This window comes from Calidris pugnax, unplaced genomic scaffold, assembly GCF_001431845.1.
Source record: "Calidris pugnax isolate Ruff unplaced genomic scaffold, ASM143184v1 scaffold262, whole genome shotgun sequence".
Taxonomy (NCBI): domain Eukaryota; kingdom Metazoa; phylum Chordata; class Aves; order Charadriiformes; family Scolopacidae; genus Calidris; species Calidris pugnax.
The window spans coordinates 2,540,395-2,684,573 of NW_015091043.1; the positions used below are offsets into that span (position 1 = coordinate 2,540,395).

Here is a 144,179-nt window from a genome sequence, read left to right on the forward strand (position 1 = left end):
TTTCAATAAAAATTGACACAGACACCTCAAGTAACAAATTTAGGAGAGACTAAAATGTCTCTGAAGTTACACTTAAAAGACTAACCTTTATTTTCAGCACCCTGTGTTAAATTGAACATGAATGTTGCTGAAGACTAAAATGATGGAAAACAACACAGATTTCACATTTTGTTAGCTTGGACAATTCATTATAACCTACACATGTCGTGAATTCAGGTAGACTACGTGTAATGTTTGACTCAAACACTTCTCTGGAATGGTCTTTTTTTTAAGTCTTTGGTCCTGTTGCAAGAGGGGTGTCTATTGATAAGCCTCCAAACAGCAACTGATGTTGAATAAATTAGTTAAGGGCAAAGGTAATTAGGAAATGTGTGCCTAATCCATGACTAATAGAAGTCTTCAGATTTGAAACTGTGCCTTGATGTTTCATTTACCTCTTTAGAAACAACTGTTACTGGCAATTTTCAATTATTTGTAAGTACTCAGTTACAATTCATTACTCTTATTTCCCCTCATGACTGTGTACAAAGTATTCCCAGAAATGAAATAAGCATATTGATTCCTTCTCTCTTATGTTTAGGGAACGAGGTTAGAATAAACTGTTTAGTGTGTATACTACATTAATAATTTTATTTATAACGGAGTTACAGCTAATAAAAGATGTGAAGCCCAGCAAACACGACACAACTTAAGCAATACCAATGAGCTTTAAGACCAATGGTTCCATCACTTTTTTAGATATTTACTTTTTTTTTTTCAAGAGGCTTTGGTTTCTTCTCTTTTCTGAATATTTCTGGGGAAAAAAATAATTTTCTTTTCTAAAACCAAGATTCAGTACAAAGCCAGACATACGATAATAGTTTTACTTTCTTCATTCCTAGAATTTATTGTTATTTTTGTATATTTGTATCTCATGCATTTCTAGTATTAGTTTTTTACATATTGACAAATCCTTTCTTACATGGAATTTTACATTTTTTGTACATTAAAAATTTAGATTTTTTTGTGTCATTATAAAGTTCTGTTGTGGTTTAATTCCAGTTGGCAGACAAGGCCATGCAGCTGCTTGCTCACTTCCCCCGTTTGGGTTTGGAAAGAGAGTCAGAGAAGTAAAAGTGAGAAAACTTGTGGGCTGAGATAAAGACAGTTTAATCAAAGCCGCACTTTCAAGCAAAGCAAAACAGGGAATTCATTTACCACTTCCCATTGATAGGCAGGTGCTCAGCCATCTCCAGGAAAGCAGGGCTCCATCATGCATTACGGTTATTTAGGAAGACAAATGCCATCACTCTGAATGTCCTGCTCTTCCTTTTTCTTCCCCTAAATTTATATAATGAACATGAAGTCATATGGTATGGAATACGTCTTTGGTCAGTTGGGACTCAGCAGTCCTGGCTGTGTCTCCTCCCAACTTCTTGTGCACCCCCAGCCTCCTCACTGGTGGGGTGGTGGGAGGAGCAGAAAAGGCCTTGAGAGCTTAGCAACAAAAATCTAAAACAGCATCCCAAATCCCCAGTGTAAAATTACACTAGCTGCTAGCACAAAATTTTAACTCCATCCCAAATGAAACCATGACATGTTTTAATTTGCAATAACTTTGAAAACAGTAATTAAGTTGTAAGAAACAGAGATAAAAGCAAGATCACAAAAAAAAGTGTCCTAGGAAAGAGAAAATATTCAGCAAATTGTTATCAAGCTATTTTAGCTTCATATATTTGGTAATAAGCAACGTGTTGAATATTGAAACAATTACCTTCTGTTTAAAATACTGAAATATCCTCCACATTTTTTACATGAAGGTCAAAAGGACAATATTTTGAAAATTCTGGCTCTTTTAAGTTTACTAGTTTAAAATAATGCAGCTATAAACCTACAATTATAGCTTATATAGCTTTGAAAAACCTAAACCCTGCTTTTTATTGCCATTAATTTGGCATATGATGTTGTCTGAACTCAATAAACAATGTCTGTATGTAATAAATCAGAAAGTAAATAAAAGTAATGACCAGCACTAGGATGAAATGACAAATCATAGAAACTTAGTATGGCTTGGATTGGAAGAGAACTTTAAAGATCTTGTCCAACCCTTCCGCCATGAGCAGGGACGTCTTCCACTAGATTAGGTTGCTAAAGCCCTGACCTCCAACACTTCCAGGGATGGGGCATCCACAACTACTCTAGGCAACCTGTCACAGTGTCAACATGCTCCTAGTAAATAACTTCTTCCTTATGTCTAATCTATATCTACCCTGTTTTAGTTTAAAACCATTACTCCTATCACAGCAAGCTCCAGGAAAGTTTCCTTCCGTCTTTCTTACAGGCCTCCTTTAAGTATTAAGGCTGCTATAAGGTCTCCCCACAACGTCCTCTTCTCTGGGCTGAGAAACCCCGACTCTCTCAGCCTTTCATCATAGGAGTGGTGTTCCATCCCTCTGGTTATTTTTGTGACATTCCTCTGGACCCACTCTAACAGCAGATCTAACATTTCTTTCTTGTGCTAGGGTCCTCATAACTGGATGCAGTACTCCAGGTGGGGTCTCATGGGAATGGAGCAGAAGAGGAGAATCATCTCCCTTGAACTGCTGGCCATGCTTCTTTTTATGAAATCCAAGACAAGACTGGTTTTCTGAACTACACGCACATTTTGCCAGCTCATACGCAAAATTTCATCCACCAGCATCTCCAACACTTTCTCTGCAGAGCTGCTGCCAATATATGCATTGCCTAGTTTGTATTAATACTGGGGTTTGCCCCAACCCAGGTAAAGGACCTTGAACTTGGCCTTGTTGAACTTCATGAGGTTCACATGGGCCCACTACTGAAGCCTATCAAGGTCCCTCTGGGTGGCATCCCTTTCCTCAAATATGGCAACTGCACCACTCAGCTTGGGGTGCTCAATCCCACTTTCTATGGGACCATGGAGTTTTACTATGCATAATATCTGATACACTGCAGAAGTTTTTAGTATATTCTAATTTACTAATTTATTTTAACTTGTTTTGTGGATTTTCCTTGATTTTGTTTGGTTTTGTTTGGTTTGTTTGTTTTTTCCCCACATATATTACAGCATTTGGGCTTTCATTTATATTGAAAACCCTACAAACTCTAAATTACAATGCTTGGACTAATTTCTTCAGTTTTGTTACATTTTCAAATATTTCTTTATTCTTTCTTCCTTTTTTTAATGTAAGTTTTCTTTCTTTTCAGAAGAAAAAAAACTTCCTTCAGAAATCTCAGAAAGTCTACCTCTTTTATCCGATTCCCTATGTAATACAGATCTACTAAGAAGAAATTATATCCTGACTCTAATGAAGGGAGTTTTTTGTTATTGATCTCAGTAGGATCAAGACTGCACCAAGGTATCTAAATCTCTACCTAGCTAATCACAGTATTTTATCTATGTTTTTAATTAAGTGGAAGGTTCTTTATAATTCTTTCTTTTTTCGATTTACGATCAAACTTCAGCTGGAAGGAAATGATGTTTACTCTTTCTGGTTAAAGACTTTTCTAAATCATCTTTGTTGGAAGGAATGTAACCCTGCATACTAATAACAATCAGCAATCAAATACTTTGGAACTGAAATTGAACTGAAGAAGTTCAAGGCACAGAGACAAGAATTTCAGAACAGTGGTGCTTCCTGCTACTGGCAGGTTTTCTGCTATGCCTTTCCTCTTTTGGTTTCTAAATCTTTTCTTAGCATGTTTATGTTGTACAGTTTTTAGGCTATAGCCAAACTATAGGAATGAATATTGTAAAAAAGTTCTAAGATAGATCAATAAACCCTTCTAATCTCATATCTTCTTCAGATAGCTACATGGAAAGAGATTTCTGGACTTCTTCAGCTCTGGTTTGTTTCAGGAAGATTGAAACATGCATGATCCTGAATCCTATTTTCCTTCTATTCTAAAACAGGGAGAAATACGTCATTAAGGCAGGAAGAGGGTTAAAATACTACTTTTGAAAGGTTTCTAAAATATATTACTTCAGTTTTTTTCCTTTCCTTTTCAAACCTGTAGCATTCATTCTGGGTACATTAAACATTTAAGAAGGTCTGAAGAATATGTCTTATTAAGGCACTGTCCCAGAATAGCGTGATAGGGCTAGAAAAGACTCGTGAGATTATATTTTCTGTTTTTCTGCCCCAGAGCAGAAACAGCTACAGTTTTATTACTCCTGACTGAGGTGGTCAAGGCTGCTGTTAAAGATGTCCAGTGCTGGAGGCCCCAGCGAGTCTATCCAGTGCTTCACTCACTGAATCTACAGCTTTCAATGGCTGAATCACTTCTTGAAATTGCAGGAGAAAACAAAAAAATGCAGTGTTGCATAGAAGTTACAATATAGTTCTAAATTAATTTCATTGGTTTTGTATCACAGTAAAGGCTATTAAATAAGTTCTTTATAAATAGTACCTTACCACTGTCAAATGAAAGAAATGAAACTTTTTCAGAACACTGATTTTTATACGCTTTGACCTAGAGATGTAGACTGTAACTGGACATCTTGACATTCTCTCAGATCTTTTTGACAAATGGTATCGTGGTGTTGGAGATAACTTAAAAATGAATCATCCATTGGACATTTGTAGGTTCACAAGAATAATTTAAGGTCTGTGCTTTTACAGTGTTTCTATCAAAAATCAGTGAATCTTTTTTTTACAATGTCTATGAAATCCTAAGTTTCTTGATGTCTGCCTAAATAGGATAGCTCATTCTCCCTCTTTTACTATTCAGTTATTTATTTATAGGATAGCTTACTAATATAATTCAGTTTTTCTGTTCCCTTTAGTTAATGAACATTTGAATACACTTGTTAGGTTGTTCAGAGAAAGGCTGCAACAGCATTTCTGACTTTGCAAAATCCAAAGCTGCAGTTAAACAGACATCTCCATATTCCCTTAACAATTGAACAAAAAGACTATTCTTCATGGAAATTAGAACCACGCATCATGCTTTAAAAAAAGCCAACAAAACACTAACTTTGACAAAACAGACTCTGAGAGTCTCTGATTATGTGGAAAGATAAAGAAGACACAGTAATGCATTTCCTAGAATGGCAGCTAGTGATATCTTCAAATGGCCCTCACTAGATGAAAAAAAGCACACTGCTCTAATCAATACACTGATTGTCTGCAATGTAAAGATTAAGATCGGAATATTTAAAAATTTAATACTTTGCCTCTCCATATAGCACTTTGGAAGTCAATATCTTTAGAAACCTGGTCCATTTCCCTGCTTTGAAAGCATTATATATTTAAGGTTTCTAAATAATTCATCCAGTCCATGTGATTAAAAATGTAAAAAGTAAGTCCATCTATTATCTTCTGCAGCTGCTGCCTGGGTATTAGGGGTTTTTTTATTTTTTCTTTTCTTTTTTTTTCTTTTTTTTTTTTTTTTTTTTTTTTTTTTAAATCATCAGTATTCTTCTTACTGAATTGAGACTTCAGTGACTGCATTAAAGGAAAGGAGTATTAGCCCCACCCGGCTGCTAGAACAGAGTCTACTTTTCCTCGGATAGCAAATGTGCTAATACACAGGTGTTCATCTGCAAGTGTATACTTCTCTGATATTTACTTTTAAAATGTTCTATGAAAAAATGTTATTACAAAAAGTTAAGTTGATTTGATCAGAAAAGGGGAAGGATACTGAAAGCACATGGCATTATTATAACATGTTGCATAATTCATCGTTATCACCTCTGGAATAACAGAAGAAGTACTCCACACGTTCTGCTTAGCTTAATCAGAGAAAGGGAAAAAAGGGGGAAAGGCAAAGGCAAAAGCAAAAGCAAAGGAAAAGGAAAGAAGGGGAAGGGGGAGAAAAGGAGGAGATGAGAGAAGTGAAGTTCATTCTCATGGTGAGTAAATAAATGTGGTTTAAGACATTTAAATACTTTATGGATTTATGGATTACAAGTATATACTTACAAACTTATACTTACGAAGTGTACAAAGTGTATGCTTATATGAACTTAACCATTTTTACATTAAGAGACAAATTTGCCCCTTCTTAATTTTCCCACCAAATCCACAACTCCACTGTTGATTTTTCGCAAGTGAAGTAATTCCTCTTGTTATTAAATAAATATAATGAAGAAAAAATGGGAAAATTTCCTAGCTCTATACATGGTAGCTGTTATTGATCTAGCTTAGAGAAGGCACGTGGACATTTCAGTTTAGGTTACGAGTGTTAAAGTACAAAGCTTAGAACTGGATGAAAAAAAAAATATTTTAAAATCTTTTTTTTAACTCAAAGCCAGGGGAAGCTTCTTGGCGGAAGCACGCAAAATATTTCTCCTTTTCAACAAGTATGATTGTAAATATGTAGTAATTTTAATCTATGTTATGGATGTATTACTTCTATACTTCATAGCCCTCATACATCAGTATAGTACTCCTTACAGCAAAAATCTCAGAGTATCACTGAAGTCCATTAGCTAAGCACGTCTTCTATTTTGAAAACACTTGCTTCAAGGGACATGCTGGTCCATACATTCTTTGGAACACTTTTGATCAATTCCAGAAGTTGTTTAAAATTTTATGTAAGGTTTTGTAACTGTCTAGTGAAAAAAAGGAAGGTCCACAAACTCAAAATTGTGTATGATTCCAAGGTTTTTTTCCCATTGACTCCTAGAGTTTGACTGTTTTATAACTGGCTACCTAAGAAAACTGTCTTTTTTCTGTACAGCCCTCCAGCATTTTAACTCACTTGAAGGAAACTGACAAAGTTTGTTTGAATGGCAGAGGGCTGACAGGAAGTGTTCTTGGTAAAGGCTTCTTGGCTTTGTAATTCTTTTGTTTCCATCCTCAAGTCCGTGCAGGCCATTGATTTCAGAAGAGGTAAAATGGAGCATTTAGGCATTATATCATAAGTGTAAGTGTTAAAAAAGGTGTAGCACGTACTTTATCACCAAACATACAGAAACAGGTAAGCATTCTATGGGCTGTAATCCTTAGTGAGGAAAATGGAAATACACACCCCATTTTTTTACTGTCTCAGTTAAATTAAAAATGATTATTTGATTGATTTATCCTGTAACTTTTAAGAATTACTTCAGTTTTACCTGGGAAGTTTTTTTGTTGTGTTTTTCTCATGTACTGTGTTGGATGCTGGAGATGTGAATGAACTACCTTTAAACAAACTAGCTATGGAAACAGTGAACTGCTTTGGATCAGATGCCCCAAAAAAATAAAAATCACATACTTTAAATCAACAAATGTTGTCAAGGAGATGCTTGGTACAGAATTCCAGAGGTATAAAATCAATTGAGAAGAGAGTATTTGCTGTGAATTACTTGCTCCATTCTAATAAATAACATAGTAACCACCCTTTGCTCTAGCCATAATTAATTTGCTGGTTTTGATGTCTTCTCTACAGAATCTTAATCATACGATCTAAGAAGTCTGATTTGCTGCTCTTTGAAAGTTGAGTTAAGGCTACAAAGCTACAAATGCCTTGCTAAACAGCTCAAAAATTTCACTCTTCCCATCATTGCAATTGTCACAAATACCTCTTTGTACCGGCTAAATATTTTTTACTTTAAAATTAACTTGTACAGTAATGAGATTAAAATGCTAGTTCTAATGGTAGAGCATATTATAAAGAGACATCTGATTTGTGTTTCAAAATCATGATGAAATAGTGCTCACTCTGCACTGGTGAGGCCACAACTGGAATACTGTGTCCAGTTCTGGGCTCCCCAGTTCATGAGGGACAGGGAACTACTGGAAAGAGTCCAGCGTAGGGCTACAAAGATGATTCAAGGACTGGAGCATCTCCCTTATGAGGAGAGGCTGAAAGAGCTGGGACTCTTTAGTCTGGAGAAGAGAAGGCTGAGGGGAGACCTTACTAATGCCTACAAGTATCTCAAGGGCGGGCTGAGGGAGGAGGGAACCAGACTCTTTTCAGTAGTTGCCAGTGAGAGGACAAGGGGCAATGGGCACAAGTTGGAACATAAAGGGTTCCACTTGAATATGAGGATGAACTTTTTCACGGTGAAGGTGACAGAGCCCTGGAACAGGCTGCCCAGGGAGGTTGTGGAGTCCCCTTCTTTGGAGATTTTCAAAACCCGCCTGGATGCTCCTGAGTAACATGCTCTGACAAGCTCTGGGTGGTCCTGCTTTAGCAGGGGAGTTGGACTAGATGATATCTATGGTCACTTCCAACTCCAAAAAAATTCAGTGAAAAATTCAGTGAAATTCAGAATCTGACTCCCTCTGCAGCTATGGACTGTATTTTGAATCAATTAGTCTCTGTAAAACAAGACCAAAATTCTGAACTACCTCAAGGATCTTTTACCCTTAACTTGCCTGGCCTTGATGTATGCAGTCACTGAGTTAAGTCAAAGAGTTTATATTCTTTTAACATTTTCAGCTTTGTCTACTGGAGAAATGTGCTCATTTCTGGTATTGCCCAGTTCAAATTTGACGATCTATCCAAGTCCCTGATGTTGAACTATCAACAGCAGAGAACTGCCTTAAAAAAATCTGCCTTAGCACTTCACGTTTTTCCATTAAAACCTTAATGTCATCCTTCTGCTCCACTAAGGCAGGTTTTCTTTTCTGTGCATGCCTGAATGCATAAATAGTTTTGAATATTTTGACTTATACCAATCCATGCCTCAGTTTCCCTGTTTATACACTCATACATCTCAGGGCCAAAAAGAACTATTGAATTGTGCAGTCTGTACCCCTGCTTAGCTCAGGCCAGATACTTTTATCCGGTTATTTCATCCTACATGGAGCCAAATAACTAGTCTGTCTGCATAAAGGTGATAATAATGCATGGCTTTTTCACTGAGTTTTTGAACATTAATTATATGACATTAATCCTTTTAGGGCATTTTGAAATTTACTGTAGAAATTTCATCCAAGAAGTGTATACTATACCAAAACCCAGTATTTGGTCACTCTGGGTATTACCTAAAGTTAGAATTATATTGAATAGTTGTTACTTGTTTTTTTTCAAAATTTGTAATATAAAATGTTAATTGCCTTTAATTAGAGGTAGAAAAAATATTGTCATACAAATTAAAAATATAATAATAATTTTTCCATCTTCTTTCTGAACTGAATTTAATTCACACTCATAGTAGGTTTTTTACATCTGCAGATCTCAATAAGCCCACATACCTATTATTTCTGGGTGAATTGTCTTTTGATTAAGCAAGGTTTCTCAAGCTCCAAAGTACATGAATTCTGTCTGTTAGTAGGCACTGCTGTCATGGGCCAGCCACTTTTTTCTGTAATGGCATAGGGGTAAGACTAGAATCAGAAAATTAGATGACTTATTGAAAGAAAGATAAAAATCTTCAACTAACACCAGAATATTTCAACAGAATTAAAGTGTTTTCTTCCCCCAGACTGTCTGCTACTGATCATTGCTGTTTCTTTTCTACTTTATCTGATGTGGCAGTAGATAATGTCATCTCCCCTGCAACTGACTTAATCCAGTCTGAAGTACTATAAGGTGTCGGTCTAATATTCTGTAGCAGAATTCTGTAGATATTACAGTGGTTGGGAAAAATGTATGTTCTTCACATAAATTTTAAATATTTGTCCTTTCAGAGGATATTCACTTTCTTTTAACAACTAACTATTCAAAGAACCCAGTTTACTTTCACTGCGTGTAGGTATGGTATGCTGCCTTCTGTGAGAATGTTTTTATGGGACCCACAAAACATCCAGCTGTACTCTTTCTATTAACTCTTCCATATTTTTAGATGGCAACCAAGTTTTGTGATTACTAATGAAAATTTCATATTTTTCTAAAATAATAGACAATAATTTGTTCCTTGAAAATGGAAGGCGTTCAAAATACGTGCCTTCTTTTAAAAAAATCCTCATCAAAGATGAATTACATAGGTTAAGCTAGCCTTTTGACATTGTTCAACTTGTTCAACATGTTTTTTTCACTCTTTCTCACTCACAGAGTTTCAGTGGTCCCTAAAGTAGTGATAGTTACTTCCCAATTGAATGACTATGCTTCTTTTCAGGGTAAAAATATTAACATTTCTGGGACGATTTCCAAAAAAGTAATTTTTTTTTTTTTTTTTCTGAGATTTGGTGCACTTTCACAGAAATTTGTGATACCTTGGAAGTCTGTGAACAGAGCTCACCAGTTAGAGCACACTTTCCACTTCACATTTAACAAATAGAAATCAAGGTTGAGCCTCTGAAAGGAACTGCTCTGTCCTGAGAACTGTAGCACAGGACACAGTAACAAGTGGGACATGCGTTTCAAAAGCACACGCAGGAAATGAACTAAAGCAGTAGCACAGATAAACTCATAGGCTCATCTCTTTCCGGGACTGTGTATTCTACACAGAGTCAGCGAATATAAACAGTAAACTGCCTCTGCCATGTGGAAGGAAAAAGAGAGATATTTAGAGAGAGGTTTAAAAATAGATATGAGGAAGGTGAGTGATCAAGGAAGCACAAGAATAAGGTAAAGGAGGAGCCCTGTTCTGCAGAGAGAGATCTAGGGTTCCTGATGAACAAGTTGACTGTGAGCCAGCACTGTGCCCTTGTGGCCAAGAAGGCCAATGCTGCCCTGGGGTGCATTAAAAAAAGCAGGGCCAGCGGGTCAAAGGAGGTCACCATCCCACTTTACTCTGCCCTGGTAAGGCCACATCTGGAATGCTGTGTCTGGCCCTGGGCTCCCCAGTTCAAGAATGACAAGGAACTACTGGAAAGAGTCCAGCAGAGGGCTACAAAGATGATCAAGGGAATGGAACACCTGTCTTATGAGGAAAAGCTAAGAGACCTGGGTCTGTTTAGCCTGGAGAAGAAAAGACCGAGAGGGAATCTCATCAATGCTTATAAATATCTAAAGGGCAGTTGTCAAGAGGATGGGGCCAGACTCTCTTCAGTGGTGCCCAGTGACAGGACAAAGGGCAACGGGCATAAACTGGAAAGCATGAAGTTACATCTCAACATGAGGAAAAACTAATTTACTTTGAGAGTGACAGAGCTCTGGAACAGGCTGCCCAGACAGGTTGTGGAGTGTCCTCTGGAGATATTAAAAACCCCCCTTGGATGTGTTCCTGTACAGCCTGCTCTGGGTGAACCTGCCTTGGCAGGGGGTTGGACTAGATGGCCTCTGAAGGTCCCTTCCAACCCCTACAATTCTGTGATTCCATGATTCTTATAATAGCGGGGCTTCTTTCAAACAATAAAAACAAACAAAAATTAGTAATAAATTAGTAGTGATTAAAATGAAAGTCTTTTGGGAAAAAAAAAATAAAAATCAAGACCTCACTGCTACAGTTGGTGTGCTGGAAGAAATTTCTCTGACCGTATTGGAACATGCTTTTCTTATAATCTTACTAAGACTTTCATATAAGAATTCTAGGCTGTCAAATAAGTGAAAAGAAATTGTTAAACATTGTTGGATTCATTTTACAGGAGTGTAAGAGGGCACAGTAATACTTGATTCATGTGTGAAGAGAAAATGAGGGTAATAAAACCTTCTTTCTGAACTGAGTTCCATGTCTGTTCAATACCTATCTAGGGAACAAAAGGCAAAGGCAAAACTGCTTTCTCCAGGATCATTATAATCAGCAACACAGTTTACCTTACCATTCTCCTAACTTAAAATTCTTCCCTTTAGTATCATTAAACAAAGTCTTGTCTCTCACTTTCTGCCATTCATTCCAGAAGCACAGACCAGAGAAAATAAAGATTTTTGCATCTGTTTCAGGTTTCTTTCAAATCTAGTTCAGGGTCAAAATTCAGCATAATGAAAAGTAAAAGCTTGTAAATGTTAATCTGTTAAATGCCTCATGTGCTCCTTGTTCTTCACTGAACCCTCCCCTGCTCAGTTCTGTTAAGGTCAAGGCCTTTAAAACAAGTCTGTTTTCAGCAGCTTGATTATCAGGACATGTAGTACTTATTCACAAAGGCTTAAGGATATTTTGCTATCACTTAGTGTTGTTTATATTGAGAGAACCTTTGGGGTTTTTTTTAACATAATATAGTCGTAGTTCTTCCTCTTCTGAGGGAATAACAGGCAACATAATTTCTACTGATATCTGAAAGTTTATATCAGTTTTCACTGATGCCTACAATATTATTGAATAGTTGTTGTAAAAAATTGTGTTTTTCTGAAATGTTTGATACAGGTTTTTCATGCATCTATGATTTTCACAAATGATTGCAAAGAAAGAAATGAACTAGCTCTTCAAAATATTGAAAAAAGCCCCAAACCCTGTACTGAAAATCTAACATACATAGAACCTAGAGTTCAAGTGTATGGAAGATGTAGAATAGGAGACAATTATATTTCCAGGGTGAAAGCCAAAGTAATTTTGAGAGTACCATGCATTCTCCTTCCTCTCCAGGACCTTCTCAATAACAAAATGTGACAGAAGATGTAATATCTAGTGCTAACTTGATAATATGTTGCAGCAGTACAGTCTGGGTTTTTTCCCTCCATGTTTATATCTTATACAAACTTGGCAGGTATCTGTTGTCAGCTTGAAAGTGGATTGACAGAAAGAGTTTGCTCACTTTTTTGTCATTCTCCAGGCATATATATTTTCCTGCTCATATCTTTTAATTTTAATCTAAAATTCTTCATCTCTGAGCTTGCTCATATTCTCCTTACGCTGTTACTGGATAGGGTGTGAATTCTTGGGAGCCTGCTGTTAGTGTAGTGAGTGGAAAGTAAATTGTAGAATGACCAGGTGCAAAAGAAGGTGAATCTCAGAATTACTCTTTTTAACATTTCTCTCTCGGCCTTTCTGCCCCAGGCAGGGGAAAAGGAAGGAGAGAAAAAAAAAATTTAAATTTATGAATACTAATTTTTACAAGAACATATTATAATAACTGTACCTTATAGTTGCAGAATCCTGTGGGCAAGGTCCATGCTCTTAAGCTGCAGAGAAAAGTTGAAAAGCAACAGAAGAGCAGTGAAGCTGTGAGGAGATGCAATCTGCTATTTATATGAGTCATTGCAGTTCATTCATGCCCTTTGAAGCAAAGGAATTTGTCGGCTAGCTATATGCAGCTCTTCCTACGTAATGAAGAACAATCCTAGCAACTTCCAACTTTACCTGTCTTCATTATCTGTAGTACAGTAAGCAAGAAAAAGACAAGCAGGATCAAAAATCGGGCTCCCAAAATGCAAAGAAAATAGGTTTATTTCAAAAGGGAATGAAGAAACAGTGAATAAACAGAAATAAGTGCTGTTAATATTAGACATAAGAAGTAACTCACATGTTTTGGAAGCAAATCATGTGAAAAACTTAATCTTCAGTATTTTTTCCAGCAAGATACAATTCCATTTATTTATTTTATTTTATTTAAGAATACAAAAAACCCCCAGGGTTTTCCTAAGTCTGAAAGAGCAGGTGCAAACTTCTTGGCATGTTTCAGCCCCTTAAGAACTCCACTACCCTATGATAGAAATTTTAATTAAAGGACATAGTTATTTATATCTTAGTAGCACTAAACCTAGCCACCTAGACCTCACTTTGCAAGAGTTTTACTAAGATAGAAGAAAAGTGTGAGTCTGTGATAAGATATGGAGAGAGTCTAAGTGGCACAAAGAAAACTTCTTTTCATTTTGATTGAACAGCTAATCCTGGAAATGATTTTCAGGTACATTAAGGACAAGAAAATCATCAGGAGCAGTCATTATGGCCTCACTGAGGGCAAATAGAGCCTGACCAACTTAAAATTCAGTGATGAAATGACTGGTCTGGTAGATGAGGGGACAACAGTGGATACTCATAGTGAAACAGTTGAAGTAATGAGCAGACAGGGAGGTGAATTGAAAACTGGCTGGATGGCTGAGCCCAGAGGGTAGTGATCAGTGTCATAAAGTCCAGCTGAAGCCTATTAACTAGCAGTGTAACCCAGGGGCCTTAACTGCGTCCAGTTATTTTCAATGTAGAATCATCAAAACATATTGGTTGGAAGAGACCCTTAAGGTCATCAAGTCCAACTGTTAACCTAACACTGCCAAGTTATCGCTAAACTGTGTCCCTCAGCACTAAATCTTCATTAATGATCTGGGTGGAGTGTACCGTCAGCAAGTTTGTCAATGACACAAAACTGGGAGGAGTGGCTGATATGCCAGAGGATCATGCTGCTATCCAGAGGGACCTCCACAGGCTGCAGAAATGGGCTAACGGGAATCACATGAGGTTCAACAAGCGGAGGCACAAAGTCCTGCACATGTGGAGGAAAAAATCCAGGCACCAATGTATGTTGGGGATCACCCAGCTGGAAAGCAGTTCAGTAAAAAAGAATGTGGTGGGGCCATGGTGGACACAAAGTTAAACAGGAGCTGGCAAAGTGCGGCTAATAATATCCTGGGCTGCATTAGACAGAGAGCCTGACAAAAGACCAGGAAGATGATGAAGGCACTGGAAAATCTCCCACATGAGGAAGGACTGTAAGAGACAGAACTGTTCAGTTGGAAGAAGAGAATGTTTTGTGTGTGTATATATATATTTATTAGAAAAATATACAAAACTTATACATATATATATCTAAATATATAAATACCTGCAGGGAGGGTATAAAACAGATGGATCCAGGCTCCTTTCAGTGATGCTTAGTGGCAGGACCAGAGACACAGGGCTCGGTACTGGCACCCGTTCTCTTTAACACCTTTATCAATGATCTGGACGAGCGGACCAAGTGCACCCTCAGTAAGTTCGCAGATGACACCAAGCTGGGTGTCAGTGTCAACCTGCTGGAGGGTAGAAAGGCTTTGCAGAGGGATCTGGACAGGCTGGATCGATGGGTTGAGACCAATGGGATGAGGTTCAATAAGGCCAAGTGCCGGGTCCTGCACTTGGGTCACACCAACCACAGGCAGCGCTGCAGGCTTATGGAGGAGTGGCTGGAGAGATAAAAGGCAGAAGAGCACCTGGGGGTTTTGGTCGACTGTCGGCTGAACATGAGCCAGCAGTGTGCCCAGGTGGCCAAGAAAGCCAATGGCATCCTGGCCTGTATCAGGAACAGTGTGGTGAGTAGGACCCGAGAGGTGATCATCCCCCTGTACTCGGCACTGGTGAGGCCTCACCTCAAGTACTGTGTCCAGTTTTGGGTCCCTTCCCACAAAAAAGACATTGAGGTGCTGGAGCGGGTCCAGAGAAGGACAACAAAGCTGGTGAGGGGTCTGGAGAGTAAGTCTTATGAGGAGAGGTTGAGGGAGCTGGGGTTGTTCAGTCTGAAGAAGAGGATGCTGAGGGGAGACCTTCTCGTGCTCTATAACTACCTGAAGAGGGGGGTGTAGAGAGTCGGGGGTTGGTCTTGTCTCCCAAGTCACAGGAGATAGGACAAGGGGAAATGGCCTCAAGTTGTGCCAGTGGAGGTTTAGATTGGATGTTAGGAAACGTTTCTTCATGGAAAGAGTTATCCAGCATTGGACTAGGCTGCCCAAGGAAGTGGTTGAGGCACCATCCCTGGAAGTGTTCAAAAGTCGGGTTGACATGGACCTCAGGAATATGGTTTAGTGATTTTTGTTTCTTATTTCTTATTTATTTTTTTGTCACAGTTAGGTTGATGGTTGGACTAGATGATCTTTAAGGTCCCTTCCAACCTAGACGATTCTATTCCATGATTCTGTACGTAAAATTACTATCCCTCCCAATGACAAAAATAACACTTCAGTCTTTTATAGCCTTTTTAATTCTACAATGTCAATTTTATTGTTGGGAGAATGTGAAATGAGATATATAAAAGTTCAATAGCAGACCTTAAATAAAAAGTCAGCATTCTTAGTCCTAGCTTAATGGTTCTGCTATTAATAGCTATCTGCCTTGCAGCAAGATATGAAATATCCACAAGACATTTCTAAGATAACAGGTGAAGTAGCTTGTTGCCCCATTGTAGTCCTACTGTTACTTTATGTTTCCACAATAATATAAAATCTTTAGCATGAATTACCAATTCAGTAGGGGTTTGGCAGTTATTCGGTTGGAATTGTAGCTATATTGGTGGACTTAACAAAAACTGACTTCTGTGCAGCCTACTTAGTCACCAGCAAGAATTCCCATGGTGAAAAGGACTTTCTGAAAAAACACCCATTTTCCAAATGACCTTCTGTTTCCTAAGTACTCCAGTACAAAATACTTGGAAAATCCTTGGATGGCCAAATATTTACAGCTATTCTGGAGCTGAATCAAGTGTTTGTGGGTTACAGCTCAGAATCTGACCCAAATCTTAGAGAGCACAAATGATTTGTGAGAGTGTATAGGTGCTCTGTTGTACACTAGGTAACTTACCTGTGCTGATCAACCCTATCAAGAAAAGGAAAGCTTAAACTTGTAAATAGAAAAATAGTTTTCAATAGACCACAAGCATCCCCCAAGAAGTCATGTTGTCTAGATATGTCTCCTGTCTTGTAGACCATATTTCCCATACTGAAAGGTCATTAGTTCTAAGAGTAGAATGAAAGGTTTTGTGCTATCAATATATGTCAAAATTTATTATTTGTATCTGCAGTTCTGTCCTGTTTCTAAGATAGTCTTCAACTTTTCTCAGTCTGTTTTTATTTCCCAAAAAGTGTTGTCTTATACTCTATATTGCCTTTTGCTGTCTTCATATTTGTAACACCTCTGGTTATTTTTGCTCCATATTAATTGTATCTGTCTATTATGTAGGTTTGGGAAGAAACATTTATTATACACAGCATTTTAAATCTTTGGGTTGGGCTGCAGGGAAGATTCATATCAGCAAAGTACAAACATGCCAGAAACAACTTTTCTTCTGTAGAATACAGTTTTCTCTGAGGCAAATGAAGGTATGGTGTCTGAGATATGCTGCTGTATCTGAATGTAAGAAAAGGGAAGGGATGAATGAAAGAATCCTTTGATAAATCAGGAAAATATTTACTGAACTTGCTACAGTGCTGCATACTGTGAATATAAGTAATTTTGTACCACAAAGCTATAATACTAACTTCTACACCTTGAGGAGACAAATTCCTCTCTAACTAGGTCCTGGGTGTGGAGTTTCACAAATTCTGCCTCAGGTTCATTACATTTTGCTTTCCCAATGGTTAAGATAAAAGCTCAATTTATTATATCCTCGGTTCATTTTGGACAAATAAAAAATTATAAAGGCACAGTTCATTGACATTTTTTCCCCTGTCACTGTGAAACTGAGCCAAATAAAAGCTCTTGGGGAAAGCTGGAGAAGAAAGCTGTCCATTAGAACCTAATCTTCCTGGTAGGAGCAGCTGTGATAGCAATAATGATAAAGGCATATCATTTTTATTTTAAATCGAAGCAGTATTTTTCATATATTGAAGAAATTCTGGAAGAAATAAATGTCTCCTTCCAAGTAGTGAAAATTAAAGATTAATGGAAACATATCTCTGGTTTAATAAGTGTGCATTTCCAAGTTAAATATTACCCAGACCTGGATAAACCTCTCTTCATGAATTTACTCAACAGATGCAGGCCTCAGGAAAAAGTAAAATATTTACTATGAATTTGATCTTTTGAAACTCCTGTCTGAGTATCAGAGAAAATAACAACCGATTGAATTCCTCATTTCAAGTCAAGATACTTTCATTTTCTTGTAAAGAGAAAAAAAAAAAAAAACAACTAATTTGAGAAGCCAATTATCCAGGAAACAAATTATTCAGTAATGTGACATTACTGCACATACTTTATGGTATGATGACACACAGTCATAGAAACAATGACCATAAATTGCTGAGAACCAAATTGTAAATGTCATTCATGATAAATAGTTTAACAAATGACCCTTTATTTTAAATGGGACCTTTATTTACTGAAAGTTTTATATCAGCATGAGGATATCATTCTTGATTTTAACTTAAAAATGTGTAAGTAGAAGATGACACCAGCACTGATCAAATATAGTGAATACCTTTGTTGGTACAAAAATAATTTAGTGAGTGTAAATTTTAGTATTATCAACAAGAAATTTGTGGGGTTTTATGTTAATCTTACAATAGCTGGGTTTCTCCCCTCCAAAGCAGGGGAAAGAAACTGTAGAGTGAGACTTAGGTGACACACTTCAAAGGACTGTGATGATATCAGTCCCTGGCGATCCTTTGCTGACCTGGAAAGCAAGTTCTGTGAGGACTGTATTTATCCCAAAGGATGCAAACATTTTTTTTCTTCCTTCTACGTAGTGCGTTTTTATTCCATTAGTACTTACCTGATCTCTTTACATATAAAAGTGTGGAGATTTTTACTGTTGTTTTGATTAGAATCATAGAATCATAGAATCATTGAGGTTGGAAGAGACCCTTGGGATCATAGAGTCCAACCATCTACCCTACTCTACAAAGTCCTCCCCTACACCATATCCCTCAGTACCCCATCTAAACGTCCCTTAAACACATCCAGGGACGGTGACTCAACCACCTCCCTGGGCAGCCTGTTCCAATGCCCGACCACTCTTTCAGTGAAAAATTCCTTCCTAATGTTCAATCTAAACCTACCCTGTTGGATTGTTGTGTTTTATTGTTGTTATGATTTAAACCCCTTCTGGAATAACTGGAAATAGTGAGCACACAAGGGAATTAGATTTTTTTCTTCTAGGAGAGGAGAAATCTTAATCACAATCACTTTCAGTTGTCTAATAAACACTAAGATCACCCTTTCTCAGAAATCACTGAAGGCGGACAAAAACATGTGTGGATAGAATCACAGAATGGTTAGAGAGGGAAAAATCATCTAGTTCCAACCCCCCTGCCATGGGTTTATTTATCTGTAGGGTATATTCTTTCTGAATATAATAATAGCTGTAATTTCAACCTGAAATCTTTCACTTTACAGAGTGATGGACAATGTCTTGCAAAAAAAATATGACAAATGGTATAGTCTGATAATGTAAAATGGAATTAATTTGGGCAAGCTGAAATATTCAATATTATGATGAAGAAAACATTTAATGCTGATCCAAAAACAGAGTTGTTCTGACAACTTTTGTAAGACTTGAATGAATAAAATAGTCTTGCTTAAAAGTTAAAACACTTTGGTATATTTTTGAGGAAAGCACCAATCATTATGCTACTATGTAACATTTCTGGCTGAGATTTATAGCTTGTGGGTTGTATGAATGGATTCATAGATTTTAATGGCAGAATTAATTGCTGTTATTAGGAAATTTAATTAGCTTAATATAAGACACAAATTTTTGACACTTGTTCCACCATCAAAACCATATATTTTCATGACATAGAGCTTATCTTTCTGAAGAATATTCAGAATTTTTCAGATATTTCAAATTATGTATATTATATGTCTTAATGCACCTCAGTAGGTTGCTTCTGCAGACAAGTATTCTGATGATAAAAACTTAGAATCTTGTATCAATTTATCAAGCAACAAGTTTTTAAAATTACAGAGCTCAAATAAGAATACAAAACAAATAATTGATTCTCCCTTCTTTTACTGAGCAAATTAGCCATAAGTATCTCTCAAAATTCTCAAGCATGTTAATTATTCTACATTATTACTGATTTTCAACAGTTCTTCAAATCATTCAATCTATAAGTATACATTCTACAATTAGAATTTTGGCTTATACAGCTAACCAGTTTAATTAGTAATGCTTGCAAATTCCTCGTGTTACTGACTGACAACAAATTTACACTTGCATATTTATCTGTAATAAAAGATACTAATGCCACTAACTATATTAAGACTCTTGGTCAAATCAAGAAGAAAAAGCAGTAGAATTGCACACATTAGTTTCATATCCAAAGAACAATAATTATCACATTTTCAGGGAAAAAATACATAATAAAAACCAGCTATTTCCCTGAATTTGCATGATTTTTCATGTTTTCATGTTAAGTTAAAAGCTGAAATAAAGTAAACTGACATGAAAGGATTCCAAAATATGGGAGATTTTCTTTGCAAATTCAAATAATTTTCACATTTTTTCCTAACATTTGCTCAGGTCTAAATGATAACCGGTTTTAAAGATGTAACTTTTTCTGCCAAAATCTTTCTGTCTAGCAAAGAAGTACATGATATACATGCAGCTGTAGTGGGTTGGAAGCTTGCCAGACTTATGTGAATATAAGGTGGAAAAGTTAGGTAAAAAAATCTTTATTTTATTGTAGAAAAATACTTACTTTTTGCACAAGAAGTCTAAAATGTTTGAACCATGCTTTCTATTTTTGGTGTCTAAAGTAAATGAGCTGTATAAATGCTATTATTTTTGTCTATTCTTGTGATGAGACTATGTTGTATTAATGTATTTAAAACTTAGAAAAAAAGAAGAAAATATTGAAAATTGAAATCCAATCTAATTTTTTAATTTAAAAGATGTATAATAAAAGAAGAAAAGGTGGTCCCCCAAAGCCCATTACCGGGGCCAGTTCTGTTTAAAATCTTTATCAATGCACCCTCACTAAGTTTGCAGGTGACATCATGTTAGGCAGAGTATTGAGCTGCCTGAGGTTTGATTGACTGAGGCCAATGGAATGAGGTTCAACAAGGCCAAGTGCTGGGTCATGCACCTGGGTCACAACAACCACAGGCTTTGGGAAGAGAGGCTGGAAAGTTGCCTGGCAGAAAAGAGCCTGGGGATGTTGCTGACAGCTGTCTGAATATGAGCCATAGTCCTTAGGTGCTCCTCAAAGGATGTGTTGTCCATACTCCTTAGCAGTTTTATGGCCCTTCTGTGGACACATTCAAGTACCTTTACAACATGAGTGGATCTCATGAGTCCTGGGGACAAGCAACCTCCTCTTAAAGGTAGAAAGTTTAAATGTAAAGCAGGAAATGACATGATTACTTTCAGTCTCATGATTTCAGCAGTATGATGCATGATGTCTAAATGTTTGGGATTTACAATACTTGTATACAGTTTAAACATGTAACTTTGTGTTTTAGTCCTTTTGGCTTCAGTGAAATGTAAACAAATAGTTATTATTAGGTCTGTTTCTAGTATCGGCTGTCCAGAATTGAAAAATTCTTCTGAAAGTTCCTGTAAGTTTTCAAGAAGTTATTTTTGTGCCTACTCATAAATTGCTTTCATAAAACCAGCAGAAATTTAAATTTATTTTGTGGATTTCCCTGCAAAATTATTAGAATTTCTAACTGTTTGAAATGCCTACACTAGTTTTAGAAGAAAAATTTATCTTCAATTAAATTGCTCACTGTTTCAAAGTACCTAATTAAAAATTAAAATACTTGTGTGGGTTTTTTTCTTCCTGAACCTATTTCAACATATTTTAAGTGAACTATAGTTGTCTCTTAAATAACATTACTGAGCACTGTAGAAATTCATTGTTCTTTCATTTCCAATTTTCATTCATGACTGAAACAAATTTTTTCCCCAATTATATTTTTAATAATCTTTCCTTTTTTAAAATATATGTATAAATAAAAGAGAATATTAAGTCTTGAAAAATTCCTGCAGAGTGATAAAACCTCTTGGCCTAGATTAATATGCACTGGCTAATCAGCTCTTATTACTTCAGGTTCAAACACTTCTATTTCAAGCTGTTCCTTACTGCCACTGATATTGATTTAGAGTGAATAAAATGACCAAACTCCACCTTAAAGATGTAAAATCTAGAGCTTCTTCTATCTGTAATACTGTTTTCTGAGGTGTTTTTCTTTTATTTTGTACATGTGAACAAAAGATACTTGGTGTCCACCAGGGGGAGACTCATAGTTAAATGGTTTATATCTGGAGAAGCAGAGAAAAGTTTCCTTTAAGCCACCTTTAAGCCATTTACATTTTGGTGAATAGCAAACAGTTGAAATATACTCCAGACTGTTCTCCTGCAACATTCACATTTTCATCAATGGTCAGAAGTAAGTGATGTCCATGAGGACTGATGTCCCTGATGAAGAGTGCCTTCATCAGGGTCTCTTCCTTCTCCACGCATTTGAGTTGCTTAGCCAAGCCTGATGAACTCTTCTAAGTATGGAAGGAAATTAAAATGAAAAAGAAAATAAGAGCTTTTTTGATATTGTTGCTGGGATGCATCTCATGAATTAACTGCTCTCCATTATTAAATGAGTCCACAGCTGAACATTTCCTATCTTAGAAACAGAAATATAAGAGTAATGAAAGACAAGTGTTTTCTTATATTTGGAGCATGACAATATCTTGTATGATAGAGGTCAGAAGTATGAGTATATACTGAGAGCATTGTTTTCACTTTGTATCTTAAATTCTTCATTCTTTTATTGAATCATTATTAATAACATGTTTTTACCTACATTTACTTAGCTAATCTAAAATAAAACTTCAAAAGATAAAACCACTTTTGCCTGCAATAGAAAGCCTTCCAGAACTTCTGAGAATTCAAAATACACATATATTCAGACTGAAAACAAACAAACAAACAAAAACCACAACAAAAAAAAGAAGAAATTAAAGAAACAAGAAAAGACATTTCATTGCTCATATTTTAAAGAACTAAGGTTACGAGTCTCAAAACTTCACAGAAATCAAGAAGCATGGAGTGCTTGTTTCCTTTACAGCTATAAATTTAATTTGAATGCATCTAAGCTAGTCACTTGGATGGTTTATTCTGGTTGTGATGCAAATGCCTTACTTTTCAGACCACCTACAAAAGCTAGAGACCCTAAGATTTCCAGATAGATATGCAGTAAAAGGGAATTGATACAGTGTCTAAAACAGCCTGAACTGATTTAAAGCAAGCCAGATCCTCAACCAGTGTCAGTGGTCATCATTTCACTGCTATTTCTTCATTTCAAAGTGTCTGATATTCTTGACTAATACTTATCTGGCAAGAGAAGACAATGAGCAAATTGTGAGGCAGGAAGACCAAAAGTGTGGTGATGCAATCTAGTGAGCAGCAAAGGTGAGATAAGAAATACATATGAACAAAGACTACCAGACAACCTTTAATAAAGCTTTTTAATATCAAAAGAGAAGATATCGAACTGGCAGTAGGCCTGTGAGTCCAAAAGGGGTAAGAGGGATGAGATCTACGGAAAGCTAGGGGTCATCAGCACAAGTGTGGCCATAGGTGACCTTGTAGAGAGGGTATAATTTCTTATTTCATAATTGTAAATATTTTTCAGAACAGTATCTCCAAAAGCTGAAAGATATTTATGACAATTAATTTTTATTGCCCTTGCTGCTTCATATATGATTCATCATTTCATATATAATTTGTTCCACTAAGTTCTTGAGAAATTGTGATTTTGCTACATAAAACTTAGTGAAGTGTTCTTAAGGAACATTAACTACACAAGGCAGTTACCAGGTAATTCCAGCCTCATGTTGCTGTTATGCATCAAGGATCAACAGCAACATTGTTGACTCGTTTTTGGTCACGTCTCTTACTGAAAATGGTGCAAGTTAAGAAACCCAGCCAAACTCTATGGCCTCAGACTGCTTTCTACCTGACAGGTTTTTTTTCCCTATATTCCAGTTAAGGAAGCTGGATATAAAAATCAATGACAGGGGATATATCTGGTGTCATTAAATGTCAGCTAAGTGATGCCAGGTGTGCTATACAGATCTGAAGTTCATTTTGTTAGTCTTGTCACAGCTTTGGTGAATCTCTGCAGTGGCCTTAAAACTCTCCCAAAGCTGTCATGTTCAGACCTTATCACCAGATCCATGTGCTTTAGTTTTCCTTGGGGCTGCATAAGACCCCTTTGTTTCCTCCTCTTTGAGACCCTTGTCTGCCATAAGACCCACTGGTCACCCTTTTACACTATGACATTCTCAATAACCAACGCCTTGCACAGCCTGCTTGATTTCAATCTGCTGGGAACTTTGATTTAAAATGTAGCACTTAGGAAAAAATAGACTTCGAAAACAAATTTACACACAAATTCACAAAGAGTTCCTGTATTTCTTAGTGTCTTCTTGTATTCAGCTTGCTTTCTTCAGATTGCCCCTCTAATGCTCATATATTCTATTCTGATATTCACTTAAAAGCAAATTGACAATTCCCAAACCTCACAACATGAACTAGAGCCTTTAGAAGATTTCTTCATAATCATTTGATGTGGTAGTTTAAGACAGTCAAGTAAATGTCCTGAATTTGTTTAATATAATTTGCCAGGAAAGGGGAGAAGCAAAAGTTCTGATGGCCCAATACATTACTGGGAAGTGGTTGGAGGCTACAGAAAATCTGGATGCCTGAGACAAAAGGAAAGTGATAATTGTGCATTATTCCTTTTTCCCCATCCCCACTCCCACCCCTCCATCCCCCACCCCCTGACATGTTTTGAATAATTATCATATCTGGACACAGAATGATCAGTTTGCAGTACTGTGGCAGACAAAAAAAGAAAATCCATAGTAAACATAATTTTGAAGAGAAGCAAGGAAAACTGAATGACATCTTTTTGTGCCAGAAAATGCTCATCTGTGCTGAAAACCAGCTTGCAGTTCTCCTCTTAAGATTCAGGCCTGTCAGAAGGTCTCCTAAGCATTTGCCTGATAAATGAATGTATGAAATGGTGAGCCCATTCCTCTGGGGGTTGTTGACATTGTGACTTTTGGCTAAAAAAAATCAAAGTTGCTGTCAATCAATCAACCAATTGAATTGTCATTGTTTTGAGGACTCTGAATTGACCTTGAATGCATAGATTTTATATAGATTGCTAATGGAATCATATCATGGGTTTCATTACTACAATAACCATAACAACAACTAGAGATCATTACAAAGCTATACTGTAAAATACACCAGTTCAAATGATAATGCAGAAAAGAGGCTGATCAAGCCCATTCCATTAACAAAGAAATGTAAAGAATGATGAGCCTGGGGATCTGTGTGATGCAGTCATAAAATGTGACATAAATATACTGCAACTTTTAATGTTCTATTGATTTCACCTTTCCACTATCCTACTCAAACTCAGCTAAAGGATTTGGTATAGCTACTAATTTAAACTCTGAGCAAAAAAGTAACATTTTTATAGACTATTTATCCTGTATTATGTTATAAGCTGTAGTGTTAAAGAGAGCTAAATGGAGATAGAAAGTGTTAGGATTTCTTGCTGAAAACTCAAAATACTTAGAGTTAAGTAAAAAAGTTTAATTTAGAATTTCATTCTCATCTAAAAAATTTATCAGTTTTACAAACAGGTAGTATGGTATTACAGGCAATGGCAAAAGCAAAAGTACTGAAGGTCTCTTGGCAATTTCACAAAAAATTTGAAGTGATTTACTGTTTGTGAAAAAGAACAGAAATTTATTTGAATTTATCTATACCTACCTGAAGTGAAGTAGACTACTTATTTTAACAGTTTGGGTTTTTAATTGCAGAGGTAAATTCTTGTTTTACTCTTTGTATGTATTTTAGTTATGCGTATTTTGACAGTTTTCCCTACTTTTGAGGTTTGTTTTTATTTGTTTAGTTTTGTTTTCACACATTAGCTGAAATCTTTTCAGGTGAGGACAATAAAAACTGGAAGGGGGAAGGAGGGGAAGCAAAAAGCTGACTCAAAAATATTTTCCAAATAAACATTGAGAGGAATATTAAAATGGTATTCATTACAGGTGGAGTAAAAATTTTTCATGATTCTGGAAACCACTCTGGGGAGTGAAAGTGTGCATGTGAATTATATCTTCAATTACTCTTCAAACATCTTACATGACTGAAATCATACAAATAATTTGAGATCACAGTGGGGTATACCTGCTTTGGTTTTACATTAATTTCCTTTCAATGTTTCTAGCCCATCCCATCAGCTCAACTTCAAATGAAATTCTCATATCATTTCCAACTACATTCCGTAACTCATTTCTTTTCTGCTTTCACTACAGACCAGTTTTCTCTCTGCCCTCTACTCCTTCTCCCTTTTGCTCTGTAAAAGAGCCCTTTTGCTCTCCAGTTCATATGTGCCGCCTTCTGAATATTTTCCTCATTTTTGCCTTGCATTTGCTACACCAGTGTGTCCAGGCAACCTCCTCAGAGAACAGGTTTCATGTTCTCACAGAGGCTTTTTATTGAGTTGGAATAGCAGTTGAGATGAAGGGAACTTTTTTCCAACAATTTTTTTTATCACAGGTTTCCATTACATTATGTCTTTTTAAACAGAGGTGATTCTGCTGTCTTTTTTATTACATCCAGGTGGTAGTGAGATGACAATCAAATCTGTTGTGTTCCAAAGTGACTCAGTTTTGTAATTCAAAATCTATCTTTTCCTTTTTTAATGGAGCCACCAAGTCTTCCCCAGTAATCTACAGTGTGGAAATTGTTTTCATGCATAAGAATATGACTCTTGTTTAGCAATAGGACTGCTATTCACTTACTATTTGAAACAGTAGCTCTTACAAACTAGGACTTTATAACTTCTGCTCAAAACTAAAGGCCTTTATTACTATTACTAAAAAAAAAAAAAAAATAAAAAAAAAAAATTAGTCTTAATAACATTATTACAAGACCCTGTGGTAACTTTACTTTGAATTTGATCTCTTCCCCTCTTATGCTTCTTCTGCTAAAGACCAAGACTAGAATATTGACCTTCTGGAGCAAGGAACAGTGGCTGAAAACAAATAACATAGTACAGACTGAATTATTGCAGTTTAGCTACTCACTACACTTCATGAAAGTGAGCTTTCTCCTTATTTGTTCCTTCTATCACCTAAATGTGTTCGGCAAAAATCTGAGTAGATAAAAACCTTAGTTTTCTGCTCTAGATGGGAAGCCATAAATCTGCAGGTGCCAGAACAAGGTTTTCAAAGGCTTTTGCAGGCATCTCTGAATCTCTGATATCTCTGAGTGCTGCATAGATGTAGAAAAACGCTGGAAGTTATATATAGGGACTGAAATTTAACATAATCTTTTTCTTTGGCTAAGTCTGTGATCAGAAGTTTTCAAACTCTCAGAATTCTCTTACCCTGTTGTGGGTTATCCCCAGTAGGCAGGTAAGAACCAAACAGCCACTCACTCACTCCACCTTCACTTCCCAAGTAATAGGGGAAGAGCAAAGGAAGAGTAAAAGCAAGAAAATTTGAGCGTCAACATAAAAATTGTTTAATAAGTGAAGAAGTGGAATAATAGAGAAAGAAAGCAAAACAAAAGAAGTGATTCAAAGGCAATCATGCACCACCTTCCATGGGTAGACTGATGCCCAGCTTGTGGGTATCAGTCCTGTGCATGCAGCTTTCTTTTCTGTGTGGTCTATAGTTGGCGAAGTCAACATGGGATGTAACATTCACCTGGTTGTTGCCCATCTGCTGGGCTACAGCGTGGCGCCTTCCAATCAATACCTTCTAGTAGGAGCTTGTAGCAGAAAACACAGGAATCTGAAAAATGAGAGACTCGAGCTCTTTTGTTTCCACTTACCTAAAAAAAGGAACAGTTCTCTCAATCTCCCAAAGGAAGATGTCTCAGGATCCTTTTGGAGTTTCATAATGAAACAGATAGACAGAGACCTAAGAGTCATGGGCAGAACTCCTGTGTGACACAGAAGGTGGATAGATACTTTGGGTAGTAAATTCAATTTTCCAGTAGATTTGGAACCAATCTTGTTCTATAATTAAGTGTATGCTTATTTAAAAGCTGACATGCAAAACAATTTGATTTTCACTTGCAAGAGATTTTAGGGAGGGATGTAATATAGATGTAAACTGGACAAATATTAAAAGCTGCTGTGTAAACTGCAGATACAAAAAGGTCACACCATTCAGAAAACTTGATTTATGGGTTGGGTTTGATTCTTCATTAACCTGTATTTAAGTGAAACAGAAATGACTGCATAAATGACAATGGGTTTACATTCTTATTAAGATTAGAAGCAAATAAGAGACAAAACTGAATTTGCAGATGAGCACATTTATTTCATTTGAAAAAATCATTACATGACAAAACTGCATTCCAGTTTTTCCTCACCAGGAACTGGCTGTTTGATATATATATTAATTATGCACATGTCCTTTTAAATAAAATATAATTGCCTTAAGATTTTTGCAAGTGTAAGTAAATTTGCACTCAGTTATCTATTTTGAAAAACTCAAGCATATTCAAGCTAGCTGACTTTAACTGTATCTGTCCAACAATGAGGTTATAGCTGTCTAATTAGTTTTGCTACATCACTACAATAATTTTGCGTGACATGGCATTGAATTGGGGCTCAGAAGGCAATCAGCAACCAATAACCATAATGGCCATTCATTACACTTGCTGACTGAGCAATTAGTAACTGACTGTGCCACTTTGCTTGTGTATGTGCTAATCTTTCATGTACTCTTTTGTTGCATTATGTATTATAATACTTCTAGACACTTGATGCATGCACATTTGAAGTTACATATGCAAAGTTCATCTCAAATTCTTGCTTTATTTAGAATGGAAAATGGAAAAAAATATGAAATAGAAGAAATATGAAGTAAACAGTAATGACAGAGTGACATATTAGTCTAACAATTCAGATCCAGGCTTTCCCTCTCTGCAGACAATATTTGTCTCACTGGATTTCGATATAAGCCACCCTGCAGACAGATGTAAAAAAAATATGGTAATAACTCTGGTGAAATGTAGATGTGAATTGAAGTGCAAACATATATTTGGATATTCTGTTATTGATCCCTAAGTGATTGAATTGCTGATACTGGGATGCTGAACTGATAAGATGGATGAAGTGTATGTGTGCATCTTTTCACAGAGGAACAATTATCAGAAAATTACATATACCAGTAAAATACTAGACAGCTGTCTGTCTCTATATAAAAAAGAAATTATATAAAACAGGTTTACTGACAAATTCCTATATGCACAGCATCAAAGAAGCTGTTGCATGGAGAAACCATGCATTTGGATTGAGGTACAGGATTTGTTGGGAAAAAAAATATGTATGGTCATAGTGTAAAGGAGTAGTAGTAGTTGGTAAATCTAGCACAGCTATCCATAGCAAAGTACACAGAAAGACAGCTGGCCAATTCTTCCTTAATCTTTTCTTATATACCATGTTTCCAAATCCATTTCTGCTTTCCAAGTACTTTAAGTGTTTTCAGTTTTGTGGGGGTTTTTTTGGTGGTTGGTTGTTTTTGTTTCTTTTTTTTTGGTTGGTTTTGTTTGGTTTTTTCCAAAATTCCTGACTGCTTCCATTGTGACTTGGAAAGCATTAAGCAAAAACATGTCTAGAATGGCTGCCTTTTTAGCTCTTTTTGAAATGCGAGATGAATCAATATGGTTGCAGTATTACCCCAAGACTCACCTTCCTCAAAGAATGGCCATGAAATAATCATTTGATTGATTTTGGCTGGATATGATTTACCCTCAGTATGCACACAGAGTATCTACCACATCTTAGTTGACACCAATCCACTTTCTCCTAATAAATATGCTTACTTCTACTAGCAGCAATGCAAAAAATGGTGATACACTTTTCACAGAGACACTTTGTTTAGATAGGACAGGGAAGTGTACACCAGCCATTATCACTTTGCACAGATTGTTTCTGGCAGAACATGGCAGTACGTTCAAGAGTAATCACTTGATGTGCAATTTCATTTAACTGTGTTCAGCTTACCTTAGCTCTGACAGGGCTAAAACAACAGCTGGCATGAAAAAGAATTTCTTTATTAGGAGTATTTAGGAATCTTTATTAGAAATAATAATTCCTCTCTGACTTTAAATTTCTATGGAAAGTGATGAGATTTTTTAATAGACTCTTAATACAGAAAGGTGGAAAAAAATTAGATCTTTTTTGCTGTTGCAGTATCATAACCTAGAAAATGCCTAGTAGACCGAAGTTATAGATCTCATTTCATGGTGGAGATTTTTTCTATGAAGTCTAAAAAAACCTGTTTATGTGTAAATGTAAAGAATAGCTAGCTATTGTTGGATAGACTGAAGCTTCAAAAAAAAAGCTGTGCTGTGAGAAAGGCATAGATTGGAGGTATGACATTCTTGAAAATGAATGGATCATAAAGGAAGGATGAGAATTTACAATAACAGATTAATGATAATTTAAAGATCTGAGAGTATTTTCTTTCACTTTAAAGAGTGAAATTAAATGTTTGCACAAAACTGAAATTAACAGAGTTGCAAAGGTTCTTGCAGGGAAAAAAATAAAGGAAATGAAAAAGTAGAAACCAAAGTGGCATGTAGTAAAAGGGGATCTCAGTAACTTAGGAACTTATGGAAGTTAAGTTCTTTAATGCTTTTAGCTAGCGTGTTGCTGTGCTAGATGTATTTGTAGTACAATATCTCAGCTTCCAAGAAACTTTTATTTAAATTTCAGATTAAATTCACCTGTTAACACAAGGACCTATTTCTACTTGAGTTTATTTAATTTTATTCTTAAAGTTGGAGATCCTTCTTTCATAATTGATTTTTTTTTACCATTTCAGAAGGAAAGGTTTCTTGCAGGAGAAAGAATAAACCTATGAGATAACAGTTGATCTTAAAAGCTCATAGTATTTCATTTAGTTTAAGTTAATTTAAAGCTACATTGGATAACTGTAAGACCACCTACCTTTTGGATTTCACTTAATAATCACTAACACTCTTCCCCTCATTCCTATTCTCCATCATGAATGACGTTATCAGGCATTTTTAATGACTTATTCTAAAACTTTGCTTTTCATCAACTTTTTCTGCTGAATATTCCTGACACCTGTTCTTATTTTTATCCATGGATCAGACCGGTAATATAGGCAGGACTGAAAAACCAAATTGTGGAAGATTTATAATGTGGAATGATGTGTCATAAGCGACATTTATTCCCTGGAGACAAAGACTGATCTGCTTTATGATTTGCCTCTATTCCAAATGTGGGATTGGGTTTAAGAAATATAGTATATGGAAAAGGATATTGCAGTTGTTTCTGTGCTACACTTAGTGTGAACTGGGGTGCTTAAGAGCTTAACCTCCAGTTAAGCTCTTTTTTTTTTTCAGGTCATTTTTACTAAGAAGTTCAGTTTATTCCGAATTCATAGAAACATAACATCATAGAATGCATTGGGTTGGAAGGGACCTTTAAAGGTCATCTAGTCTAATGCCTTCCCTCAACCCCCCAGTTTTTAACTAGATCAGATTGCTTGGGGCCTCATCAAACCTGACCTTAAATGTCTTCAGGGATGGGGTCTCCACCACCTCTCTGGGCAATCTGTTCCAGTGTCCCACCACACTTACTGTAAAGAACTTCCTAATCTAAACCTACCTTGCTCTAGTTTAAAGCCAACGTCCTTCTTCCTATCGCTACGTGCCCTTGCAAACAGCCCCTCACCATCTCTCCTGTAGGCCTCCTTCATCTCCACCACCTCTCTGGGCAATCTGTTCCAGTGTCCCACCACACTTACTGTAAAGAACTTCCTAATCTAAACCTACCTTGCTCTAGTTTAAAGCCAACGTCCTTCTTCCTATCGCTACGTGCCCTTGCAAACAGCCCCTCACCATCTCTCCTGTAGGCCTCCTTCAGGTACTGGAAGAATGCTATAAGATCTCCCTGGGGCCTTCTCTTCTCCAGGGTGAACAACCCAAACTCTCTCAGCCTGTCTTCATAGGAAAGGTGCTCCAGCCCTCTGATAATTTTCATGGCCCTCCTCTGGACCTGCTCCAACAGGTCCATGCCCTTTTTGTTCTGAGGACCTGAAAGGTGGAGGGTTAGAAAGTATTAATGGGACTTTCTAATGAGAAAATCACATTTCTTGCTACAAGCTGATGTCAAAAGCTCCCACTACCTCACTGGTTTTAACCTGGAATATACTCTTTACCAAGATGATAAAAGTATTTTTTTTCACCAAACTATATCATCTCAGTACAGCCAATGCTTTTTTAAGAATGTTAAATGACAGGCAAAACTTTACCCATAAAAGCTGGCCTTTTACTGTGTATTCATTAAATTTCTTTGGACACATTTAATGTGTCAACATATTGAGATACTTTTTCTCTTCTTTGTTAGCTATTAAAATATACCTGACATTTATTTAATATCTGAGAAGTCAAGCAGCCAAATCACTGAAGCACAGACAGTTCAAAGTTAGCAACTTTGGTTCCACCAATTACAAATATATGAACTTTATGGAAGCTGCACTGCAGTGCTGGTATTACTTACTGGTTCCTGTTAACTTTACCATGCATAAATGTTCAGTTTAGAACTTGGAGTCCTGTAATACTATACTTAACCCTCCTGTATTACAGTGTTTTAAGTCTACCAGAACTACCCCTTTGTCATTGTGGCAATATGCAGTATATTTTGAGTATATTACATTTTGTTAAATGTATTTCGTATCTTGTATTGTCCATATTCTAAAATAAGGTAAAAATGAAAGAAATACAATATAGCAGGAATATAACAGGAGAAACAAAAGTTGCGTGACAATTTTTATACAGCCACAGTTAGGTACGTTACATTAAGTTATATAATACCCATATTTTTCTTATTTTATTAAACATACTTAGGCATACAAATTAAAAGTCTTCATTACAGAGTACAGCATCAGGAGAGGTAGTTGAGTACCTTACAAGACCTTGCTTAATAACTGGCAGGACTAGACTAGTATTAGATAAAGTGGGTATCAGATGTTCCTGTTAATTTAATTTCCTTCATCTTTGTCTTATTCTTTTTACCTCTTCAGCTTCATTGTACAGCTGTTTGGACATAGAAAATAAAAGAAAAATCTAGTTATTGATGTAATAAAAACGTAATTTTCAATAATTTTAACAGAACCTTTTCATTTTTTAACATTTTCTGCTTTTTTGTCCTTTATAAGTAAACAAACATGCTCAGGCTGCATCACAGCAACACAGTATTTTTTGAGAAAAACTGTCCTTGCTGGCATGCTCTGCATTCATTCTGCTTTCTGAAATTTGTAAACAATGTCTTATTTGTGAGACATGATACAACAGCAGAGACCAGGTTTTAAACTGCATTTGTCATAAATAAAATTTCATATCTCACTTAAGTTTATGAATATTTTAGAAGAACAAGAAAAACAGGCTGAAGACAGCTAAGAAGAGAAAGCTCAAGGAGGTTTTAAAATGGTAAAGTAGATATGTGCTGAATATGTTGTGCCAAATGACTTATCCTTCACTCTGATTTCAAGACAAATCTTCTATCTGTACACTTAAATATCTAATAGGCACAGTTTAATTATTGCTTTTTATTAAAAATATTATTTGTTGACATAAAGTTTTTAGTAGAGATTAGATCCTACTATTCTAGGGCTATAAACGTAACAAATATGTCTGTAAGAAGTTCCATTTTAACAAAAAAATAAAAACCAGGCTAATTACAGGACAGACTATGAGGAAGGATGTCTGAATGACAAGGTGCTGTGATTTTTGAAAAAGCTTGCCCAAGGCATATTTTCAAAACCCAATGTCATTTTGCACTTCTAGAAATCTAAATATCATCTAAGTTTTCCGCTATGCCTCCTGGGTTTCCTTTGGCACAATTTATATGGATTTATAAGCAGATTATAGATTATTGAAGCTCCTTACATCAGTTACGGAGTCCCCAGAAGAAGACAGGGAGTATTTTGCAAATCCACTGTGCCCTAGAATCATAGAATCATTGAGGTTGGAAGAGACCCTTGGGATCATCGAGTCCTACTTCTCTTAGCATCAGCAAAACATTAGAACGCACAGTATTAAAAAGATATCCCCACCCCTTGACATACACCCACATTAACACTGTTTCAGAGAAGGTATGAAGGTCTCAGCTGGAAACTGCTATTCAAGTCAGCTGCAGCTCATCTGAGGTTGCAGTTCAATTATCAGATATTGTATAAGGTGCAGAGCAGCTGCTGCATCTCAGAAGAAATATTTCTCAGAGCTAATAATAAACAAGAAGCCGTCAGATGGTTTAGGGAACATGAAATTCCATAACCGTCTGGAACAGATCTAAATTATTATTGTTTACCTTCTTTGCCCTTCCTCTGTTGCTGAAGGAAGGCTATCCATCTTATAGTGAGATTTTTTTCTTACCTCTTTTCTCCCAACTTCTTAATTTGGAGATTTTCCACACACAGAATACTTTGCATAGCACAAAAATTTATTCTGGTAAAGAAAAAGAAAGGTCATAAATATCAATGTATATGTTGTGGTACTGTATAAACCCTAAAGACCACCAGCAATTCTGTGGGACTTTTCCGAAAATTCTAATGCATGATATGCATAAATAAGACCAGTGTTTCCTCACATATGTTTAAATGTAAACCATTTCATATCAGAGTTTTTGGGCAAATGTCTGTTAAAAGTGACATGTAGGAATTGCTGGAGATATAACATCTATTCTTCACCAGTTAGTATACAGATACTGAAGATTCCACTCTTGTTATGGAAAAAACTGTTGCTTAATATCACAATACAGTCCTCAGTTCTTCTTGTGCAGGGTTGGAGAGTCTTTGAAAATGGATATGCATGATCAAAGCACAACCCTCTTTAAAAGTATCTTCAATAAATAATCAAAGAGCTTCCCTGCTGTTTTCTTTAGAATATAGTTTTCCTTTCATAATTACTGGTTTCAAAGTTAACTTTTCAGAGAGAAGGAGGAGAGGGTAGAAGACAAAATTTTTTTTTTAAAGATGTTTGGGTTCTCACCACTACATTTTAGTGAAAGGGAAATCTTATAACAAATATTGTCAGACTAAATTTTTTGGCAATAAAGTGAGGAAACTCTGGTCTAATATTTATTTGAGCCTTTTTTCTGCTTATGAGGCAGGAGGATTATTTGAACAATTAAACTGTGACTTTGCTTCCAGCTTTTTAAAAATAGAGATAAATCCTTGCATGATCTATGACAGTGTTAGGAATTTTGAGAGTAGTGTAAGGTTAGGGGTGCTAAATATTTACTCTATGCTGAGAGGATCAGATCTGGCTTTGACAAGCTGAGAAAGATTTCAGTGTATTTAGCTATGGAATTTTATTCCTGCTTTGTTCAAAACTGTGGCCTCCATATTAAGAGAAGAAGCAAAACAAGCTCTCAGTAAATTACTTAGAATTATGCACGTCACACCAATGAATAATAATTTTTTTGATAAATATCAGAAAATATTATGTGGATTAAAATGATAAAAGCAATTTGGGTAATAAGCTGGGAATAATATATAACTTGAGACACTTGCAAGCTGTCCTTTAGCCTAATTTGACTTCCAGCTGTGGCTGAGGTTTTGAGATTAAACTATTTATTTTCGGTAATTGTCATAAAGACTCAACAAGTCGTAACCTAATGTCATTGCATAGCAGTTGATCTTTGAACTGCTCCAAAATAAAATGTTGTGTCATTTAAAGTGATCTATCCTAGATATTTTTTCTATCATTTTTTTCCAACCACTTCAAGTGAAAAAGTTATTACTATCTGAATTAGCTTCCCTTTTGCTAAATAATAACAAACATGGTTTTAAAAATAAAGTAACCCCACAGACTGAAAAATAACATGCCTTATCCACTTCTTGTGTTTGCTTCAGCTATTGTGTTTTTTACTGTTCAAGGACAGAGTGGAAGTACGCTATATATATGTCTATATATTAATATGTGTAGTAAATAATTTATTGATGGTATACCTGAAATCTTAGTGTAATTCAAGAATCATTGTTAGTCCAAATCTAATAGTTACCAAAAAATAAATAATAATAACACAATTAAAATTATTATACACACTCTTCCTTTCTACTGTTTTACTTCATGTTATGTTAACCTTCCTGCTGCTCCTCTGGGTCCTAAGGCAGATGGTTTCATGCTGATGTTGGTGGTGGGAGTGGGTTTCATCATCTGGAGTCCTTTGCTGAGAAGAATATGATGTCCATGTTGAGGGTTTCCTCTTCCTCACTCCAGGATCCACACAAAGTTAATGTTACTGTTTACTAACATAGCTTTACACATATGTCTTTCTTTGCTGTCATGAGTCTAGGTTATATGTGAATTTGCTATATAAGGTGGCTTTTACCTGTATTAGACATAGACATAGAACAATTTCTTTTTTTCTCTTTGTGGCCATTAAAATCACTTCTTCCCATCTCTGGATCTGTATTTCTTTAACTTTATAGCTGTGGGGGTTTCCAGTGCCAAATCTGTGCCCTTTCTCTTGTCTGTGCTCCCATATGCCCCATGTTGTGTCCCCACTTCTGCTGTCATATTAGGCCTTTTTCTACACAGTGTGGTTAAAGGTAGGGTCAAAATTACCTCATTCTTCACAGATTCACTACTTGTTGCTGTTATGTGTGTAAAAATGTGGTTGTACAACACAGAGATAGATAAAAATAAAACAAATCAGCCATAGACATCTGGTCTGCTAGAGAAATTGCTGTCACAGCTATACCAAATGAAAACAAAGCTGGAGGCAGGTCAAGAAAAGTGCAGACAGAGCAAGCTTGAAAAGCCTCCATCCCAAAGTCTTCCAAATTTGCTACAAATGTTATGGCCTGGTACTAACAGTGGCAATGCTGTATTACAGGGCTGTTGGTTAGAATTTCCACAAGAGAAAAGGTGAGTTTTCTGACTACAGATCACCATGGCGTGATCCAGTGATACCAGAGTTCTGAGCCAGTTGCAGTAAGTGCTAAAATTATGTTAGCTCTGGCACTACAAGAGCCTGGCATTGGCTAATTTTCCTGCTGTAAATGCATGTAGTTCAGAATGTGAAATACTGACATACTAAACATAAATTTTGCAAAAAAATTTCATCCACCGAGTTAGGGATTTCTATTGGCAATGGCTGGATTTAAATGCAATTTGTTATTTTGGTATATTTTGCATATATTTGGTACGTATTTGGTACCTTTGGTATATATTGCAGCTGATTTCCAAAGGGAAAGGGGTGGGAAAATGCATATATTTTCTACCTGGAGGTATCAGAAACCAGAATATTTTTGTGCCATAAAATTAATCTAACAGTTACCAGGGAGAGAGCCACACCATTTTTTCGATATAATTTAATGGCCTAAACATTCATCCAGAATTATCTAGGAGCTAACAGACTTTGTGGATAGGCAAATACAATACTGTTTCCTCAGCAGCAGCTTGCAACTTTCCATGCTGAATCCCACATCAGGCAATCAAGACGGGAGGAAAAAGAAGCTTAAGAATCAAGGAACGGCCAGGGCTTATTAGAGTCCATGTAGAAGGATCATTTAAAAGCTGTGAATCTGTTTCCTTGAACTGCACTGCCTGATAATAAAAATCAGAGTCTGGAATGACAATCAAACCCATGTTTATGAGCTGCACATCCTGAAGCAAACACTATTGGTAAGCAGAGAATCTGTGTATCTATGCACTAAAAAGAAAACAATTCCACTTTTGTATTAAGCAAATAAAAATACAAAATATCTTCCAGGAGAAGTTAATTTATTCTTTCATTGGATACAAAGAACTTAACGAGACTGCAAAACACCTGGAATAGTTCTCCCAATCAGAATTGTGTGGCTGTGACACTGGCAACAAGATCTTCTTCGCTGTCACTGTAGGGAGGATGTCAGATTATAGCAATTGTCAACTGGGAAGAATAAAATGGCTTTTCATCAAGAAAGTAGTCGCCCCCTACAGCAACACTCTGTTGTTCCTGGATGACAGCAGCTAATTAAGAAGAGAAAAGGGCTTTGGAGATAGGAATATCTTGACTCTGAGAGGTGTTTGAGTAGGCCTGCCCAAAGAAAGGCGGATGCCCCCTTGTTGCCTTAATGGGAAACAAGCACTTACAGGACATGTGTAAGAGAATTTGGCATGAAAGCCACCTGCCGACAGTTACATTAGTTAATTGCCTAAAGCACCTCAGCTCTACACTTACTATTTGGCTATACTTTCTGTATTTTTGTCTGATACTCCAGAGGCACTGTTGTCAAACAGTCCCATTTGTGTAGACCTCATCAAAATGAACAGGAACTTTGCATGGAGGATTATGGCTGAACTACAATACTGTTGTCTGCATCTAACTCAGTAAGAAGAGTGTTCAAGATGCAACTCATAGGAATGTAATGCTATTAAGAATTCTCAGGATACTCTGATTTCAATTAGTAGAAATCAAATAGTTGAAGAAGCTTGAAAGAGATACTTTTACTGATCTTTAGTTAGTAGTGTAAATAATTATAATTACTCTTAGACTACATCTGAAAGTAAAAGAACAATTAAGAACATGAACACAGAGATGAATAAAAATGGGGCGAAATACATTTTCAACCAATCTGAAATAATCTGTTTAAATGTCAAGCTTCTACATGAAGAAGGTGAGAAATGACAACACAATTGCAGATTTGGTAGTTTTCTTGTGCTTAGGACACTTACATCCAATTTATGAGGTGGGTTTAGATAGAGTCCCATAGCAGCTTAGTTGTCAGGTAACTACCAATGTGTTTGACACTGACTTTAGCCATTAATAAAAACATCTAGCACCTGTTAATACTAATTTTTCTTCTGCACAGGAAAACATTCTTGTTCTAAAATAATAGCAATGCAAAATTCTTCTTCCTGAATCATTGAAATCCCAAGGGGACTCGTGTAGCCTATGAAAGCACGGACCCCGGTTGGTGATGCAACCAGACTCGTTTATTATAACAAAAAGGCAGTTTATATAGTACTAATGTATTTTTCCCAACCGACACGCCCCTGCAACCCCCAACTGCCAGGCGGGCGGAATTCCCCTCCATCTGTCTGGCGGCCAGGCATTGTTCGTCGGTTGTTAGGACTTGCTCACTGGCCTTCCCCTGACGGTGTTCCTGCTTCTTCTATTCCTTCTTCTGGTCTCTGCTTCTTCCACAATCCTGTTCACCCACAGACTCACACAGCCTTTGCTTTGAAAACAAACACACGCCTCTGATTAGGCATTTATGATGAAATATGTTAGACATTGTGATTATTTTAGCTGCCAGCTTCTCTAACGACTCTTCACAACCATTTCAGATGATGGGTGGCTGCTAGATAGGATGGTTTCAAGGGATTTCAGTCTGACACTACATTATTCTTGAATTACTCTAAAAATTTCTTGCTTACTATAGCAAGGTAAAAATGACTACCTATTCCGGAATACACAGAATAGGAGTTGGTTGTGTTAAGATCTTGGTAGCAGCAGTTTTGAGAGATAATATACTAAGGTATTTCATTAGAACAGTGCAGGAGTTCATACTACTGATAAGAACAGTAGGACTGTGGAAGAGAGGCAATTTTTGCAATGAGTACAGTACTGTACTTTATCAGCTGTCCTAAAAAACAACATGGAAATTGGCAAGACCATCCGACTGTTCTGTCCAGTATTTGTCCATGTGGCAGAAGGATTCCTGAAAACACATGGCCAGTGTTCTGCAGTCAGTATTACCACTTGACACATCTATGACACTTTTTCATGCTGAATTCTATAGCTGTATCTATGGTGTTATCATATCTTTCCATGATAGGAGTTGGGCCACTCTTCAGACATACACTGTTGCTCATTGCATGTGTTTGTGGTGACTATATACCTCAATTGCTTCATGAATGTATCAGCAAGGGTATCATGGTACACATATGTTCCCTTGACAGATGAACTCCACTTGCTAGTCTAAGTTCTGAAGAAAAATTTGTCTTGAGCTTACTTTCAGGATGTTACAGCACTATCTGACGAAGGAAAAATTGTTCGAACTGGTAAATTGATTCTTACGTTTCTTTTTCTTTCTACTTTCCTTTCCAAACTGAAATTAACTGCATTCACGCTAGTCAACAAACTGCATCTGTCTTGAAGGAATCAGTCTGAGAGTACCTGGACTTTATTTATTGGACTCGTGCAAAGCATTTGACACTGTCCAATATCAAATCCTGGCCTCAAAATTGGAGAGACACAGATTTGACTGATGGACCACTTGGTGGATAAGGAATTGGCTGGATGGCAGCACTCAAAGGGTTGTGGTCAAAAGCTTGATGTCCAAGGGGAAGCCAGGGATGAGTGGCATTCCTCAGGGGTCAGTATTGGGGTCAATGCTGTTCAACATCTTCGTCGGTGACACGGACAGAGGAGTTGAGTGCACCTTCAGCAAGTTTTCCAATAACACTAAGCTGTCTGGTGTGGCTGACACGCTGGAGGCAAGGGATACCATCCAGAGGGACCTGGACAGGCTTGAGTGGTGGGTGCCCGCAAACCTCATAAAGTTGAAATTGGCCAAGTACAAGATCGGGTCGAAGCAATCCTAAGCACGAATACTGGCTGGGCAGAGAATGCATTGAGAGCAGCCTTGAGGAGAGAAATGGAGGCCAGGGTGTTGACTATATAGGCAAGGTGATGGAAGTGAAAAAGTCCTCAGGAGGGGTAGGGCAGGTCAAAAGATGTCCATACACAATGTCCATACACAAGTGCGTGCAGTCCAGGTGACAAGCAATGGTAGACAGAGGTCTTTGTGTAGGTAGCACCACTTCAGTAACTGAGTTGTGCTGGGGCTGTTTGTGGGGCTGCTGTCTTTTGATGGATATGGACCCCCTTAGGAGAGGGAAGAAGGTGCCTGTGCTTCATCTGGAGGAGCAGCTCAGATGTGTGGAGTTCTGCCAGTGAGCATCTAGATTACTGCACTCTAAGAGAATTGTTGATAAGCTAGATCAAACCCAGTGGCAGTCACCCAGACAACTGGAAGTTGGAGCACAGGCCTTGAGAGAAAAAAATGATGCGCTGGGGTTAAGTCATCTTGGAGCACAGTGGGCTTTGATGTGTGGGTGTATGGAGGGAACAACTTATTAGCAGCCTACTCACATCTATGAGAATGTTGTCAAGAGGACAAAACCAGGCTTTTTACTGTGGGACCACAGTAGGCTTTGGTCAGAGTCTGAAGCAAGAGAAGTTCCTACCTGCCAAAAGGCAGAAGGGGAACTTTATGATAATTAGGCAATGGAGCAGGTTGCGTAAAGAGCTTATAGAGTCTCCATCTTTGTATGTCTTCAAGACCCAGTTGGAAGAAGGCCTGAGCACCCTAGTCCAAATGCAGTGCTCACCCTTCACTGAGAAGATGGATCCCTGCAAGAGGTCTCTTTTAGCCTGAATGGTTCTGTGACTCTGGAACTATGATTCGTAGTTACACTTTCCCTTGAAAGCCTTGATGATGGTGACTTTATGTGGTTGAATACCAGGGTTTAGTGGACATTTCCTTCATTGAAAGTGGAAACCACTTTCCTTATCAAAATAGAAAATGTGTTATATAGGTGCAATAACTATCTTAAAGAACTCCTTATGTTTTTTAATTTATTTTTTTTATGTATAGAATTGGGGTTTTCTGAAATATATTGGTGATTAGACAGCTCTTTTGACCATCATATAAATATTTAATATGTTGCCTTTTTTCCATTTTTTAAAAAATACATATAATATTACTCAAATTTGCCAGCTTATGTGTCATAAACTGTCAGATCAAAGTCAGTACCATTGACATCGTGAACTATAAAGGTCCTTTTAATGCACATTATGACCTATCATACTGAGGCTGAGCTATTAAGTTTTTCAGTTGGGGATCATTACCTCAATAAATCACAGCTTCTCCAAAGCAACAAAAGAAAAGCTATTTAACATGCTTGAAAATTATTATAAAATGAAATAACTCAAGTGTTCAGAAAACAACATGATGACCAAAGTGATTACCCTGTAATGTGAACGTTGCAGATTAATCTTTTTCTAAATGGGTACTTTAAGGATGATATTTTTTAATAATTGAAGAAAAAAAGTCTTAAGCACTTGATGTTTTCATTAGAAATAATAATAATTATTATTACTGCATACTTTGATTGAAATTGCTCTCCATTCTTCAGACAATAAACATCTAATTTCTTCTTCTAGCATTTTTTTCCTGTCCTCTTACAGTCTCCTGTCAAAGCCTTCAGAAAGCCTCTACTTTACCACACTGCAGAGAAATCTCCTAGGAGGTTTCCCCCAGCTATTTGTCTTGGGGAACTGAACAACACAGTTCTTGAGTTGACCATAGGAATCAGACATTGTGAAGGCCCTCCTTTCCCTTCATCTTGTTATTCTGAATAGTCCACCAAAATATGGAAAGAAAATAAAAAAAGATAGTTTCACTGTCTCATTCCAGTTCTATTTATGGGCCATTGCTGCAAAAATCTACATTTCTGTGAATAACATAAATAAGTATCATGTGTTCACAAATTTTGCAGTCCCCATTGACACTGAGAAATAATATCTCCACAAACATTTATCTAGCTGAGTTTTACATATCACAAAGGAGGCTTTCATTTAAGAAAAATGCTGTTAACCGTTCACCGTTATTGTTAAACAAAGACAGAATAATATGGTCTAAGCATCGCTCTAACGAAAATGGAACAGTAAAGCACAGGGTCAGATACTGTCCCAGATTATGTGAAGATGCCTTGTTTGGCACCAGTGGTACGAAAAATTAGAGTAGAATTTAGGTGAGAGTACAGAAAATGTGTTTACAGAGCACTCTAATGATGTTAAGGAATCAAATCATTGCAGTGCTAGGACCGTCACAACTCTCTAATTTTTTTGCAAAGTGCACATTGTATCATTGTATAACTGATGGCTCCTACAGCATTCCATTTTTGTTGTTCCACTCTGCTCAATTTAAAATAATACCAATGAAAGAAAAGCTGCCTTAATTTCTGTAAAAATGTTGTAAGTGTTACTTTTGCAATAAATTTAATACCAGTTTTCTATATTTTTGATGAAACACTTAGAAGACCAAAATTTTGCTTGTATCTCCCTGTACTCTTGCAAACCACCTCATGATCCAACGAGGCCAGCAAAGGTTCCCTTTTCTCTGAACATAAGATTGTAAGCAGAATCTACAGGCACTCACAGCCCATGGGGTGCCTAATGTCTCTTTTCCTGTTCTTCAGTCCTGCAATAGTCTGGGCCCAAAGATCACGTGTCCTCTGTCAATCCTTTGTCAGGCAGGCAGATAAGTGCTGTCTTTCCATTCCTTTCCATGCTATGGGCTTGCTTAGGTGGATCATAACCATGAGGTTTGTGTGAGTAATGAGTACATGCCTTGAACTAAGAGGAATTTCACAACCTAGTGGAAGGACCTGCTTTATTGGATAAGTTTTGGCCTGCTGAGTGGAAGCTCTAGTCAGGAGTGTTGGCAACTACCACGTTATGCCAATGCTCCTGACTTCAGGAGGCCCGTGCTTCATTCTTGACTTTGTTACTGATTTGCTTTGTTATCTCAGGCATATAATTATGCAAAATTTTCTAAATAAATTTAATTCTGCATAGTTAAATTTTCAGTTTTAAGTGTTGAAATTGAAATTAGTTAGGGTTTGATTTTCAAAGAGATCAAGAATCCGTCACGTCCAAGGTTAAGTTGAATTAAGTCAGCTGGCAAAACAAACCATTGGCAAATTCCTATGCAGTTCACTTCTGTTGAGCTGTTCTAATTTAAAGTGGTTTGGTACAAGTAGCAAGATGTAGTGCAGTGGGTTGACCTTGGCTGGACACCATGTTCCCACCAAGCTGCTCTATCACTCCCCTCCTCAGCAGGACAGAAGGGAAGAAAATATGATGGAAAAAAACCCTTGTGTGTCAAGATAAAGACATTTTAATAAAACAAAGGGGAGCGCTAAATGCAGAAGTGAAGGAAAAAAAGAGATTTTATTCTATGTTTCTCATCAGCAGGTGATGTCCTGCCACTTCCCGGGAAACAAGGCTTCAGTATGTGTACTGGCTGCTCTGGAAGACAAATGTTATAAATAATATATGACCCCATCTTCTCCCTCCCCTCCCTCCCCCCCTCCCACCTTTTCCTCCTCCTCTCTCTTAGTTTTTGTTGCTGAGCAGAGATCATGTGATATGGAATATCCCTTTGGTCAGTTTGGGTCAGCTGTCCTGGCTATGTACCCTCCCAAGATCTTGCCCATCCCCAACCTACTGGTGAAGAGGAACCTTGGAGAGACAGCCCTGATGCTGTGCAATCCCTGCTGAGCAGTAGCCAAAGCACTGGTGTGTTATCAACATCTTTCCAGCTACCAGTGCAAAGCACCAAACTATGAGGGCTGCAGTGGGGAAAATTAACTCCACATCAGCCAGACCCACTACAGGTGGATGCTGGACACTGAAAGAAATTAATTAAAGAGATATTTTGCAGAATTAAAATATGTTTAAGATCTTCAGACAAAACACAAAATAAGAGTAAACAATAAGCAGTTTGCTGAGCTATTTGGGGAGATAAGTGTATGGGCTAACTGTAAGAATTTGTAGAAAAAAGATTGTCATTAACTGACAAGGTAACAAAATAGGTGATGACATTCAGTGCAGAGTCATGTCACTCATATCCAAGCAAAACACAGCCCTACCTTTCTTGGATGGTGATCGGTTCAAAACTATTGTAGGTAGGACTGAAATCTTTGTGTGATAACCTATAGTTTTATGAAAATATTTAGTAGCAGTTAAAGACAATAGAATAAGTACTTTTAGGAAAAAAATCCAACCATACCACCATATACAGTATCCACAACTCTAAAGTCAGGTCAGTTCTGGCATCTATTCCAAAAATATGTAGAGAAAGTTAAAGGCAGAAGATGGTTAATTGTGTGGAATAGATTTCAGAGAGGGAATGATCAAACCTTCTGGTTCTAGTTGGGCTTGTGTATGGAGGAAGAAGGATAGTATAGAGGTCTTTAAAATCATTAATACCGTGAAGAATAAACAGAGACGTGTTATCTATCTCCTCCTCTAATAAAAGAAATATTAGATATAAAATATAACCATCAAACAGAAAGTTTAATCCACAAAAGATATTTCTTCACATTCTGAGTAGATAACTGTAAAATGCTTTGCTGTGAGATTTGATGGCTGCTAAAAGTTTACATTTGTTCCAAGAGCCATTGAACAAACCCAGGAAGAAAAATATATCAGGGGCTATTAAATACAAACATACACTTCTGACTCAGGATCCTAATCACAGAGATTGTATGTAAAAAAAGTTAAGGGTTTTTTCCTATGCTTGTGTGTAGGCAGCTAGTATATGGCTATCATCAGAGACATAGTACTGTACTTGGTGTAACTCAGTATTGGTATTTTTATTTTCATGTAGGAGGACAATATTTATTTCATTTTAGGTATGTTTTATATTCTTTCGCCTCTGGGTCCTTTCATTTATATAAAAAATGAGAGCATACATTTGATTCAAAGGCCATAAAGGACAGTATGAGCTAACTGAATTTTCAGTCTATCTTAATTTCCAAAGAGAAGAGAGAGTGACAGAAGTTGAAGAAGGTCAGAAAAATACATACATGGCTCAAAATATAGAAATAAGAATGTAGGTTTAAAGTGATAAGCAACCATAATATCTTTAGAGTTAAGGGATAAGCTTAGGAACACAATTTTTGGCATGACTTAGTAGCTGGAACAAAACTGGCCAAGACCAGACTAACAGCATTAGGTTAAACTGTTGCTTCTTATTAGGGTGTTATTTCATGGGTTTGATGAGAAACTTAATAAGCTGACACTGAAAACATAACTGAACTGCACAGCATAAGGAAATAGAAGCTGTAGTACACACAGCAGACTTTTCACAGTAGATGTCATGAAGAAAACTACCTGCTGCCCTGACAGCCTGACTTGAAAAACCTTGGAGAACAATCTTGGTGATTGGGAGTTTTGGTAGTTCAAATGGGACAAAACGTGACTTCATGGTTTGCCAAAACCACTGATGTTTAGCTAGGGCTGTCAATGATTTTTTCGTCTTAAATTTGGAAGTGTAGAAAAGAACCACCATATGTAACTGCCCTATTTTGTCTGTTGATTAAAGGGAGTATAAATAGTTGATAAATAATACTAAATTTTTTTTAATTTAATCTTTCCTCTGAGATGGAGAATTCTCTCTTTTCACTTAGATCAACATGTCTATGTACTTTACAGTCATGAATTAATTTGACTGTGAAGGGTCCCTGTCTGGATGAGACCTGTTGTTGTATTTATTATTCAGATAAGGAACTGAGGTGCAGATTAAGGTCAGAGCCTCAAGCTGCATTATTTGGGAGTGTGTTTCCTACTGAGTCTTCTTTTATACGCCAAAGTCTCTTTCAAGCAGAAGCTTTAGAATAACCTTTTCCCAGTCTGCTCCCAGTAATTTCAAAGACTAAAACCATTTTCTGTCTTGTTCAAAAAAATAGTGACAGAGTTAGAGGTTTCACCTTTATTGGCCCTCACACTAAGACCTTCAAACCGTTATCTTTTTCCCCCCATATTTTATGTAAAACAAACATTTTAAAAGTGATATTTTATTCACATGTTAATTTTAAAACAAAACACCTGTGTTTACATAAGTAAACAAAATAAATATAACATCACTTCTTGTGTTCTATGACTTAAATGATTTTAATACTTCCTTCAGCTGCAGCAGGATATGATTAGCACTGGAGAATTCATATCATGTCACTTTCAAAGAACATTCATAGCACAAAATAAGAGATGCAAGAGATGAGCATATGTAAATGGTAATATCTTATTTCTGAAGCAAGGTTACCTGAAAGTATCACATAATCCAAGCACAATATATTCTAGTGTTCTCTGCAAAGTTTTTCCTAAATACGTAGAAATAAGCATTTTACTTGACTAAAGTCTCTTACAAGGATAACAGAATCACACAATCACAGAATAAGCTAAAATAATTACCTTTTCCCTGCTAGTCAACCAACATACTAGTTGGCATGTGTGATCCTATTACTACTCTTTCATGCTATCATTATAATTTTAGGAAGTCATAATATATAGTATTTTATTACAAGAGATTGCAGTAGTTTTGTGTTCTCCACTGTTTTATGGATAGCTATACATTCAAAGATTTCTGAAGTATTTTTGTAATGATTCATGAAAAAGGTGGGTCAAGCATGTCTTGAAAACTCCAGAGAAAGTTCAGTTCCATTTGTAAGTCATCCTTTTATCTACCCTTCCACTGCCCACATATCCATACTTGTCGTATCTTTGCAAAAGTATGCACTTGAAGTAGAGTGAGAGGGAAGAATAATATTGGTAATATGGATTTTGAGAATAATTATCTTTTCAGTTTTTCCTAATGAAAAATCAGTTTCAAAGCAGGCTTCTCAGCTGCTGATAAGATTAATGTACTGATTAACACCTTTTCCAACTTGGATTGGAGGTGAAAGCAATTCCATTTGGCAAAACCTCATCCCATTTGCTGACATCTTCATTAACCTCACTGATAAGAAAACCATTTCACAATAAAAATTTCTCAGGGCTGGAGATTTTATCTTCACAGCTTCACCTAACAATGTTAATTCTCTGTGTGAAACACGCAGGTTCAATTGCCTTGATAATTTCACAGTGCCCTATACCTTTTTTTTTGGTTAAAAGGTTGACATGAAAGAAACCAATTACTTCGCACTCACTACAGAAGAGTGATTTTCAAAAGGACATTTCACCTTTTAACAAAAGGAGAGAACAAGGATGTAGATAAAAGTGAATGAAAGGGTCATCAGACAAAAAAAGTTAGTTGAAAGTACATATTGAAAGAAATAATGCCATGTGATCGTATTTGGAGCAGTGCCGAGCTCTTCTGTTGTGTCCTATAATTTCACTGGTTGGCAAACAGGCACCCTAATTTCCCTGTAGCTGCATTGTTAAGAGGACAAATATTGTGTCCCTTGCTCAGACATGCTAAGTTGCAGTGTTGGAGTCAGCTTTTGGCAACAGATTCTTCCCAGTTATTTTAAAAGACATATTTGCTACTGGAAATAATTGCTTAATTACTTCATTTTTAAGTAACAGCTTGTAGCATAAGAAGCCCCTTGTGAATCTGGCTGAATGGGGAAACTGTGGTTTCAACCAAGTTATAGCCTTATGAAAATGTTTTGCCATGTAGATTCTTATTCAAAATGTGTATTCACATAGGTAAATACTGCACATCATGTCAGAAAAGTCAGTGGCATTTTCCACTAGAGCTTAAGTTCAAGTGAAAATCAGTAAATACCTGCTTACCAGGATGTAGCAGGAATGTTTCGCATCTCTTTTACATTGTGCATTTGGAGTTATTGTGGACAGAGAAGAAAAGAAGCCTCTGGCAGCAGGATGTTCAACTTCTCCACTGTTTTTCTGGGATTGTTTATGTCCTGGGCTCACATGGTTTGACTGAGCAATAACAACAGACTTCTTAACAACAGAATGTCTGTTCAAAGGCAGGTCTTAATGCATAAGCAGAAGACACACAAAAAAAGAGAGCCTTGGGAGCAGACACCACAAAGGATATTTTGCAATATAGAGGAAGAAGAAAGGGAAAGCGAAAGGAAATTGGAAATTCTGGAAAATTTTCTTTTGCTTTCCTGGAAATTCCTTTTTCAATTGAGGTTTCCCCTCAGCTTCTTCTCTTCCAGCCTAAACAACCCCATTTCCTTCAGAGGGTCCTCATAAGACTTGTGCTTTAGACCCTTTACCAGCTTTGTTCTATTTCATAAGTTACAGTACAAGGCAGATTCAAGGACACGCTGAATTACAGCTGCTACAGCTATGGCTTGATCCGGTATAACTGTTTCTGTTATGGAAGATGGATTAACTTTGGTATATCCCAATTATGATGAATATTCACTATGTGTGCTCCCATGAATGGAAAGAAAAAACAAAAACAACATCTTTGAGCAGCACAGTCAGGCTGTGTTTTGATTCTGGGTTGTGATCCAGGAGTTTTTTTTCTGCTGGTCAGAATTGCCTTTCATCTTTTCAGACTGGGTCTCTGTTATTACTGTTTCACTTCAGTGCCACAATAGAAGAATAATAATTAGCAAGAATAAAAAATAACAAAAAGCATTTAAAAAAAAATTGCTAATTTTTCTTTCCATTCTTTCTGTCTTTACCAGCCTATTTTTTTCCAGGACTGCAACTTCAGCTTGCATAACTTGTTGTAGCTCCAGTGGCTTCTGGAACTATGCTGAATTACACCACCTAATGATCTCTCTCCTGCTGAGCAGGACCACAACCCGCAGCGCACGGTATCTCTGTGCTACCTCAGTCCGTTTCTCTAATTCCCATTTAGTGACTAAATATTTCTAGTTACTGGGTCTCTGTTACAGACATGGCAAATCTTCATGTATAAGAAAGCTATATCAAAACTGAAAGATAAACCCATTCCATTTCACTATGCTAATAAAGCATCATAACACCCTATGTTATGTAAATCAGTATATTGCAAAATCTACTTCCTGGGTTATAGAGGGAGTTTCATTCATGATTGCAGCTTTCACAAAGAAAATGTTTTTCCATTGTACCTATGATACATTTTTTCTGCAAAACTAAGTCAATGGCACCATTCGAACAGTAGAGTGACAATGTTGGTACGTGCCAAATTTGAGATCAAACCCAGTAACTAAATGAAAGAAATACTAGTCTGTGTGAGTACAGGAGAAATGTGCCTTGGATTGAGATAACAAATGACAGCTGATGAGACTGACAGCTGAAAAATGAATTTCAGATGGAAGCACCTCTAAAGGAAAACTTCTCTGGGATTTCGAAAATGAGAAAAAGAAGAGACTACTCTGATAAAAGGAGAGGAAGAAAGATTAGCTTTTGAAGACAGGCTAGAACTGATGATTGAGAATAATGACAAGGTTTTACCTCTTCAGAGGTTTCTGAAAGCAGCATGCACACACTTTAAATGCACTTTAAGAAGGAAACCTGGAAACACAAAAGGCCTAAAAATATGTTAGGATATTAAACAGACTCAGACATTAAGTCTGTGGGGAGAATTAACCTACAGAGGGCAACAGAATATGTCATCAATGATTGCCAACTACTTTACAGTCTTCATTTAATTTCTAGAGTCTTACTGAGACTCCACAGTCCTCCCCAGAGGGGTCCTGGAAAGAAGATAAAAGTTCTTCATTTTACTACGCTCTTATTGGGCAATGCTTAGGAAAGATACTGCGGGTTTACAAGAGTCCCTCTTTCCCAAGCCCTCCAGAAAACCTGTCAGGATCTTTCAGTCCCCACTTTCTTTAAGCTTCAAACCCAAGTCTTGGGACCTGCAGGAGGCATTCAAGCTTCAGAGAGCAGAAAGATATTTACGTTTATATCTAAGTATAACTAGGAGTTTAACTTTTGCATTAGGGTACAAAGCTGATGATATAAATGTACAAGCTCATATTACAGGAGAAGCTTGAGGACTCAGTATGTCTTCTTTCATAAATGCACTTAGATAAAGACATCTAACCAAGAAAGTCTGCATGCATTAAATACAGAGAACATAAGCGATAAACACTAGGGTAAAATAACATTCCTACCCCTGTCACAAATAGTAACACAAGAAGTGTTTGGAAGACATTCTTACTATTTTTGTTTTTGATACAATAAGATAGTTCCAGAACTAATAGTTTTGTGCAATTTCTTTTTGCTTTTACACAACCTGGTGGTTGGTGGTGTTTGTCAGGTATAAAGCTGACATTATGAACCTGAAACTCTCTCACACATGATTATAAACACGATGGGCACAGAACAGCAGTTTAAGCAAGTTACGTGTCACATAAAATAAAATAAAATAAAATAAAATAAAATAAAGTAAAATAAACAGGTATTACTAATCTGTTGGAATGTGACTAGACAAATTTTCCCTTTGTCCTTAGAAAAAAAGCACAGAATAAGCATAGCCTATTTCTTAGTCTTGTTATAAGAAATTGTCAAAGTGGATTGAATATTCTGCAAACATTTCTGTAGGAACTTCCATTCTCATTATAAGCCTGAGAGGTATCTCAGGATGTGTTTAGAATAAATCTGATTACACTAATAACTATATGCAGAAAAATCCAGTTGCTTTTCTGTGCAATAAAAACGGATAATAGAGTGGAATTCTTTTACTTGTTAAAAAAAAAAAAAAAAAAAAAACAAAACAAAACAAAGCAAAAAAAAACAACAAAAAACCCCCAAAGAACAAAAGCAAGAAAAAAAAAAGACCAACAACAAAAAAACCCCGAAACATCACCTAAATCTTTTACAGAAAAAAAATATATTTTTTTCCTCATCTGGAAGGTGGATCCATCAAAGAAAACTGGTTGCACTTTACAGGAAAAAAGGAAAAGAAAGGAGATCCATTGATTTTAACTAACAGTGCCAGCTAGATGTTCACACACACTTAAACTAGATATGAAACCCTTATTCTTTGAACTGAAATTTCCCCTCTTGATCAAAGGACCTATTTTGCAGTACCTGCAGTATTTATTTTTTGGCAGTTCTAAGATGTCTACTACAGCCTTTCAACCCCTCTCTTCACATCTATATTATTGGTAGGGTGTAAAAAATTTATTGTTATACCCATCTGGGGGCTTTCTTCAAGGGATTAGCTGTATAAACATACCATGGCATCAAAGACAGACAGAAAGCCAAAGGCTGCAATTATTTAAGTTAGGAAGGGGTTACCTAACAGGAAAGAAAGGAAAAAAGGAAAAGGAAAAGGAAAAGGAAAAGGAAAAGGAAAAGGAAAAGGAAAAGGAAAGGAGAGGAGAGGAGAGGAGAGGAGGTTTGTGATATGGAGGTCCTTGTTCACTACACATCGCTGTGTGGGCAGGAGCAGAGAGACGATGGAGCAGTCCTAGTGAACACACACGCACTTAGACACTGCAGGATTGTGCTCACAAGGATCGGGGCATGAGGGGTTTCCATCTCTCCTTCTTCCGGAGAGGAGAGGAGAGGAGAGGAGAGGAGAGGAGAGGAGAGGAAAAAGTTGTGAGAATTTAGAAGGAGGGATAAACATAATTCTTGCTTAATTTTTAGGCTCTTCTGCCTAAGATTCAGTCTACATAGCTGTAAAAACTCCACTAGTAAAGCAACCACCAAGCAAGAAAGAAGAGAAAATTCAGTACTACCTTCTAAGAAAAAAAAGGTCCTTTAAAGTTTTCAGACTAGAAAAGCTGCTGTTCAGGAGGGGTACCAGTGAGTTTGAAACACAGGATAAGACATGGTGGGGATAAGTGCCTGCCTGATCAGCCAGATGGAGGTGGGGATTTGTTTAAGGGAATGGTCAGTGCTTATTAGTTATGGAAAAAGTGTTAAATTTTCTTTTCCTAAATTCTGGTTTTTTCTATCCCTGATGATTTCAGAAGAAAGAAAAAAATATCTTATTCTGACTTAAAATAACCCGGAGTTTAAATTTATGAAAATAGTACTTAAGCAATGTCTGGCTTATTTGAGGGAAAGAAGGCATAGACCAGCCTTGCAGATGGTGCTACTCAATTTTCAGAGCAACACTTTTAAAGTATAACCATAGCTTCCTCTACTATATAATTAAAGTTCATGGGAAGATTGAAGAGGTGCTTAAAGTGAAAGCAAGGGAAGTGCTGTGATGCTACTATTGCAATTAATGGTCCTGAATAAAAGAATATTTCTTTTTTACTATGATATTTTATATTTTGTATTAAACTGGACTATTATCAGACAAATAATCTTTATTTGAAAGCTGCATTTTGTTTTGTTTTGTTTTTTAATACTATGAAATATTGTTCCATACTGCCCATACTATTCTGTACTATATTATAATTCCAATACTATGGACTATCATTCCATAGTATATACATCAATTGAATACTTCTTCCACAATTTTTTAGATTCTTTTAAACTTCTCTATTTATGTTAAAACTATTAGAATTATTAGAAAACCACAGGAAAGACACAGAGCTGTGCTCAACAATACTACTTAAATCTAGTATGAGGCCTTAGGTAGTGCCTAAAAATGAGTATAATAAAAATAGTTGTTATCAAAATTTACAGTATAACAAAATACATTTGGCAAAAATGTTTTTAGTGATGATATGCTAAAATTACAAAAAATTAAGAATCAAACTTTTTATCCAAGCTGTTATGTTATTTTGCAGTAACACCTTCTTCGTTTGCTCAACCTCCCATACACTTTTTGTTTTGTTTCTATTTCTATGTAGCTTCTAGTTACCTAGGGAAATACTTAGTACTCAGACAATTTAAAGGAATAACTGATTTTTTCTTTCCAGTTCTTCATAGCATGAAGGGCGGGGGGTGGGGGTGGGGTGGGACACGAGACAGGGGACACACAACAACACAGAAAGAGCCAACATTGGTATTAAAGTAATACTTAGACCAGATCTGAAAAATTCTCTTAAAACAGTTACAAGCATCCACAGGCAAACTCCATGGTGGTGAAAAGAAAAAAAAAAACATTTTTCTTATCTATAACTTAATGTAGGTATACTGATACAAAATTTTAATTATGACTTTATCCATGGTAGCTTGATGAATTTGAGATCTGAATCCAGGTGAGATTCATCTTGATCTTTCATGCAACTGATTTGGTACCTAGTTTAGAAAACTCAGCAGCCCTTTGAATAGCTTAAATATAGATATTGTCTTATTTAGCATATTCTGTCCTGTCTCTAACCCAACTGCAAATCCTTTTAATTGCTCGGAATTAGTATGCAAGTGATGTGATTACATTGCACTGTCAAAGCTCTAACTAAGAGAATACTGTCATGTGTCATGTGTTGCTATACATAAACCATCAGACTAACACTATATTAAAATAATCACTAAAGGATAGTGCTCTGAGCTTCTCATTATCCATTCAGCCCTTTGGCAATTACTCTGGCAAGAAATATTTGCCCTGTGTGAGTCAGAGCTGTCTGCAGCTACTACTTCGTGGTGCATTTCCCGATCAGCAAAGAACAGAGAGCATTACCAAGGTACTTTTTGCTTTGTCTGCTGCCGTCGCTGCTGCTGCTGCTTGGTTTTTTCACAGCTGTGAAGGGAACAGCAAGCAAGCTGTAACAACAGAGTGAAACAGTAAAAAGCATTAGTATATTGAAAAATACTCATCACAGATTTTTGTGACTTGACTCAGGAAAGCATTGAGCATGCATCTAACTCTAAGGATATGAATAATTGTATTGCTAAACTCACATAAAAAGTCACATTCATTTTCAGTTGTATTTAAATGCATACCAGTTCCTTGGCCCAATAGGAACTGGATTATGGCTGTGCCTAATATTACCACCTAATTAGTGCCTTTCTTAGTCGGGTCCTGTCTACTAAACAATCTTCTGATAAACAAATGACAGGAAAGTTCTCTTCCCCTTTTTACAATATTTTCTTAGAAAAAGCATTAATGAGAAATAACTAGCCCAGAATTATCATATGGTGCTCTTTTATGAAAAATAAAGTGACTATGCTCTTGTTGTGCAATTATGCTGTGAAACAGAATGAAAATAGACTGTAGGCGACACTTTTAAGTTGGCCCCTTTCTCTAACCTACACATCTTTTTCTGCTGGACCAATATTACTGCTGTTCTTTTGAGACTCTTTAAAGGTATTTTTATATTTGTAGTACAATTCAATCAAATTTTTCACTGAATTATGAGGCAGTTTGAGAAGAATAGAGGATTGAAAACAGTAGATGAAAGCATGACACAAAATCTAAAGATACACCATGATTGCTTCAGTATGCTTCACTATTTATTTGTTATGATAATGATATGGTTGGCTCTTATCATGTGTTAGAAACTTTGCAGTCCATTCTTTTTGCTAAGAAAATATCCAAACTTTATTTATGTTGGAAAGTACCAGAAGATTGGCGAGGAGGACTGTAAACACACTCAAGTGACTCACATGTGGGGTGCTGGAAAACACATCTATCACACTAATTGTTGCTTTGTTTTGTGTGCTCAACAGGTAGAACATCTGCACTTAGATAACAAAGGCCTGGGATGGATTAAGGGGCACCTTATCAAACATGCCTGAGATTCCTGCTCTGCTGTTGAAGAGATCAAAGCACAGCAGAAAACTCTGCCTGCTGGAATCCTTGAAATACAGGCCCAAGCAGCAAGTGGGAGCTCCCTCACTCCCTCACTCCCTTGCTAACAAGGACTCTCTTGCTAATAAGAACTCTGGCTCCGTGGTGCCTGCATCCCCTGCTTGCCTGCCTCTGCCCGGGTGCTGCTTCAGAGGTTCCCCGATCCATGAGGTATTGAGAAGAAATTTGTCTTTTGCCCTTAATACATGGTTTTGTGGTTGTTCCTGCGTCCTGCTTGTATCGGCTCACACAATTTTCTACCTAGTTTCTGTATTTTTTATGTCATTCAGCTGCGGGTAGATTTCATAAGAAGAATCCTCCCTTTCCTAACTGTTTTAAATGATGTCCAAGAACTTGTGATTATCCAAAAGGATTTGCTGTCTACTGAAGTCCAAATGAGAAGTGGAAAAGAATGAGGAACATTTTCTGAAACATGCCTGTTGGTGCTAACTCAAGACTAAGAATTTTAAAAACTAAGTGAATAAAAATTAATCTATGCATTTAACGCAGTATCTTTTATACTGGGTGCTCTACCCATTGGGTCTGGTTTTCTTTCACCTCCTAAAAACTAAAATACAGACTCAATCCAGAAAAGTCGTCATATTTTTGATTCATGAATATTTTTGATTTTTAAAGGAATGTCACTGAAATTAAACATATCTGTAAGCTCTTTGTCAAACAGAAACCTTACTTCTTTCCTGTTCTTTCTTCATGAAATCATTAGAGAATAATCTCTGCCCCCTATATGAAATAATAAATGAAAATTCCTTCATACCTTCAGAGAATGTAGAACCAAACAGACCAATGATTTGTTGCTAATAAAAAATGGCCAAGGTTTGTCTTTTCGTGTTACTGAGCTGAACAGGGCAAAGGGTACACATATACTCATTCTAATGGTGAAACCAAAAGAACTGTATCTTAAATATAATGTAGAGGGCTTATGGCATCATGAGCTTTTGAGAAAGGAGAGGGAATAACTTCTGTTATTGGCAAGCTATTTGAGCTTGATCTTGCAATGGTAGTTGACTATTCTTATCTTGTGTCTCTTAGTCAACAGCAACTGTTTTTCCTCAAAAAGTATTTTCGTTATTTTACAGGTGGGACAACACAGATACAGGGAGATGAAACCCCAGATCTTCAGTGACGCTGAGCCACCCATCTCCATTTGATAACTGCTGATCCCAAGCACATAATGCTGGTCAACAAGTGGAATAAAATTAAATGCTGAAGATCCCTTGACCTGTCAGCAGTAGAGGCAAGGACAGAAGTGCAGATCATCCCAGAACACGATGCTGTGTTGTGTCCCTGTAAATACTCAAGTTGCTCAAATAATGTGCATGGGGAGTGCCCCTGCTCTTCTTGTCTGCATGGACTAAAGGCATGTGGCAGCAATTAGGGCTGGCCTGAATGACACCCCAATTTGTGCAATGGTCAGACATCATGCCTTTAGAAAGCCTTTCAGTTGTTCACAGTCCTAAATTCCTGTTGTGATATTGCCATGAAATTCAGTAGTTTGTTGTGTGCATCCAGTGGCAAATTTCTATGTTATTCTGTCGTAACATTTCACCTGGAGCAGTAGTTAAACCAAGCACCTAAAGTTTTACCTGTCTTCAGCTTAAAGCAGAAACATCTGCTAAAGGCACAGGCTTCTTGCTGGCTGGGCTGAGATCAGCAGAATGAGACTTTTCTGTGTTTTTTATTTCATTCTGACCAGTTTCATTAAAACCAATGACAATAGCTACTAAGCACTTGAAGAAGCAAGAACACAGGCACAAACTGAAGTAGAACAAACTAAATATTAGAACAAAATTCTTCATCCTTAAGCAACAGAGAGAATATATATCTTTTTTTTTTATCCTAGACTTTGCATTCTGGTGTGTTTTTCTTATTTTTTTTTTGTCTGTTTTCCAAATTTATTGAGCTGCAGCAACCTGGAACTTAAAGTAAGAATTGTGACTTTGAGAATAGAGCTGATTTATCAGAAGGAGGATTTTGCATTCTGCACAGAATATCTGATGAGGTGAATTTTTTTGCTAACAACGTCTTACAGATTATTATAAAAAGCCATTAAAAAACAAACAAACAAACAAAAAAATTTAAGGCTATTCCACAATAAAAACAATTATTTTTTTATGGAATAGATTTTTCTGCAAATCAAGGGAAGAAGCAACTATGATTCTATGATTCTCCACATTATTAATATTTATTGAAACCATTTCAACATTCAAATATACTGTGTTTTAATTCACTTCAGAGTAAAACCAAACCAACCAACCAAACAAAAAAAATCCAAAATCGAATACAAAAACCCCACATAAATTTATTTTGAAATTACTGGGAAGACGAACACACAGCAAATGAACTAATATTTGTCCTTAATCCAGGTTGTGGTTTGTAGTGTGTGAAAACTATTAAATATATCCTTTTAAATGCTCAGTTTCAATCAAAACAGATCAGTTTAATTGACTCAAAAAGGGATATTTTTATTTATTGAAGGGACAGAATGGAAAACTTTTACATTGTCAGAGAAAAAATGACACTGTTTATATTGGACAAAATCATGATATAGGTAATAAATATTTAGTGTTCCAATGTTTTGTTGTACATATTTTTGCAACAAATATAGTGTATTTTAAATCAAAAATATGTGAAAAAGAATTCAGTTTTGTTGTAGAAGTCTCAGCTTTAAATCAATGAACTTTGAAGGACAAGTAGTTTTGAAATTAAAATTATTTTAGTTTTAAAAATATTTTTAGTAACATTAAACCAGTTTTATTTTAATGCTTAATGCAGCTACACTATCTGCAAATTTAGTTTTACATTCTCATTGCAATTCACGTATGTGATTTAAATTTTTGTACTTACAGTGGAAATGTTGTTAGTAAAAACAAATTAAAAAACCCAGTTCCTTACTGCTCCTTTGATGTGGTATGACTTTTACACTGCCTAGTACTTATGCAACATTAACCCAGTACTAATATTAAATAATGGTCAGTGTCTTGTCTTTTCCTTTAAATCACTGTCAACTTTCAAGACTCTATCTTTTATTCATTTTACGATTAATTAATATTGTCCTTTTGCACAAGCAGGGGGAAAAGCTGCACCTGTTAACATCGTCTCAATATTCTTCTTCCAGATGTAGTCAGGCAACTATTTTACTAGAAAACTATCTGACACCACAGCAATTTCTTTTTACGAAGAAGAATAGTAAATATCGTCTGTTATGATTTCTCCCTTCATATGAGATCGTGCTCATATAATGAAATAAAAAGATGAAGAAAATTTTGAAATGAAGATATTGTGTCCCTCTGCAAAAGAGCAATGTGAAAATACAGGGAAAATTGCAATCTGACTCAATGTTTACCTTCTTCTTGTAAGACAGACCAGTGAAATCAGTGGGAGCGCTGGCGTGAGTACTGCAGGCTCCCTGCACCCTGATCGTGTTTGCCAACAGGAGTCAACAAATCCTGTTTTGCACTCAGTAGAAGCCTCCTGCTTCCTGTGAGAAAGGCAAGTACAGTTTGGGACTGCTGAGTTGAAGAAATTATAACAGTTTGCTGTGAGGTGGCGCTTTTTTTTCTTTTTCTTTTTTTTTTTTTTTTTAATTATTATTTTGGAAGTGTTCTGATGAATTTTGCTCTTTCCTTTGCTGGAGGAGAAGGCTGGGGCCAACGTAGTAACAATGATTGCAATGGTCCATTTTCAGCCCCATGGGCATTGGAATGACTTTCTCCAACAATCCCACCTCTTCATCCCCTGGCTGCAAGTAATCCTCTAGGTATTAGGCTTGAAGACTAAAGCGAAGACTTTGGCCATCTATAAGCATGGATAATTTTCATAGTTCTCTCTTCAGAAAATGTCGTTTTTCAGGGTAAAAGAAAAAAACAGCTCGATGTTAGCCGTCACCTTTCACATGCAGATTTCAGGCAGAGGGCCAACTGTAATTGGGAGTCCTTTAATGAGATGCTCAGCATGATTTCAGAAGCTCCAAGGTCAGCGGCATGCAGGCTGTCATTTTAGAAGACATTTTGGATTTGTTTTTTTCACACCTAGAGATTGATAACATGGAGATGAAAAGCTGGAACCTAAAATAAAACCACTTTTGGAAACCTCGCCACAAGAAATCCAACTTATACTGATACTGTATTAGAATCAGTCTCCTTGATACAGAGTCACACCTTTGAAAGGTCTCATTTATTTGGAGAATTATCCTGAGATTTAACTGTGATGAAATTCCATAATAGCTGCTAGGGAATCCCTAGTGGGCCAGCTTAGGACAAAGGGCTGAGAAAACACTGAATGAACCCTTGAGTAACCCAGGGAGGCATTGCTTCCTCAAGATAAATGACAATTTTTCTGCCACAGCTTCCTTTCTTGGTTTGTGAGATAGAACTTACCTATATGGCACATGCTGCTGCTACCTCTATCCCACTACACTCTGAGCGGTTAGGGGTCAGCAGAGGGATGGATCTTTGTTCTTTGCATCACCCTACTCTAGGGAAAGATGAAGGTGCTGTGGCAGAGCCAGTCCTCTTCCTACATTTCTGGACAACTCCGGTAGCATGAACAAAGGTGTCAGCAGGGCACCGATTTCCTTTCCACCCTCAGAGAGATGTGCAGGTCAGCCTGCACTGAGGCTCGTGGGGAGCATTTCAAGGGAAGAAAGAAATGAAAAGCCAGGGAATACCACCAATGCTTTTGTATCACATATAGGGTTGATGGCACTACCAGGAAATACTATAAAATTATTGATATATTTACAGTCCTATATGAATAGGATCCACTTACTAAATACAGTCTGGGCTGGAAAGACTCCTTTAGGCATGTGCCATAGCAACTGTTAGCTCCTGCCAGCCTTTCTGTCTTAAATAGTAGAAAAAATTTTGCAATGTAATGACTTGCTGCAGAAGTTTAAAATCCATGTTAACTGTCATTTCTGTCACAATATTACTTTATTACTTATATTTTAGGAAATCATGGGGGCTTAGTGTTAAGAAGCATGTTGATACATTTTACAAAAGGAAAGGGTAATATAAGGACTTCTTGAAAGGGCACCTGTTAGTCTATCTTCATATTTGTGAAGGGTTAGTTACCGGAACGTTACTGGTTCACAGTATTACGAACTGCTGTCCCTGCTCTTTGTTACTCTTTGCAAACTGACAATATGTTTATGGTTATAAACATTATAGCTGCAAGGAAATCCTTTCTTAAGCAAAGAGGTTGGGGTCAATATTGAGGCAATGAGATATGAGCAAGTACAGACACTGCTGTCTTGGGAAACTGAGCAACAGATTGTAATTCTGGGACATAATATCATCAATACAGGATTGATAAGGAAGTAGGGGAAGGATCTACAGCTTAGTGTCTACAATAATTTCGGTTCAGTTTAACCTAGCTACACAGCAGGAGTCTCCTTTGTTACAGCTAAGCAAATTTACATAGCACCCATGACAATTTTTTTGAAGTGTGAGTTGCATTTGTATGCCTTCATTGAATAATATCAGTTATCCTCCCCCATCATGTCAATTCCACAAAAAGATCTCTTTCTATGAGTGTCTTATCCGCTATGAGAAAAAATGTCAAGGATTGTACAGCAGTTTTACAGCACCTTTATTTCAAAAGACTATCCATATTTTCAGTACTCTCAATTAGTCAGGTTTCATTACACCACTCCAAAAACTGTGTATGTCCATATGGAGCCCAGCCTTCACTGCTGAAACACAGGACTGTGAAGTTATTGTGCTGTCATGACAGGTCCTTTACATTATAATGAAAATGATTGGTACTTATATAAATAAAAGCAAAGCTGGGAAATTCTTGATATAAAACTATATTGAAATGTATAGATCCCTTAGAGATGGCAATTATTGCTTTTTAAATTTTAATCAATCTGCAATTAAAGTAGAACTTCTGTAGGATCTATGACACTTATCCTGTTTTGCTGATGCATTAATTCTGTATATCTATTGATAGGCTTGGAAATTTAAATTATTAATTTTATTTTTAATTAGTTCTTCTGTCCCAGAGGTATAAAGACTAAGGGGACTGTATAACCTTACTGTGATACTGCTGTGTAGCATAGTGCTAAACTAAGTTGAGTTTTACTTTGTTGTACCATTTTAAACTTAATGTAAGTGATTTGACTTCATTACATATAAAAGTCATAGTATGAATATACATTGCAATTTCTGCAAATAATTCCAGTAGTATTTATTTGTGTTAGTATTTCAGAAGGAATAAAAAGTTAAAATGCTACAAAGTGACAAATATAAAAGAGAATACAAATAGTGGAGGGTATTCTGGGAGTAATTCAACTAAGATTGTGTTAGGTGCTGCATGAAAGCATGGCAATAGAAAGCCAGGTGTGCAGGGAAGTTTCCTGACACGCACACCTTGCCTGCTCCCTGACTGTTAGCAGGAGCTGGAGCATTGTCCCATTCCCCACACCCCCGTGGGGGGACGCTGAGGTGTGTGGGCAGGAACAGTGCGGTGGAAGGAGCTGGAGGCAGGGGTTTCAGGATGTGTGTGGGGATGCTTTTACCCATCACCCGGCTGCATCCAGGGTGAATGCCTGCGTGCCTGCACTGAGACCACGGTGCCTGCCTGTCCAGAAGTGCACTACGATCTTTCAGAAAGCTACACACATTTTTGATTAATTTCTACGTCAAAGTCTGAGACATGGGACAACTCAGCTATTAAAGTTGAATATGCACCTCTTTTTTTTTTTCCTTTCAGCCTTAGGTCCTGTACAGACAAAACAAATCAATGGAGAGGGACAGTGCAAGTGAGAGTTCAGGCACAGAAGTGATATCCACGCCAAGGGAGCAAAATGGTAAAGACAGCAGCAAACTCCCCACTACATAAACTCAATTATGTGTCTTAAAGGCAAGAAGGCATTCCTTCTCTTCAGTCTAGCTACCAGAGACCAGATGCAGTATTTCTCTTCCTTAGATCAGAAGAGGTTCTGAAATCCAGAAGAATCTATACAGAAATTTGTTGTTAATTTGCCCAGCCCTAACCAATTTTAGGATCAATCCTGATTTCTTTCTCGCTGATGCAGAGATTATTTTCTATAGAGCAAAAATAACTAATAAGCATATTTGCTGTAAAAAATTCTTACAGTCACAGAGCCTTCCCTGGAACAAATGTGTATGAAACTAACATCAAAGGAAAGATTTCCACTCATCTATGTATGCAGTAAATAGAATCATAGAACCATAGAATTGTTTAGGCTGGAAAAGACCTTTAAGATCATCAAGTCCAACTGTTAACCTAGAACTGCTGTCCACCACTAAATCATGTCCCTAAGCACCGTGGCTACACGTCTTTAAATACCTCCAGGGATGGGTACTTAACTGATTCCCTAGGAAGTCTGTTCCAATGCTTGACAACCCTTTCTGTGAAGAAATTTTTCCTAATAACCAATCTAAACCTCCCCTAGCACAACTTGAGGCTGTTTCCTCTTGTCCTATTGCTTGTTACTTGGGAGACCAACCCCCACCTAACTACAACCACCTTTCAGGTAGATGTGGAGACAAAAAGGACTCCCCTCAGCCTCCTATCCTCTGGGCTAAATAGATACAGTTCCCTCAGCTGCTCCTCATAAAACACGTGTGTTTAGTTTTCATCGTTTTCACAGAATTAGTCTTGCAGTATAATTGTACTTAAGGCTTTTACACTACCACTACAGAGTGGTGTGCCACCATAGTTCCTGCGCCACCATAGTACCTGCATAGCTTTTGCTTGATTTAGCAAGCAGTCTGGAAGCATTGGCTAGACAAAATGCAACCATCTAATGACTTTTTTTTTTTTATTATTCTGTGCAACGACTTACAGTTTCTTTTGCTGCATGAATTATTTAATACAGTTTCAAAGAAACAAAGGTCCTTGATTTTTGACAGTGTTAATTTTAACTGAAGAAAATATCAAGGGCACTCACTCAAATGAGCACCAGAAAAAAATAAATTAAAAATCAGCTACTGTGGCTTCCTGAAAGCAAATAAGAAATGCCCCTATTTTCAAAGTTGCATTCAGTGTCATATCATGTGGTTTTACTAAGAATATAAACCACAAACAAATTGATTTAGGAGACAAAATACATTATGACTTATAATTTCCTACCACTTTGGAGTCAATCTTTAAAATCTATGCCCAAAATAGCATTCTTGTAAATGTTCTTTGACTTGCACACAACTTTTAATATTGCTGTGCTGATCTCAGGATCAAGTTTTTAAAAAAACAGGTGTCTGAAGTTTGACTTCTAAATCTATATTTATGTCCCTGAATTGACAGCTTGATTTTAAAAAAGCCTTGAGCATCAAGCAGTTCCCATTGATTTCATAATGGATTTGGATGGTACAAAATCAATACTCTTAGGTGCCTAAACACATTCCAGTATCAGGGCTCTCTGGTGGCTCTGGTAATGCTGTGTCTTGGTGACCAGTTATATAGACTTGTCACTACACAGTGTACATGAAATTTTATTGTTACTGTACATCAATATGTAGCCTAGTCCTGTGTTTTCAGCTAGAGCCAACAATACTGCAGGACCAATCCCTATTTCCACAATAATTAATCTGAAATAAATTAGTCAGACATTACAGAGATCAGATCACATAAGCGTTGCTTTTGTAATGGTTGCAAAAGGTCTCCAGCAGAAAAAGTCACTGACAACTGAACCACACACCTGTTGAAATGCAGAAATAGTAATACCAGAAACAAAATCAGAATTTCATCCAAGTATACACTTCTGTGCTGACCGGGGTGACTGTCCAGGCTATAAATGAAAAACCAACACAGGTATGAGGTTCAGGCTTAGGGAAGAATTGAATAAAAGAGAATGAAATAACCGTATAGAGGAAAATATTAAAGTTTATATATATACACATATATACATGTGGATATACGATACACTTATTTATATAAAAATGTAAACATATATACACGCATACGCATAAATAAATACTACGTATGCCAGTAGCTATCCTTTAGATACAAAAAGTTGTATAGACACAGAAGTCAAGACACTGCAAAGAAAGCTGCGATTTAAAGCATATAGTCCTCTGTTGAAACAAACCCCAAGCTCAGTCTAAAGATTAGGTCCAAAGTGGTTTAGACAATGCTTTAAAGGAGAAGGAGAGAAGTTAGGAGGAGAGGAAGTGAACAGCCAAGACTTTGTACGAGACTGAGAGCCTCCCCCATTCCCGGCTGGGATCATCCCTTGCAGCTAGGGCAAGCTTGGCCATTAGCACACTCACAGACATCTTATATTGCTGCTTGCAGAGCAGGCCAGCACATCCTTCTGTCAAGGAAACTATTTATTACACTTATTTTGTGTTCTTCTTCCTGTCCACTTAGATTCATATTCGTCACATAATTCTTAAAAAAACATGGCGATCTATAGCTGTCATTGTTGTACGTGCATAGCAACATGACAAAATCAGAGCAATTTTTTCTGTTCTGTGTTGAAATCTTTCCATTTAAGAGCCACAGCCAACATCTTTTACTGATTCTTTGATATGGAAAATACTTTTGTATTTAAACTGCTTACACAACTGCCACCAACACTAGAAAATGTTAGTGGACCTTTTTATTCAAGTGTCAAAGGTAAGTCAAAATAATTTCAAAAATCATTAAATAATAGAGTCAGGGAATAGTTTTGGTTGGAAGGAATATTTAAAGATCATCCATCCAAACCCCCTGCCATGTGCAGGGACATCTTTCACTAGATCAAAGCTCTGTCCAACCTGACTTTGAACACTTCCAGTGATGGAGCATCTACAACTTCTCTTGGCAAGACAACTTGTTCCTTTGTCTCACTGCTCTCACCATAAAAAAATTCTTTCTTATGTACAATTTAAATCTATCTTGTTTTGATTTAAAAACATTCCCTCTTGTTCTGGCGCAGATAAAAAGTGTCCCTCCATCTTGAGAACTCTGTCACAAAGCTTCTTTGTCTTGTGAAGTAATTTTGCAGAGAGCAAAGCGGGGCTTTTATGAATATAGTGCATTAATTCTGAACAATAGGTTTAGGAACCAGTTTTGTATCTAGACAGAAGAAACTGTCAAAGATTTTCCTGTCTGTACTTTATCTTACATATAGAGTTTCCTCCAAATATCTGTTTCACACCATAGCAGAGGCTTCACACCATCTTTTGTGAAATGAAAAATTATGCAGCATCTCCAATTGGAATATTGTGATGAAAATATGAAGTCATGAATTGGTTTGGATTTTAGGGTTTTTTAGGAGGTTGCAAAATGCATAAGCCTCCTGAAGGCCCAGTATTTTAAAATTTTGAAAACATTGAAAATATCATCCTTAGTCTAGTCCAAATTGGTTTTAATTGCTAAATATTTTTATAGGTATTTTTCTGGGTTTGCACTTAAGTTACTATACATAAAATCAACCCAAATTTGGGGGTTTGCAAAACTTAATCAATGGATTTGTTGTGCATAAGAACAATATTCTTTAGGAACACAAACAAATATTTGCAAAACTTCCACAATCATGGCACAGATCTGTATTTCCCATCATATAGTGACTTTTTTTTTTTTTTCAGGAGACACAACAATCTTTGAGACTTTGATCTTGGTCCATCCTTTGAGGACAGAAAGACAAGGAAACTTCTTAAATAATGCAACTTCTGCAATCTCCCAGGCAAATGGCAAATTAATCAGCCTCTGAATCCCTGTTTTTTTGAAGACTTGTGCATTTTTAAAGAAGATGGAGTAATTGTTTAGTGACTTCATGCCATTGATTTTCATTATGGATGGTGTTGACTGGGTCTGTGTCAGGTCACCTGGGAGAGATAGCCTTTGCATAGCTAAATAAAATGGGGAAAGTACCACTTCTTATTCCATATTCACGAGGAAAGCTCTAGTCCTTGAAGCAAGTTTTGTATGACCTTCTTGTTAAAGCAACTTTTTCTTCTTAGTCATTTGAATAAATGAGTAAAATGCACTTCTGCATAGGCCTGAAACAGAGGTCTGAATTTTATAGAGTGATAGTTTCCTAGTTAAGAAAAGTTGACCAGAAGAAAAATTTTAAGACAATACAGAGAAGCTCTCATTTGCTAAATGTGTGCAGTACTACTTGATTTCTCCATTAAAAACAACTAGAATAGAAAAGAAAAGATCCAATGAAAAGAAATGCACTTATTTTAAGGTGTGTGGTGGTTTGCAAGTTCTTATAAATTTTTAAAAGTTATGTTGGGCAGAAGATAGAAATGCCATAATGTACTTATCATATTTAACCTGCCAACCTCTAGGTCTCTTCTTCCTAAGATAGTGCTTACTATTTTGAAGTAGTTATATTTTTTTATATTTTCAGAAAGGACACAGAATTATTTCTAAATTATACTAAAATGTATACTTCCTTCCACTCCAGAGTACTGAAGATATATCAGTTCAGTCTCAGTTCATATTTTGCCTTCAAGTTGGGTATTTTTTTAACTTTATCTGTTTGGGGTATTTTTTACTTTCTTGCTCTCCTCTACTTTCTCCTGTCCAATTCTTGTCCATCTTTGCCATCTAAATTTTTTTCTGTTCTCAAAGAGCTCAGTCTCACTCAATCTCATTGAAATGAAGCCTATAATTTTAATGTTTTATGCTAGCTACTGGGTTTTAAAAAGAAATCACACACTTGTCATATTATGATGACTCAGTGGATTTCTTTAGAGGAAAATGTGAATTTTTGTTGGCTGGCAGTGCTTTTTAGATATCTGCCACAGCAAATTCTCTCTCATAATGATAACTGCATGATGAGAGTCTATGAGCTGTTACGTAGTTCTGCAGACAGAAAGAAGCAGAGTTATTCTAGAATGAGGTGTCTTGGAAAATAAGACACTTCAATCTGTGTGATAATTTACTTGTAAATATAGTCATCAGAAGCCAACCTGCTTCCATAAATATGTGAATTAAAGTATTATCAAAAGAATTCCTAGATAAAGGCAAAGGAACATTGTTAAAACACAGCGTTTTTGGATAGCTGACAGGTAATTTGAGATTACAAAGGTTTTTGATTCATTGACCAAGCACTTCTCCCATAGAGGCTAATATGAAACTCTTTAGAAAGCTATTAAACATCTCTTATACTTCCTGTGTTTGCTCTAATAATAGCTTTGGGATGCATAATACCCACTTTTCATTCCTATCGGTCAGAGGGGAGGAAATGGGAGGAAGCTAATGAGCATGAAGTCCATGAGGAAAACATAGGTGCTATTGCCAGTGATAAGTTAAATGTTTGGGTTTTTTAACAAGAAAAGAATACTTGTTTTTCAATACCATCCTGTTTTGGTGGAGCAGTCACCTACCATGAAAGGAGAGAAAGGGGCTGTGTCTGAGGTATTACTCACACTTAACTGTTTCCTCATCTGTAAAGTCCAGTGTATGTAGATGGTACTTGCTATACTGGAGTGTAAATAATGGTTGAAATTCCTTCAGCTACATCTTCAGGTGATATACAGCACACAGTTTATCCCAACATTTTTCCTAGAGCAAAAAGGCTGATCTGAAGAGGTACCTGAAAATTAGCACTGTGTCTTCCACTGTTACACAGCAAAGAAGCCTAGAGTTTTTCCACTAGAAATAGTCGATCAGTACTCTGGTGACATTTGTTAACTGTCAGTGATGATATAACAACTCCTGTTAATTATGCCTTTATCCAGAAGACTGTATGCTGGTGAGTCTGGGGGCGAGGAAGGGGAAGAGGGAAAGCTATATGCAAATTGCATATAGCTGGAGAGCAGCCCTGTGGAAAAGGATCTGGGGTTTTGTGTTGATTACAAGTTGAATATGAGTTGATAGTGTGCCCTGGCAGCCAAAAGGGCCACCTGCATCCTCGGGTGCACGAAGCACAACAGGGCTATCCAGGTGAGGGAAGCAATTGTCCTACTCAACACTGCACTGGAGTGGCCCCATCTCGAGTCCTGTGTGTGGTTCTGGGTACCTCAGTATAAGAAGGACACCAAACTATTAGAGTGTGTCCAGAGGAGGATGAACAAGTTCATGAAAGGCCTTCAGGGCAAGACTTATGACGAGCAGATGAGGTCACTTGTTTTATTCAGCTTGGAGAAGAGAAGGCTGAAGGTGCTGGTCTCCTCTCTCTGGTGACCAGCAATAGGACACAAGGAAATCATAGAATCATAGAATTGTCCAGGCTGGAAGGGACCTCCAAAGGACATCTAGTCTGACCTCCCCACAGTCAGCAGGGACACCCCCAACTAGATGTGGTTGCCCAGGGCCTCGTCGAGCCTCACCTTGAATATCTCCAAGGATGGGGCCTCAACCACCTCCCTGGGCAACCTGTTCAAGTGCTCCAGCACCCTCACAGGAAAGAACTTTCTCCTAATCTCCAATTTAAATCTGCTCCCCTCCAGCTTAAAGCCATTTCCCCTCTTCCTGTCACTGCAGGCTTTTGTAAACAGGCTCTCCCCAGCCTTCCTGTAGGCTCCCTTCAGGTACTGGAAGGCTGCTATTAGGTCTCCCCGGAGCCTCCTCTTCTCCAGGCTGAACAACCCCAGCTCCCTCAGCCTGTCCTCATAGCAGAGGTGCTCCAACCCCCTGATCATTTTCGTGGCCCTCCTCTGGACCAGCACCATCAGGTCCATATCTTTCCTATGTTGAGTGCTCCAGACCTGCACACAATACTCCAGGTGGGTATTTTAAACTGTTTTAGTTTATCATAAAGCAAGACTCATAGCATTTGGTCCCAGCAAACTCTTTTTTCATAAACCTGCTGGCAGGTTAACTATTTATGTGAATTAATTTAGACATGTCAGAAAGAGCTTTGAAAAATAATCCTGAAATTACTTAAAAATAAACCTCAAACAGTATGCTGAATTGTTATGTATATTATTCTCTCATATCAGTGGACATGAATTGAAGAGTATTACTGAAAAAAATCCCATTATTTCCAAGTAAGATTTTTCATTTGAATTGCTGTCTTTAGAAGAGGAATCTTAGTTAATACATTTGCAATTGTCAATTATCAATGAACATTGTAACGATCTCTAAAAACAATAATAAGCCATACTCTAGTTTCATATGGATTCACTGGCAATATACAAGGCTGGTTCGTGAAGCACAAGATACATGAGGCTATGGACATGCAGAACATAAGAAAGAGACAAGGTAAGCTATTTTACTTTTTTTTTTTTTTTTTAAGGTTATGATGCATGTGAGAAAATCATAGTCTCACAGTTCTGAAACATAAAGACAAAGCATTTTGTGCTCTTTCTGCTCCTTTAAGGAAGGGATAATCAGAAGACAGATGAAATACCACCTGGTTCCAGCCATGTGGCAATGCCTATTTAAATCCATTAAATGCTCTATCACAAAAACATCTTGGGAATTTTCCTAGATATCTGGATTTTTTCCAGAAACGTAGAATCATGTCTAGGACAAAATTTTGCAAATACAATGCAATTTAATGAAGACTTGAATGGTTATGGATGCAGTTCTGACAAAGGGGAAAAACATTACCAACAAATTCACTTTAGAATTCTCTGTTTCTGTTGTGTTTAGTCAGTGCCAAAGCTTTTCCAATGTGTGATAATTGAGGTGAAAAGATCAAGTAATCATGAACTACTCATGAATAGACAGCTAAGGAGAGAAAAGCAGCATAGTTTGAATGTTAGTATTTGTGTTTGCAGCCATAGATCTCCATGAATATAACAAATATTCAATCTATAAACTAATGTCTCCATGTAAAAAAAATTATATATTCTCTAACTGCATTGTTACATATGCTGAAGGAAAACAACATGTCAATTAACAAAGAAAAATATCATGCAAAGAGCAAAATTACGCTCTCTCAAATTCCCTATCTTTTCTCATGCAATATTCCATTAGTTGCAAGCCCAATTTTGACTTTGAAAAATGAAGTAGATCAAAGTGTTTTATGTGAAAGTTTGGTGTAAAATACTGACACTTCCCTATTTCTGTAGATAAGTTGAAGCATTACTTCAAGAGTAATGGAGTCACTAAAGACTGAAGTGTCCCAATGTCTCATAGCTACAGAAAAAAAATTGTTTTAAATGATGCACAGTGAAGATTTAGTGGTTGCTTTGTCAACATGTCTCCATTAAGTCAAACTTTAATTTGAGGATCAAATAGGGATTTTAGTGCACACTTAAAATTACAACTATTTATCCTACGGTCACAAGGATTACAAAGAATTCGTTTGGTAAGACTCAAAATGTTAATGTAAGCAGAATTTCCACCTTGAGCAAGAGATTGTACTACTTGTCATCCCTTTTGACAAAGTTTTCTGTAATTCTACTCAACAACTATCAGAAACATAATGTAATTAACTCACAGTAAAAGGTGATAATGTTGCAATCCTTTAGAACAGATAATTCCCAGAAATATAATCCTTGAAATTATCATCTTTTTCTGTTTTCATAATGTCTGTTGAGGCTGAAATTTCTCACATAAGTTTTCATTGTATGAATTATATATAACTTCTTAATGGCAATTCTGTGTTTTCTACATTTCAACAATGTTGATTTGTGAATACAATGTTTTTTCATATATGGGGTACTTTTCTGCTATGATTTAACATCTTTCTTTTTTTTTTTTTTGTTTCATATTAAAAGTTGGAAAAAGAATTCAGGAAATTGGACCCCTCACTACAAGAAAGACATTGAGGTGCTGAAGCGTGTTCAGAGAAGAGCAATGAATCTAGTGAAGGGTATAGAGCACAAGTCCTGTGAGGAGGGGCTGAGGGAGCTGTAATTGTTTAGTCCAGAGAAAAGAAGGCTGAGGGCAGACATTATTCCTCTCTGCAACTACCTGAAAGGAAGTTGTAGCGAGCTGTGGGCTGGTCTTTTCTGCCAAGTAACAAGCGATAAGACAAGAGGAAACAGCCTCAAGTTGCACCAGGGAAAGTTTAGGATGGATATTAGGAAAAAAGTGTTCACTGGAATTGTTATCAAGCTTTGGAACAGGCTGCCTGGGGAATCAGTTGAGTACCCATCCCTGGAGGTATTTAAAGACATGTAGCCATGGTGCTTAGGGACATGATTTAGTGGTGGACTTAGCAGTTCTAGGTTGACAGTTGGACTTGATGATCTTAAAGGTCCTTTCCAACCTAGATGATTCTATGATTCTGTGAAATGTAATCTGAATCTCTGAGGGGAAAAAAAGAGTGAACTGTAGGGGAATTCACATAGGAAACAGATAAGCAGAAGTAGAGAATATTAGAGTATTTTCAGTAGTTGTCTTTCAAGCCTGCATAAACCCTTCCTGAGGCTGGATTATTATATATATTACACTATGTAGACAATTAATTTGTCTTTTCACTTTTACAATTATTACATACAAGCGCAACCTTGTTAAACTACAAAGATACGCAATCCTATTCTGGCTGAAAATTTTCCTGTCAAATACAGTAGCCCAAGATATCAACAAACGTATTGAGGGCATCAGACTCACTTTTTAAGTGAGTGTTCTTTAATAGACCTTTCATGACTAGTTGTGCAAAGGACATATGATCTCTCAATGACTGCAAAATGCAGAAACAGTGCAACTATGTCTGTAAGAAACTGAATCTCTTCTTTGCATGCTTTGGGAAATACATTTTGATATACTTGTTTGTGTATATCTGCGTTTTACTCATATATATTTTTTGAAGCACTGCATTATCATGGAACCCAGGAGTCTTTCTACTGACTCAACAACCATATATAAACTGTAGATGAAGAGCTTTAATAATGTCTCTGGACTGGAATTACAGTTATCCAATAGTGAAATAATTCTATTACTTTAAAATAGATGTAGACCCTTCAGTTCCACTGGGGGAATGAAATTGCATAGTACCAGCTTGTTGATGGCATTCTTTTTCTGGAATTAAAAAAAAAAAGGAAGATGAATGAGGCCATTCTCAAAGATATAATATCTTTAATTTATTCTAAAGAGATATAATTGCCCTTGAGTAACTACAGTTCTTACTAAGGGCAGAACAAGGAAATCCAAATTGCAATGGATCAGGATATCTATACGTTTGTAAAAACATTTTGATTTATGATAGCTAATACTCATTCCTCTAGATACAGTAATACATTATCAACCCACCAAACAAAGACTTTTGTACTAGGGAACATCAGCCATCCTGCAGCCACATTTGCTGTTTGGTGGTGTAAATTGTGTCTGTAGTGAGTTCCGCACCAGCCAGTAATATCTAAGTGAAATTTGGCTCAACATCACTGTGATAGGTGCCAACAGATCCACTGTCAACAGACTCCTAAACGATTAAAAATCAAGGATATATTACTAGTTTCATAAGTCAATCTCACTTCCTCCAGTTTGTTGTGATATTTCTTCTGCACATTCTCCAAAAGAGGACTGAAAAAGCAGCCTTGATGGAACCATGAGCTCTCTGATGATCGTCTTTTGAATGATCAGATTTTCCAATTTTCCAGATGTTGCGTAAGAAGGATGCAAGAGTTGTGCAAGAGAGGGTCTGTATGTGTATTATTACTTCCCTTGTACTTTTTACAACATTTTTTAAATAGGCTAGGGTGCCTTTACTTGACTGCTGATGCATGCTTGTAGATCTGATGGAAGACACTGACAGACAGTGAGAAACATAAACTGAAAAAACCTATCAGAACATAAGACAGGTTTAAATTAACTCTGACAGAAAATATAACCAAATATATTTGAAACTAGTTTCCCCACTTTAAAAATAACTAATCTCAATCTGTTTCCTTTATACAATTTACAGAAGTTAGAGCTGACTAAACTTCACAGTATGAAACTATCTTGTCATTACATGAGTTTTGCTTCCATGCTGCTTCTTGAGACATAATTCCACACCACCACTAACTAATAAAACTTCTCAGTACACAATAGTTCATGTTCTGTTCGTGAGACAGTATACAAATTTAATAGATGTGTGCAGTGAGTTATCTGTAGGAGCAAATATCAACATACAATGTTCTGGGCACATTGACTGGGTTGTTGATTGTTTTTTTTTAAATCTATGAATAGGATGTGAATAGAGGAGCTTCCTTCATACTTCTAGCCCTTCCCTGTTCTTGTTCATTTACCATATTACCTGTGATTAGGGCCAAAGGTAGAATTTCTGAGGGTCTATGCATCTCTTTTTTTTTTTTTTTTTCCATCAGAAGTCCAAAATAAAAGCATATGGATCCCCTGGAAATACTTTTTTTATCTCCTAGGATGCCTTTCCTTGCTAACGTTGTGAAGCCTGAATTGACCTGAGTCTTCTGCATTAATACTGTATGTTAGCTTCTAACAAGAGGATATAAATACACAGAACTAGGCTAATTCCATGTATTTTTTATGCACATGGGAAATTGGAAGCATAGTCTCATTATCTTATAGCATTCCTCTCACTTTAATTTCAACACAGTGCTTTTATTTTCAATAGCAGCAAAAACAGCATCTGCTGCTCTAGTTGTTCAATCTAGCCTCAAAGGATACTAAATGACAAGAGTTAATTTTCTTTTACTGTCATGCCCACCTGGGGGACATTATGTGACTAACATGCTCTGGAATGGAGCATGAGGATGGGTGACTGAATCTGATGTTACCTTTTCTTTTTTGCCTTTCTTTTTAAAAAATTCATTTAAAAAAATCTTACTGTCACGCAAGCTACCCAAGATCCTCAAGTATCCTTTTCTCATCACGCTACATAGTTCAAGAAGGCCTGATTGCACCTTGTGGGTGTATTTTCACTGATTGGAGCACATCTGTTTTGAACATTTGAATGGTTTTCTTTATGCTTATACTTTTCTGGAGAATGTGACAATCGGGAAGTTTTAAAAGTGATGAGGTTCTAAATCTGGAACTAAGCAACAATGGTGCGGAAAACAAATGGAGACTGGCAAACAGGCACTGCAAGAACTGAAATAGGTGGTTTCACATATGATTTTAGATTGGAAGAGATTATAAACAGGAGTGAACTGCAGGTATAGACAAAAATATACTGTATTTTTAGATAGTTGGGAAAGGGATCAATACAATTTACAATTATAACGTTGAGTAATTTTATGACACAGTGACTTTTGGAAGAAAATAACTGCTGTGAGGAACTAAAAAAAACCCCAGGAGATTAAAAAAATCAGTAGTGAGTCTCAGAAATCAAAAGAGTAAATCCCTGCAGTCAGAGATTCTGACAGTATTAAGACAGAAGCTGTCAAGGTAGATTAGGTGCATTTAGTCAAAAGTTCATTCTCTGACATTATCCCTCATTTTAGCCAAAGATGTAGGAAGCCTGACATGATCAGGTCTCAGAGATCAGGCACCTATTTCAGCCTTCCTGAAGTTTGGCTCCAGTCCTGAAGTCTCAGGACTGTTATCCTCTGCTCCTTACCACCACCTTGGCTGGCTCTTGTGGTTGCTGTCTTTACACATATGCCTTGCTCTTCTATGATAAAATCTTGCTCTCCTTTGAATCCTAACACCCCTACTATTGTAAATGTATCTTAGTGTGAGGCATGCTCTTTTCTGGGTCTTGGCCATTACCATAAGCAAATAAGTTATAAGTATTCATTTAGGGTGTCCCTGTCCCAGGAATGCTGCAGGATGCAAATAATTAACATATCAAGTCACAAAATTCCAGCTTCGATGTCAACTGACCAGGGATCTAATTTTTCTGGGGGTGGGGGTAGTTAGGGTAAGACAAAAAGAAATTCAAGCAACAGGCTTAGTAGGCTTTAGCTCAAGGTATAGTTTCCCACAACATCTTTTTATACAGGTTACATGTATTGGGTCTGAAGGGGTTGAAACCCATTCTCTGTTTCTTAACAAAGATTCTAAACTGAGGCCTTAAAGCTGCCAGGCCTGGTATGTCTTGAACAAGAACTACAGGGTGATTTGAGAAAAGTATTTGAGAGTTTAAAACATTTTTCTGAACAGCTAAAACTTCTCCAATTTAGGTCTTCTTTGTCTTCCTGTCTTCTTTGTCTTCCTGGAAAACCAAAGTTGTGTCATCCTTCAAGTTACTATTTCCCAAGACCTGGATAAATAAAGTGAAATATTGTAACTATTTGGCCAATAAAAACAAGCTATTCCTGAAATCTGGTTTTCAAATAATAGGAGTTGCAGACAAGTATAGCCATTAAAGATTGTACAACAATATGTAAGAACTTACCACTGAAAATAAAAAGTTTACTCATAAAACCCATTAACAAAAACCAAAAACCCACAAATAAAAAAAAAGGAATAAACCAAAGAAGTGAGAGTTCATTTTAATTTTTACTGCAGATTCCTTGGTGTGTTAATTTAAGTATGAAATTTATACAAACTTTCTCAGAATCTACAGTGTACATTGTTCTGGAAATGAAGGCATCTTTGGCGTACAGGATGGAAATCCCTGCTGTATTTCCCATACCTATTATCAGTCTAAGCATGACTCTTGCATACTTTAAAAAAGTTGCCCCCCTTGTCTGACATTTTAACTTTACAGTCTTCTGATTCTCTCCAGCAATTGACTTTCTCAGAAAAAAAACATACCAGGAATTCTAAATCTGCATCTGGTATATTGGATATTCTATCAACTTTCTTTTTTTTTTTTTTTTTTTTTCCTTTGTTCCCCTCTTTTTGTGCCACTGAATGAAACCAATCATTTCATCTGCTTTCCCACTTGTAGGTACCTTTCAAGCCTAGTTCAACTGCTTTAGTGGGTATACTTGCAAATCTGCTGGTCTGAATCAAGCAAGGCTGGCCATTTTTAGCTTTACACAAGCCACTGGAGCCTTCCTCCGTCCATGTATCAGAGCATGAAATCTTCCAAGAAGGATGTCCCCTCAGCACAGGTCTCTGACCTCAGATAATTTCTCTGTCCCTGCTCAGCATAAGTATCTAGGTCTGAAGACTGAGATTGGCCTCTTTCTCCACAGCAGTCAGCTGTGCTTTCAAGAGAGATTTCACTTGAGCTGGTTTCTGTCGACTGCAAAATCTAACGCACATCCATTGAGGAGTGACTGAGGACCCTGGGCTTGTCTAGTTTAGAGATAAGAAGGCTGAGGAGCAATGTCATTGCTCCCTACAGCTCCCTGAGGAGAGGAAGCGGAGAGGGAGGTGCCGAGCTCTTCTTCCCAGGATCACATGCGGAAATTGTTCAAAGCTGCATCTTTACAGCAGTGGAGGTGGGCTCAGACTTGACTGAGGCTCAGACTTAACTTTAGGAAGTATTTCTTTACAGAGAAAGTGGTCAAACACTGGATGAGGCTTCCTAGAGAGGTGGTCAATACCCTAAGCCTGTCAGTGTTTAAGAGGAATTTGGACAATGCCCTTAACAACATTCTTTAACTTTTGGACAGCCTTGAAGTGGACAGGCAGTTGGACTAGTTGATCCTTGTAGGTGCCTTGCAACTGAAATATTCCCTTCCCTTCCTTTCCATTCCAGTTCATTGGGGTGGCATCCAGCCCTTCTGTATGGAGGGAATATGATGAATTACTGTTCCTTTTCCTTGAAAAAGATTATTTTTGGTCTCTGTAAGCTTTGTGTTATTCCTTAGTTCGAGTTTGTGCTGTGCTGCGAGTGCTTGTGCAGATCACCCATGTGCCGTCCCACCCTGTGCTTTGGGTAATGAATTGATATCCTTGGCCTTCCCTCCCCAACCTCAACAGATAAAAGTACATCCTTCCACTAACTTCCATACTTCTTTGGGTCCAGTTTATACTCTTACCAGATCATCTGTCCCCAAAATCTGGACTTTGCCAGACACCTGCATCTTGCATGAGCCTACTCTGTATGTGCAGCTGTTCTTTTTGGCTGAAAAAAAATATTTATTTCCCAGAAAACATTTTACCAAGATCATTTATGACATTGAAACACAAGTTAAGAACATAAGAGTGAACGAATGTATATTCAAATTATATAAAATGATAATTTGCAAGAAAGAAAGTAAATTGTCAGAAATCAAGATGACATTGGCATGAATGGCTCCTTATATGCAAATTGGATACTGCAGTGTACTGATAAGTAGAAACCCTTAATTTAGAGATCATGCTTTATTTTAGAAAACATATTTCACAATTACAATGCTAATTGTATAAATTAAAAGATTATTTTGGCAAATATGTTTCTGTTGCATTCATTTATTTGTAAAACAAAGAATTGATTTAAGCTAAATTTCATTCTTCGCAATTTTACTGGATAGTCCCAAGTAGTTACCATTTCAAAATTTAACTCTCCTTTCTGGAGTATGAGGTGTTTTGTTACTGCAACAAACAGTGCCAAATGGCTCTGTTCCTAAGATTTAGATAACAATAATATTATAAGGATGAGGCAGAAAAAAGCTCCATAAAGAACCTCTCCCTGATTCACTGTGCTTGTCACTGGGCTCCTGAAGTATAGGAACAAGCTCTGGGAAAATCTATAAATGCCATGAATTCCTGTGTAAGAACTGCAGTGAACATTCAACCTTAACCTCATAAAGATACCTTAAAAGAAGTAGTTAGTTGACTTCCTAGGTAGCATTTATATATCATAGAACGGTTCAGGTCAGAAGGGACCTTAAAGATCATCGAGTTCAAATCCTCTTGCCATGGGTGGGGACACCTCCCACTAGACCAGGTTGATCAAAGCCCCTTCCAGCCTGGCCTTGAACACTTCCAGTGATGGGGCATCCACAGCTTCTCTAGGCAACCTATTCCAGTGCCTCACCACCCCTACAGTAAAGAATTTCTGCGTGATATCTAATCTGAATCTCCCCTCTTTCAGTTTTAAAACATCACCTCTCATCCTGTCACTACACTTCCTGATACAGAGTCCCTCCCCGTGTCTTCCGTGTGCCCCCTTCAGATACTGGAAGGTCACTATATGGTCTCCCCATAGCCTTCTCTTCTCCAGACTGGACAACCCCAACTGTAGTTGTTGTAGTCATAATGAAGTTTTTTTTCCAAGAGAAGCAGTCATCCTTTCTAAAATCTGCAGTTCACAGCATATTCAAGGAACATGAGACAATAAACTTTCAGAGAAAATGCAACTTTATGGATGATAAGTAATTTCATCATAAATTTGAGCAAGAATAGGATTTCACTCTGTTTTACATGCCATATTAGCCCTTGATTACAGTAATGTCACATTTTTCAAGTTTAAAGGATACGGAGATTCTATGTAAAAAAATCCTGCCTTCCTTCAGTTTTTTAAACCCTGCTTCTTGTTTCCCATGGAGACTTCACCTACCCTATAGCAGGATTAATATATTCTAGTAATAAAGAAAAGGTATTTTCACTCACAGAAGTAAGTCCCAATATAAGTTTTAATAATGACTAGCCCCTGGTTTGCCCCTGTGCTAGACTTTTTAGAAGGTCCTCACTAAGAAGAAATGCTTTTTTACACTTATACACTGCATAAACTATTTCTATGCATACCATGGAAATAAATGGTTCGTTACTGTAATAGCTGTTGCATATGAGCTCTGTCATTTTGATAACCACTGCTATTTCTTCATGTGTTTACTGTAGGCTATTTTCAAAATCAGCTAGGTCTGCTTTTAAATTTTTTGCTTGCTGTGGTATGTGGGTAACCTGACTGTCCTGAAAAAGAAGCATTTAGGCCTGAGCCTTTGTCCTGAGCATGACCTGCACATTTGTTAAGGTAGTTCACCATGAATTGGAGGATCCATTTGTGTGGAGCAAAATCTTTTGTTGTCTCAGATGTTGAGGTGCCATTCTTTCTTAGATGCCAAAGAAGGCAAGTGAGATGCAAAGAAGGCAATTCTTCATATCCTAGTGCTTGTGTGTTACAGCATGGCCTTTGACAGACCCAGCCTGGGATCATTAGCTGTCATGAAGGGAGAGATTTACAGAAATACAAAAGTGGACCCATGCTTCACACTACTGATGGAGGAGAACTTTGTTTTGCACTTGAGATACCAAAATGTGCTGCCAGTGCTGCCACTCCTATGACAAATTGTAAATCACTTTTGACCCAACTTCTACAGTGAGATTTTTATTTCTATGTAGGGCTTTCTTCACAATGTTAAGAAGGGCCTAGCTGACAAAGTACAGCTGGAAAAGTCCACATTTTTCCAAGGCAGCCCTGAGGGCTGAACAGCAACATTTAGTCACAGACGTGAATCAGACATACTGAACTCCTCAGGGGGGGACTTGAAAAGTGTTGGGCTTCCTTGGCAATAAAAGGTTACCCAGTATTCTGAAAGACAGTAAGACAATGCAATTATTCATTTCTTTGGATTAACAGCTAGCACCATTTGCTGTCATCTTTACATCTGAACCTTTTGCTGTTATAGCCATAGATTTTATGTAATGTCCTTTGTCTTTGTGCTACTGTGTTTACTCTAAGGATCCCTTTATCTTCAGGAATGCGTAGACTCAGAAACAACTAGTCACAAGTCTAGAAGTAGAGAAGTATGGACAATGTAAAGAAACAGATTTTTTAACATTTCAGGAAATGAATCAGGTATGTACAAGCAGGTTGAACCTTGAATATTTATATAGACAGAGTCTCTGACCATTCCTGTAGTAAACTGTGACAATAAAAAATATTAATGTGTCAAAGCATCCTTAAATTAATTGTTTTCTGTGACATTAAGAAGTGTTATCTATTGATGCTTAAACTAGAAATCAAGCCAGTAGACAAGAAAGTTTCATTATAATCACAAGATTGACTGTACAAGCATGATTTTTTAATATTGTCTCTGTTTAATAGAGAAAAAGAAATATCATAGACAATGCAACAATGAAGAGTCATTTTAATATAGTGCTGATTCCAGACCCTCAATCAAATATGCAGTGCTGACTAGAAATCTGCTGAGGAAATTGTAATCACTACTCTCAGGTGAGTCAAGAACTAAATGAAATGAAAAAATAAAGGACATTCTCTGAGCTAATATAAGTCAAAGCTGGTCAATCTAAGTTGGTGATCACTAGTTGGTGATCTGTACCATAAACATTTTGGGTCAAATACAGCCTTCAATTTTGAGTTGATGTGTATTCAATCACATTTGAGTTGATGAAGTTATATGGGTTGCCAGCCAAAGGAGAACTGACTCCTAGAAAAAGACTACTGAAAAATGAATATCAAGCAGTGGACATTTACTAAGTAAGAACAATTGTACTTCAGTTTAATTTTCAAAGATCTAATATTTGCTCCTTAATAGTTACTTCTAACTATTTGATTCTGTATATTGCAGTGGTTTCTGAGGACCTATCACAAAATTATTGTAAAGAATAGGAAACATTTGTTACTCTAACATGCTTTTATACTTTCTAAGCGAAGATGCAAGAGCAGCAAAGATGTGAAAGTAACAAAGCAGACGCTTATCCATTTATGATTGCTCAACAGTGATAGATATACCAGATCTTCTTTGTTCTGACAGAATTTTTGCATGCATCTGCTACAGCAAGAGCTTGGATGTGAACACTTGTAGAGATGCATTTTGTTGAATCTGCTGTTTTCTTTTTTCAAGTATGCCTTGTGTCAATAAGTTCATTGCCTTCTGTTTGGTTTAACTTGTTGCATTTTTAATTTATTTGTCTTCCAAAAAATCAGTTCTAAAGTCATTAATACTTGCGTGCAATAGATTTTAACATTTTTCAGACTATTGCCATCTACTCCCCATCTACTGTCTATTTGATCCAAACCCGAGAACAGACATATTCTGATGAACTGTGTGTTTCAGTATTCATATGAATGTATGTGTTATTTTTAATACAAATTAACTGGATTTGGAGATCAAACCCCTACAAGGAAAATAATATATGGATAAAATTCACAAATGCATTTCTGTGATTGGGAATTTGTATTTTCCATTTAAAAACAAGACAGTGAAGTAATCTATCACTCCATAATACTTTAGATTATGAAACAGCAAGTAGTCTTGTGCCACAGCCCAACAAGACCTTTTAGCACCTAAACACAAATATCTCTTCAGCAAAAGACTTTGTAATATTACAAAGTTAGGCACATGACAAGATGTTTTGCTGGGAAGAATAGTTCAATGCCAGAACAAGTAATAAAAGGCTTTGAGGTTTTATTGGTTTACTTTGGATTTCTGTGAGAAAGGAAAAGTTGTTCACAAGAGAAGATACAATTTAAAGCTTATTTCTAGGCCCTTACTTGGTATTGAATGTTTGTTATTGCTTTGTTTCATTTTTGCATTTGAAACAAAAAGGGACAAACAGAAGCAGCAGTTAACCTAGCAGGATGCTGCTGTGTGTCCTTTCAGGGTAATAATATACACAAATTTATAGAGAGTGAAAATCTCAGCAGTTTTTCAGCTTTGCAATGTCAGGATGAATCAAATGTATCAATAGAGTTTTGTCAGAAGCAGAAGCCAGGCTTTATGGGAAGATTGATGCGGTCAGCATTATGCATTGTAATCAAGCCATGAGTCAATACAGATTAAATATTGACAGAGGTACTTTGACTAGTCTGAGGCTAAAAAAAATTCCTGAAACCTTCAGGAAACATTATTATTATATCAGTGAATGTATGATAATCCTGCCACTGCTTATGTTATTCATGGTGCACTGCTGGACTCTAAAGATGCATTTTCATGTGGAAAAGAAGAAGGGAAAAAAAAAAAAAAGAAAGAAAAGAAAAAAGCCCTGAGGCTGGATCAAAAAACTGTTATTGGATTTAGCAGCAGCATTAGAGAGAGGTTTTTAATGAGCTGGTTCATACACCATTAACCCATCATAAGGCAAGATAGAAAGTAGTGGCTTGGAAATGCCTTGAGAAGTGAACATACCTTAGTTATGCTTTATGGAACCACATAGGTGACCAGTCAAACAGTGACAAGCTTGGTAGTAGGTGTGATTTTATAGGGATGTCCTGGTTTCAGCTGGGATATAGTTAATTTTATTTCTAGTGATTGCTGTGTTTCAGATTTGATATGAAAGGAATGTCAATAATGTGTATTGTTTTAATAGTTGCTGGGCAATGTTTACACTATTCAAAGACTTCTTTCAGCTTCCCATAGAAGCTGAGAAGGAGCATAAACAGAACAACAGAATGGCCAGTGGAATATCCAATGGAATATTCCATACCATAGACATCATGCTCAGTATCTAAATGGGAGTGGTGGCTGGGGAGTGGAAACTCATGATCCCTACTTGGGAAGGTGTTGATTTCACCAATTCACTGGGTGGTGAGAGTGACTTGTGGTGATATTGATATTGTTATTGGGTTTTGGGTTGGTTTTGTTGGTTTTTTTTCTGTTATTGTTCTATTAAACTGTCTTGATCTCCACCAATGAGGTTTTTTCCCTTTCTTTTCCTCTCTTCTCCTTGTCCTTCTTTTGGTCCGTTAAAACTACAACAAGAGAAAGCAGAGTAGAATAGCACTTGGATTATCTTCAAACTATTACAGGATAGAAAATGTAGTTGGTTTTGAACTAGAGTGTGATGAAGTATAACAACATGCAAGACCCTTTCATTGCAGAATGTATTGTACAGCACAGCGTGACTACAGACTGCATGTTGAAGAAAGCAGGGATCATGAATATTGCAGTGAGTAGTTTGGCAAAACTTCCACCACAGTAGCCACATTTTTAAGAGAGGAATTTCCTATTTGCAAACTAGAATTTATTTTCTGTACCTGCATGAAATCTAACTAGCATGTTTCAGGTTTGCCTTTACTTTATGTGACAACTACAGACCTCTAAGATGGCTTTCACATGCAAACAATGAAAGGTTTAAGAGCTCAGCATAACTTTCAAGCCTACAACTTGGTAACAATACATTAGATTATTAAATTGCAATTAATTTAGAGTGAGTTTATTATGCAAGTTAGAACTTTGACTTTATTTTAGGGTAGCTCTTGGGATACATTTAGTAAATAGGTTAAGATTTACATGCATGCTGCTTTCAAGGACTACAATAATCAAAGTAAAGTTTACAATGCATTTGTACATCGAACTTTTTGTCTTGAATGCCATACATAACAATTTACAAAATATGCAAACAGAAAAGTTCAGGAGCTATCTGTATTCTTGGTAAGCCATGCACGATCCACATTTAACTCTATCTAATCTTCAAGGATTTATTCTCAATGGCACAGTAGCGGAGTCACTCTGGACTCTGTCAGGCCTAATAATTTGTGAATGACGTAGCCACAAGGTTTGGTGTTCCACTAAGCTGGAGTCAATAACAGCAGCTTTTCCAGCTGGAATAGTATTTTTGTTGTTTATCATATATAGCTTTCTGCAAAGCAAAGAGTAAACTCAAGTTTTTCATCAGCTGTCAGAGGCTTTTTGCATCCTGTTTCACCCTTGTGCTGATTGATAAGCAGAATGTCATACCAAAGTTTTCTGCAGGAAAAAGGACACGCAGAGATTTAAATCTGTCTTCCTTTCCTATCCTTCTCCTTCTTGTCTAAAAATCTTGTCTCCTTCTTGTCTACAAATCCAAGTCCAATGCCACTTTCAATAGTGAAAGCTGAAGGATAGCAAGACCAGAAGAAGCATGAAGGACATTACATCTCAGATAACCATGTCACTGTTTATCTCAAAGAATCCCACCTTGTTTTCCTCATTGCTGGTAGTCAGTGTTAGGAGGTAGAACCCCTTTGAATCAATGCATTTAGACATTCATTAAAAAAAATCTTTTCCTCCCAGAAGCAATCATTTTGTACAGTATAAAAATCACAATTATTACAAGTCATATGCAAAGAAGCTGTGCCAGAAAGAACAAGAGAAACTGTGACTGCAGAATGTAAAGTAACTCTCACATCAACAAGGAGTCCAGGAGTAACCAGAAAGGTGCTTATGTCTATCAGTAATTTTCCATAAAATCCACAGCAAATCTTTCCTATCCTCCAAAACACACAGAAGCACAGGAGAAAACTCTATTTCTAATATTTCCATTGGAGAAAAATCCTGCTCTTCCATGAATGCACTTTTGTACTTCCTTTGTTCTTTCTAACTAATGCACCCAGAAGAGAATAAGACCTGTAATCAACACTTCCCTTCAGTGTGATAATAATGAAGCAGCCTGTATTTACACCGTGCCCAGCACCCTTGAAACAAGCTCCACCCTGGTGCTCTACAAGTCCCATGCACCATGCATCCATATGGCAGTAACACTGAGAACTGTGGCTCGGCTGCTCATACAACCTCCAGCACCTTGTTCTGCTTCATGTTGACCCTTGTAAGGGCACCTTTCAGTTTATTTGGTACTGGAAACCCAGGAGTTTTTGTTAGAAGACTTGTATATACCCAAACACCCACATTATGCATAGGAACTCTTTGACCTCAGAGAAGAAGCCTTAATATTGTTACTACTAGACCCTGCACACAACCCTGGCTACCTGCACAGGTTTAAAATAAGTACTGTTTAGAAACTTTTAACATGTCTCTTTAAACTTGCATCTCTTTTAAGTTTCCAGAGATCAAAAGTGTTTGCACTTTTGCTGTTCAAGAAGTTGAAATTATCTACTGCACATCCACACTGCCAACACTGTGCACAGACATCAAGAAAGGAGATTGCTTACACAGGCACTTAGAGATTCCCACAAAGGGGGTCATTGGCAAGTGAATCTTTTTCATACCATATTATTGAAAACATAACTGAATTCTGTATCATATGGTAGCATGATGTATATTACTTTATTGATACCTAATAAAACTCTCTACTGGCTTGCCAGTAAAAACTCTTAGAAACTTTAACCTAAATTAACACCAAATTTCTCCTTTTTTATATACATAAACAAAGAACAGATTGAATATATCTATGTATAGAAAAATCTTCTATGTATAAAAAAAATCTTCCAGTTTAACATTTTAACATACTGTATTATTACTGCTGCTGAGATAGCACAAAGGAAGGATTGAAGTTTGGATTCTTCGGGTTGGGCTTTTTTTTTTTTTTTTTTTTTTTACACAGAGTACTCTGAGAAAACTCTTTGCATGGTAATGAAATGCAAATGCTCTCACTTATTAAAGGAGAAATACTCTGAGCCATCAGGAGGATCACTCTTCTAAATGAAACATGGATAATTGCATTAGAGTGGGTTATGTTCAGCTGAGCTCCGCAGAAGATTTTATTGAGTTAGCTGCGTATTTTTTCAGCTCAAGAGAACGGGTACAATTCACTGGAGAAAAATCTCATGATGGGGTTATTTTAGACACAAGCATTTGTTTTGAATAAATAACTGCATCTTCCTGTCCTAAAGATGTGTTACTGATGCACTAATAGCATTGGGCTTATCTTGTTATCACCAAGGTTTATGGATTTTTCTAAGGTTCATGGGTTTATGTATGCATCTGTTCCTACAGTGTTACCATATATAGCAAAAGTAAGAGCTGAGGTAGTAAAATATGCAACAAAATTCAGACTCATAAACCCTCAGCAACAATTCCAAATATGTAATAAATTTGCTCATTAGGTAAAGCTGTTTTGGGAAGGAATCTGTGCAAGACATAAAAATGTATTCTTAACAAATCATATTAGATTACTTTACTGTCATGAAAAATATAAATTAGATTCCCAACACTGACAACAAGTAGATGGTGAAGAAAATGCATTTAGAATGTAACCAGTCATTAGTCCATCCGGGAAAAAACAAACTATTGAGCTTATTACCATAACACATAATTGCCTTTGGGATAGGAAGAGAAAGGGTTTTTTTGCAAGGCTAAACTTGTGAGTCTGAAAGCTGTCCACAGAGCAGACTTGGGCATCAGAGCATCATTTCCTTTCCCTCTTGCCCTCTCATGTGGGAGTCTGAGGTTGTCTCTAATGAAAACTGAGCTTACTTCATTGTTACTAATGTACAATAGGATGTAATTGTCTTTGAGAGATACACTAATCTGCTTATCTCTGTGAACTGCTACACATATCATTACAATAAGACAATTGCACTTACATTGGACTGAATAATAGGCCAAGATGTCCAGCAATGAATAATTGATGATAGTTCATTATATTCCAAAATAATTTCCAGCAGCTTTGTTAGCCTGTAGCAGGATTTAGGAGCTTGTTGACTGCATGCGTATTACTCGTCAGACAAGCCAAGCTTGTGATACTTGATGCCTGCAATAATCTGGAATAGTTTACTCCCTAAAAGCTTGTTGCATATACACATTTTAGCACATACGTAGTAGTCTGAAAATAAAATACATTTGACATATTAGTTGATTGTGTTACTCTACTGATGACCCCTTAAGACACCAAATATTTTGAATCTGTCACAGGAGGACTTTTCCTGAGCTTTTTAGGTACTGAAAAAGGGACTGAAGAAAAGTAATGTATTATGAATATATCTAATGTGCAACAGCAACATTTTTTTTATGCCATGTGTTTGAACACATGCAAAAATAAATAAGAGTAGGAAAATATTATACCCTTACTCTGTTTCTCAGCCTAGCTGTGGAGGGCGCAGGGTTCCAACTCTGCAATGACAACGTGGATTAAGCATTTATTTTTCTCTTGCAAGGATTCAAACATCAGAGAGAGTTAGGCTTAGCTCAACAAAACAGGCAATACCGAATAAAAAGTACCACCAAGGCCAGGATGAAGGAAGAAACACTGACATTTGCATCTGTTCTGTGATTTTTATTTATCCATATCTACTTGACCCTCAAAACCCCCTTCTTAACCTCTCCTAAACCCAATTCTCATGTTAAACTTCAGAACAAGTTATAAACAGATAAGGAAAGGAAGTCTACAACTGGGGTGCTCATGGCTTATTCAAGAGGGGGAAAAAGTAAATCTGAAATTTATCCTTCTGTTTTGTCATTAAGTCATTGATTCTGAAAGGAAAAATGTCATAAATCTGATCTTCCAGTTTTCTGGAAAGTATTCTGGTTGGGGCTAGATGAAAAAGTAGTTACTAATTTACCTACATTTCAGAAATCTGTAAAATTTATGTATTACGCATATTGTCTTAATCCTAACATGACGTGTTTGAGAAGAGAATTTATACAAGACTTCTTGTGGTTTTCCTACCTTACACCTGTTCATTTCATGTCACAACTTGATCTTTACTCGCATTTGGTGTTTATGTTTATGTACTGACATTAATTTCAGCAACGTAAGGAAATTATTGTGACATAGGATGCAGTTACATTGGCAAAACAGGTATTAACTTGGGTATTGTCTTGTCACATCAGTGTATGATGAAGAAATGAGCTTGCAAACCCTCTCCTATTGTCACAGTTCTTTTTCTCACAATACATTTATCAGATGCTTAAATACCTGCAGGAACTTAATCATACACAGTAAGAGTTTCAGTTCGTGTAAACTTGTGCAGTTACTGATTTCAAATGCTATTTGTCCCATGTAACTGAGAAGCCAGTTCTCAGTATGTATTTCTTAAGTACTAAAGATATATAATCAACTTTTTTCTAAATATTATAAATAAATGACAAATGCACTTAAGGAATGTTTGTTGTGTGGTTGTTTTTTTTTCTCTGAGGGCATGGGAAGAAAAATAACAGAAAGGTGGGGAAGTGGGGAATAAAAACCCAGAAACTAGAACTGGATTTTTATTTCTACTAGGATGGACAAAAGAAAAATGATATTGTTAAAATTCTGAAGAAAGTGGGGTTTACTTTGGTTTATTTTATTTTATTTTTTTTTTCATCATGCACTACCTTGAGTCTGTCATGCTGTAGGAAAAATGGCTCTGAAGCCAATATCTTTTTCAGCCAATCCCTTTTTCTCAGGACTGTGCACTTTATGGTCCAACAGAGATCTAAGTCTCAAAGTTAAATGTATATTGATGCAATGACATATTTAATTATGAAATGAGAATGTACATCTACGTCAAGCTTTAATGCATATGAAATACTCTGTCCACAGCTGACACTTTTTCCACTGTTACCATTCCTGGAGTAGGGATAGATGCCCATGATCTCTCTCTCCATTTAGGAAAATAATAATGAAACAATTGCTTTTCTTCTGCAGCAATCAGCCTAGTGTGGGTGTAAAAGGAGAAGCCGAGGGCCAGTAGTCCACTACCAACCCTGAGCTCCTTAAGGAGCAGCTGGATGGCAAGTTTAGGGTGCAGTGCCCAGTGACCTCTGCTCTCCTTTAACAAAAAACCTGCAGAGAGTCCTCTCTATGCAAGTGCATGTCAAGCAAAGGAAAAGGGAGGCGCCACTGAAAAAATGTTAAACTTGGAGCTTTAAATGAGCCTATGTACTGTTACTATGAGTACTGAAGTGTTATTGTACACTAATCCATTCTTTGTCTACGCCTAATCCTACTTTGGGGTGAAATTATTTACTCTCTGCTGTAGACATCAAACCTTCCTATATTACAGCTGCTGTCGAGGAAGAACATCTACAGGGAGAACTGAATTGTCACCAGTGCTCATTCAATTTAACCTCAGGCAAGAAGTAAAACACTAGGCTGAAAAGCAAAAATTAAATTTACAGTCGGGCAAGGAGAAACTCACTCATGCCCACTAGCACTGCAAAGTTTGAGTTAACAAGGAATCTGGAAGCCGTTTAATTAAGCTGTCATTTTCCCTGTGAATACAAAAAAATTTTTGTGGCATAATTAATAAATATATCTAGGCACCAAGTCACCAGAAACATCTTATTATGCGATGAAAGTTGTGTTGTCAATAACAGCATTTACCATAGATGTGCAAGTACTCTTTCAATTTCTGCACATGTAAGCTCCTAGTGGAGCAACTTTAACTGACACATAGGAATTCTACTTAAAAAAATGTCAGGACAGCGACCCACTCCATACAACCACATTTTCAAGACCTTCTGTCAGTACATTCAAGTATTTTAAGAGCAAAACCCAACCCAAATTCTGAAAGGAATAACACTTATGGAGTCGGACAGAGCAGTTTTAAATTACATATATCAACTGTGGAGAGTACTAAGATAAGTTTCCCCCAATGAACTTTTCCATTAAAGCTAATTCCCACTAATTCCAAGTCTGAGAAACAAGGTGTGCACATCTCTACTCTCCGTGAGAAGGGTAGGTTTTATTCTAGGGGAGATTTACAAAACTATGTGTGGGAGACAGATGCACAAGTCTTATTAATAAGAATTCTGATCAGGTTTACCTTACTTTCAGCCGTTTGAAAAGACACCTTCTCAATGACTGATGAACAATATGTTCAGGATTCATCTAGTATATTAACTGTCTAAATGAAACTAGCCTCAGTTATATATAAAGTTAAGATGATTTACAAGAATTCCTGACACGCAACGATTTGGCATAAGAAATAACTGAAAATCCAATGGAAAGAAGTCCTATATTAACCTGTCTTAAAAACAGTAAAGGCTCAGCATTGAAACCTGCATGGAGAAGAACAGTGAAGAGTTTCTGAACTGGAGAGGCTCTTTAGGCTTTCAAAAGGGCAGTAGTTGGGATATGCTTTCCTTTAGCTTCGAGATGTAGCTATTATTTCTGTTGGATGATTGTTCTGAGATCACATTTGCTATTGACCCCTCAAGGAAGGTCACAGTCACAAGTTGCTAAGAGGTAACAGAGCTAAACTGTAAACCAGTGAATGAAGCCGAAGTGGGGAAAGGAGTATTAAAATGCACAAAACACATGAGTGACATCTTGCTTATACAGTACCTCAGCTTAGATTGTTTTGGTTGGGCTATGCAATCGTGATCTTGATTATAACCTTCCCCCGGTTAAAACCTGAAGCTGTCCCAGATCTACTTTTTCAGTCTGAGCAACTCATCCTGAGTGGCAGTGTAAGACCAGGAAGGAGCAATTATCTCCTGAGTCTTCAACACTGTTGCCAAAGTATCCTAATAAAAAATCACCTAAATATAAATACGTTTTTCCACAAACTTCCTTTTTTTCCCTCTTTTCTCTGTAGTAGTTTTGTCTGATTTAAGCCAGTATCTGTCCTTGTGGCTGGGGAAAGCATTACCATGATGAGATATCATAATTTATTTTCTTCTGTTTCCAAGTGAAGCTCAGGTGAATGACCATTTCTACCATTGCTCTTAATTAAAGCCGCCTTCTTGTCTAATATTGCCTTGAAGGCACAACTTTATGAGAATTTCACCTTGTAGAGTGTTCAATGTCAGTATAACTGCAATGTATATACATATATTTTTAATTCCCTATGTTTATAAAACAATTGCTTGGTTTGATTATTCTTCCAAGAATTTTGTAGAAGTTCACCTATTAGGCTGTATCTCCTTGTGTATTTTAATGTATGCAATAGCCCACAGGGACCAAAGCATTGTACATAGGAGGCAACTGTCATTTTGTCAGTCTTGTTACTGGAGAAAATGTAGCATATATTTGCCCTAAATCATGCACAAAGTAACAAAAAAAAAATAAACAGAGCTTCTGCTTGTCATATAGCAAGTGTCTCTTTCTTCTCAGAGTCCTTTAAAATTATATTTAAGGGACTGTTTTTCCCTCTTTTTCATTTTTTTTTAATTAATTTTAATTTGACCAAGTATTTTTTGCAATTTATTGCTTGAGGACTTTTAATTTTGCTCTGAGTGGTTAAGTGGTTTTGTTTATTTGTTTGTTTTGAGACTTTTCAATAGTTTGTACACCATAATCATTAATATTGTTCGTCTTAATAAAAAGTACAAGTTTTGTAATTTTGATGTTCAGGGAAGGAAAGTTATTTTTAGCTCAGTGTCTGGATCCATTTCTTCAATTTTGTGGGTTTTTTAACCAATCACTGTAGACTCAGGTTTTTCAGGTTTTCAGCCATTAGCAGACCGGAACGATCAGATGGAATGCTGGGTTCTCTTTCAAGATCCTAGCTAATCAGCTTTTGTAGACGTGTAGAATGTATCGCATTTCCAAATATTTCTACAAAGATTGCTTGTGGCAGCAAGGCAAGGTACAGCCCTTCTAAGGTCACCTCTTCTAATAAATGCTGGCAAAAACTGTACAATGACAGCATACTCAGAGCACAATTCATATCCGTCTTTTCTACCATTCAGCTTCAAAGCTTCTAGTTCCTCTCAGATATCATCAAAGAACCTCTCTGAAGTTAATGGCAATGCCCAATTTATATTGTTTCTCTTTGAATAGGCCAGAGCTTTTCCAAAGAAATTCAGCAGCTGTTTCTTCATTGTTGTTGCTTTACTTTGTAGAAAGTCCTTAACACCGTTTTTGAGGCTTTGGTTTGAATACATCCACTGCTGCTATGTTTCAAAGAGTTAATCTAAATATGGTAACTTCTTTCATGGAATATATGTAAAAACTTATGCCTGGGCCAAGTACTCAGTGATTCTGTTTTTCTCAGTTCTTTTTCTGATATACATTTATTTTAACGGTTTTCACTTTTTATATACCAATATGAAATACCAATCACTCAACCAGAATATTAGACAAGCTCTGGGATAGCTGCTTCCATCTTCAAAAGAGAGTTTAAATAAATCAGTCTTACTTTTATTACCTCAGAAACTAAAATGATTGCATTTATTCACAAGACCTGAAGTTAAATGTCATTTAGCTAGCTTCTATTCAGAAGTGGAATAGCAAAGCAGTAATGAGTTTATTGACTCACTTTGTCATCATGTACTCACCTTCACTCTTTCCCTGTTGCTTATTTTAAGCTACATACCCTTCAGTCTTAATCTGAGTGTTCTCCCTAGAAGTTTTGCCTTTGCAATGTAGTGCTGCAGTTATGATAGCTTCAGGAAATGTTCAAACAAAAATTGAGTGATGCAAAACTTTACCAAAGTTTTATCGCCAAAAAAGTTCTTGAGGAAAACTGAGCCCTGTACCTGAATATGAAATGTGCTTTTTTCTATTACATGATTTAAACATTCAGATGAGGGAAAAAAAAATTGTCATTTGAATTGTGAGCTCATTTAAGGCCTATGCTCAGAATTAAGACAATGATAAAACCCTTGTAAGTAGATATCAAACACATTAGGTAAAGCCTTGTTAAATACTTTTAGTACATCTCTGTTTATGGTCATAGTCTTCTTTTGACATCTCTGTTTATAGTCATAATTTTACTTTAGTTGATAGTCTTTTCATCCTTCTCTTATACTGTCTTGCAGTACTGTTGTGGAAGAGATTGGAGCAGGGTCAAGACACATGTTTAGGCTGATGTGTATATTCTTTGTGGAGCTGTCACTGCCATGATATGCTCCAGACAGAAGACATGGATTCTCAGCATGTCTCTGCTTATGCAGCTCTCAATATTTGTTAATGGTTCTATGTAAAAGAGAAGGATAGTGTAAGGTATAGGTACTGTTAATGTATTGAATTAAATCCATGATACTGCTCTACTGTAGACATTTTTTGAGCTCTTAGTAGCTATTTGTACCAGTTTGAAGTAAAACAGAACCAACTTTCTGTTCTGTAATTTTAAATCTTAGCTAGGCTTCTTCTAACTCTCTGAAGTTAACAGCATACTGTGGAGAAAACTGCTTGTTCTCAGAATGATAAGACCAATGTTTGTGCTAGATGCCAAGGAATGGTATGCAGAGAGGCCCTTGCTTATACTTATTGCTGTAGCAACCAAAGTCAACCAATATCATTATTTGCCCCATTAGAGGGTTGGAAATGGAAAAATGTAGAGGGGCCACATCTGGGGGGAGAAGCGGACAAGACAGGTGACCCAAACCTGACCAACTGGGGTATTTCACCCTATCTGCTACATGCTCAGTATAAAAGCTGAGGGATCAAAGGATCAACTCTCTTTTTTCAATGGCCGACATCCAAAGAGGACTCTGTCTGTTCACCTGTCTTTGATCCTGATCTGTGTTTTCCTGACTCCAGAGCTGGAAGCCAGTTCCCATCTGTCGCTGAATCCAGTCTGGGACTTCCCTAGTGCCTGCCGGTGATGTGGTTGTCATACTGGGAGCTTGATACATTTTTGTATATGTTGTATCTATTTCATTATTGTCTTCTTTTTTATTTTAATATATATTCTTCATTAAAGTAGTTTAGTTCATTCTAAACTCATAAATCTCCTTATCTGTTCCTCTCTTTTTTTTGGGGGGGGGAGGGGGTGGGCAGGGGGAAGAGACATCTGTCAGTCTCATTTTGGCAATTGTGGCTGAAACCACAACACTATTATATACTACTTTTTTGGAAACTCAAAAACTTCATAAATATCTTACTCTTATCCTTATTGATCCTCAGATCCTTCAAGGAAAATGGGAACAAGTAACATGTGTGAGGCTGAACTGATTTGAGAATAAAGTAATTTCCTTACAATAAGACAGACAATTACAGTTGTCTACATTGTCTTACACTAAAAAAACCCGTTGATTTATGATGAACGCTGAATACACAGATACACAGCCACAAATATATTTAAAGTGAAGAAATTCTCTACCCATGTCTTTTTCCACATTTTTATTAATTTGTTTCTCTGTTTCATGTTTTATTATCTTGTTTGTAGGAATATGATAGCAAACAACTATTTTTCAAAAAATGAATGCATTTACTAAGAATGAGTTTGGTAGGTAAGTACCAAGAGAAACATGTTTATTGGAAGTGTTTTAATGTCACTTGAGCAACTGCGTTTAACACTGGCACTGTCCCACATGACATCCTGGTCTCAAAATTGTGGAGTCACGGATTTGATGGATGGATCACTCAGTGGATCAGGAACTGGCTGGGTGGTCACACTCAAAGGGCTGCAGCCAACGGCTCAACCTGCAAGTGGAAGCCAGTAACGGGTGGCATTCCTCAGGGGTAAGCACTGAGACCTGTGCTGTTTAACATATTTGTCGGTGACATGGACAGTGGTATAGAGTGCACCCTCAGCAAGTTTGCTGATGACACCAAGCTATGTGGTGGGGTTGACACAATGGAGGGAAGGGATGCCACCCAGAGGGACCTGGACAGGCTTGAGAGGTAGGCCCATGCAAACCTCATGAAGCTCAACCAGCCCAAGTACAAGGTCCTGTACATGGTTCATGGCAAACCCACATCCAAATTCAGGCTGGGCAGAGAATGGCTGGAGAGCAGCCCTGAGGAAAAGGACTTGGGGTGTTTGTGGGTGAGAAGCTCAACATGAGCTGGCAGTGAGCGCTTGCAGCCCAGAAGACCAACTGCATCCTGGGCTGCATCAAAAGAAGCATGGCCAGCAGGTAGAGGAAGGTAATTATCTCTCTCTACTCTGCTTTCCTGAGACCCCAACTGGAGTACTGTCTCCAGCTCTGGAGTCCTCAGCACAGAAAGGACATAGACCTGTTGGAATGGGTACAGGGGAGGGCCATGAAAATGATCAAAAGGCTAGAGCCCTCTCCTATGAAGACAGGCTGAGAGAGTTGGGGCTGTTCAGCCTGGAGAAGAGAAGGCTCTGGGAAAACCTTATAATGGCCTTCCAGTACCTGAAGTGAGCTACAGAAGAGTGTAGTGACAGAATGAGGGGTAACAGTTTTAAACTGAAAGAGAAGAGATTTAGATTAGATATCAGGAAGAAATTCTTTAGTGTGAGGGTGATGATGCAGTTGAATCGGTTGCCCAGAGAAGTTGAGGGTGCCCTGTCCCTTGAGGTGTTCAAGCCCAGGCTGGGTGGGGCTTTGAGCGACCTGGTCTAGTGAGAGGTGTCCCTGCCCATGGCAGGGGGTTTCGAACTCGATGATCTTTAAGGTCCCTTCCAACCCAAACCATTCTATGATTCTATGATTCTACGATTAATTTTTTTTCATCATAGGACTCCAGTATGCACTACTGGCATAGACTGTTATGAACACTGTACAAAAGATACTAGAAGTCACATTTCTTTTAATCTTATTTCAGAGAAATGCGGGCAAAGATAAAGCATGTGAATTCTTCAGTCAGTTGACAAGATCGCGGTGCTGTGCATTCTGAAACATTTATGCAAATCACCTCCACTTTTGTATGCTTATGAATTATTTCATCCTCACTATTTTCCACATCCCTTGAAAATAATAAATTTGCTCTGAATGACTTTCAGAATAGCAATGCCTGACAGCATCATCGTCTAAATCCACTTTGGCATCAGCGTGAGGCAGTCAAAACTGTATACACCTCTGCTGAGGAGAAAGCACCCAAGCAAAAGAATAAGGTGGTCTGGAGTGAGGGAGAAGGAGCTTCTGCACATTTCAAGGAGTTAGAAGAGCCAGAGAAAGCCCAGACACATAGACAGATGTTTCCTGATAATCAGTTGCACTGAGGACTTCTTTTTTTGCACTACAGATTTTTTTTTACGTTATGAACAGTTTGTCAAATGTGCCATTGAGGGCTCTGAGACCATTGTGGGGTAACTAAAAACATCAAGCTCTGCTGCCAGGCTTACAGAGGAAAAAGGCTCATATGCAAACAGCAGATGGAGATTTTGTGACAATACTTTTAAGGTCATTTTTGAGCTGTTTATTCCCCCTCGGAGTCATGTACTTCATACAACAGCTAGAGTATTCTGTACTGGATAATAACAAAAGGTCAGAAAAGCCTCTTCTCCACTTAAGGTGACATTACTTATAATTTCATGGCTATGTGGGTTTATCCTGAATAGGTTGGGTGGTCTTTGATCTGATGCGGTACACTTCTTGGTTGCCTCTAAGACAAGGAAGTGCATCATCTAAACCTGAATCTACATCAAATGTACCCCTCCTTCAAATAGCAACACAAATTAAAATTGAACTTGCAATGCATAGATTACTTTCTGCACTCAGTAGTACATTGACTCACCTAAACAAAATAAAGGTGTGGAAATCAGAAAGACTAACTGTTTAGGGTGACTTCCACTTACACACTGCTTTTCTAGTTTCCCCTAGACAGTCATATTTTCAGCTGGAATCTTGGAATTCCTGAAAGCTGAATATATTCTGTACTACAAAGAGAATGAGTTCATCTTTGAGGGAAACATTATTTCAAGCAAAAACCCACCCCATTTTGAGGTACATACATCTTAAATTTGTGGAGGTATGGAACCAGAGGAATATATACACTTTAGAAAACTTGATATCCATCACAGGTGCTGCAAACTGCATTAAGTGAAAAATACATATGTTACAAGATCAAGACTTTATAATGAAAATTATAATGCAACTGAAAAAAAGGAACTGCATAAATATTCTCCCCTCCAAGTCTCACACTCTCCAAGCTGTTCTGGTCCCTGCATAGGAGTCCTATTGCCCTTGAAATTCCAAAAAGAATGTAGGCTCTGGAATACCTTGGAGGATCTGGGCACAAACCAAGAGTAAATATCATAGATTTTTAAATTTTCTATAGACAATCCTTAAACTGTGAAAAGAATGTGTAGAGAAAATTAAAGATCTAGTTTTCTTTGCCTTTGGGATTTTTTTTGGTGATTGATTTTCCATTTCTCAGGCAGGATTTTTTTCTTCAATTGTCTTTCTCCTGCTCTTTAACTTTCCTTCAACTCTGCTCTTTCTTTTTTTCTTACTGCATTAATAACCAGTAGGGTAGTTTATAATTTTCCTGAGGCATTCTAGCACTATGTTCTCCATTGTATAGGCCAGCCACAAAACCATGTTAAAACAAGTTGATACATAACTGTTTCGATTCTATACTGTAGTTAAATTATTTTTAGGAGCTGGACATTAGCCAGTACAAATCAGCTATAATCAAGGCAGATTTCAACAGGTAAGAATTTTGCCTGCTTTGTATGGTTTCTCTTTGATATACTCCCTGTAGTTTTGATCTGGTATTTGTTCTGCGTTTGTTTTCTCTTTACTTTCCTGCAGAATTGAGTATTCTCTGTCTAATCATTTTATTTTTGCATTTGCTAATTTCTGATTTCCTCCAAAAAATTATCCTTCAGTTATGTGAGGAAAGAAACATATATCTTTTTTTCTTTCGTGACCTTGGTTTCCTTCAGTTTTAGGATTAGAATTGCCTCCTCCATTACACATCATTTCTCATAGAGTGGTAATTACTTGTTTTCAATCAGTGAAAAAAAAAAAAAAAATTAGTTCCTGCATAAAAATTGTGGTGACTCCCTTTATGAAATCCTTCCTTTTCCTCTATTCTCCTGTCTTTAAATTGTGTCTGTGCTCTGTATTTTTTATGCTACATAGAAACAAAGTAACAACTTATGTCTTCATCTTTGTCTGTCAATGGACTCAAACTAGAGAACCCTGCTGCTCTAACTCTTGGCATGACAGGAAACATTTGTTGATAAAAGCTGTAATAGAATTGCTTGAGGTGTGTTCCCTTCTACATGTCTGCTATGTGTGGTTGTGACATCTCTTCTTGTACAGTAGGAGTACCTGACAAGATTTTTTTAAAAAGTCAGACTTTGTGTAAGCACATAGAATCATAGAATCATAGAATCATTTAGGTGGGAAAAGACCTTTGGGATCATTGAGTCCAACCATCTACCCTACTATACAAAGTTCTCCCCTACACCATATCCCCCAACACCACATCTAAATGACTCTTAAACACGTCCAGGGATGGTGACTCAACCACATCCCTGGGCAGCCTACTCCAATGCCCGACCACTCTTTCCGTGAAAAATTCTTTCCTAATGTTCAGTCTAAACCTGCCCTGTTGGAGCATGAAGCCATTCCCTCTCATTCTGTCATTAATTACCTGTGAGAAGAGACCAGCACCAACCTTAGCAAGGTTTTGGATAAGTTCCCTTAACATGTACTAAGGGAACTTGTCCAAATCACTGAGTCATCACCTGCTGCCTGGGTCAGTGCTGCCAGCAGTCTGGTGGGGTCTGCTTGAGTCATCACCCACGATTCAGCAGCTTGGATGCTTTACAAATGCCTGGCAACAAATCAAGCTTCACTCCACCAACACTCCTTATTGTGACTGTACCTCTGATACAGGTTCTTCCCCTTTCTTTTTATATCAACAGGGTGGAAACATGGAGAGTAAAGGAAGCATAAGATGTTTCCTGTTTGGCCTTTATGTTATTTCAATAGGAAGGTTTAAATAGTTGTCCAAATCAAGTTAAGTCACAGCAGATCAAGTGATGGAGATCTCCCACATAAAGAAAGAAAAGATTTACATAGTCTGAAAAGATCTAATTTTAGGTCTTTTAGTATCTACACAAATAAAAATGCATTGCTCTTTTGAAGATTACAAAGACCTGGCTATGAAAAACTTCACAGCTTGATCGGTATTCTGACCACATATAAGGATGTACATACCTACTGAATGGACTTCTTAGTAGAAAAGATGTGGCTGTTTTGGAGTTAACATTCCTAATTTCAGCCATCTTTCTATGGGCTAGGTATGCCACAGTGGTCAAATCTCACTGTTTTGGTGGGCTTCCTTTTCCATAAAACCTGGCCCTGGGTATCAGCAGTCTTAGACACTGTGTTCTATTTCGTAAGGTACTGATCTGGGGGGTTGTCTCAGCTTTATTTGCTACTTCAGACAGCAACAAGATAGCTAGAGATAAGACATGCAACATAGAGGTCCAGACAAAAAAGTGACACTGCAGAGTAACAATGCTGGTAAGATTCCACTCATGCCAACACAAAACTGCATATGAGGCTCCAAGAAAGCCAACAGAGTCAAAACAGCAATCTAGGAATTTCAGAGATCAGACCTTCTAAGGACTACCTGCAACTGATCTGATGGAGGCCAGCACTGTCCTACCTGACTGATGGCTGCCTGGCCACTAGAAGCATCTTAGGTTCATTCAGCAGGAATAGCGAACATACTCAGGTTTAGCAAGCTGGCATGTTCCCACTAGCCACCTTTTTATCTGTTAACCATGAGGTCATTGGTAACATCATTTGCATGTGACCCCGCCTGCAGAGTCTCTCTGCAGAGCAAAAGATGACCAGTTACAAATTACCTGATAGAGGAAGGGATGAAATGTGCATGGCTACTCTGTCTGTTGAGAAGGGCAATCAAATATCTGGTTCCAAGAATTTATCCTAGCCTATCCCAGATCCTACCCTGAAAATTTTCTTCTTATCCTAAGCTTTATGACAGGATGATTGAATGCACTTAAGTGTTTAATAAAGCAAAGAAATTAACACAACAGTTTTAAGGTCTTAATAAAATTAGAATAGGTCTATATTTTTCAAGACTTCATTGATTTCTTTTTCATATTTTATGGTCTACGCAAGATTTTATTTACTTATTTTTCTCAGGTGTTTACAATGGTGAAACTTAAACAGGTTTGTATTAGGACAACGAACTCTATGAGGTCCTGAATTCCCAATCTCATAGTGCTCTTTAGGTGAATCCTATGCTGAAATAGTTCCAATATCACCAAAATCTAAGGAAACATTTAAATAATGGTTTATCAATTTAAAAGTGATTACAAGAAAATAAAACTAATTAAAAACCTGCAAACTGTTAAAAAACTTGCTGGGAGTAGTGGGTCATGGGGTTCTGTGTTTTGGGTTTCTGATGAAAATAGTGTTGATAATGCACCCATATTCTAGCAATCGCCAAAGAGTGTCTGCACAACATTAAGGTCTTTTCTGTTTCTCATGCTGCCCCACCACTGGAGGTGCAGAAGGGGCACACAGCTGAGACAGCTGACCCACACTAACCGAAGGGATATCCCATGCCATATGACATCATGCCCAGCAATAAGAGCTGGGGAAAGAAGGAGGAAGAAGGGACATTCAAAATTATGGCATTTGTCTTCCTAAGTAACCATTATGTCTGATGAAGCCCTGTTTTCCTGGAAATGGATAAACACCTGCTAGCTGACTGCTTTACCTGTTAAACTGCCTATATCTCAACTCATAGAATCATAGAATCGTCTAGGTTGGAAAAGACCTTTGGGATCATTGAGTCCAACCATCAACCCTACTCTACAAAATTCTCCCCTATACCATATCCCCCAACACCACATCTAAATGACTCTTAAACACGTCCAGGGATGGTGACTCAACCACCTCCCTGGGCAGCCTGTTCCAATGCCCGACCACTCTTTCTGTGAAAAATTCCTTCCCAGTGTTCAGTCTAAACCTACCCTGTTGGAGCTTGAAGCCATTCCCTGTCGTTCTGTCATTAATTACCTGAGAGAAGAGACCAGCACCAACCTCTCTACAGTGTCCTTTCAAGTAGTTGTAGACAGTGATGAGGTTTCCCTTCAGCCTCCTCTTCCTCAAACTAAACAGTCCCAGCTCCTTCAATCACTCTTCATAAGATTGATGCTCCAGGCTCTTCACCAGCTTCGTTGCCCTCCTCTGCACTTGCTCCAGCACCTTGATATCTCTCTTGCATTGAGGTGCCCAGAACTGGACACAATACTCCAGCTGTGGCCTCCCCAGTGCTGAGCACAGGGGGACAATCACCTCCCTACTTCTGCTGGTCACACTATTTCTAATACAAGCCAGGATGCCATTGGCTTGGCCACCTGGGCACACTGCTGGCTCATATTCAGCTGCTTGTCAATTAGAACCCTCAGGTCTTTTTCTGCCAGGCAGCTTTCCAGCCACACTGCCCCGAGCCTGTAGTGCTGCATGGGGTTATTGTGGCCCAAGTGCAGGACCTGGCACTTGGCCTTGGTGAAGCTCGTACCATTAATGTTGGCCCAATGATCCAATCTAAGTGTCTCTGTAGAGCTTCCCTCAAGAGATTTTGCACTTTTAACCTTCTGATTCTTTCTTCCACGCCACCAGGGAGTGATGAGAAGTTATCTAGCAAAGGGGGAAACAAAATCCAGATAGAAATTTTGTGTCTTCAATCACCTCTACTTGCAGCATGATATAGAAAGAAATAGTAATCAACTCAGTCTCATAGCTCTCTAATTGAGGAGCACTGTAAAATGCGAAGGACTAAAAGCTATTGGTAATGTAACTCTATGCCCTATATTGCCAAATAAAATATCCTGAAATCAGTTGATACTACACATCAGTAAGGAAAGAAAACAAACAGTGACTATTTAAAGACAAAATTTTCATCAAACAAAACATTAAAAAGGCAGAAATTCTGCCAATCCCTTCTCTGAACATCTGACTTGAATAGTTCATTTTATAAAAGGCTTAAATGTTGGACTTTGTGGAGTGCTTCTCAAATAAATAATTTTTTCCCACTTCCATTTTCTAGTATGGAGAGGTTTTTGTTCTTCAAAACCAAAGTATTCTTAGAAAAAATCAGGAGAATTGACTAAAATGAAGGAATACAAATGAAGCACTCCAGAAAATGTGTTTACTTGCTTTGATATTGCCTCATAGATCTGCCTTGTGCTACATTATCTCAGTCCCCTGCTGATCATAACAGTATTTTGAAACATTTAAAAATATTTTATTAACTGTAATTGTTAGAAATAAGTGCTCATGGGTGAGTAGGAAAGCTTTTTTCTTGGGATAACCTTGTCTGATGTGCTGTATATACTGCTCCAAAAGAAGGTGATAAAAGACTTAACTAATCTTTTGTGACTTGAATTTCAGAAAGAAGTCTCAAAAACTATGTTAATAAACTTTAATCCTACAACTACAACCAGAAAGCCTACTAATGAGCCACATTAGCTATACAGATGACATATTAATAATCTATATTGGCAATTAATTATGCAATTTTAAACTATATCTAGGCAGAGCAGTCTCCTCTGATGCTATACTCTACAACAGAAAATAACTGTGGAAGAAACAATCATTATTTAGCATTTCCAATGTCCTTTCTGTGCCTTTTCCATTTCTTTTAGAATGTATGTTGCAAATTTGTCATGTCTATTTACATGGCAAGATCACCAAACAAAATATTTTGTCTTCCTCTTTGCATATAGACCACCAAATACAGTTAGTTCTTTTAATATATATAGGCAGCAAAAAAAACCAAAAAACCTTTAAAGTAATATTCACACATTTCAAGGCAGCAGACATAAGCTTTTGATAGCACCAGTGTTGTACAGAGACACAGTGAAACATTAAAGCAAAGCTTGGCTTTGGAAATAGCAAACAATGTAAATCTTATTCCAAATGGTAGCAGTTATTTAGAAGCTGAATAGAAGTTATTTAAAAAGAGGGAAGAAACCAAACTACATAAAGCAGACAGCCCAGACACAGCATTAGCAAAACTAAATCATAAAGTAAACCCAGGCTAGCAATGGGGACCATCATATGACTTTGCTTCGTCTCACTAATAGCTTTGTCATTCTTGTAGCATTATATCAGGCCACTAAGTGGAAAAATGAAATGATGCTTTATAGGCAAAGTGACTGATAACCCACGCAGCTGGATCTCCTTTGAGGCTGACAAATTTGGAAACCAATGCCCACTGGTTTCAGCTGGCATATGTCACCACACAAAAAAACCTCCCAGCTTCTTTGTGGTTTCTGAAAGGAGTTGCCTTATGGGGCCCTGAGGCAGAAGAAAGCTGTTTCTGGGATGATATCAGAGGTACCACCTGCCACTAACTGCCTGCAACTTGAGGAAGGAGGAAAAACACTTCTCTGAAGTGAGCAGGATAGGAAAGATTCATGCCTCATTAGAGTGAATAAAAAGATACAGACTATCATCACCACTCCACAGTCAGAAAATGCCATTTTCACACTGACATCTTGTGTGCCTAGTGAAGATGGACAGCCTCAGTGGGGTAAGTTCCTTGCAGAAACTTCTTGCAAGCAGAGCCCTGAGGTATATGTGCCTGCACAGTCATCTCCCAAAGGTTGTATAAGGGAATAAACACAGATTTTATCACAGCAACCTAGAAGACCATGTCTAAGAAGGGTTTGTTAGAAAACAGCTACACAACATGCAGCATCTCTGCCCCTCCCTGCATCCCTGCAGGCGTCTCCTCCCACCTGGGCAGCTCTACCACTTGACTAAGCTACTCTTGGACTCACACAGAATCGTATAGATGATGTGTCATGTATTCTGCTGGTGGTCTACTGTTTGCAAATATCCAGGAAAAAATAGTCTTATATAATAAAAGAAGGCAGTAAAACCTTCTGAAAAAGACATTTATTAGCACTAAGTGCCTCCATCACATCAAAGATATGTGACAGTCAGTCAGATTATGACAAACAAAAGAAAAAGTGCTGCATTTAATATTATTTTGCTACCTTAGGAGAATACTGCAAAGACAAACTGGACATCTATTATAGTAGCTGTATCACTCTAATAACAACTGCTCTAGAGAGCAAAAATAGCTACTGGAACTTTGGGAGTCATTTCTGCTAGGAGTCAACCAGAATGTCTGCCCAATTTCTGTTTCCCAACAGTTTCACCTTGTAGTGGATGTTCAAAAATGTATACATGGAGTCTCAAGTAAAAATCACTGTATTAACTGACTTTACTGCTATAACAACTGGCTAAAACATCTGCAGAGATCTGCATACAATTAATGTGATGTAAGGAAGAGCAATTAAGTGAGAAATGGCGTCCCAGATCATACATGACTTATCTCGTATTTCTTCTTTTCTAGCCCAGTACTTAACTACAAGAGCACTGTACCATTATCCAAGTGCACCAGATGGACAATAACAGTAACTCTGTAGTGATAAATCACTGACATTTCTATCATGACATTTTGTAATTCTATTATGTGTTTACTCCTATAAATCGTAGTTTGCAACTGAAATAAGTATCTTTCAATAGAACGACCTTTTTCTATGGGTGTGATATTAAAACATGTGGTAAGTATTGCATGGTGTATCTCTTATCTCAAAATCTCAAACAGGAACAGTTTGAAACCCCAAATTCATTGTAGGTTTTTTTATTTTAAAAACATTGAAATATTTTCAAGGTTAAAAATTATTTAGAAAGTGGTTACTATGCAAAACAATTTCTACTGTAACCTGGTATTTCCAAGTAATTCAAAACTTTGACCTTTTTAACGACATTTTCCATATTCCATCTGTGTCCAAAGATGAACACTTTAGAAAGAGTTGAATAAAAAATAGTCCACATTCTAAAAGAAAACATCTGGTCTTTTTTTGTTTGGATTCTTTATTCTTATCTCCTGGACTACCTGCTTTATCCTACCATATTATACAATGCCTCCTCTGCTTTTCAAGAACACCACAAAATGAGTAGCTCTATGCTTCTTCTTTCTAAAATAAAAATGAAAAATTAAAGCAATTTTACCTGGGGGAATTTAATAAAAAATATCATAATAATAAGCAATTATTCATAATAATATTTGTCTTTAAAAGAGATTGTGCATGTTCACTTCAAATTTGGTCTGCCTGACTTAGAAACTGCATTGTTTTTGCCTGAATGTTGACTGGTTAAGGGATCAAGAGCACCAGTGGTTTTTTTCTCTATGCTTCCAGTTGTAGGGAAAGAAGACCTAGCTGATCAACACCTGGCTGCAAGACTGGAGTTTCTGGCAGAATTTTGAGTTTTTTGATTATGGGTTGGTCTACATGACACCATGCTGGTAACAGATGAAGCGCACCTTTCTCAAAGGAGAAAAAGGTTCTTTGTGCAAGAGTTAGCAGGGCTCATTGAAACAGCTTTAAACTAGAATAGAAGGGGGAAAGGGATAAACCCAAATTTGGTTGTCTAGAGCCTGAAAATTGTGATGAAAGAGTCAAGTGTTTATGGCTAAGAATCAGAGGAATAGCCAACAAAGCAGCTATTATGGTGAGAGACTGTTATAGACCACCCAATCAGGAAGAATAAGCGGATGAAATATTCTATAAGCAGCTGGGAAAAGTCCCACAATCACTAGCCCTTGTTCTCTTGCGGAGCTTAAGTTATCAGATGTCTGCTGGAAACACAATAAGCAGAGACGAAGCAATCTAGGAAGTTTCTGGAGTGTGACACTTTGGCCTGTTTAGGGGCCTGGTTAACAGAGTCCCTTGGAAGGCAGTCCTGAAGGGAAAAGGAGTCCAGGAAAGCTGGACATTCTTCAAGAAGGAAATGTCAAAGATGCGGGAGTTGGCTGTCCCCATCTGCTGAAAGAAAAGCCATCGGGGAAGACCAGCCATGCTGAGCAGAGAGCTTTGGGTGGAACTCAGGGAAAAAAAGAGAGTTTATGAAAGGAAGTTTATGACCTTTGGAAGAAGGGACAGGCAACTCAGGAGGACTACAAGAATGTTATGACACTATGCAGAGAGAAAATTTGCAGGGCCAAAGCCCAACCAGAACTTAATTTGGCCACTGCAGCAAAAGACAGTAAAAAATGTTTCTATAAATATATTAGCAACAAAAGGAGGCCTGAGGAAAATCTTCATCCTCCTTCGGATGTGGGGGAAAACACAGTGAAAAGAGATGAAAAAAAGGCTGAGAAACTTAATGTCTTCTTTGCCTCTGCCTTTAATATTAAGACCAATTGTTTTCAGGGTACCCAGCCCCTTGAGTTGGAAGACAGGGATGGGGAACAGAATGAAGCCCCCACAGAATCCAAGGGAAACTGGTTAGCGACTTGCTACACCACTTAGACATACAGAAATTTATGGGGCTGGATGGCGTCCACCCAAGAGTACTGAGGGAGCTGGCAGATGTGCTTACCAAGCCACTTTCCATCATTTATCAGTAGTCCTGGCTGACCACGGAGATCCTCGTTGACTGGAATTTAGCAACTATGATGCTCATCTGCAAGAGGGGCCAGAAGGAGGATCTGGGGAACTACAGGCCTGTCATTCTGACTACAGTACTGTGGAAGGTTATGGAGCAGATAATCTTGAGGACCATCACACAGCATGTACAAGACAGACAGGTTATCAAGCCCAGTCAGCATGGATTTATGAAAGGCAGGCCCTGCTTGACTAATCTGATATCCTATGACAAGGTGACCCTCTTAGTGGGTGAGGAGAAGACTGTGGATGTTGTTTACCTAGACTTTAGTAAAACCTTTGACACCATTTACCCCAGAATTCTCCTGGCGAAACTGGCTACTCATAGCCTGGATGGATGCTCTCTTCACTGGGAAAAAAAAAAAAAAAAAAGAGATGCAATGGCAATACAGAAATTAAATTGCAAAATTTCTTTTTAAAAAACAGAAGGGAAAAAATGAGCAGTGGGGCCAATAAAGAGTGGAAAGGCAGGTCCTGCTTGACTAATCTGATATCCTATGACAAGGTGACCCTCTTAGTGGGTGAGGAGAAGACTGTGGATGTTGTTTACCTAGACTTTAGTAAAACCTTTGACACCATTTACCCCAGAATTCTCCTGGCGAAACTGGCTACTCATAGCCTGGATGGATGCTCTCTTCACTGGGAAAAAAAAAAAAAAAAACTAGCTGGATAGTCAGGTCCAAAGAATGGTGGTGAATGGATTTAAATCCAGTTGGCCACTGGTCACAAATGGTGTTCCCTGGGGCTCAGTGCTGGGGTTGGTTCTGTTTAACCACCTGGACAATGAGATCAAGTGCACTCTCGGTAAGTTTGCAGATGACACCAAGTTGGGTAGGAGTGTTGATCTGCTGGAGAGTAGGAAGGCTTTACAGAGGGATCTGGATAGGTTGGATTGATGGGCCAAGGTCAATGGTATGAGGTTCAACAAGGCCAAGTGCCTGGTCCTGCAGCTGGGTCACACCAACTCCATGCAGTGCTACAGGCCGGAGGTAGAGTAGCTGGAAAGCTGCCTGGCAGAAAGGGACCTGGGGGCATTGGCTGACAGCCAGCTGAATATGAGCTAGCAGTGTGCGCAGATGGCCAAGGCGGCGAATAACAACCTGGCTTGTATCAGAAATATTGTCCATCAGGACTAGGGAAGTGATGGTCCTGTACTGGGCACTGGTGAGACTGCACCTCGAATACTGTGTTCAGTGTTGGGCCCCTCACTACAAGAAAGGCATGTCCAGAGAAGAGCAACAAAGCTGTGGAGGAGTCTCAAACACAAGTCTGTGAGGAGAAGCTGAGGGAACTGGGGTGGTTAAGCAGGAGAAAAGCAGGCTGAGGGGAGACCTTATTGCACTCTACAATTAGAGGTTGTAGTGAGGTGGGGGTCAGTCTCTTCTCCCAAGTAACAAGCATTAGGGCAAGAGGAAATGGTCTCAAGTTGTGCCAGGGGAGATTTAGATTGGTTATTAGGAAAAATATGTTCAATGAAAGGCTTGTCAAGTATTGGAACAGGCTGCCCAGAGGAGCAGTTGAGACATCATCCTTGGAGGTATAGAAAGACATGGAGATGGGGTGCTTAGTGACATGGTTTCAAATTTTCTTATGCAAATTTATATGGGGTTATATACATTTTTGTGTAATGCAAATGTATATGGGGTTATATACAAGATACTGATGCAAATTCTCAGCTGCTGTTATCTGATGATCAGCATGTCTTGCTTTCTCCCTCTTGCTAGTCCACAGGGCTGTTAGTATGTCACAGGCCACAGTTTGAACAGCCAGCTCCCGGGCTTCAATTTGAGCAACTTATGTTCAGACCTAGCAGTATCTGGCTCTTCCAGCAGCTGCTGTGTAGACATACTTACTCCTACACTGGCAACTTGGTGTCCACCCTTATGGTGGACCTGATTCCTTAGAAAACCACCTGTCGCTTTTCCTCTGCAATAAAAAATTCGCTGGCAATAAGAGCCTTATTCCTCTGTTCACCTGAGTTTCAGTGCTTTTAACTGCAAGCAACCTTTGGCTTTGACTGGTCTTAAAGTCTCCTAGGCTTTCAAAGCATTTTGTAAGCACCGAGAGGAGACTGTTTTCATGTGATCTATCATTTTTATGTTTGTGCACCATATGGCACTAGTGAACTTATCTGATAGTTGAGTTTAGGTGCTCCCAAAACATGTGTTAAAAGATAATATATTGTAACTAAATTCACCATTGATAAATGGAGAAAGAGGTAGAGATAAGGCACAAATCACAGAGTTATCAATTGGCCCTGGGAAAAGAATTCGGGGATTTCAAATTTCAGTAAATTCTGATTACCAGAGAGCAGATTATTCTTTCACTTGTTATTATTCAGTTTGGCAGTTTGACAAGTCTTTGACTGTAATTGTTTATTGTTCATATTTTCTGGCTATTTGGCTGTATTTATTTTTTTTTTACCTAAGTCTACTTTCTTTTATTTCAGAAGGACTTTTTTCACGTGTTGTTTTAAATGAGATTGTTCCTTTAACTATGGACATACAAAAAGGACAGAAAACTTCTTTTCAATTCATAGACCCTCTCTGGTTTTGGTGGGTTTTTGGAGGGGGGAAACAAATCTCTGAAGCACTGTCATTTAAAGATTTTTAATTCCCATATATCATAATTTCAGTATAGTGCTGCTAGGACAAAATAGAAAATTATTCAAGTTACTGTAACTGCTGAATTCTTTATAAAAAGTAGATTTTTTTCCCACTTTTTTTTTTAGTGGAAGAGTTAGTCTTGTATCTGAAGTCTAGGACTGCATGTTATAGTTATGTTTATCTTCAAACTCTATTACAGGACCTCTGCTGCCCTACAGGAATGATCTTACGTCATTTAAGATCTCGACTCCGCAGTTTCCTATTCAGTAACATGAAGCTAAAAATCCAGTGAGGCAACTTGGGAGTATAAAAGCTGTTATTATTGACATACATCAGCAAAAAGAACTTCTAGCTTTTGGATTTTACCATGGACTCCAGAAAACTTTAAAACATAGATTTCATTTACATACACTCAGTAAGCAGTCCTCCTTATTTTCTGTACCTAGTAGTAGTTTTCTCCTGTCTTTTTTTCCATCTTTATTTGTTTCGGGTTTTTTTTTCCTGCTATTATGTTCTTTAAAAAAAGCAGAAAACATGATTCTACATGATCAGATGTTTAAGAGTTAAGTGGTATTTTTCCCATAGCTGTGTAGTTCTTGGCACTTTGGAATAAAACACTTAGCTCTGATCAATTGAAAGTTGCTTAGTTAGATCCCAAAACACAATTCTCTGAGGAAAATGTGATTTAAGAAAAAAAAAAAAAGAAAAAGGTGGATGTTGAAAAACTGTTTAGCTAAGCCTGACATTTTGCTTTTTAAATATTAATTATACTTTGGGCTTCTTCCTATTTACATACTTAAGTGCTTGCTTGGGACATAAATGGTACTATATTGTCTTGAGGAAGCCACAGAGCAGTTTTGTTAGATAAAACTCCTTGCAGCTGGTAATTTTTGGCAATTAATATTATGAATTCTTGTCACAAGGGGCCTGGGGAAGGCACTTCCAGGTTGCTACTTATCTCTATAAAATGAAGGAAAATGTCAGAAGTGGTGGGCCTGCTGAGAGGATCATTTCTGGGAGGAAAAGAGGTGGCAAATGTTAAAATTACCATATTTATGGACACTGTGGAAAATGAAAGTCTGAACAAGCTGCTCTTTTAGAGTTAGTGTTAAAGATTTTTAAAACTTTCTGAACAGCCTAATGTAACATAAAAACTGTAACTACTTCTCTCAGAAATGCAGCGTTAGTAAAAATCTTGAAGTTTGATACAGTTTTGCTTACAACTGCTACTGTCTATGAGTAGTATTCATAAAGGGAGGAAAGAGTTGCTTTCCAGGAAAAATCAATTCTCTGTCATTTGTAAATTCCTATTCTTGGCTTTTGGGCTGGGGTGGGGATATGGAGCTGACATTCTTTCCTGTTTTCCTCTGAGGTTAAAACAAAGTACAAAAATTTGTTTTACCTTTCCTAGTCCAGAACAGGGTGGTAGACAATACTTGCATGAGCCATTCACACTCAATTTTTCACACTGCAGGTATAATTACAATCAGACCAGTGTTTAGTGTGTCTTTGAGCCTGCCGTGAGCTGGTAGTATATAATAGTCCTGTGCATTTTTCAGGTGAAATAGCAACTATAACACAATACTGCTATGGCCATATGGTTTCAGGGCCAGAGCTACAATATGATTGTACTCCACCTGGTCATGTAGATATATACATCAGCTTCTGTGAGAGGTCAGACTGGGACAGAAGTGTTTCTGTATTTCTGGTTTTACCTTTGTTATTAGCAACTAGGCTTAACAGTCCTACAGCATACCATTATACCTATTGGAGTCTCAAGCTCTGCTTTTGTCTTTGCTGGCAGACAAAAATGAGGACAGCTGTTGCTAAGTGAAAAAACACAAACAGTAACCTGATCCAAATGGGATGGATGGACACATGGTAGTAAAATGAATTGGTTTCATTGACATTTTTATTTTGCAAATAACATAATCAAACTTATGCCAAAATTACCTCTATATATTGGCAAAATACACCATTCTACTTTCTCTCATTTGATTCCTTTGGCAATTTTTGAAAGAGATGCTGGAGGACATGCTAATAACTCAGCAAGCTTGGGCTTTGGTCCATCAGTCAGAGTATCATCAAAACCTACAACGAAACTAGACCTGGGCTGCCAGCAGGGAATGGACCATAGAAAAGGCTTGGGAGGCAACGACACTGTGATCATTGCCATCTTGGCTGACCCAGTGGGAACTGACCCAAAGACTTATCATGCAAAAAGTCTGTGCGGGAGAGCCATGACCCTGTACCTCAGGCTCCATCTACCATCTTTCCACTGAAGCTCAGCCCTTGGTGATGATCTGGAGCATGCATCCAAGGCTGGTGTATTGTATGAATAAGGCTGTGTGTTGGAGTAGCATTATAGGGTGCCTAGAAGATATCACATAGATGGTAGATTGCAAATGCTACAGCAGAAGCTCTCTTGGTTACTTCAGTGCTGCATTTATTTTTTTTTTTTAACCTCTGTACAAAGTGTTGTAAATTAGATGTACATGATTAAAGGTTTTCAGATCTAGTCAGAAACTCAATCTTAAAGCTTTGAAAAAATAACTGAACAGAATCCTGACAGAGTTTGTTCTGTATCTGCCATCACTGCATCAAAGCACTACATGGTAGAGAATTTTAATTGCTTATAAAACAGCTGAAGTGTGCTTTCTTCTTTTCATCTTCACTGATTGAGGTTTGGGCTGCTTCACAAAGAGAGCTAAAAAGTTACATTTCCACATATGTTACCTTGCCTGCTTACTTTGGTGTTAGCTGTCCATGTAACATTGTTTTGTGAGATTTCCAAACCACGCTGAGCAAAACAAGCATTCCTTATAGCCAGAGAGGTTTTCTGCTTGTGCAGTTTAGCTGCTTGCACGTTAATAATGCTACAATATCCAGACTTTATCAAATAATCCTGCATCGATAACATACAAAATTGTCACTGATTGTTTCCTAGTTCTAAGTTTAGGTAGAAGCCTAACAGCAATTACTGTTACTGTATAAAAGCTGTTGTGCTGTTCCGTTCTTCCCATGCTAAATTGGATTGCACTATCTGCCACTAGGCATCAAACGCATGCTTTGGGCCAATGCTCGGCTTGGGCCAACTGAAGGTTCCTCCTCCTGTTACCATTCATTTTCTTGTGGCAAAAGGCCTTTAAAAAAATAAAAAAAAAACAACCCACACCCTGTCTTATTACTGCTTTTTTAAAAATAATATTATCTTGCCTCAACAAAGCAATGAGTCATGTATGTAACACCATTTTTTTTTCCCACAGGAGAACACTTCAATTTCCAGTTAAAATCTTCAAATTCCCTCTGGTATCATGACATTTCTAGCATCTGGAACACTGGGACATTTCCTGAAATGGGATGTCCTTGAAGGTCTTCAGCCACAGGAACAAAAATGCTAAACTTTACATATGCATCTGACTGAATTACCAAGTTTCAATACTGAGCCTCTGAGGCCTTACACTGGAGAACCCAATATTCCAAATCTGACCCTTCTGTAGTTTGTGCTGGTTCCTTGATTGTCAGTCAGGCACAATAAGCCTCTCACAGTCTATAGATGTGGGGTTGCTGTTTTTTTTTTTAACTTAATGTTTCAAATATTTTTTTCATCAAAATTGTAGAACCAACAAGGCACCAATAATTCTTTAGTAAAATGCCTGTGAAAATTTTGTTAGACAAACGTCAGAGGAGAGGGAAGGAGGTGAATATCTTTAAAAACTTGACCAGCAGGTTATACACAACTTTAGAAATGTCAGAGACACAAATGCTACAATAAGAAATGGCTATTGGATCACTGCTTTGACAGATGATTTATAAAGAATCCTAGCACAGAGTGGACAAGGGCCATACCTAAGGAAGTGAAAAAGATGTGCTGCAGTTCGATGCCCTATCTGACAGACAGAAAGTAGCTGTGGCCAACTAATTTGAACTCACTTAGATATACATATATTGTTTAACATACAAAGTATTACTCCTCTTTCCATGCTGTATACAAAGCACCAGGCTAAAGTTTTAGAGGGCAGTCTTGTAGGAAAATGTTCTTGTCCAACCATTCTGTCTGTAGCCTTAACAGCAGATATCAAGTGTTTTCCATGGCCACAAGTTAATATCTATGCATGAGCCTCCTCCCATCCCTTTTCTAATAAGGGTGTCCTGGGGTCTGAGGCATAATTATAGATCACACGTTACATGCCTGAAAGATGAAGAGGTTAATATTGTACAAATGCACCCTTTCCATAACCAAATTTCCAATGGCACTCTGATGTGGAAAGCAAATCTTCAAACCTTGCAGTTCTCTGCACTATGCTCACTCCTGTCTGTGTAACTTGGCTAGCTATGATTAACAGGTATATAATATAAAAGCACCAGTTAAACTACCCCAGTAGATTTCTTCACATTTCTCTCTGATCCAGATAGTGAGCTACCGATGAAATAATAAGCCCTGGAGACACAAATACATTTACACTTGCAATAATAACATGAAAACAATGCAAATCTTTTTCCTTGTATCAGACATTAGTTTAACAGAATATAATTTAGGGATGTGATAGCAACCTAAGTCAAGTCTGAGAAGTCAAGGGGAAATATGACATTGAGCATCAAACAGCAAAACCCTGCAACTCTCTATTTCTGACATATATAGGCGTGTGAATGAAAACCAGTGATGTGAATCCTTTTTGTAACTGTTTTTCCTGCTGGTGACAACATGCCAAAAGTAATGTTTTAACGGATAGGTGCCATACGTAAGTGATAAACCTGTGAGCTGAGGACAATACACCAAACATGACAGAGACGCACTGTGCACAGCTGTGCAAAACCCCCATTTTTCTTGGCCACGGCTAATTTATGTCACAAATCTGCATGTACATGAAGATAACTGCGGTGTGTGTTGTAGTGAAGTATCAAGGTTTCTCTGGGTATGTAAAGTGATGTTTTTTTCCCCTCCTCCTTTTTTTCTGCAGTTAAGTAGAAGAAAAAACACCTCCCCTTAATGGAGCAACAGTTCATTTTCCAGCTCAGGATCAAAGTGTCATTCCTTTACTCTTTTCTCCTTCTTGCTTTTTTTCCCTGAGGGTTTCATTAAATTATTTAAAGTTCTATGTTCTTTATTCATGAATGAATTGGGTATGTTTTGTAGCTGAAATTACCATAATAGAATAGACTCGGAAAGATCTTTGGATTTGGGGAGTAAACTAGTGGTTACCCAGAGTTTCCAGAAGTGGAGTTAACAAATTTCTCCCCAGTTCAGTTCAAGATTGTTTGAGTGTTTATTTTCCAAATTAGTGGTCATTCAAGAAAAGCCAATTATAAGAACAATTTCCAATGACAGGTGAAGGGAGAGGGGAGGGGCTATTCTATGTACAAATGAGAGACCTTTCAAGGAAATTAAACACACTGAAGCATAATGTCTTTGACTCTTCCTCATACTTTATAAGACTGTATAGTTATGAAAGTACAGCTTAGAAGAAACACACCTCAGCAAGAAGTTTTTGTTCTGCTTTTGTGCAATCAATAACAAGATAGTGCTGTATGTACTTTTGTTGTTTGATTTTTAGGCAAGCACAGATCTCTATATCCAGTACTAAAAGAACCTGTCTCCTAGTCATACTTCAATCATACAGTAAGTCCAATCATATTTATTTTTGTAAATCTGTAGTGTGACAACGGACCTCGTAATGGATGTTACTAGAGTTAATTTTTCCTCTTAGTGCTTTCTTTTGTTCTGGGGCAGCAAATTAATACAAGAAGGGATAAAATCTGAGAAGCCACTGAATTAATTTCAGATCATTTCAGATGTAGTTATCTAGTAATTATATGTGTGTAAGAAATGTTCAGAAATTTTGGGTCATAACTTTTGAGGGCTAGTATTCAGCAGCACTCAACACAGGGTAGAAGTGAGAACATGTGAATCACCATTATGTTTAGAGAAAAAGACTGAGGTCTCCTAGCTTTGGGGAGTGAGTATTGTTCAGAACAAAGTTAGATGGTATATGAATTCCCTGTCCAAATGGCTATGCACTCAGCAACCATCAAGCAACAAAAGTAAGTGAGACGTGGTGGATGGTGTCAATATGCAGGTTAAAGTCTTCTCTCTTCCTCCAATCTAAGTGCTATTCAGATGCTGCCTTATGTTAAAACTGACAATGGGAACTGGCCATTTTTTATTATGGAGCTTTCATTTAAGACTGGACAGCATACTGGAGTATAATGAGGTTGGGAGTGGGGAAGTGCTGTGTTTGTCTACCTGCAGTCAGGAGGTGACGAGTCACCACAAAACTAGCTTTAATCCAGCTATTGTAGGCAATGGAGTTAGGCACCCATCCAAATAAGTGTACAGTGTATGCAACATGGAGATACTTGTGCAATATAAGCCTTGCAGAAGAGAATATTTAATGTTGCGTCTTAATGTACTCTGGGAACTTGACTCTGGGACTGGGCATATTTTCTTTCGAGTATTATAAACTTTCACAGCACTGTTGATCTTGAATGACCAAACTTCACAGAAGAACACTGCATTTGTCCCTTCACAACTCTGCTCTAGCCTGCCCCATGTACATAGCTGCGTTTCAAGGATGTAAAGGCTACTTTCATTGTTTTGTATTTAACAGGCTAAAGTGTGAGTAGTTATCACTTCCAATATATCAGTTTGAAAACAAATTTAGCTTGACAGCTCCCCAGATTTTTCAGTGATTTTTCCTGAGCACTTTATTTGGCTAGATTTCTTTTTGACTGCTTTCTTTTTTTTTAATTTTATCTATATTTTAAAATGGGAAATGAAAGCTTATGTCAGATTGTTTCCTCAACAGAAATTGAGACCAAATAAGCAACTCACTATCAAACATTTAAGTGGATGAACCAGGTAAGACTCAGGATTAGCTAAACTGTGACCTTGTCTTCTAGAAGTCTAGGACCTAGTGCACAAATTGGATATGTGGGAAATTTAATAACAGTTGATTGCAGTTAATGTAGCAGTTTATGGATCTTCTTTAAAAACTGGTGATGACTTATTGAATTCCAAGTGGATATCTGTGCTAGATCCTTGGCCAGAGTACGTTCTCTAGTACTTATTTTTCTAAGGAAAATTTCAGCAGTGCTTCTCATACAAACTTAGGTACCCAGGTTTTATCAGCACTGATGGAAATGACTCACTAGTTTTCCCTTACTGAACCAAATACATTTGAAGATACTCAATTTTCCTAGGATAATTAAGCTCTGAATAGCAACAGTTACTCAGGACCAGTGAATTGTCACAAGCAGTACAAATTCCAATCAGAATGAAAGCACAACCTGAAGTTGGTTAAAACTTTTCATTAGAAGTAGTTTTTTTACAAGGAAACGTCACTCATTCAAAATGGATGGTATCCTTTTGCAGTAACTCATATGAGACTAAATAAAGAAATGTATCAAGCTCCTGACTATGTGGCACAAAATCATGTGAAACAGATTTTGTCTGCTTTGAACATTTGCTCTTTCTGCAGTGCATCAGATGAATCTGCAAGTAAAAGGCAAGTAGAGCATCCACTCTGCCTGAAATTTCTTTCTCTTTTATGACAATTCCTTGTCATTTTCCATAAAGCTTGACAACAGAACAGTCTGGGTGAAATGATGCATGAAAATGCTTTCTGGTCCCCCTGCCCTGCCCTGGTTAAATACAGTTAATGAACTGGAAAACTGATATTGATAAAGCTGGCTCTGGTTACCTATAGGGCACATCAGATTGAACTGGTCAGTGATTCATGTTTAACCTGATTAAAGTTAAATTGGCCATGTTTTTTCTTTCCTTGCCTTACCCTGAATACTCAAAGGATGGCCTATCACTGTTGGCTGACCATAAAAGTATTGTACAGGAAATCTATCAGAATAAGTTAGATGGAAAATGCAGAATAAAGTGAAAAAAGAAGGTTAAAAGCCTTGGGTAAGTAGTCATGTAATATCAAGCATTCAGACTTAAATCTGTGCCATGCAATGATACTTGGCTTTTAAAAACTTATTGGCTTAAAATAATTTGTTTTGAAATGCAGATCAGGGCAATATTCTTACACTTGTTTACTGCAAATATTCGTGGAGAAATACTCTAGTGTTGAATCATATTTTTTAGTTTAGAATTTTACTTTCATTCTAAGAATGGTAAATATATTACATAGCTTAATATTTGTCTTCTTTTTGTTAGATGATTTACTATAAAAAAAAAATTCAGGAAAATTTACTAAAATAGAAATATGCAATAGAATCTGGTATTCGCTTGTTTTTAGATATTAGCAATTAAGTGCCATGATGAACAGTGAATTGTGTTTTTATTTGCAGTCTCTATTGTGGAGACTGAAAATATTTTCTAAAGAATCCCACACATTGTACATGAACTTACTGAAGAAGTTCACAATATATTCTTGAAAATAAATTGCAGAATAAAAATAGTTATGACCAGTTATATTTATCATAAACAAGACAAATGCTTAATGGTATGAAATTACTATAACACACATTTTTACATGAGTCTGAAGGTGCACTGCATTTGTATTTAAATTAATTTTTAACAATACCTCAATTACTGAACACGAATTGAGAAATGTGTGAAGTTCTGAAAAAACTGTGAAATGCTGAATATGAGCTGGCAGTGTGCCCAGGTAGCCAAAAGGGCCAATAGCATCCTGGCTTGTATCAGAAATAGTGTTGCCAGCAGTACTAGGGAAAGGATTGTCCCCCTGTACCGGACGCTGGTGAGGCCACACCTCAAGTGCTGTGTTCAGTTTTGAGCCCCTCACTACAAGAAAGACATTGAGGTTCTGGACTGTGTCCAGCGAAGGGCAGCAGAGCTGGTGTAGGGTCTAGAGCACAAGTCCTGTGAGGAATGGCTGAGGCCACTGGGGTAATTTATCCTAGAGAAAAGCAGGCTGAGGGGACACCTTATTACTCTCTGCAGGTACCCGAAAGGAGGTTGTAGCGAGGTGGGGGTCGGTCTCTTCTCCCAAATAACAAGCAATAGGACAAGAGGAAATGGCCTAAAGTTATACCAGAGAAGGTTCAGTTAGGATATTAGGAAAAACTTGTTCACTGGAAGTGTTGTCAAGCACTGGAACAGGCTGCCCAGGGAAGTTGTTGAGTCCCCATCCCTGGAGGTATTTAAAAGACGTGTAGATGTGGTGCTTAGGGACATGGTTTAGTAGTGGACTTGGCAGTGTTAGGTTAATGATTGGACTTGAGGATCTTAAGGGTCTTCTACAACGTAAATGATTATATGATTTTACCATTAAAAAGCACATTACTTTTATAGTTCTGGAACACAAATGTTAGCCAAAAGGGCCAATAGCATCCTGGCTTGTATCAGAAATAGTGTTGCCAGCAGTACTAGGGAAAGGATTGTCCCCCTGTACCGGACGCTGGTGAGGCCACACCTCAAGTGCTGTGTTCAGTTTTGAGCCCCTCACTACAAGAAAGACATTGAGGTTCTGGACTGTGTCCAGCGAAGGGCAGCAGAGCTGGTGTAGGGTCTAGAGCACAAGTCCTGTGAGGAATGGCTGAGGCCACTGGGGTAATTTATCCTAGAGAAAAGCAGGCTGAGGGGACACCTTATTACTCTCTGCAGGTACCCGAAAGGAGGTTGTAGCGAGGTGGGGGTCGGTCTCTTCTCCCAAATAACAAGCAATAGGACAAGAGGAAATGGCCTAAAGTTATACCAGAGAAGGTTCAGTTAGGATATTAGGAAAAACTTGTTCACTGGAAGTGTTGTCAAGCACTGGAACAGGCTGCCCAGGGAAGTTGTTGAGTCCCCATCCCTGGAGGTATTTAAAAGACGTGTAGATGTGGTGCTTAGGGACATGGTTTAGTAGTGGACTTGGCAGTGTTAGGTTAATGATTGGACTTGAGGATCTTAAGGGTCTTCTACAACGTAAATGATTATATGATTTTACCATTAAAAAGCACATTACTTTTATAGTTCTGGAACACAAATGTTGAGCAAGACAACAGAACCTCTAGAAAAAGTTATTCAGTAAACAAAATAATTTAAAAGAAGATCAAAAGGGAATTTTGATCTGTGAGTATTTGAAAATAAGTAGTTAATTGATAGCATTGTTTTTCAACGTTTACTATTTGCTAGTAAATACAGACTGAAGTGTTAAGACAATCTTGGAAAGAACAAATGAAAAGAGCGTTCAGGGCAGAGCTACTCTTTCACTCACTATGATCTAATAAAGGGTTAATCCTTCTGCTGAGAGAGGTGAGTTTAACCTCTAAAGCAAAGTCTCTGAATTCATCCCACCATTGCCTGGGTTTTTTTTTTGTTTGTTTATTTATTGCTAGAATGAGCTGTCTTTCCATTCATACTTTGACCCCTTTTAGAGTGATAGTCAATCTCACAGGTAATGCAAAGAAATGCAATATTCATGACTTGATGGCCAAGCTGTTTACATTTAATATGTTTCTCCTACTGCAGCCTGTTGAACCATTTAAAACTGTATCCATTTCTTTGGGGAAAAATGTGGAATCATCATCCCTCATAGGTTACTATTTTTGCTTCCATTGTTGCTAAACCTGCATCCATTTCTCTAGACTATTTGTCTTCATGTATTAATCATTGTTTCATTTTGAGGCAGCAAACGTATTTGCTCCTTATTCTTCAATATATGGGAAAGGGCACTGAAGAACGGTAAATCATTTCAAGAGTGATTTAACCCAGTTGCCCTTAGCTTTCAATGGAGAATTTATTGAACAACTCAGAAAAAATATCTAAGAGTTACCTTGTAATTGGGCAGGGAACTGGAAAGCAACATCAGTTAAGCAGCAGCACTTATATCTAGAGGTGTGCCAAATGGATCTAAAACAAGCTATATTAAAAAAGGAGAGAGAAAAGAGAGCTAGATGATTTAAAAGTTATCAGACTTCTGCAGTCAAAGTATCCTTTGGGAAGATAGCTCATAACAACAAATATAAATAAAAATGCAATACTGCTTACACTAGTGAGAAGGAAGCAGAGAAAGAGAACTATGACAAGCAAAAGCAAACATAAAATTTCTCTCTGGTAGTCTCCTTTTAATTATCTTTTGCAGCAATTCTCTCTAGTGCAGCAAGTGGTACACAGCCATTCTCATATAGCAGAGTAAAAGATGAACAAGGAAAAGGTGCTTTAACTTTCTTCAAGAAAAATTTACCCTGTCTTCAGGAAGAAGCCTGCCATAATAGCTTGAAAATTTGAATGTATGTGTTTAAAGCATGCAAAATAGGAGGAGAGAAAACCACATTCCTTGTCACACTGATTTATGTGTTGTCTTTATATTTCTATGTGAAACAAAAAAGAGTCTCTTAAAACAACCTGACCTTCAGAAGAAAAGTTAAACCAGTGTGGCTATGCTTTCCTTACCTGTTTTTTCTTGCTGTGCATAGGATACGACATGGAAAGTTTTTCAAATTGGGACTGCTTGGCAGATGCTTTAATGTCAGAGGAAGGAACAAATGGCGTAAATATCCCAACCAAAATCAAGTCAGAGTTCCAAGAAAATATAAGCTTTTCATTTCAGGTCTCATCTGTATAAACCACAAGAAATCTACCAGAAATAGATTGAGTATTTTCTTTCCAGGAAAAGGTTAGACTGGAAGGAAAGCACAATCAGATGCTACAGATAATTACATTGAAATTGGGTAAATATCTGAATTCTGAATGGCTTTTTAAACTAACAGTCCAGCAAGCTCTTTCTCTTTCCACAGTAATGTCTTTAAATAAGAATGGGGTTGCAGTCACTTTGACATTAAAGAAAAAAAGACAACTTGTGAATATTTGTGCTTGTGATCTGCCAGCTTTCCACTTACCCCAGCGGATTAGTCCTGATTTGTGCCAAAACACGGGAGAATCATTGCTCTACTTTATTTTCCTAATGCTCCCCATTAAGGCTATTCATCACATATCATATAGGCCACATTCACATATGTAGGCCCTGGCAATTCATAAATTGTGCAGGCTGTGTCTCAACCCTATTCTTTCGCATGAAACACATTTTTCATTTCACTTGAGGGCAGTGGTTTCTAAATTTCTATGCAAAATCCAAAGCCTCTTACTCCTTTCATAATTTACCACTGGGAAAGAGGTCTGAGATCTACAAGTAATCTTTACAGCTATCTACAAAACACATTCTAGGGAAAAAGAAGAATGTTGTTAAAAATATATATAAAGGAGAAATAGGAGGCAAACACACTGAGTAAAAGATGTTCTCCTAACTGCTAAAAGAGAAGGTGATACAGTTAATAATAGATAATCCTAAAAGGCCTCTGACAGAGACTTCAGGTGGCTGATTGACAAATCCAAGAAAGCAGCCCAAGAAAAACATGCAGGTAGGCAGTCCTTACAAGCAAAGTCCTCCTATAAGAGAGATCAGGAGGTAGCCAGGGGTCACTCTCCTGTGTTACACTCCATGTTAGAAAACCAAAAAAAGCCCAAACCAAATAGACTACATTCTGAGATATTTTACCCAATGTAGGTCCATTAATTTCAATACAATTGTACCAATTTGAACTACTTAAAAACTGGTGTTATACAAATGCAAAAACCTAAGTTAGAACGCAAACAGTGGTAAATACTGCTTAGGATATCTGACGGTGTTATTTTCCCTTGTATGGCTTTCTAATTAAACATGGGATTTTTTTCCTCCCACAAATAAACAAATAAACAAAACCCATTTAGTTAGCATCATAGGAATAGGAAATAATAAACCTAGGAAAGTTTAATAATTTTTTTGGATGAAGGTGTGAAGGTGCAACCAAGAGTACTGTCAAAATTTGCTGCAACATTTCTAGCTTTCAGTAGCAATTGTTCAGTGTATTTGAAGTATGAATAAACTGAAGACATTTTTAGGCTAATCTCTTTTTTTTTTCTTTAGTGTTATTATGGTATGTACTCATTTCTAACTTTTCATTAAACCCTATTTCTCAAAAGGCAACAATTTAAACTAAGATACCCTGTGTATTCTGAAAAAGTGGAGATGATTATGGGCACTACTATTACCTTATAAAGCGCTTGTGATGCAAGAAAACATTTTTTACTGAAATAACAAGGACTGAAATCATACTTTATAATTTTCGATGTGAGCTTCATTCTCTTAAATGATTTCAGGACAGGAGATGTTTAAGAAAAACTATCAGGTACTTTAATGATTCTCAGCACAAGGTGAAATACTACTACGGTACACAAGCATGATTTATTACATGGTGCTTGGTATCAGGATATAAAGTTATAACAAACAAATGGCATATGAAACATTAAACTGAAACATAAATAGGTTCAAAGAAACCATTGAACTTCTTAACCTCTAAAGGTTCATTGATTGCATCAGAATAGCATCAATCTAATTTCAACAAAGGTCAAAAAAATTGAGATGCCCCGCCAAGGTTTGTGTATGACAGATTTGTGTCCTCTTGCACAGGGAGAAACTGATTTACTAGAATGCTAGAACCTGAACTGGCTCTTACAGCCATAACAGAAAATGTGTTGTCTCAACTTTCTTTCTCCCAGAGAGTGTAGTAACAGCCTTTGGATACTCAATTAGAACACCCAGATTAGTTGAAAATGTTCTGAATTCAGCCTAAAATTACTGAGAACACTTGCTTCAGGGGACTTCAGGTCAGACACATGAAGACTCAGTATCAGTACTTTTCAAGGTTTGTGTCATATTTCCTAAATTCAGAAGTATTTCCTTAGTACAATTTTTATTTTTCTCTCATCTGATAGCATTTCCCAAAGCAGGGAACTTCAGCAGACAGGTTTTACATTCATATTACTGTGCTTACTAAATACTTGTACAACCTGTAAGGTCCAAAGGAAGAGGAAGGAATACCCAGTTTCTAATCTTGTTCTGTCAGAAATACATGAGGAAGGTGCCTTTTTGCATTCAGGTAGAGAATTCAGCATAAGGAAGCCAGGCAGAGAGTCAGTTTGGATTGCAGAGGCAAATCTTGACTAGAAAGCTCAAAAATGTTCTCTTAGAAATGTGGTTCCTCCTGTTCCAGTGCTTCCACAACCCTCTGTTGCATTTTTCCAATGAAGAATAAGCAAGAGACACTGTCAAGCCTATAAGTCCCTATGAACTGAAGAAGACTCCAGTTTTATATATGATCTTACACTAATTGCTAATCCCATCCTTTTCCCATTTTGTAGGCTGTGGTTTTGTAATAGCTGTTATGAAAGCCAGCTTGACAGACTAATTTGACAGTCTCTGGACCTAAAACCTACATCTACTTTTGAGTTAAAGATCCTTCTTATATCCAAGGGTTGTGATAGAATTTTCTACTTTTGGAACAGGACAGGCACAGTGATTTCACATGATTTCCCACCCATTCCTGTTCAAAATTCCTCCCCTCAGAAAAAGCAGTAATTCAGTCCGCACTGAGATGGCAGTAATTATAGAAAAGCAAGCCAACTACCAAGGGATGAAAATGCTATCGTTATTCCCTACACATATCCCAGATGCTCTAAGCTAAGCTTTCTCTTTGGGAAAAAATTCAAGAGGATTAAAGGAAATGTATTGACAGGTTTTCTCCCTTTCCCAAGTACCCACACATGCTCAAATTGTTTAGGCAGAGTCGTACGTCTTGAGAAGAAAAAAAAAATAATTGATTTTAACTCAGAAAATAAAAGAAAAAGAGATTCAGATGTTAAAAGTGTAATACCTCAGAGGCAAGCTGCAGGCTACTGAAAGGAGAAATTTAGATTGAAACCAGTGCCGGATGTGTTGTAACTCAAAACTACATCAAGAATATGGCTTTTTTATTTTGACTATTGAAGTTATTAATAAAACGACCTTTGCTTTTCTTCTCTCTTTGAGAACTCGCAATGTGAGTTTCTGATGAAGACGTCTGGGCACCTTCTAATTTAATAAAAACATGTAACAGAAAGCCAGTAAGTACATCCTTTTGTCTCTGATACATGTCATGAAATGGAAGTAAATAGATTTAAAACTCTAGCATTGCAGATGATGAGATTAGAAAGCCATTAGTAGCCATATAGAGTATTAGAACACTGAGCACCAAAAGGCTGTTATGGAGAAATTTCTTGAACAGATAAAAACATATTGATATCATCCTTCTTCTATTATCCAATAAAGCATTTTGTTTCGAGCCCTGCTGTGATTTGTGCTATCACTTTGTGCAGTAGAACCAACAATAGAAGACTTTCTAGATTTCTTATATATTTAAGGAATGAGAGGCAAAGAGACTTCTCTACTTCAGTGGTATGTAATGCCATATTAAAGTCCAGTTTTGGACAAGCAGGTGATGTTACCATCTACTAATCATTTGTCTCTCCTCCCTAAAAATTCCCAACAGTTTCCAGTCGCTCAAAGAATTTGAATAGAGTGCCTGATTGTACCGTTTTGTTAAAAGGAGAGGGAAGGCAAGTGCAATTCTAAATGGGTGTCAGGTTATCTTGCTTTGCTGAAGTCTAACCATATGCCAGTCAGGGGTCCTCCCATAACTGGGAGCCCTGGGAGGACAAAAAAAATGCAGAAAAACATGATAGATAGTTGCTTTAATCAAGAGTCCTTTGCAAGACCAGTTATATGTCAGTGCATCTGGCAGAAATGAGAATTAAGGGAATAATCCTCTGGCATGACAATCCAAAGAATGAACTAGTTTACATCTAATGTTAACAATTCAGACAACTGTTTTAAGCTATGTCTCATGTAACAGGGGAATTTTTCAGGACACAAAGTACTGCCCACATGTACTGCTGGAAACTTGTGGTCTACCTTTCCGCCAGGAAGAACATGGAAATGCATTAGGTACTGTTAGTAGCAGTAAAAATGAATACAGCTGCTTTCCCAGCCAGGCAGGAAAAAGGTAAGAAGTTGTATCTACATCTGAGTTGTATCTACAATTGCTTTCTAAAAAAGAGAAATAGTAGGAAGGTACTGAAGTACAGGAATAATTCTCTCTTCTGCCTGTATAATGGCTATAAATATGGAAGTAATCCAGGAACTCTGGAATACAGTGTGGTTCTATGTAGAACACTACTGGCCTGTCAACTGTACTTGTTTTATCTCTGCAGTAGTATAATGCTGACACTCTGTGTAACACCCCTGCAGTTAGAGGAATGCTCAATTGAAAACAAAACAAAACAAAACAGTTCACACTAATTTCTACCAGTTCCATGTAATACTGCAATACTGGACAGCAGAAGGTACACCAATAAACTTTAAGATTTCAGATTTAAAACTGATGTACTGTATTTCTTTGTAAAAAAGTAAAAAAAAAAAAACAAAAACAGAGGCATAAAAAGTGAAAGACTACAGGGACACCTTAAAAACATACATATTTGAATAAAAGAATGTACCACATTAGTGGGTCTTCATTTAACTGGATTAAATACATTTGGAAGGCTCCCCATAAATGCCTGTTGGGCTGTCTCCCAACAATATCTGTTCCATAATAAATATATTCAAGTTGTGAGGAGTATCTGAATTGTATTTATAATAATTAAAATAAATGGTATTCTTGCAAGACACATTTATGATTACAGTAAAATATATCGGGTTTTGCGTATATAAATGATACAAAACAAAGATATTTGCTGTCTTAAATGGGATTTATATTTGTGTACAAGAGAAAGGACTTTGCCTAAAGCCAAGTAAGAAATGGTTACATCATTTTAAAAGAAATAAGTTTATGCCTGTAGTAATGACAAGCTGGTTTTACAAGAACTTCTCTTTATTTGCATTATCAAGAGAAGTTCAGATCTTGCTAAAACTTTTTTAGAGTCACTTTCCACATTTAAATGGTTTAAGTGGATAGTGCACGAATGTTTGCAGTACTGATGCCTGAGTTGTTCATGTTCAAATACACATACTTGCCTTTGATATTCCATGCATTTTCCTAAAAAATAAAGTAAACTCTTCACTTTACTTTAAGCCACTGATGGCTTCCTCTTTGGTTTCATGAACTCATAGGAGTCTCCGTGGTCTTGTGAGTTGTGCTGCCCCAGTGGTGGTGAAATGTACTTGGCTAGTCTTGGTTGCAAGGTTCAATGGGATGTGAATACATCCACAGCTGGTGGTAAAAAATTGTGGCATCTATCTGGCATTTTTGCAGAACCCTTGCACTATGCCCTACTTTATCTTCTTGATTTTTCCATTCCTAAAGAGAAAAGTCATGTAACTCTAACCTGGATAAGAATAAATAAACCTGCTCCAGGAAAAATAAGAAGTACATTAATTCACTACTAGCCTTTTATTTAGTTTTATGGTGGTGGTTGGTTTTGGTTTTTATTTCTTTGTTTATTTGGTTTCAGAAGGATCAGAAATTCTTAAGTATTTAACTTTTGTTGCTCTTTTCCTTGTTTTTCTGAACTTCTGGATTTAAGCAAGGCTAGAAAAAATTCAGATATTTAGCTATCCAACTTTGACATCATTACTGGTCTGGTGGGTTTTTCATCCTTACAAATCAGGATTTTACTAAAACTACCATAAAACAAGTTTGTATTGGGAACCTCGTGAAGGTTCTTGCAGTGATCAGGAAACCATGGCTTTCACATTTATTGTAGCTCCTTTCCTTTCAGTCTAGTTTATGGCAATGATATCTTTCAGGCATTTATACAGATTAACATTAGTCCTGTGCCTAGCTCTGATGCCCTTTTTCTGTTTAGGTTAGGTCTATATGAAACCCAAATATCTTTAAGGTCTTTGTGCTCCTAGCAAATGCTACAGGCAACTACAGATCCCACTTTCTGACAGCTAGCAGCCATAACACCCAATGCACAACAGGAGGTTAAAAGTATTTTATCTATGTGTTGATGAAGATTAAATGACAAATAAAGATGATCCCCCAAAAAGGGAGGTTGGGACAGGGGAAGAAAATTATGGAAGAGTCAAGACAGCAAGGAAAATGAGAGGAGAAAGTATGCTCTGTGGAGTCTTGATTAAAGCATGCAGACATACAATAAAGCCTGACCAGTGGGTTGTTAAAATTCAGGTGGTATAATGATGGTTTAGAGTTCAGTTTACCGCTATCAAAGAGGGCAATGAGTGTGAAGTTATTTCCATCACAAGGGCAAGAGCAGATGCAGATATTGCCAATGCTTCAGTAAATCTCTGTTTACATAAACAGCTGTGAGGATCTTATTTTCTTAAGTGCAATAATCTTTAGCACATCCTCGTTCAGGCTGATAAAAAGGCAGGGTGAGCAAGGTAATTTACTTGCACATGTTCTGCAAGATCAACACGCATTTCATATTTTGTAACCCACTTCTTCCTGCAGTCCAAATGAGTCATTACAAAACAACTCTGGACTGTTATATAAGCAGTATAGTACTTTTTTACTGAGTTTAATATTTTATTTCACCCGGGTTGTGATCCGGAGTCCACAAATATAAAGTGATGTTTCTCTATTGAGCTCAGTGGGTAGCTGATGAGCTTGAGTAAGTCTGCAAGAAGGAAAAATACATTCACTCCTCCACTCATCATAAAATGTTTAGGCTCTCTTAGTAGACATATTTATGCTAAAATTTTGCCCTAGTTGGTCCATTATGGAGAAACAAATTCCAAAAGACCTACAGAATAAATATCACTTTATTACCACCTTCTCAACTGCAGCTTCACTTTACCTGTTTCTAATTTGTGGCCTCTGTTCCCTATTGCTCTGATAGAAATTAGAGATTTTTTTGTTCATTTTACTTAATAGTTTTGTTACATCTTTGTATAGACCTCCGTTTGCCTGATAACCCTGATATATTTTTTCTATTTTCTACTTTACATAGACCTATTCAGCACAATTTTTAAAATGCTTTTGTTTTCACGTAGCTTAAAAATCTCTGATTGTAACTGCTATTCTCAGTTTCTTCCTTTGTCTCCTCACATTATATCCTTGAGAACTGTGAATTGTCACTGAACTACACTTTTACTTTCACAGCTTATCTCCAACAATTTTCCCTTTTTTGTGGAGTAATAGCAAAATTGCAGAACTCTTATCTCAGTCTAAATTGCAAATCTGATACACAACTGTAAATAAGAACCCTTATAAAATCTATGTCTGTAATTCTCAGATCCTGGACTTTCTTATTTACCCAGCATTGAAAAAAGAAAAAAAAAGAAATCCATGTAGGACCAATGTACTCATCTGATAGCAGTGATGTTCCTGTTGTCTAGGTTGCTTAAGATTAGTGGAGGACTAACCACTTCACTGTCTGAAAACTGTCTTACACATAGTGCTGATTCCAAGAGAATCTTTACTTCTTCAGTAGTGCAGCAGATAATCCTTGATATCTGTAATGTTAAGATACTTCTGTAGTGACAAAACAGGGAAAATCTACAGCTATCGAGCATGGTAATTTGTACTTACCCATTGTGTATTAAACCACTGGATTCACTAGGGTAACTTGTTTCCTTAAAAATAAAAACTGTATTACATACTGATAAAATTAACACCTGATGGGCTGGTAAGCAGCTGGGAGGGAAACAGAATTGTTATAACAAACTCAGTGATCTAGGCACCATATGAAATAAAAAGTTTTCTTAAAATGTCAGAACATATGAAGTACCAGGCAGCTGCTTCTTTTAAGGGAAAAGCAATATGCCTGACATTGTGTTTTAACTGATAAAATCTAGATCTATATAGAAAAAGGGCCTTTTTTTCTCTGTAATTAAAAAAATATGCATCTGAAAGCAAGGCCAAATCACTGGCAATTTAAATTGACACATAAGACAATTGAATAATGTTGAAAGTCTTCCCAATTCTGGACTTTCCAAGTTGAGTACTGCAGAGCAGTATGGGTTGCATGTATGCACATGGATTTCAGTCTCTTGCATACATGGTATGGAGGATTTAGGAAAAAGCAATGTCAGCTCAGTTAAAAGACTTCTTGCAAAATAGGACACCAATTCTTTCATTAATATTTCCCCTATGACTAGGAAAAATATCAAAGTACTCAAGCACAAGTAGCTATGTCCTTAAGAATCCATGGACAACATCAGGCAGAGTGAAAATAAAACATAGGTTTATCCACTTCAGGAAAGCATAGTTTTACTATGTTAGTTTTATTACTCAGAACCGATTAATTGTTCTATGCATTTTGCCTGTGGTTTACTTGTCTTCTCAAAATTGTCTTCTTTAAAACTTAATTGAACAGTGAACAAATGATAATTTCCTGCTAGAAATCATCTGGAACTCAGAGCTAAAAAAAGTCTAAATGTGGGATTTTGCACTTGTGGAACCACTTGACCTGAAAATAAAGCTACTACATGCAGATTTCCTAGAGGAGATAGCAATTTGAATAAAACATGAAAATTTCAATACCCTGTTTTTTAAACAAATATTTAATTTGAAATTTTGTCCCGAAGCATTGCAATGATTATCCCACAACTTCAATATTATTCAAAATATGTCGCTAAGAAGGAATTGCTATAGTATGTTTTAGCTTCACTTTTTTACATTTGTTACAGAAGACAATTATTAGAAATATATATCTATAAGCCAGTATCTTAGAACTACTTAGTTAAATAAAGAGCTATTGCATATGTCTTCATATAACAGAGCACAGAAACTTAAAGTTCTCTAATCTTAGAGTGCATAAAGTTGCAGTGCCTGCAATAATCACATATCCTGCAGGATTTATGGCAAGCAAAATTGTGTTCACTTAAGTGTATGTCTCTATGCGTCTGTGTACGAATTTATGTTCACTGTCCATCAGTGTAATTATATTTATGTAAAGATCTCAATGGCTGTTAGAGTGCTTCAAAGGATTTCTAACAGGGAGTCCAAAATATTTCTTAGGCTCAGAATGTCACCAAGAGTTCTGTGATTTCCCCACTCATTCTTTATTAACAAAAAAAAAAAAAAGATATGGAGACACCTGATTGAGGTCAACATATTCAATGCATGGCGTTGAATCAGGAAACGCCTCAATAAAAATTAATTGCATATTTTCATCTAAGTACTAAAATGAGAAAAATCATGCACAAACCTATGTAGAACCCTATCCTTTAATTTTCACGTAAAATGAATTTGGGGTGTATTATTTCTAGGGTAGAGATTGACATTTAGAAAAATATAATCCATTAAAGAGTAGAATAAACTACACAAGCCAACAAACAGTGACAATTATTATTAATCTGGAATATAAAAAAACCCCACAGGTTAACCAAAATTATTCAGATTAAAACTGAACAAAATATAAGGAGAAAATTATAAATCCACATAAGAGTATAGAACACGGCAATTATAAAAGAAGTATACAGATGTTAGTCTAGAAGGTTAAAAAAATGAAATTTTTTAAAATGTAATCACATCATATCACAAATATGAGATCATATCACAAATATGATATGATATCACATCATAGCACAAATATGAAATCACCTTCATCAATCAATGTAAAATCAGGATACAACTGGAAGACAGCAGGAAAGATTTCACCAACTGTAATTTATAAAAGATGTACTTAGATTAGAAACACTGTGAAAATTTATGCTGCTTGTGACATTGATTTATGCTAATTATATACTCCTTACAAACTGTTCAAATACTTTACCTTGCATACACCTTCAGAAGAGCTACCTGAACATACAGCTGTTACAGAAAACACAGCTAGTTACAACAAGAAGTATGTTGGAGTGAGTTTTGTTTGGTAACAAGAGAACCCCAATGACATTTTTTTTATTACAAATTTTGTGGAATTTTATTACAAGTAAACCAAGCAAAAATATTTGACTTAGTTTGGTTTAAGCTTACCGTCCTCAGGGATTTTAAACACCAAACCCTGTAAATAGCCGAAGTGGTAAAGCCAGGACTTCAGTGATTCTTCTGTGACTTGAACTTCCAAAAAGTTAAAGGTTTGATAAAGCAGAAAGAAAAGGCAAGGAAAGCCTTTACTAACACAGCTTTTTTATTATTATTATTCACTGTCTAAAGACAAAGAGAAAAAATGACACCACAACTAATTTTGAGCTTGCTTTTCTTTGTTTCCCCTCTTCTAAACAAACAAATTATTAGTCTTGAAGAACTACACTAATTTCTATGAGCTAAGTACCCCACACACCTGCCTGACTCAGTGAATCAGTGTTGTTCCCTGATCCAGAAAAGTGACAGGCATTTTTAATTCCTACTGAAATCAAGTATATAAGAATATCTCTCTGTGCCTCTCTCACACATATTCTCACATTACTTTAATAAGGAAAGAGAACAATGTTTGGGTATTGAAGATCCTGACACAGGTGGTAATCACTGCTACTGTGTTGAAATTAGCACTACTGTGGCAATTTATACCTGGTGAAAATGTGTCCTCATCAATGTGTTGTGCTTTTTGATTGTCTGTAGTCGTATTGAGCTTAATTTTCAATATCCTGGGTCTTGTTGATACACCAGTAGATACAGGATCTTCACCAATGGTAATATGTATTCCATTTGCCAGCAATAATAGCTCTATAAAAGTACTTTCCTCTGAAACACCTCCAGCTGAGCACTTCGCCACAGGATACATTTATGAAGTAAGGACAAGTTAATTGAAAATTATGTGTAAGTTTATTATATAGCTAATTTTAACCATCCCCATTTGTTGTGACTCCTTGCTTTAATTCAGTAAAATATAAACAGGAGGCCCAAACAGGGTAATAAATTACCACAATCACAAGTAAATGAAATGGATAAAATTCTGCTTCTGCGACTGTGTCACTGAGGAGGAACATGAAGTGAAAATAAAAACAGCAGGTCACATGACAGAAGAGTGTCTTTGTTTCCACTGAAGTTAATCAACGCCTAAAAGTCGTTTTGATTCACTGAGCTCTCTGTAAGGAACATATCTGCACCCTTCTCAACTTGCTTTATTTTTGTAGTGTCAGAGGAAAATGCCAGTGATGCTAAAGGTGTTCCATTTTCACAGGATGCTACCACTTCAGTTTCTACGGGGTAGAAAGCAAACAAGAAGCTGAGGTGCACTGCAAGATGTGTTACTCCCTCTGTACGGCTGCAATATGCAGCAACGCAGTCCATTTGTACCCAGAGCCCCTCGGGAGCATGAACAAAATATGCCTTTCCTTCTGTAGGTCCAAGAAACAGGAACATCATTAAAAACAGCCAGATGATAAACAGACAAAGCCAGGGGTGAAAGAAAATTCAGAGCTTTCAAATAGACCTCTTCCCAAAAGCCCAGGGAGTGGTTCAGACTAATAGCATATTGGTTGGAAAACCAAAGCACTAATTGACATGAGGAACATCTTGTGCAATCCAGTTTACCAGCAAGAAACAATACGTTATTTAGTAAGGAAGCTAGGAGAGCTGTTTTTTATAATGAAAAGGAAGGGGCTACAGCAAATAGGAGGTAACTCTGAACACAAGTGTCACAAAAATTATTGCAAACTACAGGACTCCATCTGTAATGTGAATAAACCACCAGAAGTCTTACAGTATGATGAACCATCTTGTTCTGGACTATGACATAGATGAGGTGAAAAGAGGCTCAAAACCAAACAGAAGCTCAGCCACATGCACAGGCAAAAACCATCAGAGAATAGCTTAGAAGCAACTCCTCACTAACAGCAGGAGAATATAGAAGAGGAAACAGATTGTTCAGAGGACAAACACACACACAGAACCTACTGGAAAGAGTCCAACAAAGGGCTACAAAGATGATCAAGGGAAGGGAGCACCTCTCTGATGAGGAGAGACTGACAGCCCTGCATCTGTTTAGGCTGAAGAAGAGATGACTGAGACTCATAAATGCTTATCAATATCTCAAGGGCAGGTGTCAAGAGGATGGGGTCTGGCTCTTTTCAGTGGGGCTCAGGGACAGGCCAAGGGGTAATGGGAAGAAACTGGAGCACAGGAAATTACATCCCAACATGAGGAAAAACTTTACTTTGAGGGTGACACAGCACTGGAACAGGCTGCCCAGAGAGGTGGTGGAGTGTTCTTCTCTGGAGATTTTCAAAACCCACCTGGAAGCATTCCTGTCCAACCTGCTGTAGGTGAACCTGCTTTGGCAGGGGGGTTTGGACTGGATGATCTCTGAAGGTATCTTCCAACCCCTACCATTATGTGATTCTGTGACCTGAATGGCCATGTTGTCTTACCTGCAGCAGTGTGCTTGTGCCAAAGGTTGTGCTGCTTGGGATGGGGAGAAAAAAAATGGATTTTCTGAGGTTGCAGTAGGGAACAATTTAGAAACTGCAGTGGGGGCTTCTTTGTACGTACATCACCCTCTGCAGCTGCAGCGTTTACTCACCAAAGAACCAGTTTGCTTACTAACCAAAATCCACTACCAGCTCACAGCAGGAGACCTTACACATTCCTGTCAACTTCTCTGATATCACGATCCCCTTCAATACCTTGCAATCGATCACACAATCTTTTTATAAGTGCTATCCCCAGAGAAATTCCACTTGTAAGATACAAGGAAAACAGTATCTTTCACTTAATGTGCTTTATCAAATTTGGTTTTTGAAAGGACTTTTAACTGCATCCATATCCCTAGACCAAATTCGTCTCCAATGTTTAAAATATATTTCTTACCTACCAGAATTCTGACTTGAATTCCAAAATGCTGTCTTGAAAAAGGGAGGAAACAAAAGCCTGGTCCACTGAAGTCTTACACACCTAATCAACAGCAATGTAATTACTATAGCACAGATGACAGGAAATCATACAAGGATGAATTTATCATTAGTTCTCACTCAGTGAAAGAAAATTATTCTAGCCAGAAATCAAAGGAGAAGTGATCTGTTCGGGGAGAAAAATACAATGTGTATAAACAGCCATATTGAGGAGGGACATGGCATGGATTAAAATGCACCCAAGTGACTTTTCTGTCAGCCTACTCTTCTTAATACAAATACTTCTCCTTGTGCTAAATTATTAAGAAACTCTGCTTCCCAAACAAGATGGCAAAGTTTTCATTCAACTGACAAACATGCTTTAAATATTTTCAGCTATTTAAGAGAGAATAGTATATGTGCCCTACACACTGACCTCACAGACATCCTTAGTAGTTAAGACATCACCATCTACTTTTTCTGTAGACTGTCTAACCCTTTTACCCTTCTGTTTCTCTTCCCTGTCCCACTGTGGGGAGGGCGAGCCAGCAGCTTCGTGGTCCTAGTGTCTGGCTGGGGTTAAACTGCAACACGGGTATAAAAGGAAAACCTGGCCCATTGGCTAAAATGTCAACAAACGGGCTTTGACCACAGAATCTTACAACAGCATAGAGGAACTAATATTCCTCTCCAGAAAGTGGAAAAACAATGCAAACACATTCACTCTTTCAGTAATACAGGAAATTATTTTTCTGAATAGTAAGGGGTTTACAGTTACAGATCTGACTTGTCAGCTTCCTCACTGACCTGGATTTTCCTCAAACTCCACACCTGGTCCTCCTGCAAATAGGCATAAATTACTTTTGCACAGATGCTGTAGAAAACAGAAATCAAAGCACTGGTGCTGAAATTGTTCATGTACATCACTGAAGTATGACTGATTGCTGCTAATTCACATAGTGAAAGTACAAAAAAAATTTACTTCAAGAATTATCCAAAGTCTATGTCTTTGACAGCTTGTTACTCTGCATACTAGACTTTAATGAAAGAAAAAATTATGTAAGGAGATAATAGACCTGAAGATAAGTCAGTGTGAAGCTATCTCTTTCGCAAGTAACACAACTTAGAACGAATAAGAAGCCCTAACCTGAGCAGTCCCAAAACATCTAAACAACAGAAACAATGGTTAATGTACATACTTGCCTCTTAGATGTAGGACCCTAGTTATCTAAATAAAGGTCCTGAAAATGTTTGGCCTTAGGAAAGAAAAGAAGAGTCCTGGACTTGCTTGTATTTTTGGTTAGTAGCGAGCCTTGCCCCTGCCCATGAGGAAGGAGTTGCTTTGTCAGGAGATTAGAAGTACCTTGTGGGCTGAGGTACACTCTTGCTCAGAAATGCTCACTAATTTTCTGAATGATAAGTGCAGTATTCACTAAAAGACAAAGCATTTGGTCATGCTGACTAGATTATCTTTTCTTGTCCTGAATGATTTAAATTACAAATGTTAAAGCTAGCTAATGGCAATCTTTAGTCATCCAAAGCAGCTGCAATTTTTTGATTATCAAGAATATAAGTATTCTAAGCTCTTACTGTTTCTCTGAGTCCCAGACTATTACCAGCCCTAATTAATGAGCCTTTCTCCATATATATCCTGGAAATAGGGAAAAACTACACTGCACCTGGTTCAAAATTCTTTGACTAGAACTAGGAGTTGCCCAGAAATGAATGTGTGCTACACCACAGCAAGAACATGATACACAGGATCGGCATTCCCTTTCCATTTATGTAGCTAATAAGCTGGTGAGTTTATTGACCCATAAGAAACCTCATCCTCCTGAGCTCTGTGCAAAGGGTAGAGAGTAAGTCTGTAGCTGTGTAATTAACTTACAATTATGTAAGCAATAAAGGCATAATTTAAGGTTATTAATATGTTAAAATTTGTAAGGAATTTTCTGGCATTTAATTAACATTTGCCAAGACAGTCTACAGAAAATTAAATATCAATTAATAAAAATACTGACATTTAGTTAGATACTCTATTGGTTGTCACAATTATTAACTTGATATTGCTGGCTTTTTAAAATCCAATTAAGACCCTAAATATTCACTACAATTTTTATGTGCAGAAAATTTAATTATATTTGTGCCCTATAGTTTTAACTAGATTACCCATCATCTTTTCTATTAAAGATTACACATCATCTTCTCTATCAAGTCTCAACAAATGCTTTTTAACTATCAATTGCTGCTTAATTGACATCACTGTCATAAAACCACAGACATTTCTTTCTCTTCATGAGTAGGTGAACAATTGAGTGTATTGTTTTCTGAATTCACTGCACATGAACATCACAGCTTGCTGACTGCGTTATTTGAGGCCTCTTCTTTGTTAGCATCTCTTTGTGGAACTAATTCATAAATGCTTTGAGGGATAAAGTCGGCCTTTCAGAAAAAAATAAAAATGCAGGTGAAGACCAATGATCTGAAGAGTAACCATGAGCTAGAACTGGTGCAATCTCTCTAAACTGAAGAGGAATTGCTGCATTTCATAAGTATCTGCAGGAGGTCTAGCTCAGAGTTTCATTTCACAGAAGACTGGTACAGAATTCTCTTACAAAATTATACAAAATTTGCTAATCACCTCCTTGATTATACATTTGTCTCACCCAGTTGCCCCTGCACCTTCTTTTCCCAGTTGCTGTTATATCCCATTTTTCTCTCCCCTTGCTTGCCCTTTGCCCTGGTGTTACTGCTACTCAAGGTTTTTTTGCTATTAGCTTCAGCTGAACAAGTTCAGAGGTTTGTCTGGATGTAGTCAACTTTTCCCAGAGACATTAAAGCCCCCAGGTCATAGTACAGGTAGACAGGTACAAGACCAGCACAGGTCTTGCAAAATTAACTACATTTTTGCCTCATTAGTCCCCTAATTGTACAGGCAAAAGAAGACCACTCAGTTTTCCCCTCCTAGGCTCCTTGAGCACACCAACAGCACAGACTCAGGCGGTGGGAAATGAAATGAGAATGACAACTATGGCATAAGTTTGAGTGGAGTTTATTTTGCAGTTGGCAGCTGGCCTGGAGTAGAGGGTGAAGACATGATGTGTTGCAGCTGTAGATTCAGCAGGCAAGTAACACTGTGTTTCATTCTCCCTTTGTGGCTCAGTGGCCATAACCCCAAGACAGCAAAGGTGCTGGAGGCTACTCCTCTGCCCCCCACACTGACCTGTCCACTGCTGCCATTTTCTGGTCTTTGTCAGTGCCAGAGGAGGGACACAGTGCCCAGGAACTTGTTCCCGGGCAATGCCTGCTTGGTCACTCTCCCCAGTACAAGGTCCCTCGCAAGACAGGACCACCAGGAGGGCACAGTGTCCTAACTGCCTGGCTGGTGCACAAAGTTCCCAGCACAGACTTTCTTCAGCAATTTTCACCTGGTTGGGTTATTTTTCCCTAACACTGACCTGAAATACGTTTTATCAAAGAGAAGTTACATCCTAAATGTTGGTGTTAGTAGTTCCGTGCTCAAAGCTTTGACCGATCAACAAACCCTTACAGTGGAAGGAGGCTCAGAGAGGGGAACAGTTGATGCCCATTCCGGTAATCATTCCTTATGATACTCAGGAAAGAGCATAAGGAGCAACCACAGCTGTTGTAAAGACAGCTGAACTTATCTCAGTGATAAAGGGAGTGGAGAATGGCTTTTGTTTCAGATTAATTTGTATATCAGTTGAGTGGTCAACTGGTTGTGTAGGTGGCCTGAGTTAATCAAAAGGCACGAATGTCCTCCTGACCCAGACAGAACAGCATGGGGCTCAACCCAACTTAAAGTGCAAAAATTGAGCAACCAATAAAACAAACTTTGAAGAGAGCTATGGGCTTGGACTGGCTTCAACCCACCTATTTCTTTCTGGTGGCTGGAGATAGTCAGCGTCATGACAGTGAGCACAGAGAGATCAGTAATGGGAATTTCATTTGTGTTGGGATCCAACTGGATGTTGGATATTGTGCTTGTATTGTCATTGCTGCTTCACTCTGCTAAATCAAAATCCTGCTGAAAATCAAATGTCTTCTATGTAAATTTATACATCTTGATGTAAATCTGGTAGTAACACACTAAATCCTCCTCATGTGGCATATCTAAAAGACCCTGGCCAGAGCGTATCAGATGAGAGTAGCTCTGGGACTGCAAGTCAGCGTGGTCAGGAAACACCTCACCAGGCAGTAGTGCTTCTCCAAGGGATTCAGTTTACTCAAGAAAATGCACACAGCAGCGTGACGCAGGGCGGTTTGAAATGGCCACCCTTTTGTAGCATCAAGGACAGATGGGAAAGATATAAGAAGACAGGCCCACATGCACTTTATAGGCTGTGTACAACCTCCATACTAATGTAAAGCCACAACTTCATGCAAGGAAAAAAGACAGCAGGTGACACTCTTTTCCGACCTTGATTCAGCCTAATTTTTAATCGCTTCAAGAATACAATGATAGTAAGAAGCCAACAGCTTTGCATGTATCAAAAAGGTATAACTCTAAATATATTTATTATTCAGTTACATTTGCTTTTCATTGCACAAATTTGGTTTTTATCCCCATGTTTTACAGTTCTTTACAAAGCTGTTAGGAGTTTTAGAAACTGTTAAAATGATCTCTTAAGTTTATTTAGGCACAGTTCATTAACACATAACTCCATTTTCTCCACTTTTTTCCCTGTTTGAAAGATTTGTGGCTGCATTTAAGCTCTGAATTGAAATACATTTCACAGTCTATGCTTTTATGGGCATACTGTCTAAAAAAGAAATTTTTATTGAATAGTCTTGCCTTTACATTGCCAGTAAAGCCTAAACAAAAGCAACTTCTTTTCCAGAAATGCTGAAATTGACACAACCCTAAGATAAGAACCTTAGTGGCCAACCACTTTCTATGCTAGCCAGTCATACGATAACAATCCTCAAGCGGATTTAAATATCCCCTGGAAAAATTACTTTAACTTGGAAGTAATTTAAATAATTTATTTTGTATGAAAAATAAGCAAAAAAAAAATATAAATTCCAGCAAATAAAACAGATACAGTGACAAGGAAAGTTTCATATCCTCTGGACTGCTGAGGCTGCGTCAAGTGCTCTCCTTTCTGATAATGGTATCTTGAAATCCAGAGGTTCATATCCCTGTGTGCTACCCTCTATGAAAATGGTTTTGAAGCTTGAAGCTGTCAGGCCCGTTTGACATGGCTGAAAAACTATGAGTTTCTCAATTTCTCATGTAGCTCTTCTCTTTGGTGAAAAAGCCTGACCACTTCTAGTGTAAGATTCACGTGTTTGGATTAAAGCTCTGTATCTGGGGTGAGCTGCTTTTGCATGTAACCGCACATAGCAATGTTCCCAGGGCACAGGAAAGTCCATTCTAGAGGATCTGAAATGAGTTGAAGTTTGTTTCAGCAACTTTGTTGTAATATATTACTTTTTACAAAAGGAGAAGTATTAAGTAATTGACTGATGCTAAAGGACTCTTCCTTAGGAATATGAACAACTGCTCCCTCTCTGTAGTGCTGCAGAAGCAAACAATATTTGTGACTTTTTAGAATCCACATTTTCTGTGGCTATTTAGAAATGAATGAATTATTTTTGAAAGCTGGGTGAAGTCTTTGCAGCAAAGCCAAAGGGATGCCAAAGTTTGTGTGATTCTCATTTAAGAATATCTAGTGCCCTAATGAGCTTCCTGCTGGCTACTGCTGTCAGGGGCAACCAGAGGGGCATCTCACATGAGCACAGGCAGCGCACCGCCTTCGGTCCCCTTGCTAAGGAGTCCTGTCTGTGGGAATTTCTGACTATGGAGATTGATTTATTTATTTATTTAGACTTTGGAAAATCATTAGGCTTCAGGGAACTAGCAGGGCATAGAATTCATTCCTACACAGAGGTCTACAGTTACAGGTTAAATAAACAGCAGTTGCCTGCTCTGCTGATGTTGAAGACATCTCCGTGAGCTCTGCATTCGGGGCAAGGTAAAGCATTCCCCTCACAGAGCTGCTGCTGTGCTCAGACCCCAGGGCCACTGTGACTGCGGTCCCTTGCCCTGCACCGCTGGAACAAATGAGAGGAGACCCCCAAGGATGGGCAGGTCTGTGCACTCCCCCGCTGCTGCTCTGGCCTGTCTGCACGTTGCAGGCTGACTCCATAAAGCTGGTCACAGAGGCCAGCCCTGAAACCAAGGATGGGACCAGCACCCTGCAGCTGCTCTTGCCCTAAGCGAAGGGCTGGGGATGGCAGTGAGCCAGAGGGCTGGTGCTGAAGGGCACAGATGAGCGTGGCTGCAGGGCTTGGGGAGATGGGCAGCCCTGGAGGATGCAGGGGGCTGGGAAACAGAGCTGGGAAGAGGCAGCCTGCAGCTGTAGGTGGCTGAAGGCGTGGGACAAGGTACTGGCACCTAGGAGTTAAGGAAGCAGCAGCTGTGGGCACAAGGACAAGGAAGCTCACTCCCACAACCAGGGAGGGCTGTTTGTGACCGGCTGCAGTCCTATTATCCTCCATGTGGTTGACACCATGCTTCTAGCACCATTGCTGAAAGGTCTGCAGTGGGTTGGAGGGTTCAACTCCTCCCTCACTCTTTTCCCTTTCGGCAAACCCCCTGTGCAGCTTTATACGTTGCCCTCATTTGTCTGAGCACCACAGGACCACAGCCCCCAGGTGACTGCAGCTGGTCTTTGGCAGAAGGAGGAAAAGAAGGCCACTGACTCAAAGGACCCAGCGACCTCTTCTGCACCTGCAGCTTCTCTGGCGAGAACCAGCCTACGCCACTGCGCTTTTAAAGTAGTACCTCCAAATACCAACTCTCCTTCACCCACCACAAAAGTTCTGTCCCTTGGCAGCCCCAGTGCAGCCTCCCGCTTGCAGCGGGACTATCCCCAGCACCAGGTAAGGGCAGCTACAGCTTTGCCTGGGCCACCCAGCTGCACAGGACCAAGCCATGAGGCAAGAGGGATGCACGGGGATCACCTGAGAGCTAGAGGTGCCTCTGAAGCTCAGCTGCACAGTGGTCTCCCAGGGCAGAAGAAAGCGGCCACAGGAGCTGCACTGCTGGGTCCAGGGGTGGGAAAAGAAGCTGACAGCCTTCAGTCTCCCGTCCTCATGTCATGTGGAAGGGCAGCAGAAAACATTGTTCCTAGAGCTTAACAGGTGGCTTCTCCAGGACAAGAAAGAACAAGATTTTCCAAAGTCTCTCACTAGCACTAATGCACGAGCTTCTTACAAAAGTGAGCGGGCAAGCAAGGGGAGCCTGAAGAAGCACATCAAGTCCATCAATAACTGTCTGGTGATGATTAGGGAAATTGTGACCACCACAAGCCAGGAAAGTCCACGTTGCTTGAAGCATCAATTTTTCCCCCCGCAAACACCCTAGGAGTCTGCCCAGTTGCCAGGGGGGCAAAGAGCTGCAGGCCAGCACCCTCAGTGATTGCCTGTGTCCATGCAGAGGTTTCTGAGCTCCAGCTCCAGCTGCTTAATTTGGACATCTCTCTGATGTATCAGCCCACGTAGTCTACGGATTTCTTCCTGTTGCCGGTAAAACATCTGCAAAAGCTGTAAGAAGAGTCACTCTTTACTTTTATATTTTACACTGAAAAAACACAGGCTTAACTGTCAACTGCCACCAATCCTGTCACATCACTTCTGAGAGAAAAAGTGTCTGAAGAGAAGGCCTTCAGCCAACAGACTGAACATTAGCAATGCTCCTGCTGTTCCCTAGCCTGGACTATGAGGGCGGGTGTTTCTCAGCACCACTTAGTAATGCTACATCTCCTTAATTCTAAGGAAAAGAGCAGAAAAAATAACCTTTATTCCACTGATCACTCAAAGAGATGATACTTAGACTATCTGGAGTCTAAATTCCTGGATCTGCCACATCTCCTACTCCAACCTTGGGAGGACAAGCATCTTTTACAGTTTTTTTCCTGTTGAACATGCTCTGCCCTCTCCAGATGGGACCAGCGTGGCCTTTCACTGTGCACACAGCAGAGCACGCAGCTCTGCATGGGTTGCTTCTATAACTTCAAGGTGCCAGCTCAGAAACATGCAGAAGATCCTTTTTCAGACCACAGGGCAATTCAGCTGTGGAAATTTTTGCCCCAACAAGCTCCAGACACTAAAATGTTACAGAACTGAAAAGGGGACCTGAGCATGGCTAAGGGAAGGAAATCCTTCCAGGGCTCCTAAAGCAAACAAGTTGCTTATACTCAAAAATGTCCCTGGGCTACCAGTGACTGGGGGAGCGGGGCGGGGAGAGGTTGCAAATCACCACAGAGATCTATTGCTACACAAGCTTTGTCAGGGTCCACAATACGGTTTGGCCCTTCAGACTACATGGATGTGCCATGGGCCAAGGGAGCAGGGTACATCCACTCCCTCCACAGGGGTCCCTGCTGCCTCATCAGGCTCTCCAAGTGCAGCTCTCGTTGAAGGATCACACCCTTTCTCTTCTCCAGAATCTGGAGGTCACAAGGATCTCCTTGTCTCCAGCCAGCCAGCAGTCAGGCCTGTGCCACAAGAATTACTAACGAGCAGAAACACTGATTGCTCTATCCTTTCCAGATCCCCTTAGCTGAGGTGCTGCTGGGCCACACTTCTGCTTCCCGTGTGGCAACCAGGGCACGCAGAGCTTCTGCCCTGGTGCTGGCAGACCTCGCACTGGCCCGGGGCTGCAAAATAAACTCTCTCAGATCCTGTCACCTTGGGAACAGCATCTGCCAGCTGACTCTGGGCTTCCCCCCACAGCCCCAACCCTTCACCCCAGACATTCTCACCTCGTTTTCAGTTTTAGGTGGTGGACACTCGAATATGTCAAAGTCATTGGAGAGACGCACTTCCTCATTTTTTGGCATTTTCTCCTCCACTTTCAGCTGTTTTCTCCTGTCTTCGATATCACTTTGCTTCTGTAAGTCCTCCAGTGGCTTCTTTCCTCCCCAGCCCTGGCGCTGGCTCAGGTCAGTAGTCTCCATGAGTGGCTCTGGCTCAGGAAGCTGTAGTAAGGAATTCACAGCTCCAGAGCCTGGTTTCAAGGATACCAAGAGGGGCCCTGTGGAGGGAGGCAGGTGGTGCGTTAGCACAAACAATCAACACTCAGATTATCAGCTGCAAACAGTGCATTCAAACAGCCTGCAGGGATAAACACGGAGGCACCCAGAGCAGCTTTCAGAGTTCACAGTGTGAATACTTTAGCCACCAAACTACTTTAGCTCACAGACATAATTATGTCTCTCCTTTTTCTCCCTTCCTCTTTCTCTGGCAGTTAAAGGCCAGAGAGCCAGTAGCAGCTTACCCAAGCCCTGGGGAGCTGAAGGGCTGGGGAGTGCTCCATGTGCTGACCTTTGTTAACTCCGTTCAGCCACTCCTGTGCTGTCAGTGCTGGCTGGGCTCCTGTGGTCAAAGGGTAGATGTCTTCCTGGTATGACTCCGACTGCAAGTAAACAGAAGTCCTGAGTCACTATGTTAGTGAGGTTTTGGCTTACAGGTACCATACTGGTTTGTGATGGAGAGAAGTATGTTCCACCTCAGCACACAAGTGTCATGAGCACTCAGCAGCACAGACATAAAATCTTCTCACCTGCCCTGAGCCTCTCTCCTCTTCACCCCAACTCAGAACAATTGTATCTGAAGGCTTATTTTAATTCCTGCCAGTAAGGCCTTTACACATCCAGGCAACAAACTGGGGGAGGTTGGTGACACAGGCTCACCCAACTCTCATGAACTCAGCGTTCCTGAGTATGAAGAAGTGGATATGAATGATGCACACAGGTCACAAATCATCAGCTGATCACCAGCTGACAAAAACTGGCCAAGGTGACAATGTTGGAGGAACATGTCTGATTGGTAGCTACAATGAGCATTAGCTCTGCCTCTTCCTTGAATTCAAGGCACTCATATCTTCCAATGCTTCTGGGAGTACAGGGGACAGTACTGACAATTACAATGTACCTTTACTCACACAGTCACATGGGAGCTACTTTGGTTAGTTACAGACTCATGACCTGGGTCATCTTCTAGCCCCACCAACTCTAAGACTTGCTCTTAGTGCAATGGGTAATGTCTTATGTGCTGCAGAACAACTGTCTGTAACACACCTGCACCCACTGGGTAGAGACTTGGGAACCCATCATTCCCCTTTTCCCAGGGTTATTCTTCTTCCTTCCCCAAAGGAGATTTTCATGTCACTCGACATCATCCCCAGCCCCTCCCTCTCTTTTGTTATTATGCCAAGCCAATTGAGGAAGGTTTCAGCCAGCTAGTTGACCTGACAGTCAGAGATACTCCTTGAACCTCAGCTGAGGAGATCGGTGAGTTTGGCCATTACACAGAGACCTGACTCTTGAGTTACCCAGCCAGGTTTTGTTGTCATGGCTGCCCTACAAACTGACCGGCTTTGTCCCTTAGACGAGGAGAAAGAAAATTCTTTGTTCTACCTAATCTCCTGTCCCCAGAGTCACAAAGAGGAGGGGCTGCCCTCTTTTTCACTGATATTTGTCTCAGATGTGAACAAGACCTAAGGTTAATTTACTCATTGAGGCACAATCACGGAGATGGGCTACATCAGGCTTTTAGTTGGGATCAGTTTGTAGAAACAGAAAATCTCATAAGTTGACACTTCAAGACCTCTTTTTGGCATCATTTCTGGTGGGATAGCATAAAAGGAATGGGGTATAAATCTCCTAGAAAAGTTAATCTCATTCACCATGGAAAAAGGGTCACCAAACAATGGAAGTCACAGCATCAGATCAACAGCAGCATGGTCTGAAGTCTGCATCAAAAACTGGCTCAGTGGTATAAATGACAAGATTAAATATTTTTTTTCTGTCAGGCCATGGAACTATCCACAGGTCTGTGATTCTCGTGCTAAGCCTCCTGTTCCTTATTCATTCTGATGAGCTGCAAATAGAGTTACCTGGACTGAGCAGAACTGGGGGGCAATACCACAGGATTTGACCACCAGGACCAGCAGGAACGGATTTCAGGACACGTAAACAACACTAGAATAGCTACATGGGTCAAGCTGAAAGCCCTTCCAGCCCAGTGTCCTCCCTGCAGTGTCCAGTTTTGGGCCCCTTACCACAAAAAAGACATTGAGGTGCTGGAGCGGGTCCAGAGAAGGGCAACGAAGCTGGTGAGGGGTCTGGAAAGTAAGTCTTATGAGGAGAGGTTGAGGGAGCTGGGGTTGTTCAGTCTGGAGAAGAGGAGGCTGAGGGGAGACCTTATCGCACTCTATAACTACCTGAAGGGGGGGTGTAGGGAGGTGGGGGTCGGTCTCGTCTCCCAGGTCACAGGAGACAGGACAAGGGGAAATGGCCTCAAGTTGCAGCAGGGGAGGTACATCTGCTGCTCTCCCCTCATCAAGCCATCCAGTTAGAACATCACAGAAGGCCATCAGATTCGTCAAGCATGATTTACCCTTGGTAAATCCATGTTGACCACTTCCAATAACTTTATCTTCAATGTGTTTGGAGATGACATCCAGAGCAAGCTGTTCCACTATTTTCCCAGAGACAGAGGTGAGACTAATTGGTCTGTAGTTCCCTGGGTCCTCCTTCTTGCCCTTTTTGTAGACTGGTGTGATATTTGCCTTCCTCCAGTCCTCAGGCACTTCTCCTGTTCTCCAAGACCTCTCATAAATGATGGAGAGTGGCTCAGCATTACCATAGAATCATAGAATTGTCCAGCCTGGAAGGGACCTCCAAAGGTCATCTAGTCCAACCTCCCTGCAGTCAGCAGGGACACCCCCAACTAGACCAGGTTGCCCAGGGCCTCATCGAGCCTCACCTTGAATATTTCCAGGGATGGGGCCTCAACCACCTCCCTAGGCAACCTGTTCCAGTGCTCCACCACCCTCACAGTAAAGAACTTTCTCCTGATCTCCAATCTAAATCTGCTCCCCTCCAGCTTGAAGCCATTGACCCTTGTCCTGTCACTGCAGGCCTTTGTAAACAGGCTCTCCCCAGCCTTCCTGTAGGCCCCCTTCAGGTACTGGAAGGCTGCTATTAGGTCTCCCCAGAGCCACCTCTTCTCCAGGATGAATAACCCCAGCTCCCTCAGCCTGACTCCAGGCGAGGTCTCACCAGAGCAGAGTAAAGTGGAAGAATCACCTCTCTGGACCTGCTAGCAATGCACCTTTTGATGCAGCCCAGGATGCGATTGGCCTTCTGGGCTGCAAGTGCACACTGGCTGCTCATGTCCAACTTCTCATCCACCAGCACCCCCAAGTCCCTTTCCTCAGAGA

General features: G+C 38.0%; 1 protein-coding gene across 2 annotated transcripts; it reads right to left on the bottom strand.

Annotated features, from left to right (window-relative positions):
* Positions 1–138,333: 138,333 nt before the first annotated feature.
* LOC106896416 (coronin-2A-like) lies at positions 138,334–141,404 on the bottom strand. 2 transcript variants are annotated; one of them, XM_014956397.1, is made up of 3 exons: positions 141,278–141,404; positions 140,716–140,987; positions 138,334–139,495 (listed from the first exon to the last, which is right to left on the bottom strand). In XM_014956397.1, the coding sequence occupies exons 2-3, from the start codon at positions 140,908–140,910 to the stop codon at positions 139,364–139,366; spliced, it is 327 nt and encodes a 108-aa protein (XP_014811883.1). In that variant the 5' UTR covers positions 140,911–140,987; positions 141,278–141,404; the 3' UTR covers positions 138,334–139,363. The 2 variants fall into 2 exon arrangements, with proteins under 2 accessions (XP_014811883.1, XP_014811885.1); XM_014956399.1 differs by having other exon boundaries at positions 141,231–141,364.
* Between the last annotated feature and the right edge of the window lie 2,775 nt (positions 141,405–144,179).

Coding starts and splice junctions, on each gene's coding strand:
- LOC106896416 (XM_014956397.1), bottom strand. CDS start 140,910: ATGGAGACTACTGACCTGAGCCAGCGCCAGGGCTGGGGAGGAAAGAAG. Junction 139,496..140,715: donor CACCTAAAACTGAAAACGAG/GTGAGAATGTCT, acceptor CTCTTCTTACAG/CTTTTGCAGATGTTTTACCG.